We start from the raw sequence: 144,179 nt of genomic DNA on the forward strand, positions 1-144,179 counted from the left end.
TAAATTAACTTAGATAGGATTAGTCAGTTTAGTTAGTAATGGGTTAAATAGTGTTTTAAAGACAATGTATTTAAAACTGTGACATTTACATTCAGTTGCTGTTGTCAATCAAAACACCTATACTGCTAGCTAGACACATAGTATTATTAACACTCTAATGCACTGCGCATGAACAAGTTAAAATAGTATTTTCTATATGTCAGCCAAAATTATAAGTCTTTTTAAGGAAGTTAAAATATACAAAGATAGCCTTTTCATTTATGGTATGCTTTGATTTCATTGGCTTAAAATGTGTATATAAGCTTTGCATTTGTATAAGGCTATTGTTATCTTCTGCCTTTAGATCTCAAGGTATGTAATTAATCTTGCTGTGATTAATAAATAGTTTATGTCAACTAATATTTGATAAATATGAGTATTAATTTAATCTGTTAGATAACCCAGATTAAATATTTGTCTATAGTTAGGGTTTTGTCTAACGAAGGCGAAATAAAACCATATTAAGAATAATTCTTACAAGCATCTAATTTTTATCTTCTTTTGCGAGAATCATACATATACATCTGTTGCTAAACACTCATTTAGTGACAGCCCTTAGACTAGAGAGGTATATACGACAGTTAGAGCTTTGAAATATTATGTTGAAGCTACTAAGTCTTTCCGAAAGACTTCTAGTCTATTTGTTATCTTTTCCGGTTCTAGAAAAGGCCAGAAAGCTTCTGCCATTTCTTTGGCATCTTGGTTGAAATCTTTAATTCATCATGCCTATGTCGAGTCGGGTAAAACTCCGCCTCAAAGGATTACAGCTCATTCTACTAGGTCAGTTTCTACTTCCTGGGCGTTTAGGAATGAAGCTTCGGTTGATCAGATTTGCAAAGCAGCAACTTGGTCCTCTTTGCATACTTTTACTAAATTCTACCATTTTGATGTATTTTCTTCTTCTGAAGCAGTTTTTGGTAGAAAAGTACTTCAGGCAGCGGTTTCAGTTTGAATCTTCTGTTTATGTTTTTCATTAAACTTTATTTTGGGTGTGGATTATTTTCAGCAGGAATTGGCTGTCTTTATTTTTATCCCTCCCTCTCTAGTGACTCTTGCGTGGAAAGATCCACATCTTGGGTAGTCATTATCCCATACGTCACTAGCTCATGGACTCTTGCTAATTACATGAAAGAAAACATAATTTATGTAAGAACTTACCTGATAAATTCATTTCTTTCATATTAGCAAGAGTCCATGAGGCCCGCCCTTTTTTGTGGTGGTTATGATTTTTTTGTATAAAGCACAATTATTCCAATTCCTTATTTTATATGCTTTCGCACTTTTCTCTTATCACCCCACTTCTTGGCTATTAGTTAAACTGATTTGTGGGTGTGGTGAGGGGTGTATTTGTAGGCATTTTGAGGTTTGGGAAACTTTGCCCCTCCTGGTAGGAATGTATATCCCATACGTCACTAGCTCATGGACTCTTGCTAATATGAAAGAAATGAATTTATCAGGTAAGTTCTTACATAAATTATGTTTTTTACTATCTTCAATCAAAAGTTTGTTATTTTAAATGGTACCGGTTTGTACTATTTACTCTCTGGCAGAAAAGTGATGAAGATTTCTGCTGAGAGGAAAATGATTTTAGCATGTTGTAACTAAAATCCACTGCTGTTCCCACACAGGACTGAGGAGTACCAGAAAACTTCAGTTGGGGGGGAACAGTTTGCAGGGTGATCTGCAATAAGGTATGTTCAGTCATTTATTTCTAGACAAAACTGAGATAATGCTAGAAGAGACTGTCAATATCCCCATGAGGGGAGGGTAAGCTATGTTCACAGACTTAGTAAGGAATTGAATGCTTACATAATAGGGCTGATATACTGGTTGACACTTATTAAGGGCAATCGATTGTTTAGTTAAGGAAAAATCGTTTTGCAAGACACTTTGAAAGCCCTTTTGGGTTCTTTCTGGGGTTATTACCCACATGGCTGTTCTTTATTCATTTAGTAGTGATTTAGTAGGCCTCACAACTCCGGAGTAGAGTGGGAGGGGCCTAATTTTGCGCCTCAGATGCGCACTTAGAATTGCAGACAAGTTCATGCTGCTTCACATGGAGGGTCCTGCTGCTGTTTGAGGGCCTTAAAGAAGCTTTCATCCCCCAAATCTGATCCCTAAGGGCAGGTAGGGCCACAGCAAGGCTGTGGCAAGGTGCTGTAGTAATTTTATCCGGGTGTTGGCTTTAGGCTGCTCCGGTTTGGGCATTAAGGGGTTAATCGTTCTGCAACTTGTGGTGCAATCTTATTAAGGCTTTAGGTACATATGGTGAAAATTTCAAAAGGATTGCTGCATTTTTCACTGTTTTGTAAAATTGTGTGCTCTTTTTATCTCTTAAAGGCACAGTAACGTTTTTTCAAATTGTGTTTTTTATTTGATTAAAGTGATTTCCAAGCCTGCTTGTGTTTACTACTAGTCTGTTAAACATGTCTGACACTAAGGAAAATCCTTGTTCAATGTGTTTAGAAGCCATGGTGGAACCCCCTCTCAGAATGTGTCCCACTTGTACTGATATGTCTATACACTTTAAAGATCATATTGTTGCACTTAAAAATGTGGCCCAAGATGATTCTCAGACTGAAGGTAACGAGGGTAGCCAGTCTGCCTCTCCCCAAGTGTCACAACCAGTTACGCCCGCGCAAGCGACGCCTAGTACCTCTAGTGCGTCTACCCCCTTTACATTGCAAGACTTAGCGGCAGTCATGGATAATTCTCTTACAGCCTTCTTATCTAAACTGCCCGTCTTACCTGCAAAGCGTGATAGCTCCGTTTTAAGAACAGATTATGAGCATTCTGACGCTTTGGTAGCCGTATCCGATATACCCTCACAACTCTCTGAAGTGGGTGCGAGGGATTTGTTGTCTGAGGGAGAAGTCTCTGATTCAGGAAGGGTTCCTACTCAGACAGATTCAGATGCATTGGCTTTTAAATTTAAACTAGAACACCTCCGCATTTTGCTTAGGGAGGTATTAGCTACTCTGGATGACTGCGACCCTTTGGTGATCCCAGAGAAATTGTGTAAAATGGACAAGTACCTAGAGGTCCCTGTTTACACTGAGGCGTTTCCGGTCCCTAAGAGGATTGCGGATATCGTTACTAGGGAGTGGGATAGGCCAGGTGTTCCCTTTGTTCCCCCTCCTGTTTTTAAGAAAATGTTCCCCATATCTGACCCTGTGCGGGACTCGTGGCAGACAGTCCCTAAGGTGGAGGGGGCTGTTTCTTCACTTGCTAAATGCACAACCATACCAATTGAAGACAGTTGTGCTTTTAAAGACCCTATGGATAAGAAGTTAGAGGGTCTACTTAAGAAAATTTTTGTTCAACAAGGTTTTCTTCTCCAGCCTATTGCCTGCATTATTCCTGTAACTACTGCAGCCGCTTTCTGGTTTGAGGCGCTGGAAGACTCCCTCCAGACGGAGACCTCATATGAGGAAATTATAGATAGAATTAAGGCTCTAAAGCTAGCTAATTCTTTTATCACTGACGCCGCTCTCCAAATAGCTAAGTTAGCGGCAAAAAATTCAGGTTTCGCCATTTTGGCGCGCAGGGCGCTATGGCTAAAGTCCTGGTCGGCCGATGTGTCATCTAAATCCAAGCTTTTGAACATCCCTTTCAAAGGAAAGACCCTTTTCGGGCCTGAATTGAAATATTATTTCAGAAATCACCGGGGGAAAAGGCCATGCGCTCCCTCAGGACAAGCCCTTTAAGACAAAGAAGGCTAATTTTCGTTCCTTTGGTAATTTCAGGAATGGAACCGCTTCATCCTCTCCCGCTGCAAAGCAAGAGGGTAACGCTTCACAGCCCAAGGCAACCTGGAAGCCTTACCAGGGCTGGAATAAGGATAAACAGGCCAAAAAGCCTGCAGCTGCCACCAAGACAGCATGAAGGGGTAGCCCCCGATCCGGGACCGGATCTAGTAGGGGGCAGACTCTCTCTCTCTTCGCTCAGGCCTGGGCAAGAGATGTACACGATCCTTGGGTGTTAGATATTGTATCCCAGGGATATATTCTAGAATTCAAGGGTTCTCCTCCAAGGGGGAGGTTCCACATTTCTCGTCTGTCTACAGATCAGACAAAGAAAGAGGCGTTTTTACGCTGCGTAGAAGATCTACATACCATGGGAGTGATACACCCAGTTCCAATGGCAGAACAAGGGTTGGGTTTTTACTCAAACCTGTTTATGGTTCCCAAAAAAGAGGGAACTTTTCAGACCCATCCTGGATCTAAAAATTCTAAACAGATTCCTAAAAGTCCCATCATTCAAAATGGAGACCATTCGGACAATTTTACCAATGATCCAGGAAGGTCAATATATGACTACCGTGGATCTAAAGGATGCATACCTACACATTCCTATCCACAAAGATCATCACCAGTTGTCTCAGGGAATATGTTTCCACAGACCAGAGTGGATCATTGTAACGACCGACGCCAGTCTGTTAGGCTGGGGTGCGGTCTGGGACTCCCTGAAAGCTCAGGGCTTATGGTCTCGGGAAGAAAAGCTTCTCCCGATAAACATTCTGGAACTGAGGGCGATATTCAACGCTCTTCAGGCATGGCCTCAACTAGCTGAGGCCAAATTCATCAGATTTCAGTCGGACAACATCACGACTGTAGCTTACGTCAGTCATCAGGGGGGAACAAAGAGTTCCCTAGCGATGACGGAAGTAACCAAAATAATAAGGTGGGCGGAGGATCACTCCTGCCAGCTCTCAGCAATTTACATCCCAGGAGTAGACAACTGGGAGGCGGATTTCCTAAGTCGCCAGACTTTTCACCCGGGGGAGTGGGAACTCCACCCAGAGGTGTTTGCCCAGCTGACTCAGCTATGGGGCACTCCAGAGTTGGATCTGATGGCGTCCCGTCAGAACACCAAACTTCCTCTCTACGGGTCCAGGTCCCGGGACCCCAAGGCGGTATTGATAGATGCTCTAGCAGCGCCTTGGTCCTTCAATCTAGCTTATGTTTCCCCTTCTCCCTCGTCTGGTCGCCAGAATCAAGCAGGAGAAGGCTTTGGTGATTCTGATAGCACCTGCGTGGCCACGCAGGACTTGGTATGCAGACCTAGTGGACATGTCATCTGTCCCACCATGGACACTGCCAATGAGGCAGGATCATCTAATACAAGGTCCATTCAAGCATCCAAATCTAGTTTCTCTACGTCTGACTGCTTGGAGATTGAACGCTTAATTCTATCAAAGCGTGGTTTCTCTGAGTCAGTTATAGATACTCTGATTCAGGCTAGAAAGCCTGTCACCAGGAAAATCTACCATAAGATATGGCGGAAATATCTGGGTTGGTGTGAATCCAAGGGTTACTCATGGAGTAAGATTAGGATTCCCAGGATATTGTCCTTCCTCCAAGAAGGATTGGAGAAAGGATTGTCAGCTAGTTCTTTAAAGGGACAGATATCTGCTCTGTCTATCCTTTTACACAAGTGTCTGGCAGAGGTACCAGACGTTCAAGCGTTTGCTCAGGCTTTAGTCAGAATCAAGCCTGTCTATAAACCTGTGGCTCCGCCATGGAGTCTAAATCTAGTTCTTTCAGTTCTTCAAGGGGTTCCGTTTGAACTTTTGCATTCCATAGATATTAAGTTATTATCTTGGAAAGTTTTGTTTTTGGTAGCTATATCTTCTGTTCGAAGAGTTTCAGAATTATCTGCCTTACAGTGTGATTCACCTTACCTGGTGTTCCACGCAGATAAGGTAGTTTTGCGTACCAAACCTGGTTTTCTTCCTAAAGTTGTTTCTAACAAGAATATTAACCAGGAAATAGTTGTTCCTTCTCTGTGTCCTAACCCTTCTTCGAAGAAGGAACGTCTGTTGCACAATCTTGATGTGGTTCGTGCTTTAAAATTCTATTTACAAGCAACCAAGGATTTCAGACAAACATCCTCCTTGTTTGTTATCTATTCTGGTAAGAGGAGAGGTCAGAAAGCGACTGCTACCTCTTTCCTTTTGGCTGAAAAGCATCATCCGTTTGGCCTATGAGACTGCTGGCCAGCAGCCTTCTGAAACAATTACTGCTCATTCTACCAGAGCAGTGGCTTCCACATGGGCTTTAAAAAATGAGGCTTCTGTTGAACAGATTTGTAAGGCAGCGACTTGGTCTTCACTGCATAATTTTTACAAATTTGATACTTTTGCTTCTTCGGAGGCTATTTTTGGGAGAAAGGTTTTGCAAGCAGTGGTGCCTTCCGTTTAAGGTACCTGTCTTGTTCTCTCCCTTCATCTGTGTCCTAAAGCTTTGGTATTGGTATCCCACAAGTAAAGGATGAATCCGTGGACTGGATACACCTTGCAAGAGAAAACAGAATTTATGCTTACCTGATAAATTACTTTCTCTTGCGGTGTATCCAGTCCACGGCCCGCCCTGACATTTGTCAGGTATAAATGTTTTGTTTAAACTACAGTCACCACTGCACCCTATGGTTTCTCCTTTTTCTTCCTAACCTTTGGTCGAATGACTGGGGGGTGGAGCTAGAGGGGGAGCTATATGGACAGCTCTGCTGTGTGCTCTCTTTGCCACTTCCTGTAGGGAAGGAGAATATCCCACAAGTAAAGGATGAATCCGTGGACTGGATACACCGCAAGAGAAAGTAATTTATCAGGTAAGCATAAATTCTGTTTTTGTTATTTAGCGAATTGTATTTAATTTATTTAATTGTATTTAATTTAGGTAATTTATTTAATTGTAGTGTAGTGTTAGGTGTTAGTGTAACTTTAGTTAGGTTAGGTTTAATTTACAGGTAAATTTGTATTTATTTTAGCTAGGTAGTTAGTAAATAGTTAATAACTATTTAGTAACTGTTCTACCTAGTTAAAATAAATACAAACTTGCCTGTAAAATAAAAATAAACCTTAAGCTTGATACAATGTAACTATTAGTTATATTGTAGCTAGCTTAGGGTTTATTTTACAGGTAAGTATTTTTAAATAGGAATTATTTAGTTATTAATAGTAAGTTTTATTTAGATTTATTTTAATTATATTTGTTAGGGGGTGTTAGGGTTAGGGTTAGACTTAGATTTAGGGGTTAATAAATTTAGTATAGTGGCGGAGACGTTGGGGGCGGCAGGTTAGGGGTTAATAAATGTAGGTAAGTGGCGGCGATATTAGGGACAGCAGATTAGGGGTTAATAATGTTTAACTAATGTTGCGAGGCGGGAGTGCGGTGGTTTAGGGGTTAATATGTTTATTCTAGTGGCGACAATGTCCGGAGCGGCAGATTAGGGGTTAATAATTTTATTTTAGTGTTTGCGATGCGGAAGGGCCTCAGTTTAGGGGTTAATAGGTAGTTTATGGGTGTTAGTGTACTTTTTAGCACTTTAGTTATGAGTTTTATGCTACGGCTTTGTAGTGTAAAACTCATAACTACTGACTTTAAAATGCGGTACGAACGGGATAGGGTGTACCGCTCACTTTTTGGCCTCCCAGGACAAGCTTGTAATACCGGCGCTATGGAAGTCCCATTGAAAATAGACTATACGCAATTTGTGTAAGTTGATTTGCGGTAAGGCCAAAAAAGTGTGCGGTTCCCCTAAATCTGCAAGACTCGTAATACCAGCGGTAGTGAAAAAGCAGCGTTATGAGGCTTAACGTTGCTTTTTGACTGATAACGCAAGACTCGTAATCTAGCCGTATATTTTTTGGTGTTCTTCTCATAAATTTTCTTGCCATTCTTTTAGAATTCCTAGGATTTTTCAGGATGGTTTAGATAAGTTTGTCCTCAAAGTTTTATTTCCTAGAAAGATTGTTTAAACTTCCTGATATTCACTGTTTTGTCTAGGCTTTGGTTGGTATCAAGCCTGGTCATTTATTAATTTCTCCTTTTTGGAGTCTTATTTGGATTAAAGATTTTGCAGGCTCTTTCTTTTGAGCCTATATTTTCTTTGAAGATTGTCTACTTTCTTGGAAAGTGTTGTTTCATTTGACTATCTCTTTTGCTACAAGAGTTTCTGATGTATCAGCTCTCTCTTGTATGTCTGCTTATCTGTTTTCTTCATCTAGATAAGTTGTTTTGTGGACTTCTTTTTTTCCTAAGGTTGTGAATTTGAACAACATTAGTAGAGAAATTGTTGTTTCTTCCTTGTGTCCTAATCCTAAAGAATTCTTTGAGTGTTCTTTACATCCTTTGGATGTGGTAAGAGCTTTATAATTCTATATCAAAGTTACAATGATTTCAGAAGACTTCTAGTTTTTTTGTTGTTTTTCTGGTTCCAGAGAAGGTTAGAAAGCCTCTGTCATTTCTTTGGCATCCTTGTTAAAGCTTTTGTTTCTCAAGGCTTATTTGGAGGCAGGGCAGGCTCCGCCTCAGAGATTTACAGCTAATTCTACTAAGTTCAGTTGCCATTTCTTGGGCTTTTTCAGAATGAAGCTTCGGTTGATCAAATTTGCAAATCAGTAATTTGGTCTTCTTTGTTTAATTTTATTGTTTTTACCATTTTGATGTATTTTGCTTCTTCTGAAGCAGTCTTTGGCAGAAAAGTTCTTCAGGCAGCTGTCTGATTTTACTGCTTTTGATTTAATTTTTTTTAAGAAAAACTTAATTATTGTGTGGATTTAATTTCTCAGTGGAAATAGCTATTATTTTATCACTTCCTCTCTAGTGACTCTTCTGTGGACTTCCACATCTTGGGTATTTCTATCCCATACGTCACTAGCTCATGGACTCTTGCCAGTTACATGAAAGAAAACATAATATGAAAGAAATGAATTTCTCAGGTAAGTTCTTACATAAATTAACAGGAGTCCATGAGGCCCACCCTTGTTATGGTGGTTATGGTTTTTTGTTTAAAAGCACAATTATGTTTCCAGTTCCTCTTTGTGTATGCTTTTTTACTCCTTTTGTCATCACCTCACTAGTTGTGTGTGTGGTGGGAGGTGTATTTATAGGCATTTGAGGTTTGGGAAACTTTGCCCCCTCCTGGTAGGAATGTATATCCCATACATCACTAGCTCATGGACTCTTGCCAGTATGAAAGAAATTAATTTATCAGATAAGTTCTTACATAAATTATGTTTTTTCTACCTCTTTTGCTTGGCTATATTTTAGATTGAGGTGCCAGTAAGTAGGGAGGGTGTTTTATAGCATGTCGTATACCTCTGCCTAAGGGCTGTCACTAAATGAGTGTTTTAGCAACAGATGTATATGTATGATTCTCGCAAAAGAGGATAAAAATGAGATGCTTGTAAGAATTATTCTTTAATATGGCTTTATTTCGCCTTGGTTAGACAAAACCCTAACTATAGACAAATATTTAATCTGGGTTATCTAACAGATTAAATTAATACTCATATTTATCAAATATTAGTTGACATAAATCATTTATTAATCACAAAAAAGATTAATACATACCTCGAGATCTGAAGGCAGAAGATAACAATAGCCTTATACAAATGTAAAGCTTATATACACATTTTAAGCCAATGAAATCAAAGCATACCATAAATGAAAAGGCTATCTTTGTATATTTTAACTTCCTTAAAAGACTTTATAATTTTGGCTGACATATAGAAAATACTATTTTAACTTGTTCATGCGCAGTGCATTAGTGTTAATAATAATGTGTCTAGCTAGCAGTATAGGTGTTTTGATTGACAACAGCAACTGAATGTAAATGTAATACATAGTTTTTGAAAACAGAATTTAACCCATTACTAACTAACTTCTGACTAATCCTATCTTAGTTAATTTCATTTATAACTATTTATTCCATATTCTATATTTTATATCTAAATGTTTTATCTATGAAGAACATATTTAATGTGTAATTCTTGTTTGTATATTTAATTCTAATCATGATTTTATAATTTATTCTAATCATGATTTTATAATTTATTCTAATCATGATTTTATAACTCCACATTCCCCCACTTTATTTTCTTTTTGTCAGACACAATCCCAATGATTAAACACTAAGGGCCAACACAGAAGAAACTACCAGACATATACCAGACATATTTCAAACAATAGACAGTGGATGTGACGTCATACACTACTATAAAGAATGTTCCAAAAATTACATAGTTCATAAGTAAAGATGTTCAAGTCTTGATTGAAGGAATCAAATCCATAGCAGTGTCATTGCAGATAAAGTTCAGTTCATAACTACCTTAGTAGTAAGATACATTTGTTGCAGAATTGAAAGCAATAAAGTCTGTAGGAGCAGTTCCATCAAGAAATACAACATGTATAATCTTCATAGTGCTTACAAACAGGAACAATAGTGTATAAAACTACTGAAAAGGCCAAGGATTAACCATAGGGTGAAACAAGTAGATGACACAGTTAGTTGCAGGTAACGATTGCAGCAACCATAGGTAAACTTGTCACAAGGCCTCAGCATGTCCAGTAGTAGTCAGGCAGATCAATTCAGAAGAGCCCAAGTGCAAATCAAAAGAATTCCATCCAGACACCAAGAAAAGAGAGAGAGAGGAGTATCCTAAAAAAATAAAAGAAAAAATAAGTATACAATATTGATATCAAATTATTCTATATGTCAGTCAAATTGGATTAGGAAGCCTAGTTGTATCAAGCGAAACTGAATAAGCAGAATATAAAGGTACATAACATTTTTGTTGTGAATTAAGATGTTCCAGGGTTGTAAGTTGTCTAACTAATTTTTTGTTTAAATGCTTTTGATAACAAATACAACCACACATAAAAATAAACATAAAAATTTGAACAATAGTTAAAACAATAACAGGGTGTAACATAATATTAAAAAATTGAGTAGCTGTACTACTATATCCAAATACAGATTCCCACCAAGATATATTTGCATCCTGTAAAATACTAGAAGTAGCTGATTTTAAAATTCCTTGTTCATGTTCAACTGTAATTTTAGTATCTACAGAAACATGTTTTAAATTTTGTAACAAGGAAGAAATTATAGTAGAATCAGTTAACCATTTTTTCATTTGTGATCCCATACCCAAAGGTAAATTATAAACAGAAAAATTCATAACATGGTCCCATGTTAAATTTAAAGTAATATTAAGAGTTTGGGGCATGGTAAAATTCCAATTAGATGATGCAATATATTTAAGTGGAATAGTATTACACCAGGTACCAGGTAATAAATGAGAACTAGCAAATACATTTTCCTGTGTTTGGAATATAATAGTATCAGAATTAAATAAATGAAAACAAACTCTGTCAGATCCTAAATAAAATACCGGTCTAAGTACATTAAAATGACTTTGTAAGGTACAAGACTTTTGATTTTCCCAACATGTTTCATTGGTTGTATGGAATTGTGAAAGGGAACAGATAAACGAATTTGCATTGGAATGACACAATGATACATCAACAAGTGTCCATTTTGATTCATCAATGTTATGCGACACCCATTGATGTGACAATACTGGAAACAGTAATGAACTATTAGCAGGAAGACCAATTGTCGCTAAGCGATAAATAATAGTATATTTACCAGACCAAGGAATTAATGTATGAATCATACAAAATTCAGTGGTGCAGTCAGATAAAATTACTTCCCACCATAAAAGATGTGTCATGGCAAAATTAGTGACTGACTTAGATGCAGCTAAACTTAAAGAAGCTGGCCACTTTCCAGACCATAAACTTTGAAGTTGAATCTTTGTCAGTAGATAGATCAGATTGTACTTGAGAGCATAACATAGCCCAGGCTGTCTCATGTGTAAAATTATATAATTCATTTACTAAAACATTAAATTTATCTTTAATAATATTAGTAATATCCACCATAACATAAGTTTGATGTTGCTGGAGATTAGCAATATTATTGTTATTCCATATTGAGTATCTAAGCCTGTAGCTGCATGAGAGGCAAGATTTGCTAATTTATATCTTAATATTTGAGAATTTATTTGTGCAGTAGAGCCAATCATACTACCATATGCTCCCAAGCCAGTCTCAAGTACATCTCTCCTAGGTCTATGATTAGATCGAAGAGAAACATTTTGCAGTAAACTTTCATGAAACCACCATTGGAATGATTTTTCTTGTACAGACACAAAGGTAGTGCAGTTTGAATATTGTGTGGATACCATCCACCTTGACAATTGAAGATGCCAAGTAACTAAACTATATTCAACATCATAAGCAACTTGTGTTGCAGAATCTAAACGTACCTGGTTTTTCTAAAGAGGTAGGAATAGGTTTAGACAAAGGAAGTGAAGTAGTAGTATGTACAAATATACTAATATGAACAGAAAATTAGGAAATACCATGGTCCATACATTGCCATAATCCTACAGAATCAAAAGGATTCAAATTATTAATTAATAAAGTAGCAGGTATATAAGAAACATTAGAGAAATCTACTGTGCTACTTGTATCATAAGATAGAATATTATCTGACATAACCAAAGGAACTTGTTTATCATCATGTAGAATTCCTGCAGGAGAAGAAAGTAAATCAATACTGCATAGGAGACAGATGTTCTTTCCTGTATGGGGTATGCCACCATATCCTGAAATAATAAGATGAGAAGCATTAATATACCATTCTTGTAAATAATCAAACTTTTTTACACTAGCAACAAAAAGTGCAACAAACTGAGGAGAAATAGGATGGGAAATATGATAAATAGGTCTTGAAGGTGAAAGGACAAGACGATTAAAATGTGATAACATCAGAGTCATTAAACTAGTATCAACTGTGGAGTGAGATTTAAGAAACGTAGGCTGATAATCAAATTTTTTAATAGAATTATCATTCTGTGGTATACTCCTTATTTTATTATGAATTAATTGGGAAACAAATATATTAGAATAGCAAAAACAGATAAGCATTACAGTCAAAAAACAACATGCACATGCTTTTAAAGAAAACATATTAAATGGTTAGAATAAACTATGTGGCGATAATATAATAAAAATATAATAGGGCTTAAATATGTCAGGCAACCTTATGATCCAAGAAAATATATTAACAACTAAAATAATATATATATGTATTTTCTTAGACAGCTTAACAATTATATGAAAACTATAAGCATAAATATAACAGGCATAATATGAGGTAGTCTTAGAGTGTAGGAATTGTTCAAACAAATAACAAACTGTTCCAAGACTGGTTCTTTTGATCCTTTTATAGCAGTGTCATTCACAGTATAGTTGTTCAAATCCTATCACAGTTAAAGGCAGAATTTTGAACAGACTGAGGATTCACAAGTTTTATACATATATACTTGAAAAATAAACCATTTCTTTCTTTTTTAAAAAAAAATAATAATATATATATATATATATGTTGTTTCTCATTATTCATGCTGTCTTAGTTTTCACACAATTTTAATATCATAGCATGCATATTTACATATATACAAACCACTGTAGTCTAAGAAAAAAGATGCTAAAATCACTTTGTTGTTCCTGAAATAGACTACAAAAAATCATTTAGGAAGAGAATCAATGTAAAGGATTAATTTTGTAACTTAAAACCTATGTCACAGCAAACTGCTTTTTACAGCATCTATCAATGAACTGTGAAAAGGGAACTAAGAGCAGCTGTTCTTTTACAAATCTGTCAGTATTTCCTATTTCAGCATTAGAAACATTTCTTAGGTTAGAAAACTCAGTTTTATAGTTTTCATTTACAGATTTAACAGAAGTTAGTTCTTGTAACAATTTGTCAGAGTTTTCTAATTTAGCATCAGAAGTATGTCTCAGGTTAGCAAAATCAGTTTTATATCTGTCAGTTGCAGTTTTAACAGAAATCAGTTCCTGAGATAAAGCTTGTAATTGACGCTCTAAGTCTGATTTAACATTTATTTCCTTACCCAGAGACCCTTTTGCCTTATGCAAAGCAATCTCCATATCATCAAAATCTTTACATATTTTATCATAATGGGCCATTAGAGATTGTAACTTTTCAGCTGAGATTACCTCATTTTCTGATAAAGCAGGAGGGCGTGCCAGAGAAAATACTGGAATAGCCTCAGAACTTTGAAAGTCTGAATATGTGTTTTTATACAAGGGAGGAGCAGATGGTGTAACACATGCATCTGAATTGTCTAAAAACACATTCTCATTTTGTTTCAAACTATGGGGAAGGTCAGTATTTAAAGTACTAATTTGAATAAAGCCATTTTGTTTAGTACAATACATAAAAATACCACTGCCATCTGTACTATCAGAGAATTTAACATTTGCAGAGGTCTGTCGCAAATTTTGCAAAGATTCAACAACTTCTTCAAGAGAAGTATTAGTATTTTCTAATGTAGAAAGTTTATCATTCAGAAGACCACATGTATGTGCAGATAACATACTCTGTTTCCTACTGTCTTCTAACTGTATCTCTAAGGAATCTAAAAGAGATGCCTGCAGATTATAATTAATATGTAATTGCTCATTTAAACACAAAGATTGCAGTAAGGTATCTAATAGACCCTGCAACATTTTTCCTTTCTTAATTCTTTTGTCTTTGATATCTACAATATCACTTAAAGAATTCAACCATTCATGCAAAGCATGCTTTGAAGCATCTTGCATTTTAAAAGGACCACCGTGTTTTTTTATACTAGCAATTACACAATCTTGAAACACATGAGGGAGATTATACAATACAGGGGTTAATCTCTGATCTATGTCAATTAAGTCAAAATTCATGGTGTGCACAGCCATAATTTAACTCTATTTGATAAAAAAGAATAAGTACTTACTGAGCAGCAAGCAGCAGTAGACACACACAGTGTTCAAAGTCCAGCTTAAGAATGCACTGTGGTCCAAGGGTTTCAAATTCCAACAGGACGAGCCCCCAAAGTGTTGTATACCTCTGCCTAAGGGCTGTCACTAAATGAGTGTTTTAGCAACAGATGTATATGTATGATTCTCGCAAAAGAGGATAAAAATGAGATGCTTGTAAGAATTATTCTTTAATATGGCTTTATTTCGCCTTGGTTAGACAAAACCCTAACTATAGACAAATATTTAATCTGGGTTATCTAACAGATTAAATTAATACTCATATTTATCAAATATTAGTTGACATAAATCATTTATTAATCACAAAAAAGATTAATACATACCTCGAGATCTGAAGGCAGAAGATAACAATAGCCTTATACAAATGTAAAGCTTATATACACATTTTAAGCCAATGAAATCAAAGCATACCATAAATGAAAAGGCTATCTTTTTATATTTTAACTTCCTTAAAAGACTTTATAATTTTGGCTGACATATAGAAAATACTATTTTAACTTGTTCATGCGCAGTGCATTAGAGTGTTAATAATAATGTGTCTAGCTAGCAGTATAGGTGTTTTGATTGACAACAGCAACTGAATGTAAATGTAATACATTGTCTTTGAAAACAGAATTTAACCCATTACTAACTAACTTCTGACTAATCCTATCTTAGTTAATTTCATTTATAACTATTTATTCCATATTCTATATTTTATATCTAAATGTTTTATCTATGAAGAACATATTTAATGTGTAATTCTTGTTTGTATAATTTATTCTAATCATGATTTTATAATTTATTCTAATCATGATTTTATAACTCCACATAGCACTCGCATAGCACAACTGCTAGAACTGGCTGTGGCTCAACACACAAGCAAACAGTGTAGTAAGCACAGAGCCACAGGTTCAAATCCCTACATAGCCCCTTTGAGCAGAATACCTCCTAGACATTTTCTTTTTAGTCTGGAGGCTTGGTTTGTGACAAAAGCTGACTTATTTTTACCTTTTGAAATGCATATGGTAAAATGTAAGGAACGTATTTATGGTTGCTAGGTGTCCAGTATTTAACCGGGCAGTCCAGTAAAAACTTAATAATAATAGTGGACACTTCAATATTTGTTTTTAAATTCCTTGTGTGTTAGCTAAATCTAAAAGGCCTTTTATGCCTAAACTAATTACAAATATGGAATGGGAAAATGTGAGGGGCAGTCAAGGGGGGTCACGTCATTTCAATTGTGTGTGTTACTGGCAGCCAAAGAGATAAAATGATTGATTTGTATGTTACTGGTAGTCAAGGGGTAAAATGACTGCTTAGTTGTGAAAAATATACATGTTGGGTTTAAAAATTAAGGCTAAGGTAGAGCTTTTGGGGGAGTATTTTGTGATCCCACCTACTATCATTTCCAGACACCAACAGATTGTCTAGTATTTTTGTGGAGGATAGCTGGAAACCCTTAATGTGTTACATCAAAAATTATTATTTTCTCCAACATAGGTGTGTCCGGTCCACGGCGTCATCCTTACTTGTGGGATATTCTCTTCCCTAACAGGAAATGGCAAAGAGCCCAGCAAAGCTGGTCACATGATCCCTCCTAGGCTCCGCCTACCCCAGTCATTCTCTTTGCCGTTGCACAGGCAACATCTCCACGGAGATGGTTAAGAGTTTTTTGGTGTTTAAATGTAGTTTTTATTCTTCAATCAAGAGTTTGTTATTTTAAAATAGTGCTGGTATGTACTATTTACTCTGAAACAGAAAAGAGATGAAGATTTCTGTTTGTAAGAGGAAAATGATTTTAGCAACCGTTACTAAAATCGATGGCTGTTTCCACACAGGACTGTTGAGATGAATTAACTTCAGTTGGGGGAAACAGTGGGCAGACTTTGCTGCTTGAGGTATGACACATTTCTAACAAGACTTGGTAATGCTGGAAGCTGTCATTTTCCCTATGGGAACCGGTAAGCCATTTTCTTAGTTTAGTATAAGCATAAAGGGCTTTACAAGGGCTTTAAAGACTGGTAGACATTTTTCTGGGCTAAAACGATTACTTTATAAGTATATTTAGTGGATTATAACTATAAATAGTTCTTTTAATCTTGGGGATGTATTAAAAAAACGTCAGGCACTGTATTGGACACCTTTTTCACTGGGGGCCTTTTCTAGTCATAGGCAGAGCCTCATTTTCGCGCCACTAATGCGCAGTTGTTTTTGGAAAGCAAGGCATGCAGATGCATGTGTGAGGAGCTAAGAACCACTGAAAAAGCTTATTGAAGGCGTCATTTGGTATCGTATTCCCCTCTGGGCTTGGTTGGGTCTCAGCAAAGCAGATACCAGGGACTGTATAGGGGTTAAATGTAAAAACGGCTCCGGTTCCGTTATTTTAAGAGTTAAAGCTTTCAAATTTGGTGTGCAATACTTTTAAGGCTTTAAGACACTGTGGTGAAATTTTGGTGAATTTTGAACAATTCCTTCATACTTTTTCACAATTTCATGCATTGTTCCTGTCACTACAGCAGCGTGTTTCTGGTTCGAAGAACTAGAAAAGTCGCTCAATAAAGACTCTTCGTATGAGGAGGTTATGGACAGAGTTCAAGCACTTAAATTGGCAAACTCTTTTATCTTAGACGCCACTTTGCAATTAGCTAGATTAGCGGCGAAAAATTCAGGTTTTGCTATTGTGGCGCGCAGAGCGCTTTGGCTAAAGTCTTGGTCAGCGGATGTGTCCTCCAAGAACAAATTGCTTAACATCCCTTTCAAAGGTAAAACGCTGTTTGGCCCTGACTTGAAAGAGATTATTTCAGACAACCAAGGGGCATTGCAGTAGTACCTTACTTGGACGACATACTGATTCAAGCGTCGTCTCTGTCAAAAGCAAAGGCTCATACGGACATTGTCCTAGCCTTTCTCAGATCTCACGGGTGGAAAGTGAACATAGAAAAAGTTCTCTGTCCCCGTCAACAAGAGTTCCCTTCTTGGGAACAATAATAGACTCCTTAGAAATGAAGATTTTTCTGACAGAGGCCAGAAAATCAAAACTTCTAAGCTCTTGTCAAGTACTTCATTCTGTTCTTCTTCCTTCCATAGCGCAGTGCATGGAAGTAATAGGTTTGATGGTTGCGGCAATGGACATAGTTCCTTTTGCACAAATTCATCTAAGACCATTACAACTGTGCATGCTCAGACAGTGGAATGGGGATTATACAGACTTGTCTCCGACGATCCAAGTAGATCAAAGAACCAGAGATTCACTCCGTTGGTGGCTGAACCTGGACACCCTGTCACAGGGAATGAGCTTCCGCAGACCAGAGTGGGTCATTGTCACGACCGACGCCAGTCTGGTGGGCTGGGGCGCGGTCTGGGAACCCCTGAAAGCTCAGGGTCTATGGTCTCGGGAAGAATCTCTTCTCCCGATAAACATTCTGGAACTGCGAGCGATATTCAATGCTCTCAAAGCTTGGCCTCAACTGGCAAAGGCCAAATTCATAAGGTTTCAATCAGACAACATGACGACTGTTGCATATATCAACCATCAGGGGGGAACAAGGAGTTCCCTGGCGATGGAGGAAGTGACCAAAATAATTCAATGGGCGGAGAATCACTCCTGCCACTTGTCTGCAATCCACATCCCAGGAGTGGAAAATTGGGAAGCGGATTTTCTGAGTCGTCAGACTTTCCATCCGGGGTAGTGGGAACTCCATCCGGAAATCTTTGCCCAAATAACTCAATTATGGGGCATTCCAGACATGGACCTGATGGCGTCTCGTCAGAACTTCAAGGTTCCTCGCTACGGGTCCAGATCCAGGGATCCCAGGGCGACTCTAGTAGATGCACTGATAGCGCCTTGGACCTTCAACCTAGCTTATGTATTCCCACAGTTCCCTCTCATTCCCAGGCTGGTAGCCAGGATCAATCAGGAGAGGGCTTCGGTGATCTTGATAGCTCCTGCGTGGCCACGCAGAACTTGGTATGCAGACCTGGTGAATATGTCATCGGCTCCACCATGGAAGCTACCTTTGAGACAGGACCTTCTTGTTCAAGGTCCATTCGAACATCCGAATCTGGCTTCACTCCAACTGACTGCTTGGAGATTGAACGCTTGATTTTATCAAAGCGTGGGTTTTCAGATTCTGTCATTGATACTCTTGTTCAGGCTAGAAAGCCTGTAACTAGGAAAGTTTACCATAAAATATGGAAAAAATATATTTGTTGGTGTGAATCTAAAGGATTCCCATGGAACAAGATAAAAATTCCTAAGATTCTATCCTTTCTACAGGAGGGTTTGGAGAAAGGATTCTTTGAAGGGACAGATTTCTGCTTTATCTGTTTTACTTCACAAAAAACTGGCGGCTGTGCCAGATGTTCAAGCTTTTGTTCAGGCTCTGGTTAGAATCAAGCCTGTTTACAAACCTTTGACTCCTCCTTGGAGTCTCAATTTAGTTCTTTCAGTTCTTCAAGGGGTTCCGTTTGAACCCTTACATTCCGTAGATATTAAGTTACTATCTTGGAAAGTTTTGTTTTTGGTTGCAATTTCTTCTGCTAGAAGAGTTTCAGAGTTATCTGCTCTGCAGTGTTCTCCTCCTTATCTGGTGTTCCATGCAGATAAGGTGGTTTTGCGTACTAAACCTGGTTTTCTTCCGAAAGTTGTTTCTAACAAAAACATTAACCAGGAGATAGTTGTGCCTTCTTTGTGTCCGAATCCAGTTTCAAAGAAGGAACGTTTGTTACACAATTTGGATGTTGTTCGTGCTCTAAAATTCTATTTAGAGGCTACAAAGGATTTCAGACAAACATCTTCTTTGTTTGTTGTTTATTCTGGTAAAAGGAGAGGTCAAAAAGCAACTTCTACCTCTCTCTCTTTTTGGCTTAAAAGCATCATCCGATTGGCTTATGAGACTGCCGGACGGCAGCCTCCTGAAAGAATCACAGCTCACTCCACTAGGGCTGTGGCTTCCACATGGGCCTTCAAGAACGAGGCTTCTGTTGATCAGATATGTAAGGCAGCGACTTGGTCTTCACTGCACACTTTTACCAAATTTTACAAATTTGATACTTTTGCTTCTTCTGAGGCTATTTTTGGGAGAAAGGTTTTGCAAGCCGTGGTGCCTTCCATCTAGGTGACCTGATTTGCTCCCTCCCATCATCCGTGTCCTAAAGCTTTGGTATTGGTTCCCACAAGTAAGGATGACGCCGTGGACCGGACACACCTATGTTGGAGAAAACAGAATTTATGCTTACCTGATAAATTACTTTCTCCAACGGTGTGTCCGGTCCACGGCCCGCCCTGGTTTTTTTAATCAGGTCTGATGAATTATTTTCTCTAACTACAGTCACCACGGTATCATATGATTTCTCCTATGCATATTCCTCCTTTACCTCGGTCGAATGACTGGGGTAGGCGGAGCCTAGGAGGGATCATGTGACCAGCTTTGCTGGGCTCTTTGCCATTTCCTGTTGGGGAAGAGAATATCCCACAAGTAAGGATGACGCCGTGGACCGGACACACCGCTGGAGAAAGTAATTTATCAGGTAAGCATAAATTCTGTTATTATAATTAGTATACTTTATTTATAAAGCACCAACAAATTCTGCAGTGCTGTCCATGGGTACAAAAGATAAAAGTATGATGATACATTATTTTTAAAGGGACAGGACAACATTTTTCAAACAGAAGGAATTCAGGGGCCCTATTCCTGTGGTATCTTCAATCTAGAAGGGTAGGAGGGAGAGAAACAGTAGGTGTGCACTGCAAGGATGAGAATTATGTTAGTACAGAGTTAGATGAAGGCAATTAGGTAAGTGGAATTCATTTGTTACAGAGTTGTGCGGTAGGCGTCTTTGAACAAAATTGTCTTTAGGAAGAGTTTAAAGGAGGACAGAGTAGGAGAAAGTTGGAGGGGCTGGAGTATATTTGTTGATTAGTGAAGACAGTTGAGGGGGAAGCGTTGGTAAGGGCTTTGTAGGTCAGGGTGAGAATTTTGAATTTAATTCTGCTAATGTTAATAGGGAACCAATTAAGGGACGCCATCTTGGATGACGTCACTTAAAAGAACCTTCATTCCAGAAGAAGCAGTCGATTGATGAGGATGCTCCGCGCCGGATGTCTTGAAGATGGAGCCGCTCCGGGACGAAAGGATGAAGATAGAAGATGCCGTCTGGGTGAAAAATTCTGCCTGTCTGGAGGACCACTTCTGCCGGCTTCGTTGAGGACATCTTGCCGCTTAGATAAAGATTTCTCCCGGCTTCGTTGAGGATGGATGTCGGATCTTCAAAACTGTAAGTGGATCTTCAGGGCTTAGTGTTAGGTTTTTTTAAGGGTTTATTGGGTAGGTTTTATTTTTGAGTTAGGGCTTTGGGCCTCAATAGAGCTAAATGTCCTTTTAAGGGCAATGCCCATCCAAATGCACTTTTCAGGGCAATGGGGAGCTTATGTTTTTTTAGTTAGGGTTTTATTTGGGGGGTTGGTTGTGTGGGTGGTGGGTTTTACTGTTTGGAGGTTGTTTTGGTTTTTTTACAGGTAAAAGAGCTGATTTCTTTGGGGCAATGCCCCGCAAAAGGCCCTTTTAAGGGCTATTGGTAGTTTAGTTTAGGCTAGGGTTTTTTTTTATTTTGGGGGGGCTTTTTTATTTTGATAGGGCTATTAGATTAGGTTTAATTAGTTTAAATATCTTATAATTTGTTTGTTTTTTTTCTGTAATTTAGTGTTTGTTTCTTTTTTGTTATTTAGCTAATTGTATTTAATTTATTTAATTGTATTTAATTTAGGTAATTTATTTAATTGTAGTGTAGTGTTAGGTGTTAGTGTAACTTAGGTTAGGTTTTATTTTACAGGTAAATTTGTATTTATTTTAGCTAGGTAGTTAGTAAATAGTTAATAACTATTTAGTAACTATTCTACCTAGTTAAAATAAATACAAACTTGCCTGTAAAATAAAAATAAACCCTAAGCTAGATACAATGTAACTATTAGTTATATTGTAGCTAGCTTAGGGTTTATTTTACAGGTAAGTATTTATTTTTAAATAGAAATTATTTAGTTATTAATAGTAAGTTTTATTTAGATTTATTTTAATTATATTTAAGTTAGGGGGTGTTAGGGTTAGACTTAGATTTAGGGGTTAATAAATTTAGTATAGTGGCAGCGACGTTGGGGGCGGCAGGTTAGGGGTTAATAAATGTAGGTAGGTGGCGGCGATATTAGGGACAGCAAATTAAGGGTTAATAATGTTTAACTAATGTTGCAAGGCGGGAGTACGGTGGTTTAGGGGTTAATGTGTTTATTCTAGTGGCGACGATGTTCGGAGCGGCAGATTTGGGGTTAATAATTTTATTTTAGTGTTTGCGATGCGGGAGGGTCTCGGTTTAGGGGTTAATAGGTAGTTTATGGGTGTTAGTGTACTTTTTAGCACTTTAGTTATGAGTTTTATGCTACGGCTTTGTAGTGTAAAACTCATAACTACTGACTTTAAAATGCGGTACGAATCTTGATGGGATAGGGTGTACCGCTCACTTTTTGGCCTCCCAGGACAAGCTCGTAATACCGGCGCTATGGAAGTCCCATTGAAAATAGACTATACGCAATTTGCGTAAGTTGATTTGTGGTAAGGCCAAAAAAGTGTGCGGTGCCCCTAAATCTGCAAGACTCGTAAAAAGCAGCGTTATGAGGCTTAATGCTGCTTTTTGACTCATAACGCAAGACTCGTAATCTAGCCGTATATTTTTTGGTGTTCTTCTCATAAATTTTCTTGGCATTCTTTTAGAATTCCTAGGATTTTTCAGGATGGTTTAGATAAGTTTGTCTGCAAATTTTTTATAGGGACAAATCTCTGTTCTTTCTGTTTTATTTCCTAGAAAGATTGTTTAAACTTTCTGATATTCACTGTTTTGTCTAGGCTTTGGTTGGTATCAAGCCTGTTCATTTATTAATTTCTCCTTTTTGGAGTCTTATTTGGATTAAAGATTTTGCAGGCTCTTTCTTTTGAGCCTATATTTTCTTTGAAGATTGTCTACTTTCTTGGAAAGTGTTGTTTCATTTGACTATCTCTTTTGCTACAAGAGTTTCTGATGTATCAGCTCTCTCTTGTATGTCTGCTTATCTGTTTTCTTCATCTAGATAAGTTGTTTTGTGGACTTCTTTTTTTCCTAAGGTTGTGAATTTGAACAACATTAGTAGAGAAATTATTGTTCCTTCCTTGTGTCCTAATCCTAAAGAATCCTTTGAGCTTATAAGAGCTTTATAATTCTATATCAAAGTTACTAGGATTTCAGAAGACTTCTAGTCTATTTGTTGTTTTTCTGGTTCCAAAGAAGGTTAGAAAGCCTCTGTCATCTCCTTGGCATCCTCGTTAAAGCTTTTGTTTATCAAGGCTTATTTGGAGGCAGGGCAGGCTCCGCCTCAGAGATTTACAGCTCATTCTACTAAGTTCAGTTGCCATTTCTTGGGCTTTTTCAGAATGAAGCTTCGGTTGATCAAATTTGCACATCAGTAATTTGGTCTTCTTTGTTTGATTTTATTGTTTTTACCATTTTGATGTATTTTGCTTCTTCTGAAGCAGTCTTTGGCAGAAAAGTTCTTCAGGCAGCTGTCTGATTTTACTGCTTTTGATTTAAGTTTTTTTTAAGAAAAACTTAATTATTGTGTGGATTTAATTTCTCAGTGGAAATAGCTGTTGTTATTTTATCCCTCCCTCTCTAGTGACTCTTTTGTGGACTTCCACATCTTGGGTATTTCTATCCCATACGTCTCTAGCTCATGGACTCCTTCCAATTACATGAAAGAAAACATAATTTATGTAAGAACTTACCTGATAAATTCATTTCTTTCATATTAACAGGAGTCCATGAGGCCCACCCTTTTTATGGTGTTTATGTTTTTTTTGTATTAAAGCACAATTATGTTTCCAGTTCCTCTTTGTGTATGCTTTTTTTACTCCTTTTGTTATCACCTCACTACTTGGCTATTCGTTAAACTGAGTTGTGGGTGTGGTGGGAGGTGTATTTATAGGCATTTGAGGTTTGGGAAACTTTGCCCCCTCCTGGTAGGAATGTATATCCCATATGTCACTAGCTCATGGACTCTTGCCAGTATAAAAGAAATGAATTTATCAGATAAGTTCTTACATAAATTGTTTTTTCTACCTCTTTTGCTTGGCTATATTTTAGACTGAGGTGCCAGTAAGTAGGGAGGGTTTTTTATAGCACTCTTGGGGTTTTGGAATCTTTGCCTCCCTCTATTGGTATAAAAGACTTATTCCCAGGAATAATGGATTTTGCACTCTTACCACCATGAAAGAAATGCATTTATCAGGTAAGCATAAATTATGTTTTTTTATGTATTGTGCTTTTAACACTATGCTACGTGTTTCAGCTCATTTTTGGTGGAAGTTTTGTTCTTTCTTTCCAAAGCTTCTGAAGTCTGACTGATTTCATTTTACCTCTGATTCTGTGCTTTTATAATCTGTCATGTTCTGTCTCAGGATATTCTGTGAGAGCCTCATGGAGCAGTTGCTTTAAATGAAGATTGGTAGAAGCCATATAGATTGAAAAGATAACATATTTATTTAAATAACACAATACTTTGATTGAGCAAATACTTGCAGGGTATTTTAAATATGTACTATTCAGGTATGTTATGTCCACATACGCCAGGAGTGGAAAGGAACAAACAAGTAAGCAGAGATGCAGATTCAAAAGGAAAGTCTCCTGGTAATAACTGAAGTGCAGGAAACAAACTTGTAAATAGGTAGCAGGTACAATGGTAAAGTCTTTCTCCTGATGAAAGCTGAAGTGCAGGAATTGCACAAGGCAGGAAACAAATTTGGTAGCAGGTTCAAAGGTAAAGTCTTCCATCAAATGTGTAATGAAGTACAGGAAACAGGTTCTGGCTTGTGACAAAACAGAAACATGAAGACAATGTGCAGCCTAACAGCCAGCCTTAAATAGGGAGGTTTTGCACAGGATTGGCTCTGAGTATATTCAAAATTAAGTGCACCTGTGTTTTGCACAGATGAAAATACAATTAGACAAATACACATTTGACAGATCTTTTAAATTGCATGCTATTACATTTGAAATTCACAACTGCTAGAACTGGCTGTGGCTCAACACACAAGCAAACAGTGTAGTAAGCACAGAGCCACAGGTTCAAATCCCTACATAGCCCCTTTGAGCAGAATGCCTCCTAGACATTTTCTTTTTAGTCTGGAGGCTTGGTTTGTGATAAAAGCTGACTTATTTTTAACTTTTGAAATGCATATGGTAAAATGTAAGGAACGTATTTAGGGTTGCTAGGTGTCCAGTATTCAACCGGGCAGTCCAGTATTTTAGCAGGCTGTCCAGTAAAAACTTAATAATAATAGTGGACACTTCAATATTTGTTTTTAAACTCCTTGTGTGTTAGCTAAATCTAAAAGGCCTTTTATGCCTAAACTAATTACAAATATGGAATGGGAAAATGTGAGGGGCAGTCAAGGGGGTCACATCATTTCAAATTATGTCTGTTACTGGCAGCCAAAGAGATAAAATGATTGATTTGTATGTTACTGGTAGTCAAGGGGTAAAATGACTGCTTAGTTGTGAAAAATATACATGTTGGGTTTAAAAATTAAGGCTAAGGTAGAGCTTTTGGGGGAGTATTTTGTGATCCCACCTACTATCATTTCCAGACACCAACAGATTGTCTAGTATTTTTGTGGAAGATAGCTGGAAACCCTAAATGTGTTGCATCAAAAATTATTATTATTATACTTATTATACTTTATTTATAAAGCGCCAACAAATTCCGCAGTGCTGTCCATGGGTACAAAAGATAAAAGTATGATGATACATTATTTTTAAAGGGACAGGACAAAATTTTTCAAACAGAAGGAATTCAGGGGCCCTATTCCTGTGGTGTCTTCAATCTAGAAGGGTAGGAGGGAGAGAAACAGTAGGTGTGCACTGCAAGGGTGAGAATTATGTTAGTACAGAGTTAGATGAAGGCAATTAGGTAAATGGAATTAATTTGTTACAGAGTTGTGCGGTAGGCGTCTTTGAACAAAAGTGTCTTTAGGAAGCGTTTAAAGGAGGGTAGGAGAAAGTCGGAGGGGCTGGAGTATATTTGTTGATTAGTGAAGACAGTTCAGGGGGAAGCGTTGGTAAGGGCTTTGTAGGTCAGGGTGAGAATTTTGAATTTAATTCTGCTAATGTTAATAGGCAACCAATGAACCAATGAATGGACTCACAGAGAAGGGCAGCAGATACAGAAGGGTGTGAAAGGTGGATTAGCCTTGCAGAGGCAATTAGGATGGATTGAAGGGGAGAGAGGCAGGAGAGAGGAAGGCCAATTAGTAGGTTATTACAGTAGTGAAGTTGCAAAATTACCAGGCAGTGGATTAGTTGCTTAGTGGTGTCAGTGCTCAGAAACGGACACATTTCTGAGATATTGGGTAGGTGGTTGCAGCAGGATAAAGAGAGCAATTGGATGTGGGGGATGAAGGACAGATTGGAGTCAAGTGTAACTCCAAGGCAGCAAACTTGGGATGTTGATCTTGTTGATATCAACTTGTTGATACAGGTTTTCTGCAGTTTCTAATATTTCTGGAATAGTGGGCACTTTAATGTTTTAATTTGGCAGGTCTTGGCTCAAATCCTTTTTGCTTTCATTTAGGTGGTAAAAGTCCATGATCCATTACTCTTGGGAATTACTCTTCTCTACCACTAGGAGGAGGCATAGATTCCCACACCCCAAGAGCTCTATAAAACCCCTCTCACCTCACAAATACCTCAGCCTTTACTTTGCCTCCGCTGGAGGTGCTTGAAGACTGAAGATGTGTATTTGATTCTTCAGAGAGAGGGGTTTTCACTCTATATTGAGTCCTGTTTTCCCTTCAGAGAACAGCACTTGTCAGAGGGATGTATATGGGGTTGATTTGTGATTCTTTTTTCACCTCATGGAAAAAATTTAATAAACCCTCTATAAGTGGTCACAAGGACTTGTCTTTTGCCTCCATTTATGGATCTACAAGATACTCCTATTCCATAACCTGTTGATATGTTTCAGTTCTGGTTTAGCTGTCTGCTGCTTGTTTGCTAGTGAACAAGTGTCTATTGGTAAGTATCTTTTTAGTAGCATCTAGACACTCATATAGCTATGTTTTGGTCACTTATTAAGTTATTTACCTCTTTGCTAATATATATGTCCCTTGCTGTTTTGCATGCATCTGCTTTGGGGCGCTTAGTTTCTTTTATGTAATTGGCAAGAGTCCATGAGCTAGAGACGTATGGGATATACAATCCTACCAGGAGGGGCAAAGTTTCCTAAACCTCAAAATTCCTATAAATACACCTCCCACCACACCCACAACTCAGTTTTACAAACTTTGCCTCCTATGGTGGTGGTGAAGTAAGTTTGCGCTTGATTTTTTTGTTTTTCTTCTATGATAAGTGCTTCTGAGCATTCTGAAGCCCAGTTCCTCTCAAAATACAGTGTTTGTCAGAGGGATGTGAAGAGAGTATCGCCTATTGATTTTTATGGTTTCTCTCACGGGAAATCTTTTCAAGGGTTCTCTGTTATCAGTCGTAGGGATTTATCTCCTACTTCCCTTTTCAGATCGACGATATACTCTTATGCCATTACCGCTGCTGATAGTTTTCAGTACTGGTTTGGCTATATGTAGATGGGTGTCTTTTGGTAAGTATGTATCATTATTTAAGACGCTCTCAGCTATGGTTGGCGCTTTATGTAATTATATAAACTTCTAAATATATGTGTTTACTTATATTTGCCATGAGTCAGGTCTATGTATTTTTCCCTTTGCAGTCTAGCAGTTTCAGTATGAGAATCATGTTTTAGGAAGTTATTTTTTTAATATTTTCTTACCTGGGGTTTAGTCTTTTTTCCAATTTGACTTGTTTCTTTAAAATTTGCGGGCAAATTTAGGCTCACGAGGGAGCAAAATGCTGTTATTTATTGCGTCATTCTTGGCACGAGAATTTTTTTGGTGCGAATATGGGTCTATGAGGATGCAAGTTTGTAATTTCCTGCGTCTTAGTTGACGCCAGGTTGTTTGGCATGAAGTTGCGTCTGTTATGACGAGAGTTGTGTCATATACGGATGATTGTTGGTGCCAAAAATAATTATACTTCCTTTTGCGTCATGCGTCATACTTGGCACCAAATTTTTATTTTATTTTACCCCACTTCCTATATGCTCCTTGCCTTCTTTGTGCTCAGAGGGCTATGCTATTTGCTTTTTTGCCTATTTTAGTATTTGCATTTTTTCCCATTCCTGAAACTGCTATATGAGGAAATAAGATATTTTTTTGTTTAAATGTTATTTTTTTCTTTTACATTTTACAAGATGTCACAATCTGATCCTGTCTCGGAAGCTCCTGTAGGAACCCTGCTGCCTGGACACAGTTCTACCAAAGCTAAGTGTATCTGTTGTATGCTAGCTGAGATTATATCTCCGGCTGTAGTATGTAATAGTTGTCATGATAAACTTTTGCATGCATAAAATGTTTCTATTAGTACCAGTACAGTATCTGTTGTTCCTTCAACATCTAATGTACATGATATCCCTATATTGCTGATGCGATACAGAAGGCTATGTCTTTTAAAACTTCTCATGATACTGATGAATTTTGTAATGACCGACAACATACTGATATATCCACTTCTGATGAGGATCTCTCTGACTTAGAAGATCCTACTTTTGACATGGATAAATCAACTTATCTTTTTAATATTGAGTATATTTGTTATTTGTTGAAAGAAGTATTGATTACTTTGGATATTGAGGAGTCTGGTCCGCTTGATAACAAATCCAGTAAATGTTTAAATTCTGTTTATAAACCTCCTGTGATTACTCCTGAGGTTTTTCCTGTTCCTGATGCTATTTCTGGTGTGATTGCTAAGGAATGGTCTAAGCCTGGTACTTCTTTTGTTCCTTCTTCTAGGTTTAAAAGGTTGTACCCTTTGCCAGTGGCTAATTTAGAGTTTTCGGAAAAAGTCCCTAAGTCCCAAGCGTACTAATATTCCTATGGAAGATAGTACTTCCTTTAAGGATCCTTTAGATAGGAAAATTGAATCTTATCTTAGGAAAGCTTATTTACATTCTGGCTATATTCTCAGGCCTGCCATTTCTATGGCTGATGTTGCGGCTTCATCAACTTTTTGGTTGGATAGCTTAGCACAACGGGAAAAAGATTCTGATTTGCATAGCATTGTTCGTTTGCTTCAATATGCTAATCATTTTATCTGTGATGCTATTTTTTATATCATCAAGAATAATGTTAAATGTATGTCTTTCACTATTTCAGCTAGAAGAGCTTTATGGATCAAGTCATGGAATGCTGACATGGTATATAAATCTAGGTTGCTATCTCTATCATTCCAAGGTAATAATTTGTTTGGTTCTCAGTTGGATTCTCTTATTTCCACTATTACTGGGGGGAAGGGAGTTTTTTTGCCCCAGGATAAAAATGTAAATCCGAGCCTTTTAAGAAACCAAAGCCAGCCCCCAAAACTGCATGAAGGTGCGGCCCTCAATCCAGTTCTACTGGTGAGGTGCAGATTGAAATTATTTTAAGACGTTTGGGAAGGTTCCATTCAGAATGATTGGATTCAAAATATTGTCTCTCAAGGGTATCAAATAGGTTTCAGAATAAGACCTCCTGTGAGAAGGTTTTTTCTCACTCACATTCCAACAAATCCTGTGAAAGCTCAGGCCTTTCTGAAGTGTGTTTCAGATCTGGAGCTTTCAGGGGTAATTGTACCAGTTCCACTTCTAGAACAGGGTTTGGGTTTTTATTCAAATCTAATCATTGTCCCAAAGAAGGAAAATTTATTCAGACCAGTTCTGGATCTGAAATTTTTGAATCGCTTGGTAAGGGTCCCAACTTTCAAGATGGTGACTATAAGGACTATTCTGCCTTTTGTTCAGAACACAATAGACTTAAAGGATGCATATCTTCACATTCCGATTCATCCAGACCACTATCGGTTTCTGAGATTCTGTTTTCTAGACAAGCATTACCAATTTGTCGCTCTTCCATTTGGCCTAGCGACAGCTCCAAGAATCTTTTCCAAGGTTCTAGGTGCCCTTCTATCTGTAATCAGAGAGCAGGGTATTGCAGTTTCCTTATTTGGAGGATATCTTGGTACTGGCTCAATCTTTTCATTTAGCAGAATCTCACACTAATCAACTTGTGTTGTTTCTTTAAAAATATGGTTGGAGGATCAATTTACTAAAGAGTTTCTTGATTCCTCAGACAAGGGCCACCTTTTTAGGTTTCCAGATAAATTCAGTGTCCATGACTCTGTCTTTAACAGACAAGAGACAAATTAAATTGGTTTCTGCCTGTCAAAACCTTCAGTCTCGATCATTCCCTTCAGTGGCTATGTGCATGGATGTTTTAGGTCTCATGACTGCAGCATTGTACGCGATCCCATTTGCTCTTTTTCATATGAGACCTCTGCAGCTTTACATGATGAATCAATGGTGCAGGGATTATACTCGGATATCGCAATTAATATTCTTAAATCCCAACATTCAACTCTCTCTGACTTGGTGGTTAAACCATCATCTTATTGTTCAAGGGGCCTCCTTTGTTCATCCTTCCTGGACTGTGATTTCAACAGATGCAAGTCTCACAGTTTGGGGAGCTGTCTGGGGTCTCTGACAGCACAAGGGGTTTGGAATCCTCAAGAGGCGAGATTACCAATCAATATTTTAGAACTCTTTGTTATTTTCAGGGCTCTTCAGGCTTGGCCTCTACTAAAGAGAGAATCATTCATTCGTTTTCAGACAGACAATATCAAAACTGTGGCATATGTCAATCATCAGGGTGGGACTCGTAGTCCTTTAGCAATGAAAGAAGTATCTTGAATATTTTCCTGGGCAGAATTCAACTCCTGTCTAATTTCTGCGATACATATCCCAGGTGTAGACAATTGGGAAGTGGATTATCTCAGCCGTCAGACTTTACATCCAGGGGAGTGGTCTCTTTATCCAGATGTATTTTGTCTGATTGTACAGATGTGGGTTCTTCCAGAAATAGATCTGATGACATCCCATCTAAACAATAAACTTCCCAGGTATCTTTCCAGGTCCAAGGATCCTCAGGTGGAGATGGTGGATGCATTAGCAGTTCCTTGGTCTTACCAACCTGCTTACATCTTTCCGCCTCTAGTTCTTCTTCCAAGGGTGATCTCCAAGATCATTATGGAATAATCGCATGTGTTTCTGATAGCACCAGCATGGTCTCACAGATTTTGGATTACGGATCTTGTCCGGATGTCAAGTATCCAACCTTGGCCACTTCCGTTAAGACCAGAACTTCTGTCTCAAGTGCCATTTTTCCATCAGGATCTCAAATCGTTACATTTGAAGGTATGGAAATTGAACGCTTAGTGCTTAGTCATAGAGGTTTCGCTGACTCAGTGATTAATACATTGCTACAGGCTCATAAGTCTGTTTCAAGGAAGATTTATTATCGGGTTTGGAAAACCTATATTTCATGGTATTATTCTCATAAATTCTCTTGGCATTCTTTTAGAATTTTTAGAATTTTACAGTTTCTTCAGGATGGTTTGGATAAAGGTTTGTCTGCAAGTACATTGAAGGGACAGATCTCTGCTCTTTCTGTTTTATTTCATAGAAAGATTGCTAATCTTCCTGACAGTCACTGTTTTGTTCAGGCTTTGGTTCGTATCAAGCCTGTTAATAAGTCAATTTCTCCTCCTTGGAGTCTTAATTTGGTTTTAAAGGCTTTGCAGGCTCCTCCGTTTGAGCCTATGCATTCTCTGGATATTAAACTACTTTCTTGGAAAGTATTGTTCCTTTTGGCTATCTCTTCAGCTAGAAGAGTTTCTGAATTATCTGATCTCTCTTGTGAGTCTCCTTTTCTGATTTTTCATCAGGATAAGGCGGTTTTGCGGTCTTCATTTAAATTTCTTCCTAAGGTTGTGAATTCTAACAAAATTAGTAGGGAAATTGTTGTTTCTTCCTTGTGTCCTAATCCTATGAATACTCTTGAAAGATCATTACATTCCTTGGATGTTGTAAGAGCTTTGAAATATTATGTTGAACCTATTAAAAATTTTAGGAAGACTTCTAGTCTATTTGTTGTTTTTTCTGGTCCTAGGAAAGGTCAGAAAGCCTCTGCCATTTCTTTGGCATCTTGGTTAAAGCTTTTGATTCACAAGCCTTATTTGGAGGCAAGGCAGTCTCCGCCTTAGAGAATTACTGCTCATTCTACTAGGTCAGACGCCACTTCTTGGGCTTTTAAGAATGAAGCTTCGTTTGATCAGATTTACAAAGCAGCAACTTGGTCTTCTTTGAATACTTTTACAAAATGTTACCATTTTGATGTATTTGCTTCTTCTGAAGCAGTCTTTGATAGAAAAGTTCTTCAGGCAGCTGTCTCAGTTTAATTCTTCTGCTTATGATTTAAGTTTTTTGTGAAATTTATGAGAAAGACTTTTTTTTGTGTGGATTTAATTTTTTTCAGCGGTAATAACTGTTTTTAATGTATCCCTCCCTCTCTAGTGACTCTTCTGTAGTCTTCCACATCTTGGGTATTTCTATCCCATACATCACTAGCTCATGGACTCTTGCCAATTAAATGAAAGAAAACATAATAATATGTAAGAACTTACCTGATAAATTCTTTTCTTTCATATTGGCAAGAGTAAATAAGGCCCACCCTTTTTTATGGTGGTTATGATTATTGTATAAAAGCACAATTATATTTCCAGTTCCTCTTTTTGTATGCTTTTTTACTCCTTATTTTATCACCTCACTACTTGGCTATTTGTTAAACTGAGTTGTGGGTGTGGTGGGAGGTGTATTTATAGGCATTTGAGGTTTGGGAAACTTTTCCCATCCTGGTAGGATTGTTTATCCCATACGTCACTAGCTCATGGACTCTTGCCAATATGAAAGAAAGAAATTTATCAGGTAAGTTCTTACATAAATTATGTTTTTTGTGTGTCGTGTTTTGCACGTTTGGTTAGCGCACATCCCTTTACTCTTTATAGAATTTACATGTGTGTTGGACGGTTTATGCATATCAGGTTAGCGCGCGTTCATTCTCTGTTATGCGCGCAGTGGGTTTTGGCTGGCAAAATTCCCTTTTTAGTTGTCAGGTTTTTTTCGTGCTCACTAAGGAGTGTTATCTGTCCTAGGATTTAATGATATTTTTCCTGCTTTGTTTTGCAGTTTGGCTTAGCATGCATTGTGCTTGTGAGTCTATTATTGAAAGCTACTAAGGAGGGGGTAAGTGGTTTCCATTCCTCAAGAGGTTATATTCTCAGGTCAGACCAGGTAATATTCTCAGGCTATTGCTGATGCAGCTAGTGCTTCTACTAACTGGTTTTCAAGTCTTTCAGAGCAGTATTCTGAAGACTCTGCTAGTGCAAATCTACTGGATTTGCTCAAGAGTGCCAATTCTTTTATTTGCGATGCTGTATTTTATATTTCATGAAGATTAATTTCAAAATCATGTCTTTGGCAGTACTTCCAGGAGAGCCTTGTGACTTAAATCCTGGTCTCCTGATATGGTGTCTAAATCTAGATTATTATCTATTTCCTATCAGGGAAATAAGTTATTTGGTTCCAATTTAGATTCTATTATATCTACAGGTCCTGGAGGTTAAAAGGGGCTTTTCTTCCTCAAGACAGAAAGTCTAGAGGGTAATCTAAAGCTTCTAATTGTTTTTTATCCTTTCATCAGAATAAGGAACAAAAAGCTGACTCCTTTGCATAAAAGCAATGTTCCTTTGGTTCAGTCGGGAGACCTAATGCTAACTGGAATAAGTCAAAGCAGGGTAAGCGATCTATCCCTACTACCAAAACTGCATGAAGGTGCAGCCCCTGATCCAAAAGTTCTGATAGGGGCCAATTTAAGCCTTTTTCCAGAGGCTTGGTTTATCTGTACCAGACTCCTGGGTTCAGAATATTGTTTCTCAGGCCTATCGAATAGGTTTCAGAACAAGGCCTCCCAGAGGAAGTTTTTTTTCTGTCCAATGTTCCTGTAAAACCTCAAACTTTTCTTCAGTCTGTCTCAGATCTGGAAGATATGGATGATCTACAAACAGCTGGGCTTATAGGCTTATATGCTAAGGGGTTCAAGGGTATAGCAATGGAGTTTGTAAAGGTTAGTGTAGGTTTTATGCATCCCTGAATAGTACAGTCTTTAGGGAGCGCTTGAAACTTTAAAAACTAGGGGAGAGTCTTGTGGAGCGAGGCAGAGAGTTCCACAAGATGAGAGCAATTTTGGAGAAGAATTGTAAATGGGAATGTGAGGAGGTATCAAGAGAGTAGGAGATTGTGAGCAGAGCGAAGGCGTTGGGAGGGAGAGTATCTGGAGACAAGGTCTGAGATGTAGAGGGGAACAGTGCAGTTGAGGGCTTTGTATGTCAGAGTGAGAATTTAGTGTTTAAGCCTGGAGGCAAGATGAAGCCAGTGAAGGGATTGGCAGAGAGGTGCAGCAGATGAAGAGCAAAGTGTAAGGAAGATGAGGCTGGCAGAGGCATTTATTATTGATTTTAAAGTAGCTAGGCAGTAGCCAGGGAGACCAGAGAGGATGGAGTTGCAGTAGTCGAGGAGGGAAAGGATGAGAGAGTGGATTCAAATTTTAGTTGTGTCTTGTGCAAGGAAATGTCTAATTTTAGAGATTTTTTTAAGGTGGAATTGGCAGGCTTTAGTCAAGGACTGAATGATCTGAGTCAAGTGTGACCCCAAGACAATCGAGCATGTGGGGTAGAGGTAATGATGGAGTTATCGACAGTTATAGAGAAGTTGGGGTGGACATTTTTGAAGAAGGGGGGAAAATAAGGAACTCAGTTTTGGAGAGATTTAGCTTAAGGTAGTGTGAAGACATCCAAGATGAGATATGAGAAAGACAGTTAGTGACACGGGTTTGCAAGGAAGAAGATTGGTCTAGTGACGAGAGGAAGATTTGGGTGTCATCGGCATATAAATGATATTGAAACCGTAGGACTTTATTAAGGGACCTAATGATGACGTATAGATTAAGAAGAGAAGGGGACCGAGGACAGAGCCTTGCAGTACCCCTACAGAAAGTGGTAACGGGGCAGAGGATGCCCCAGAGAAGGTTACACTAAAGGTATGGTTAGACAGATAGGAAGAGAACCACGAGAGAGCTGTGTCGCAAATGCCAAAGGATTGGAGGGTTTGGAGCAAAAGAGGGTGCTTGACAGTATCAAAGGCTGCAGAGAGAAGTGGCCTTTGGATTTTGCTGTAAGTAGGTCGTTGGTAACCTTAACAATTGCTGTCTCTGTGGAGTGAAGGGGGTGAAATCCAGATTGCAGTGGGTTAAGGAGGGAATTTAGTGTAAGGAATTGGGATATATGTACATATACTAGCTTTTCGAGAAACTTTGAGGCAAAAGGGAGTAGGGAAATAGGTCAGTAGTTGGATTGAGAGAAGTTTTTTTGAGGATAGGTGTAACCAGTGCGTGTTTAAGAGATGAGGGAAATATACCAGTGCTGAGGGAGAGGTTGACGATGTGTGTGAGTATTGGGGTAAGAATATAAGAGATGGAGGGGTGTAGCTATGAGGGGATGGGGTAGAGGGGACAGGTAGTGAGGTGAGAGGATAATAGTATAAGGGCAGAAACTTTATCCTCTGTAACAGGGGCAAAATAGATACATTTATGGCTATGTGGGTTTTGGATGAATGTGAAGTTTTGAGGGGGTGTGAGACCGGTAGCATGTTGAGAGCTGATTTCATTTCTGATGGAGTCTATTTTGTTATTGAAGTAGCTGGCAAAATCTTGAGTAGAGAGAGAAGTTTTAGTATGAGGTGGGGGTGGGCGGAGAAGATTATTGAACGTGGAGAACAGACGTTTTGGGTTTGAAGAAATAGTAGAGATAAGAGTGGAGAAGTATTGTTGCTTATATAGATTGAGGGGTGTGAAGGGTAGAAGGAGGGAGATTGTAGGGAGGGATGTGATGTTACAAGTGAGGAGATGATGGTCAGAAAGAGGAAACGGGGAGTATGTGAAGTTTGAGATAGTGCATCGATAGCTGAAAATCAGAACAAGGAAGTGACCATCTTTGTGAGTGGGAGAGTCAGTCCATTGAGACAGGCCGAAAGAGGAAGTGAGTTGCAGAAGTTGTTTTGCAGAGGAGGCAGTGGGATTGTCAAGAGGGAGGTTGAAGTTGCCAAGAATGAGGGCAGGGGTGTCTGAGGAAAGGAAATAAGGTAGCCAGGCAGCAAAGTGATCTAGAAATAAAGTTGATTAGCCAGGGGGCGGTATATGACTGAAACGCGTATAGAGAGGGGAGAGAATAAGCGAATTGTGTGTGTTTCAAATGAAGAAAATGTGAGGGAAGAGAAGGGCTGTATTTGTTGAAAGGTGCAATGATAGGAAAGTAAAATACAGACACCACCTCCTTGTCTATTATCAGACCTAGGAGTGTTTTTCCAAAGAGTTGTTTGGAACCTCAGACAAAGGTAACTTTCTTGGGTTTTTTAAATAAAGAAAGACTCATGGATACTTAAGGTTAAAAGTGGCATCCGCTTGTCTGAACTTCCATTCTATCTCATTTTTTCAGTGTCTCTGTGTATGGAAGTCCTAGGTCTCATGATTGCAGCCTCAGATGCAATTCCATTTGCTCGATTTCACATGAGGCCTGTTCAGCTTTATATGCTGTGTCAATGGTGCAGGCATTATACTCCGCTGTTTCAAAGGATATTTTTGGATCCCAGTACAGGTCAGTCTCCAACTTGGTGGCAGGATCATCAGTTTATTATTCAGGTGGCTTCTTTTGCTCATCCTACCTGGACTGTGATCACTACAGATGCAAGTATTTCAGGTTGGGGAGCTTTTTGGGGATCTCTGACAACACAGGGAATTTGGGATCCTTGTGGGGTGTATTAAAACTATGTGCAATTTTATGGGCTCTTAAAGCTTGGCCTCTGTTGAAGATTGAGTCTCATCTTCATTTTCAGAAAGAAAATGTCACAGCAGTAGCTTATGTCAACCATCAGGGAGGAAATCACAGTTCTCTAGCAATGATGGAGGTGTCTTAGATTCTCTCATGGGCATAAACCAATTCTTGTCTATTTTTCAAATCACATTCCAGGAGTAAACAACTGGGAGGCAGACTTTCTCAATTGCTATATCCAGGGGAGTGGTCTCTTTACCAGGATGTGTTCAATCAGATTGTGGAGCTCCCAAAGATAGATCTGATGGCCTCTCGTTTGAACAACAAGCTCCCCAGGTACTTTGCGAGGTCCAGGGATTCTCAGGCAGAGTTTGTGGTTGCTCTAGTTAGTTCCCTGGACATTTCAGCCTGCTTATGTTTCTGCCTCTGATTCTTCTTCCTAAAGTTATTTCCAAGATAAGGCTAGAGAAGTCGTCTGTAATCCTGATTGCCTCAGCATGGCCTCCCATGATTTGGTATGCGGATCTGGTTCAGATGTCCAGTAGCACTCCTTGGCCTCTTCCTCTGCGGTAAAACCTGTCCCAAAGTCTGTTTTTTTTCAGCAGGATCTCAAGTCTCTGAACTTGATGGCATGGAAATTGAAAGCTTAGTCCTTAAGCATAGGGGTTTCTCTAATTCTGTGATTGAAACCTTGATTCAGGGTCGTAAGCCTGTAACTAGTAAGAACTATAATAAAGTCTGGAAGGCCTTTATTTCTTGGTGTATAATTCATGGTTTTTCTTGGCATTCTTTCAGAAGTCATAGGATTCTGCAGTTTTTGCAGGATGGTCTAAATAATGGCCTATCTGCCAGTTCTCTGAAGGGGAAGATTTCTGCTTGCTCAGTCTTCTTCCACAGAAAGATTGCTAATCTTCCTGATATTCAGTTTGTATTAAACCTGTAATCAAGCCTATTTCTCCTCCATAGGATCTTATTATATTTTATGGCCCTAGGAAGGTTCAGAAAACTTCTGCTAATTCTTTGGACTCTCAGTTGAAACGTTTAATTCACAAAGCTTACTTGGAGGCAAGTCAGCCTCCATCCCAGTGGATTACTGCTCATTATACTAGGTCAGTTGCCACTTCTTGGGCTTTCAAGAATGAGACTTCCGTTGATCAGATTTGCAAGGCAGCTACTTGGTCTTCTTTGTATACTTTTACTAAATTCTACTATTTTTATGTTTTTGCTTCTTCTGAAGCAGCCTTTGGTAGAAAGGTTCTTCAGGCAGCTGTTTGATTTTTTTTTTTGCCTGTTTGATTTATTTTAAGTGCATAAAAAATATATATATTGGGTTTGTGGATTTAAGTTCTTAGTGAAAAAAATATGCTTTAAAATCCCTCCCTTTGTTATTACTCGTGGACTCTACAGCTTGGGTATAAGTTCCCAAGAGTAATGGATTGTGGACTCTCACCACCTGTATAAAAGAAAACATAATTTATGCTTACCTGATAAATTAATTTCTTTCATGGTCGTGAGAGTCCTCAAGACCTCATCCTTATGTTTTTTTTTTATAGAGATCTTTTTTTTTTTAATCTTTGCCTTCTCCTAGTGGTAGAGAATAGTAATTCACAAAGGTAATGTATTGTGGACTTTCACCACCATAAAAGAAATTAATTTATCAGGTAAGCATAAATTATGTTTTTGTTTTTTTTTAGAAAAATAGCTGTGCAATTTTGGACAGTACACCACACACCACGCCGCTCCTAGGCCCTGTACTGGTGCTCCACACATAGCCGGGAACACAGGGAAATGTCAGGCTATACTCACAGCTGTGCCATTTTGGAACCTTCTTTTGTTTTAAAGGGACAGTCTACACCAAACAATGTATTGTTTAAAAAGATAGATAATCCCTTTATTTACCATTCCCCAGTTTTGCATAACCAACGCTGTTATAAAAATATGCTTTTTACTTCTGTGATTACCTTGTATCTAAGCCTCTGCAGACTGCCCCCTTATCCCAGTACTTTTGACAGACATGCAGTTTAGCCAACCAGTGCAGACTCCTAAATAACTCCACGGGAGTGAGCACAGTGTTATCTATAAGACACACATGAACTAGTACTGTCTAACTGTTAAAAACTTTCAAAATGCTCTGAGCTAAGAGGTGGTTTTCAATGGTTTAGAAATCAGTTTGAGCCTACCTAGGTTTAGCTTTTCAAAAATACCACCAAGGGAAAAAAGCAAATTTGATGATAAAAGTCAATTGGAAAGTTATAAAAGAAATAATTATTAAAAGTCAATTGGAAAGTTGTTTAAAATTACACGCCCTATCTGAATCATGAACGTTTGATTTTGACTAGACTGTCCCTTTAAGTAGCTTTTTTTTAAAGCATCATTCAAACCACTATGGGAGGTCTCTTACTCTGTTTTCTTCTGGCAGTAATTAGGTCAGTCAGATGTGTTTTGAATTTCATGCATTGTAATTTATTTGTTCTTGTTAAGACAAAGCTGTTTTACATATTGATCCTGACTTCTTCTCAAGAATTGTTCCAGATCTTTACAGAATCAGATTTAATTTCTTTCATCCTTTTGTCCAGATATATGGGAGATATATCCCATATAGCTGGACAAAAGGATGAATCTGGATATGGTCTCTTTCTTTCATATTTTGTATGAAATAACAGAATTTATGTGAGGAAGATCATATTGTACTAATTTCTTAGATTCTTGAGGGAAATCCTCTTACGAGGTTTCCTATATCTAGATGTTTTTTCCAGACTATTTTCAGAGACTATAGGTAGAAGGTGAGCAAGTTTTGGATAGTCTTAGGGTACTTTCCACAAGTACAACTGTATTTTGGGCTTTTGAGTCAGATACTATGGCCTCTATTTAACAAGGTCTGGCGGACCTGATCCGACAGTGCGGATCAGGTCCGCCAGACCTCGCTGAATATGGAGAGCAATAAGCTCTCCGTATTCAGTATTGCACCAGCAGCTCACAAGAGCTGCTGGTGCAACGCCGCCCCCTGCAGACTCGCGGCCAATTGGCCGCCAGCAGGGGGCGAAGTCTGTCCGCCTGCTCAGAGCAGGCGGACAGGTTATGGAGCAGTGGTCTTTGTGACAGCTGCTTCATAACTGCTGTTTCTTTCATGTAATTAGCAAGAGTCCATGAGCTAGTGACATATGGGATATACATTCCTACCAGGAGGGGCAAAGTTTCCCAAACCTTAAAATGCCTATAAATACACCCCTCACCACACCCACAATTCAGTTTTACAAACTTTGCCTCCGATGGAGGTGGTGAAGTAAGTTTGTGCTAGATTCTACGTTGATATGCGCTCCGCAGCAAGTTGGAGCCCGGTTTTCCTCTCAGCGTGCAGTGAATGTCAGAGGGATGTGAGGAGAGTATTGCCTATTTGAATGCAGTGATCTCCTTCTACGGGGTCTATTTCATAGGTTCTCTGTTATCGGTCGTAGAGATTCATCTCTTACCTCCCTTTTCAGATCGACGATATACTCTTATATATACCATTACCTCTGCTGATTCTCGTTTCAGTACTGGTTTGGCTTTCTACAAACATGTAGATGAGTGTCCTGGGGTAAGTAAATCTTATTTTCTGTGACACTCTAAGCTATGGTTGGGCACTTTGTTTATAAAGTTCTAAATATATGTATTCAAACATTTATTTGCCTTGACTCAGAATGTTCAACATTCCTTATTTTTCAGACAGTCAGTTTCATATTTGGGATAAATGCTTTTGTTTCAATCATTTTTTCTTACCTTAAAAAATTTGACTTTTTCCCTGTGGGCTGTTAGGCTCGCGGGGGCAGAAAATGCTTCATTTTATTGCGTCATTCTTGGCGCTGACTTTTTTGGCGCAAAACTTTTTTTCTGTTTCCGGCGTCATACGTGTCGCCGGAAGTTGCGTCATTTTTTGACGTTTTTTGCGTCAAAAATGTCGGCGTTCCGGATGTAGCGTCATTTTTGGCGCCAAAAGCATTTAGGCGCCAAATAATGTGGGCGTCTTTTTTGGCGCTAAAAAATATGGGCGTCACTTTTGTCTCCACATTATTTAAGTCACATTATTTATTGCTTCTGGTTGCTAGAAGCTTGTTCACTGGCATTTTTTTTCCCATTCCTGAAACTGTCATTTAAGGAATTTGATCAATTTTGCTTTATATGTTGTTTTTTTCTTTTACATATTGCAAGATGTTCCACGTTGCAACTGAGTCAGAAGATACTTCAGGAAAATCACTGCCCAGTGCTGGAGCTACCAAGCTAAGTGTATCTGCTATAAACTTTTGGTATCTGTTTCTCCAGCTGTTGTTTGTATTGCATGTCATGTCAAACTTATTAATGCAGATAAAATTTCCTTTAGTACTGTTACATTACCTGTTGCTGTTCCGTCAACATCTAATTTTCAGAGTGTTCCTGATAACATAAGAGATTTTATTTTTTAAATCCATTAAGAAGGCTATGTCTGTTATTTCTCCTTCTAGTATACATAAAAGTCTTTTAAAACTTCTCTTTTTTCAGATGAATTTTTAAATGAACATCATCATTCTGATACTGATAATGGTTCTTCTGGTTCAGAGGTTTCTGTCTCAGAGGTTGATGCTGATAAATCTTTGTATTTGTTCAAGATGGAATTTATTCGTTCTTTACTTAAAGAAGTATTATTTGCATTAGAAATAGAGGATTCTGGTCCTCTTGATACTAAATGTAAACGTTTAAATAAGGTTTTTAAATCTCCTGTAGTTATTCCAGAAGTGTTATCTCCCTGATGCTATTTCTGAAGTAATTTCCAGGGAATGGAATAATTTGGGTAATTTATTTACTCCTTCTAGACGTTTAAGCAATTATATCCTGTGCCATCTGACAGATTAGAGTTTTTTGGGACAAAAATCCCTAAGGTTATGGGGCTGTCTCTACTCCTGCTAATGTACTACTATTCCTACGGCAGATAGTACTTCATTTAAGGATCCTTTAGATAGGAAAATTGAATCCTTTCTAAGAAAAGCTTACTTATGTTCAGGTAATCTTCTTAGACCTGCTATATTTTTAGCGGATGTTGCTGCAGCTTCAACTTTTTGGTTAGAAGCTTTAGCGCAACAAGTAACAGATCATAATTTTATAGCATTATTATTATTCTATAACATGCTAATAATTTATTGGTGATACCATCTTTTGATATCATTAGAGTTGATGTCAGGTATATGTCTCTAGCTATTTTAGCTAGAAAAGCTTTATGGATTAAACTTGGAATGCTGATATGTCTTCTAAGTCAACTTTGCTTTCCCTTTCTTTCCAGGGTAAATAATCATTTTCGTTCCTTTCCTCACAACAAGGAACAAAGGCCAGAAAAACTTCTGCCATTTCTTTGGCATCTTGGTTGAAATCTTTAATTCATCTTGCCTATGTTGAGTCGGGTAAAAATCCGCCTCAGAGGATTACAGCTCATTCTACTAGGTCAGTTTCTACTTCCTGGGCGTTTAGGAATGAAGCTTCGGTTGATCAGATTTGCAAAGCGGCAACTTGGTCCTCTTTGCATACTTTTACCAAATTCTACCATTTTGATGTATTTTCTTCTTCTGAAGCAGTTTTTGGTAGAAAAGTACTTCAGGCAGCGGTTTCAGTTTGAATCTTCTGCTTATGTTTTTCATTAAACTTTATTTTGGGTGTGGATTATTTTCAGCAGGAATTGGCTGTCTTTATTTTATCCCTCCCTCTCTAGTGACTCTTGTGTGGAAAGATCCACATCTTGGGTAGTCATTATCCCATACGTCACTAGCTCATGGACTCTTGCTAATTACATGAAAGAAAACATAATTTATGTAAGAACTTACCTGATAAATTCATTTCTTTCATATTAGCAAGAGTCCATGAGGCCCCGCCCTTTTTTGTGGTGGTTATGATTTTTTTGTATAAAGCACAATTATTCCAATTCCTTATTTTATATGCTTTCGCACTTTTTTCTTATCACCCCACTTCTTGGCTATTCGTTAAACTGAATTGTGGGTGTGGTGAGGGGTGTATTTATAGGCATTTTAAGGTTTGGGAAACTTTGCCCCTCCTGGTAGGAATGTATATCCCATACGTCACTAGCTCATGGACTCTTGCTAATATGAAAGAAATGAATTTATCAGGTAAGTTCTTACATAAATTATGTTTTCTGGCGAGTCTGAAGACTCGCCAGAAACACGGGGCATCAAGCTCCATTCGAAGCTTGATAGATAGGCCCCTATATGTGAAGAGATTTGTTTAACAATAGTTTAGTCTCATCATACATTTTTTTCTCAATTTAGACTTAACATGAACCAATCTGTTTCTGCTAGGCTTTTGGTCACAATTTTTTTCCCCATGTAAGCTTATATTTGTGCTTTTTCCCACCCATCTTATATGATTGTTATTGGTTTACAATATTTTCACTGGTAATTATTACCAGGGAGGGCCAAGATAACTAGAAGTTATCAGCAAAAATACTAGCAATGTCCATATCACTCTGTAATAATTACTAGGCTCTGAACCCTTTCGCCTGTTCCACCTTTTTGGGCTGGGCATCTCTAGGAAGAGGAAGGGGTGGTGCTTGAGGGTTACTTTCAAACAGGTAACTAGGGGAGTGGGCAGTTCTAACCACACCCCTTGGGGGATTGTTCACTGGTAATTATTACACAGGGATATGTTCAAGATACAGAAATTACTTGTATTTTTGTTGATCATTTGTTGAAGAAATTTAGCCAAACAAAAGTACTTTTGAAGAACAAGTAGATGTCAATAGCAACCTCCTATTTCTTTCTACCTAATTTTTTCACTACTGTTGTTTGGTTAGTAATTGCAACTCAGCCTACCGTTGTACCAGGGACTAATCAGCAAGGATAACCCAGGTTGTGAATAAAAAATGGGCTGGCTTCTAAACTTTCATTCTCTACAAATAAAAATAGCAAGAAAATGAAGAAAAATGATAATAGGAGTAAATTAGAAAGTTGCTTAAAATTGCATGCTCTTTCTGAATCATGAAAGAAAAAAATTGGGTTCAGTGTCCCTTTAAGGTTAACTTGTGAAAAATATACATGGTAGGATCAAGAGTGGGGTTTAAGGTATCTTTGAGGGGGGGGGGTTCATGACCTCACAGACCATCGTGCCCAGGGATTGCATGACCTCACTGACCATTGTGCCCAGTCACCTATAGATTGACCAGTATTATTATGGAGGACAGATGGCAACCATATCTATAGATGATAGGTTTTATAGCTAATTAATAGATGATCACCCTTACATTGCTTTTGTTATTTTCTGGCTAAAGGATTTTTACTTTATTTGAATGCCCTGGCTAACACAGTATTTTTATATTTGCTTGGATATGCTGCCCTCAAGTGGCCATCAACTCAAAATGCAAATTTGTTTTGTGTGTGTGTGTAACTATGTATATATCTATATTTACAGCAGTTTTTTTTTAATTTACTTTTAGCATACATTTTAGTTTTTAGGAAATAAAGTATAAGAAGTTTGAATCTACTGTTATAATACCTGTACAGAAACAAATCTTGCCTCAGCCCTACACAGTAAAGGAAAAGATTTACAGCAAATGCTGATGCCAATCATGGATTATGGGGATGTAGTATATGCACCTGCTCCACAAACTCACCTTAATAAACTAAATACATTGTATAACTCGTTCTGCCGCTTTGTGCTACAATGTAACTACAGGACCCACCATTGTGACATGCTAAAAGAACTAAACTGGCTGTCGCTGGAATCCAGACGCACCCTCCATCTTTCCTGCCTTGTGTTTAAGAGCTTTTCTGGGAAGCTCCCACCCTACCTGAGCAGAATGCTTTACCCGGCTGTTCCCACCTCCTATAACCTCCGATCCAATAACAGCACATTATTTAGCTTGCCTCAATACAAAAAGAAAGCAGCTCGATCCTCCTTTTCCTACCGAGCGCCACAGTTATGGAATGACCTCCCGCACGCTTTCAAACCTTCCCCAAGCCTAATATCCTTTAAGAGATCCCTCTCTACATATCTCAAAACAGAATGTGCCTGTTATGGTTGATTAAATATTTCTTACCTGTTCTCTGTAAATTTTTTGCATATATTGTTTATTATTATTGTTTTTTTGTATCAATGCAATGTTTTGTGATCCCAGGTCATTCTTGAAAACGAGAGAAATCTCAATGTATCCTTCCTGGTAAAATATTTTATAAATAAATAAAATAATACTTCCTTTTGTTATTTATTTTGATATATTCATAAGTAACAGTTCTGCTAAAAAAAGTTTGGTGCCTTAATAAACTGATATATTGTTTCAGACTTCACGGCTGTTATTTTTCTAATTATGGCTTTTTAAGTGAAATTTACTTTTTGTGACTGTTGTGTGATCTACTTGTACACAAGTTTAATCTCAGATTGCATATGGAAGTGATCACAGTAACTTCTTATATTCTAGTGCTCAAGGCTAGTCTGGCTCTATGCAAAATACAGCAGGCGCTATCAGCAAGAGGAAAAGATTATAGCAAAGTTTAAATGAATATCTATTATTAAGAACAATCTATAAAACAACATGTTAATCAATTTCAATAATTAAATCTAATATCAACATACAGAAGGGTGGTGTATTTATGGATTACACATCCAATAGAGGTTGTAAACACAGGGACTGTAAAAGAATTAAAAAAAAATGCTAAGGTTATGCTAAGAAAACAGTAACATTTAATATGGGTAGACTTGATGGGTCTTTTTGCTTTTTATCTACTGTCAAATGTTATGTTTCTAAAATAGCATCATAAAATATCCCAGACCAAAATATATATAATTGGCTTATCAGTTAATTATCAAAGGGATGTCTCAGTGCACTCACTACCAATATTAAAAATGTTAAACGGTATCAATCTTTTTATAATCTAATTAACTGGCTTGTCCAAAATAAACTTGTGCAAATGAAACCAGTAATTTATGGCGCCTTTAGTGTCCATCCAGTATTTTTGCAGTGCACACAGCTCCATACCAAAACTCAGTTCACACTCCTAAGGATAGACGCTCCTCGGTATTCTACAACTGCTGCAAGCCCCAGACTTCCTCTGTTTTCACTGTTTGAGGGCATAGTGGTTTTTAGGTTTAGGTTATAGAGGAATCTTAAGTGCAGTCTATATATTGTTTTAGTTCTATGTGAAATTGAGCCAAGTATGACATTCCCAGCCCAGCACTCCCTGGACCTCCTAGGTTGGAGCAGTAATTTTAACCCCTTTGTGGCAGCAGCACATAAAAAATAGTGATTCTACCATCTTGGCTTCCAGGACCGCACAGAGAAGATTTAACACACATCAGTGAGTTTACCCCCTTGAAGTGGTGATTTATCTCCCAGTGCTTCAGCAAACACATAACATATGTTATCTTCTTTAACTGCAAGTAATACATACAAATCCCTCTCTTCGAGTAACACACAAACAAGTGATCTTACTCCTTTTGCTTCCGGGAACAGAGTGATGGTTTCAGCCATTTTACCCACTATTAAAGTTTTTTTTATTTATACATAGTATATTTTAGCAATTACGTACAATATTGCAAAATGCCTACGCATAAAATACAAATTAAATACATTAAAAACAAAAATGTTAATCTGTCGCTTGATAAATGATTGGCAACACTTCTTTAAAAAACCCCTCCCCCTTGAGTATCTCCATCTTATACCCCTTAAAGTGATGGTAAATCCTTTCCTTTTTTTTGTTTTTAAACTCTGGGATTTAAAAGTGCTACAAATAAAGTTCCTTTATTTGCCTGCAGCTTATGCCGCACTGAGTGCCTCAGACCAGCAACGGCGGAACGCTATTTTTTCAATGATGTTACATTTCCACCTTAGCATATAGTTGTGCGGGCCATTCGGCATTATTCCGGATGGCTAGCACGCTATTGGCTAACATCACCTCACTGATAAAATAGCGTTCTGCCGTGGGTGGCCTGAGACGCTCAGCGCTTCATAAGCTGCATTCAAATAAAGTAACTTTCAGCATTAAGTTATTTTAAAGTTATTTTTTGAAATTCCCCTTTATTTATAGCACTTTAATAATAGATAATTAGGGATAGCTGTAAATGAGCTGTTGCTGTAAGGAATGACAAAACTGCAGCATTTTGAATAAAATAAGGAAACTGGAACGAAAAAAGAGACAAGAAGGGCGCCCCCTAGTTTAGCCAATAAAGATATATATGTACTCAAGAGAGATAGAACAAAGGGTAATCACATATCCCAAAGGCAGAGATATGCCTAGGAGAACAAGCTGAGACATCCCAGTGTCCCAGCGCACTGCACTGTGTTGCAGGCTGCTCCTTTCAGTTACCAAACAAGGCACGGTACCTACGCAGATGTTCCCGTACTGCTGAACGACATTGGAGAAAATCACGGAGTTCAGCTGATTTTCTTCATTACAAATTCATCTTGAACTCCTACTACTCTGCCCTTAATCTCCACAAGCAACACTACTTCTCTACTCTTATCTCTAATCTTTCTTCAAACCCAAAACGTCTGTTCTCCACTTTCAATACTCTCCTCCGCCCTCCCCCACTTCCTAATACAACTTCTCTGTCAGCTCAAGACTTTGCCAGTCACTTCATTAACAAAATTGATTCCATCAGATATGAAATCAGCTCTCAACACCATTCCATTCTCTCCCCCCCTCAAATACTCTCACTCAACCACACCCCTCATAACCTGAAACTTAGTTCATTCTCCCCTGTTACTGAGGACGAAGTTTCAGCACTTATACTGCGCTCTCGCCTCACTACCTGTCCCCTTGACCCTATCCCCTCACAGCTGCTCCCATCTCTCTCTGCTATCCTTACCCCTATGCTAACACACATTTTCAACCTCTCCCTCAGCACTGGTACATTTCCCTCATCAATGAAACATGCACTGGTCACACCTATCCTCAAAAAACCTTCCCTTGATCCTACCTCCCCATCCAACTACCGCCCAATTTCCCTCCTCCCTCTTGCTTCAAAGCTTCTTGAAAAACTAGTATATGCACGCCTATCCCATTTCCTTACGTTAAACTCCCTTCTTGACCCGCTGCAATCTGGATTTCGTCCCTATCACTCCACAGAGACAGCTATTGTTAAGGTCACCAACGACCTATTTACAGCTAAATCAAAAGGCCACTTCTCTCTGCTTATCCTCCTTGATCTGTCCGCAGCCTTTGACACTGTCGACCAGCCTCTTTTGCTCCAAACCCTCCAATCCTTTGACATCTGTGACACAGCCCTTTCGTGGCTCTCTTCCTACCTGTCAAACCGTACCTTCAGTGTAGCCTTCTCTGGAGCCTCCTCTGCCCCGTCACCACTTTCTGTTGGAGTACCGCAAGGCTCTGTCCTCGGTCCCCTTCTCTTCTCAATCTATACGTCATCACTAGGTTCCCTTATTAAGTCCCACGGTTTCCAATATCATTTGTATGCCGATGACACCCAAATCTACTTCTCTGCACCAGAACTATCTCCTTCCTTGCTAACCCGTGTCACTAACTGTCTTTCTCACATCTCTTCCTGGATGTCCTCTCACTACCTCAAGCTAAATCTCTCCAAAACTGAGCTCCTCAGTTTCCCCCCTTCTTCCAAAATCTCCACCCCCAATATCTCTATAACTGTTGACAACTCCATCATTACCCCTACCCCGCATGCCCGATGTCTCGGGATCACATTTGACTCAGATCTTTCCTTCACTCCTCACATTCAGTCCTTGGCTACAGCCTGCCGCTTCCACCTTAAAAACATCTCTAAAATTAGACACTTCCTTACACAAGACACAACTAAGATTTTAATCCACTCTCTCATTCTTTCCCGCCTTGATTACTGCAACTCTGTCCTCTCTGGTCTCCCCACCTGCCGCCTAGCTCCTTTACAATCCATAATGAATGCCTCTGCCAGACTCATCTTCCTTACACGTCGCTCTTCATCTGCTGCGCCTCTCTGCCAATCCCTTCACTGGCTTCCTCTTGCCTCTAGGATCAAACACAAAACTCTCACTCTTACATACAAAGCCCTCAACTGCACTGCTCCCCCCTACATCTCAGACCTTGTCTCCAGATACTCTCCCTCCCGTCCCCTTCGCTCTGCTCATGACCTCCTACTCTCCTCCTCTCTTGTCACCTCATCACACTCCCGTTTACAGGACTTCTCCAGACTGGCTCCCATCTTGTGGAACTCTCTGCCTCGCTCCACAAGACTCTCTTCTAGTTTTAAAAGCTTCAAGTGCTCCCTAAAGACTCTACTGTTCAGGGACGCATACAACCTACGCTGACCTTTCCTATTACCAGTTCCTCTCCTCCACTGCAATCCCCTGAACCCTCTTAGCATGTAAGCCTAAGAGTCCAGCTGTTTGTAGATCACCTTCTTAAGAGCTGACTACAACAGTGCAACTCTTGGCAGGGCCCTCTACCCTATAATTGTTTTCTTGTACTCCCCTTTGTTTATAGCGCTGCGGAATCTGTTGGCGCTCTACAAATAACCGATAATAATAAATAAATAAATAACGGATAATCTAGAATAAAGCAAAATAGAAAAGGGTGCCTCCTATTGCAGATAAACCAAAGATAGTGTGGCCCCCAAGATAACAGTTCCCACAGAAGCCCAGGGTACTCACATTCAGAATAGCACTTAAGTGCCAAACACACAGGCTGGACTGTTAGTAGTGGCCCAGCTCACTATATCAGGCTGTTGAGATGATACAAATTAGTGCTTGGCTAAAAAAGACTCCAAAATCAGCTGCTTGATATGTATAATAATAATGTATATTTAAAAACAAGATAAACAAATAAAATACTACAATATAGTAGCAACAAACTGTTACGCGTTTCTCAGCGACCTCTGCGCCTTTTCTTCAGGCATATACATTTTTATTATACATATCAAGCAGCTGATTTTGGAGTTTTTTTTTTAGCCAAGCGCTAATTTGTATAATCTCAACAGCCTGATATAGTGAGCTGGGCCACTACTAACAGTCCAGCCTGTGTGTTTGGCACTTAAGTGCTATTCTGAATGTGAGTACCATGGGCTTCTGTGGGAACTGTTATCTTGGGGGCCACACTATCTTTGGTTTATCTGCACTAGGAGGCGACCTTTTCTATTTTGCTTTATTCTAGATTTTGAATAAAATGTAGGTTAAATAATTTGCTTTTGGGTCTCTGATGAAACGCCACTAGGGGGCGTGAAACGCGTCAGACGTTCATTCCATGTCATCTTTGTTTAGCCTCTAAGGAAAATAAAGGATTTTTTTTTAAATTAAAGCTGGTGCTGCCTTTTCCATTTTTTGTATTGCTGATTGGGGCAATTGATTCGTTGCCCACTTAGGCATTGCACCCAGTCACCGCATGTCCTACTTGCCCGTTTTGCCAATACCACGGCGGCGTCCGTGACGTCATCACCCTGAGCCACAGTCCGGACCGGCCTGAGAGTTTGGAGCGGCCGCTTGCCTTGTACCTGTAAATAATTTGCTTTTGGCCTCTATAATAAGTGTGGGACAAGCACTATTTTTACACAAGAGCAATAATTTAACTCCTGCCACAAATTTATCTTGGAACCGCTACCACAGTAATTTTAAAAGGAAGAGGCTTTTTGGCAAAGTGACCTGGCTGTACTGTTTAAAAGATGAGGAAAAGGAGACGCTGGAACTCATGGTAAATCAGAGTAGGTTTATTCAGGAGCAGACTTTACAACACACCGGGTAAGCTCCTATCTGACGCGTTTCGCGCATGCGTACATGCGCTTCTTCAGAGATATGCGTCTCAACCAGTCTGGGTCAATATAAAGGTGAATTAAGCCAATCAGAGGGCAATGAGAATAGTTGAATCTTTGATTTTTAACCCATGCTGTGTATAGATAGATAAGTGTGCTAGTACAAAGGGACTAAAAATCGTTATGTGTGATTGAATGAGATGTTAGCATTCACCTTTTATATATCTCCAGTTTGAGGGAGAGACATGACAGAACAAATTAGATATATTATTTTATTTTACTTAGCTTATTCTGATTTTGTTTGGTAATGTAGGAATGGATTCTAGAGTATTGCTTAATACTTATAGGTGGAACAGCCACCAACAAGTAACTGTTACACTGAGTGACTGTGTAATTACATACAAATGAAGTGGAATAAAATAAATACATAGACAAAATTATAAACAATCATACATGTAAATGTAAAACCAAATTTAACATATAATAGTAGACTAATACTTTAAAAACATAAGGGATATGTTGTTACATAACAATAGTTGGATGGAAAAAGACTATATTGTTTCCCAAGAGCCTGTAAATCCCCAAACAGTATTGTTTAAATGGGGAAGCAAAGTGTATTAGAATGCAACTTTGGTTTTTGATTGATAAAAAGTTAACAATGATAGAAACAGGATAGTGGGAAACAACAGTATTGCCACATAGTATAAAAATTGTTAGTCATCAATTGGTAACCGAAAGCCCAGTTAGTTAAAATTAAAACACCCAACTGAAACGAAAGAGAAAAGGAAAGAAAAATAGGTGTAATCTAAAATAATTGTGTGAGAACTATTGAATTGCTGATGTAAGAATATTAATATAAGTATGGGTAAAGGAGAAAAAAACAAAATTGATTATGGTGAGGATTAAGATGTAATTGGAAGAATTCAAAGAGGAGCTAACACTTTTTTTTATATATATATATATATATATATATATATATATATATATATATATATATAGGTTGGGATAAGTTCATCATGGTTATTTAAGAGACTATTCATGTATCTACTAAAGTTAGTCTTGGAATATTCCCAAGGTAAATATATGATAAATAGAATGAGTAGTTGTAGACTGAACTATACTGATTTAGTTGATTTTGTTAGTATAGAGAGCCGTACTTGTTCTACTTAAAATAGGATTTACCTACTATAGTATATGGGTATTGGATAAACAATGTAAGATAATATGTCCAATGAACAATGTAGTTAGAATGAACTTTTTCTTTCATTAGAGACATGTGATAGATAGATCAGCTAGAAACAACTATCATACTGTATATGTATTATGTGATTGAATAAATTGTTTGTACTATGTAGATTTATGTATGTATTGAGAATTCTTGAAAGCTTTATTACTATATTTAGCTTTTTCTGAATAGAGTGGATGGAATGATTTAACTTTACTCATGAGGTTCTTGTGACTGGATTACACTTGATAATTATTCTAGAGAATAGAGAAATTGCAATAGTTGCACTGGTTGGATTCTATTTGTTTGGCTACAGACAATTCTCGTATTTTCTTAGTCTATAAATAAGTTCACATCGTATCTCTTATTCATGCCTTGTGGTGTTCTAGTCTGCAGTGTGAAGATCCAATACACTTCTCTTTTGAGGAGTAGTTTGTTTCTATCACCCCCTAGTGGATTTTTTATTATATGTTCTATTGCCTTAAATGAAAAATGGGATACTTTGTGTTCATGTGTGTCAAAATGCTTTGCCACTGGTGTTCTCTGTATTTCTTCATCTATTGATATGAGGTGTTCCCTAATGCGGTCTTTTAACGGACGTGTTGTGATACCTACATATTGTTGAAAACAAAAAGTGCAGGTAATGAGATATACAATATGAGTAGATGTGCAATTCATTCTTGTAGTTATTGGACAGGTTTTGTTTGTTTGTGTCGAATTGAAGGTGTGGCTTTTTTCTGTATAGGCACAACTTTTGCAGGGAATGCGACCGCATTTATAATTGCCCTTGGTAGGTGTAAGCCAATTAGTGTTAATAGGTATTTTATTATTTTATTTATTAGGTATTTTATTATGATCTTGTCTCGTATTGTTGGTGCTTTTTTTTGCTACAAATTTTATGTTTTTTTCTAGTTTGTTTCTAAGAATGGTGTCTCCATTGAGAACTGGTAAATATTTCTTTATTATTTTAGTAATGCTGTAAAATTGATTACTGAATTGGGTGCTAAAACATATATTTTCTCTAGGTCTTGTTGTTGTGTCCTGTTTGGTTTGAGTGTTTTGTGTTTTGGGTTGTAAGCTTTTGTTTAGTAATGAGTCCCTGTCCATTCTTGCTACTTGTGATTTGATATTAAGGAGTGTGGTCTTTTTGTATCCTCTGGCTACTAATCTTGAGTTAGTTCATTAGCTTGTGTGTGATATAATTGGACATTACTACAGTTTCTTCGCAGCCTTAGGTACTGGCCCTTGGGGATTCCTTTCCACATGTGTGGAGCATGACAGGAGTCAGCCCTTAGAATTGTGTTTCTGGACAATGGTTTCCTGTAGGTACTTGTTATTATGTTACCTCCCAGGTCATGTTCAAGTGTCAGATCTAAAAAGTCAATCACATTGTCATTGGTTTTGTATGTAAATTGTAAGTTTAGTGTGTTGTTGTTGAAGGAAGTAATCATTTCTTGTATAGTTAATGTTGTATTTTTTCTATAGATGAGAATGAGGTCATCTATAAATCTACCATATACAACTACTTTGTCCTCGAGGGCCAGGGAGCTTCCAAACAGATGTAAATGTTCAAAGTACCCCATATAAATGTTGGCATATGAGGGGGCAAATTTTGCCCCCATAGCCGTACCACATTTTTGAAGATAGTAATGGCCCTCGAAGACAAAGTAGTTGTGCGTGAGTAGGAATCGTGTGAGTTCTTCCAAGAAGGAAATGAATTTGTCCGAATAGTTTGTATGGCGTTTTAGCATATATGTGAGCGCTTTTAAACCTCCTTCGTGGGGGATGCTAGAGTAAAGGGCTGAGACGTCGATAGTTAGCCATGTATAGTCTTCTTGCCAAATGATACCTTGAGTTTGTTGAATAAGGTGAGTGCTATCTCGTATGTAGCCAGGTAGAGACTTTACAATTGGTTGGAGTACATTGTCTAACCAATCTCCCACCCTTACGCATAGTGAACCCTTACTGGCCACTATGGGCCTACCAGGGGTATTGATGAGGGTTTTGTGAATCTTTGGTGCTATGCGAAAGGTGGGGATAGTAGGATGTTCTACCAGGCAATAATCTGCAAGTTGTTTCTCCAAAAAGCCAACCTCCACAGCTGAATCTAGGAGTGTGTGGAGTTCATTACTGAATTTGTTTATATGTGTCAGTGTCGTTCAATTGTTTGAATACTTCTTTTTTTTTTTTTTTTTTTTTTGTAGTCCCTAGTGTTAAGGACGACTACGGCTCCCCCCTTGTCTGCTGGGGTGACTACTATGTCTTTATTACTACTTAATGAAATGAGTGCTTGCTGTTCTTGAACCGTTAAATTGTGTTTCTTCTCTAAGTTGGTAAATGTACTGGAGATTTATTCTAGGGAAGAGTGTAAGCTAGAAAGGTCAAGTTCTACTAGATTTTAAAACATTTCAATTGGTTCACTCCTGTTGTGTACTGGATAGAAATGTGATTTAGGCTGTGAGGAAGTGTTGAATCTAGGAATAATGTCTTGAGTACTTTCTTCTCTTAACGTGGTGACCTGAAGAGAAATTAGTGTGTGCAAGTCACATAGGTCTGTATACAATAAACCTAGTGATTGTTGGGTGGAAGTGGTGCTATTAGCTGGAGGATGAGTGTGATGTGATTCACATGATGTGTCAGGGGTTGAAGAAAAGTGTTTGTATAAAGTGATCTTTATAACTAAAGCATTAACATCCAATATGGTAGAAAATAAATCAAAATTTGTGGATGGTGCAAATGATAATCCTTTGTTTAATAAAGTGATTTGTGAATTAGTAAGCTTAGTGTTAGATAGATTAATGATCAATCCTACTTCTTTTGTGTCGATTTTTTTATCCTGCTTGGATATCGTAGTGGCTGCTCCTTTTTTGGTGTGCTACTTGTGATAGGTGTTTTTACCAATGTTGATAATTTGGGTCTACCTTGTGAAGTGCTAGGACTGGCTGTTTCATCACTGGATTTGGAAGTGTGTTCTTCCGTGTCTTCTATGACCGAGGGATTCTCTGTGTTATCAGTGTCAATGCTAGAGAATATTACTCTTTTCGCATGTGGTGTGTGATTGAATGTATTTTTTCTTTTATTTTTGTTTTTGTTTTTTTGATTGCCATATTGTGCATTCTTTTTGGTTTTGTTAGGCTGGCTTTTTTGCCATGAGTATACAATGTCTAATTTGTAGTCTTTAACGTCTCTTTGGTATTTGCTAACTTTCCTAGCTGATAGGGTTGAGTCTAGTTGTTGCATAGTTGAGTCAAGTTGTGATTTATAGTCTATGTATTTCTTTGTTTGTTCAAAAGGTTTCAATGATTCAAGTGTTTCCTCGATTTGTACTAATAGTGAGTCTCTTTCTTCTTTTTTATGTGTGAGTAACTGCTTCATTAAAATAATGGAGCAGTTAGTCAAATTGTTATTCCATTCTTCCATGAAGTCTGGATTGTGTAATGCGAATGAAGGGTATTTTTTCATTCTTAGACCTCTAGGGACTTTTCGTTCACTAATGTATAATTCTAAGAATTCTATGTCCCACCAAAGATTACTTTCTTTGTATTTTTTATTTTCTAAATTAAAGTTAGGTCATTGCGATCATTTTAAACCTTTGGACCTTTCTAGACCATTTTTTTTTAAATCCTTTGGGGAAATTTGGCTAATTCTATTCAACATATATGTTCTGTCTGCATATAACATTTCTCCATGTGACCAACATTCATACATTATAACAGACAGTAGTTGCTAATTTGCAAACAATAAATAAATACATTAAAAAATAAAAACAATGTGGTTCAGTCAATGAATAAACTATCTGGATGTAAAATCTGTGTAGCCTCCAAAACTTCTGTCACAGGATCCAACTAAACTCTAAATCAATTAAGTTTGTCCCAAAATTAATTTCTGTTTACAAAATAAGTTAGGTAAAATAAGTAGATGTTAAGGAGAGAAAAGTTTCAAAGTACCAAGAAGCATTGCAATGAATGGTGATTAGACAAGTTCACAAACCAAAACATTTGTTTAGGACAAACTATTTGTCGTATATAAAATACAACTTTTCAGATGTTACAAAGGGTCAGTATTGCTGAATTTTGACAACATTATCCACTGTGAGACCAGCACTGCTAACTGGCTTACTAGCATTTTCTGCTCTGGACCAGCAGTTCTCTGTAGCTCCCAAGTGGTACTTTATTTAACTCTTTTACACATCACTACTTTGCATTAGTGCATGTAATTTCCACTATAATGACAATTTATCAAACCTCTTATTTCCTGTGAGGGACTTCTACAGGACAGCAGAGGAGCAGCTGGACAGCACCTTAAATTTAAATATAGTTAAAGGGACACTAAAAACAAACTAAGTTTTTATGACAGAGCATGCAGTTTTCATTCTCCATTATCAAACTCTGCACAGCATTTCTTTCATACAGGAGGTGAGAGTCCACAATCCATTTCTCCTGGGAATTACTCTTCCTGGCCCTTAAGAGAAGGCAAAGATTCCCAAACCACAAGAGCTCTATTAAACCCATCCTACCTTACTAGAAACTATTCTTGTCTTTGCCTCCACTGGAGGTAGGTGAAGAATGAAGGTGCTCCAGATGTCCAGAGTTGAGGCCCAATTTCCCCTCAGAGTGCTGCTGATAGACGTTGAGTTATTATCTGATGTTCAGGAGTCTGTTTCTGATCATGATTCTGATTTATCCTCTTTTTTTTCTTCTTTAAGGTTGAGGTATTATGTACTTTAGGTTTTCAGGATCCTAAGGTATCTGAGGAGAATTGTGTTAAATGTTAGGAGTTGATTTTTTAAATCTACTGCTAAGTCAGAGTTTTTTTCTGTGCCTAATGCTGTCTGATATAGTTTCTAATTCATTTAAAGATCCTATGGATAGGAAATTGGAATCCTTTCATAGGAGGGCTTCTCAACAAACAGGTTTTCTTTTTGGTCGAAAGTCCTGGTTTGCTGATATGGTTTCTAAATCCAGACTTTTATCTCTTTCTTTTCAGAAAAGATGTTGTTTGGTTTGGGGTTAAATTCTATTATTTTTACTGTGACAGGAGGTAACAAAGCTTTTCTTCCCCTGGGCAAAATGTCTAAGAGTAAATTTAAAGCTCCTAATCGTTTTTGTTCCTTCCATCAGAACAAGGAACACAAATCCTCTTCCTCTTTTCAGAAACAAGGATCTTCCAATTCAGCATGGAAGCCAAGTTCAACTCCATCATCCAAGTCAGCAGGAAGCTGCAGCCCCCGATCCAGATATTTTGGTAGGGGGCAGGTTACACCTTTTGCAAGAGGCTTAGTTCCATCTGTTCAGGATCCCTGGGTTCTGTAGTTTTTTTTAGGTTCTTTTTGCTTAATTTTCTTGTTTTGCATAATAATAATTTTTAAAAACTATTTTTTTTTAACTAAACAGGATTATATATCATGCAAAGAATACAACAAAATTAGTGGTTGTTTTGTGCATTCATCCAATTTTGAATGCACATGTCTAATCGTGATCACTTAGCAGTTTATATTGATGTTTGTCTGTCCTCCTATTGCTTTGTTGTTGTAAGATCAGACAGACAAGCTATTATTTTAATTCTTGCCTAGTTCTTCTGGTACGTAATAATTTTCCAATTCCTGTGTCTTCTTCTTTAGAGCCTGATGATCAAACACTCGCTGGCCTAGACAGAAATCACTCAAAATCTTTGGGGGCTTTTTTGAGCATTATATTGTAATGTATATGTCCCTCCTTCACACCCAGATTCCTGCGTTGTGTTAGAGAAAAATATTTTAACTCTGCCATTTTGCCCTATGCTTTATATTAAATTGATGCTTTAAGAATGATACACTTTCTTTTCAGTTCAGCTATTTTGTTGTGCTTGCAAAAATATAAACTTCTAGTGTGAAGTAAACCACCCAAGTCTGTATGGACGAGATAAGAAGTCCACGCGTTGCCTACGTGTGAAGATTCTGGATTGGCCTAAAGCACAGCACATGGGACAATTAAGGCTATAAAAGAGACACTGTTCTTATCTGATTTTGCGCACCAGCCTGTGTTACTTTAAAGTGATGACATGGTGTCACTTTGTTGTAATCTTGCTTAATTGTACAATAATAACCTTTTGAATTTGGACCAGTTGTTTTAAGTTGTTTTTTTTAACTTCAACATTTTGGTGCCGAAACCCTGGAGTTGGAAAGCGATTCTGGACAGAGCCAGGCCTGGAACCTAAGGACAGGAGACCACCGGCGCCAACAGGTGAGAACCTTTGTGTCTCAAATTGCTCTCCCCTCCTCTGATTCCAAAACCTTCTGTCCTGTCGTAAGTACAAACTCCCCAAGAACCTGAAACAACTGTTTTATGTTTTAACATCTTTTGTTATGAATGTGTGAGTGTAAGAGGTCCTTCACGGCCTGTGAATGCACTGTTCCAAGACACCCCTCTGCGGAGAAAGCAACTGGGAGTAGTGGTGTGTTAAGTAAGTGGACCCTATCGTCCTCAGATACAAATGTTTTCTATTTTCTGAGTTTGTCAAGTAAACTGTTACTAACATTGTCTGCACAGCAAAAGGACAACGGAAGGTTAAATGAGGGTTAGTGCAGAGTTTCTTACTAGTCTGCCTTGGTCTGTCAGTACAAAGTCTCTGGGTACCCCCTGTGCTCAGCCTTCAACTTCAGTCCAATGCTGCTATTGGGTAAGGCGCTATTCCTAGAGAATAAGAGCAAACCCTGATCACCTCTCGGCTTTGTTTCTGGATAACCCTGGTCATGCTGGTTTGAGCCTGTACTCTCCTATGCTGAAGGGCACATCCCTAAGCTGTAGCAGACTTGTCTCTCATGATAGATAAAACTGTTGATGTAAGCCCCCTAGCATGGTTTGACTTTGATGATATAAGAGGCCAGGTACTTTTTGGGTTTGTCTCCCTACTGTTTATTATTTGGGTTTGTTGGAAAATTTGGTGGGATCAAAAGCGGGGATTTTTAGTGTGGGACTTTCCCTCATAGCCACAGTCACAGTACCACTAAGAGTCGAGAGAGAAGGTTAAGAGCCCCCTCCATCATAGCTGGGCTATGGAAAATGATCTTAGTAAGGGTGACGCAGTGTCATCCGTAAAGCAATTGGTGTCCAAAAAATCCTCCTACCCACAGGAGGATGTGAATAAAAAAATATGGCATGTGGGTCAGCCAGCATCTGCCTAAATGGTGCAAGTTGACTAAGGGAATGGATTTTGGGATTCCCAAAGGGGGAACCTTTGAATTATCCCACTGGGAGTATCTCTATATATAAAAAAAATGATACAGCCTAATGAGAAGGCAGCTTGGAGTAGATGGACTGTAGAATCCTATCAGAGACAGCAAAGGGCCGAAGGTATTTTTACAATAGAGACCAAGACAGGGAGAACAGACCATCTGGGAGGGGGAAGTTAGTCAGAATCAGATAGGGAAGAGGCAGAACAAATAGAGCAGCTTGCAGTCTCTCTAGTGGAGCATACCGTGGGCAATGCAGAGGCCCTAATAGACCAAGGGGCCAGACCAATGATTCCTGTTAGCCTAACCACGGTGTCCCCAACTGGAGGATTGCAATCTCATCTTCCTTTATACCCCTTTTATATGTTGAACCCCAAGTTAAGGCCACTGCCCCATACCACCTCATGGTAAGATCTATATGTCCCATTTTAGAGATTTTTATGGGAATTCTGCTAAATACCTTGCAAAATTAGTAAAAAAATTGAAAGAATAAAAATTACATTCCGGATAATAAAGCTGACAATACAAGACACACCAATGCCGAGGATATCAGTAAAGTTTTTTTTCTGTTTTATAAGAAGCTCTACTCTAAACCAGTTTTCGATCTGGATAGCCTAGTAAACTTTTGGTCAAAGATAAAATTACCTATGATCTCTGAAGAAGATCTCTTGGTTTGAACCGTCCTATTGCAGCTGATGAAATCTTGGAAGCTATTGAATCAGCTAGCGTAAACAAGGCAGCTGGCCCAGACTTCTTACCGGTAGAATACTATAACATTTTACAGGATGAAATTAAAGATACATTAGGAAGCTTATTTAATTATTATTTCTGCTCTAATAATTTAATATCTAGTTATTTTTCTGTAGCTCGTATCTCTTTAATTCTTAAGAAAGGTAAGGACCCGGAGGATTTAGCGGTGTATAGACCTATATCGGTCCTCAACTCAGACTATAAATTACTAACGGCTATTATTGCATCTAGATTATCGGCTTTACTAGATAAAGTTATACATCCGGACAGAGTTTATGAAAGCAAGAAATTCTTTAAAAAATATCTGCAAAGTTACAACCTTTTTAGATTTTGCCTGGAATATAGACCCCTCTAAACGGGAATATGGACTTTATAACAATTCGGCTATTTTAACTGTAGATGCCGAAAAAGCTTTTGATTCGATTACCTGGCAATATCTATTTAAAGAAATAGATAATTTGGATTTAAAAGTCATTTTGCGCAATTTGTTCAGAAGCTCTATAAGAACCCTATATCATATATTTTTATTAATGGGACATTGTCATCTAAAATTTCTCTCAGGAGAGGTACTAGACAGGGATGCCTGCTTTCCCCCCTGCTTTTTAATATAGCATTGGAACCATTAGCTATTTGGTTAAGGGATAGCTTATGAGGGATTCCTATGGGCCCCCATAGATTAAAAATTCTTCTTTATGCGGATGATCTACTCGTATTTCTGGATAATACGCAATACTCAATTCCTTTAATTTTACGTATTTTTTCCTTTTTCTCTTCATTTTCAGGATATAAAATAAATTTTGACAAAAGTGAACTGCTGTAGGTTAGCAAATCTAAGACTTACTATATGGATCATCCTTTCAAAGTAGTAGAATATTTTCGATATTTAGGTATAGTCCACCACAGAAACCCGAAAAATTGGTACAAGTTAAATTTTTATCCTCTTTTAAATTAAATTTGACCTAGAGATGTGGTCATCTTTTTCGATATCTATTTCTGCATGAGTCAATTTGCTAAAGACGATTGTTTTCCCGCGGATACTTTATCTATTGCAAAATTTACTGCTGTTCCTAACCAACAGAGATATTCGTGATTTATATTCTTGGCAGTCCAAATTTATCTGGGGAAATAAGAAGCCGCACATCTCTTTAAATAGTTTAATATAAAAAAAACTCAGTAGCGGGTCTGGCTTTGCCAGATTTGAGACTATATAATTTGGGCTCTCTGATTAAAATCGCCTTTGACTGGATCACAGAGTTGAATCGTTTCGCAACCTCTGACTTAGAATCCTTCCTGATTTCACCTTATGCATTAAAAGCTATTTTGCATTGTTCAGTGAAAAATCTTCCATCTAATATTCTATGTTTGATATCTGTAAAAAAAATGTAATTGTAGCTTGGCATAAATTTTGTGTTTTGTTGGAGGTCTCACCAGCATTTTCTGAATTTCTTCCGATAGTTGGTAACCCGGAATTTATGCCAGGAATTTATCAGTAAGTATTTAGGTTATGGGTAGATCAGGGGGTTGCTTTTTGTCTATCAAATCTTGTCAGACCAACAGATTATGACCTCCGAGGTGTTTTTTCAAAAATGTAATCGTCCCAGATCTAACATCTATGCTTATTTCCAGTTGCAGCATTTTGTTTTTACTCAGAAGTGGGATTATGAGGCTTTGGCTGCCTGGTCTGATATCAAGTTTATTATTCAAAGATTCGCTGCCGGCACTCTTCAATATCGCTTATATATGATATCATGCTGGTCAAGCAGGGCAAACTACAGGTTAATAAATTATGTAATATTTGGGGGGTTTCCCTCTATAGATAAGGAAAGGATAAGACAAAGTGCAGATTTCTATGACTTGGAGAGAATCTCATATAAAATGAATCAATAATAATTATTTATCCTCACTAAAAATGTCCCGATTTTACCCATCCCAATCTCATGCTTGTCCACGTTGTGCATTTCATAATGCAGATATAATTCACATGTTTTGGTCATGCCCTTAAATTTTGCAGTTTTGGCAGAAAATTTGGTACTGGTATAATAGACATTTTAAGGATACAATGTTGATTACATCAAAAGAGATCTTTTTTTCTATCAACTTGCGAGCATAGACCCTCTCCACATTTAAAGGTTTTAAATACTATTATCTTAACAGTGAGACATCTCATAGTTAAAAATTGGAAGGATCATACTGCCCCTAGTTTTTCACTTCTTTTAAAAGAAATTCAATTCTAAATACTATTTGAATCTTACTATATGAAATTTGCAGTTGAAGGTAGGATAAAACACTTCTTGCTGGGCTGGCTCCCTATAATTAAATCTTACCCTTTGCCGATTTAAAGATTAATTTTAGCCCCATTTTTTAGTTCAATCTCTTTTGCGGAGCTCGTCTTAGCTGACCTATTCCCCCCAATGTGGATTGTGGGGTATAGGGAGGTTGGTGCATTAAGTGAGAGTAAGAGGGCATGGAAGTGTGGGCCCCTTTTTTTCCCCCTTTATGTTGTTTTTTTGTTTTGTTTTGTTTTGTCTCATACAGGGAGTGCAGAATTATTAGGCAAGTTGTATTTTTGAGGATTAATTTTATTATTGAACAACAATCATGTTCTCAATGAACCCAAAAAACTCATTAATATCAAAGCTGAATAGTTTTGGAAGTAGTTTTTAGTTTGTTTTTAGTTATAGCTATTTTAGGGGGATATCTGTGTGTGCAGGTGACTATTACTGTGCATAATTATTAGGCAACTTAACAAAAAACAAATATATACCCATTTCAATTATTTATTTTTACCAGTGAAACCAAAATAACATCTCAACATTCACAAATATACATTTCTGACATTCAAAAACAAAACAAAAACAAATCAGTGACCAATATAGCCACCTTTCTTTGCAAGGACACTCAAAAGCCTGCCATCCATGGATTCTGTCAGTGTTTTGATCTGTTCACCATCAACATTGCGTGCAGCAGCAACCACAGCCTCACAGACACTGTTCAGAGAGGTGTACTGTTTTCTCTCCTTGTAAATCTCACATTTGATGATGGACCACAGGTTCTCAATGGGGTTCAGATCAGGTGAACAAGGAGGCCATGTCATTAGATTTTCTTCTTTTATACCCTTTCTTGCCAGCCACGCTGTGGAGTACTTGGACGCGTGTGATGGAGCATTGTCCTGCATGAAAATCATGTTTTTCTTGAAGGATGCAGACTTCTTCCTGTACCACTGCTTGAAGAAGGTGTCTTCCAGAAACTGGCAGTAGGACTGGGAGTTGAGCTTGACTCCATCCTCAACCCGAAAAGGCCCCACAAGCTCATCTTTGATGATACCAGCCCAAACCAGTACTCCACCTCCACCTTGCTGGCGTCTGAGTCAGACTGGAGCTCTCTGCCCTTTACCAATCCAGCCACGGGCCCATCCATCTGGCCCATCAAGACGCACTCTCATTTCATCAGTCCATAAAACCTTAGAAAAATCAGTCTTGATATTTCTTGGCCCAGTCTTGACGTTTCAGCTTGTGTGTCTTGTTCAGTGGTGGTCGTCTTTCAGCCTTTCTTACCTTGGCCATGTCTCTGAGTATTGCACACCTTGTGCTTTTGGGCACTCCAGTGATGTTGCAGCTCTGAAATATGGCCAAACTGGTGGCAAGTGGCATCTTGGCAGCTGCACGCTTGACTTTTCTCAGTTCATGGGCAGTTATTTTGCGCCTTGGTTTTTCCACATGCTTCTTGCGACCCTGTTGACTATTTTGAATGAAACGCTTGATTGTTCGATGATCACGCTTCAGAAGCTTTGCAATTTTAAGAGTGCTGCATCCCTCTGCAAGATATCTCACTATTTTTGACTTTTCTGAGCCTGTCAAGTCCTTCTTTTGACCAATTTTGCCAAAGGAAAGGAAGTTGCCTAATAATTATGCACACCTGATATAGGGTGTTGATGTCATTAGACCACACCCCTTCTCATTACAGAGATGCACATCACCTAATATGCTTAAATGGTAGTAGGCTTTCGAGCCTATACAGCTTGGAGTAAGACAACATGCATAAAGAGGATGATGTGGTCAAAATACTCATTTGCCTAATAATTCTGCACTCCCTGTATAAGATAAAATCCCCCAACGGTGTGCGGTTTTCTAATCTGCAGAAGCGAGATTTATAAAACATTTGCTTTTAGTTTCCGCCATGCTTTAATCATGGTCAAATAAGGTTTTATTTGATATGTACTTTATTTGTGTTTTGATCAAATCCTGAACTGTCAGATTATTATTATTATTGTACATGCATATGAATTTATTGTCCATTTATGGCATCCTGCGAGATGCGATGGAAATTTACTGTCATTCTTGCATATTCCCTTCAATGTTGGATTATAAATAAAGAATAAAAAAAAAGAAAAAAAAAGATCTATATGCCCCAAGGGGAGGTAACCTTGAAGACCAAGGTATGGGAAAAATGCTCACTGCCACATTGGTGTCGGGACTGAATAAAGAAATTCATGATAAATTGGTTTCTGCCCATTCTGATTGGTGAGATAAAACAGTCCCAGCACTAATGAGCTTAGCAAGCTTAATTCAAAGGAACATAGAGGAAGTACAGGAAAAGAAAGCACAAAGGGTAATGATAGTGAGTGCCCCTGGGAAACCACAATGAAAACAGTTTAGAGTGACAAATAAGGGGGAACCCAGAAAAGCCAAAAGCTATAACAGTGACAAACCGGGTCATTTTGCAAGAGACTGCACAGCTCCAAAATGGGGAAGACAGGAGAACAATTGATGGGCTGGGCTTCCAGTGCTACCAATCATATCTGAGAACAGAGGGGGTGATGCCTTTGTTTGCCTGCCCCTCTCTGACATGCCATACCTATCTTTGGAGTGTTTGGTGGACACTGGAGCAGACTGCAGTGTTCTCAAAAGATCAGTAGCTGTTATGAAATGCCAGGCACATCAGCGAGCAATAGATCCTATCACTATGGGTAATAATAGGGTAGATGAAGCAGCCAAGAAGGCAGCTCTCATAATACTCCAACAGTCCTCTAAAACTGTGGTGAATTCGACAATGGATGTTTTAAAACCCTTCAAAACCAAACAGGTTCCCTTACTCAGAGCATGTGGAAAAACGCTGGTTGCAAACTGGAGAATGAGGTTTGGAAACATGGAGATGGTAGATTATGTGCACCTGCAGGTCTGGACAGATTGGGGAATTGAGCTAGCAAATAGAATGAATAAATGCGCTAGTGTCATGGATGGGATTATTAATGAGACTACAAGTTCTATACATGCCCTTAATGAAGAGTTAGCCTAAGTTTGAAAAGTGGCTCTCTATCTATCTATCTATTGGGTACTTATAGAGCGTGAACTAATCACCCGTTAGGGTCTCAAGGTGCTAAGGGAAGTGGATAGGAGGAGGGGGGAGGGGATGGGTGTCCAGTTGAAGAGCCAGGTTTTGAGGTCCTTTCTGAACTTTGTAAGGGAGGTGGATTGTCTGAGGTGCAGAAGGAGGGTGTTCCATGTCTTTGCTGCCATGTGAGAGAAGGATCTTACACCCGCTGTGGATTTGCTGATGTGGGGGATGACTGCGAGTGCTTGGTCAGCTGATCGGAGTTGTCTGATGGGGGTGTAGAAATTTTACGCCGTGGTTGATGTATTCCGATGTTGTGTAGGGCCTTGAATGCATGGGTAAGGAGCTTGAAGGTAATTGTTGATGGGGAGCCAGTGAAGGTTCCTTAGGTGTTCGGTGATGTGGCATTGGAGAGGGATGTTGAGGATGAGTCTGGCTGAGGCATTCTGGATACATTGGAGTCTCTTTTGGAGTTTGATGGTGGAGCCGGCGTAGAGTGCGTTGCCGTAGTCTAACCGGCTGCTGATGAGGGTGTGGGTGACTGTTTTCTTGGTTTCAGTAGGGATCCACTTGAAGATTTTTCATAGCAGGTGGAGAATGTGGAAGCATGTTGAGGTGATGGTATTGATTTGTTGGTCCATGGAGAGTGAAGAGTCCAGGATGAAGCCTAGATTTCATGCGTGGTTGGTTGGGGTTGGAGGGTGACCGAGGGCTGTGGGCCACCAGGAGTCGTCCCATGCGGATTTATTGGGTCCGAATAGGAGGACTTCGGTTTTGTCTGTGTTCAGTTAGAGCCGGTTGTCATTCATCCAGGCGGAGACTGCTGTCAGGCCTTCATAGATGTTCTTTTTGGCGGTGGCGGTATCTCGGGTGAGTGATGTTCTTTTTGGCTGTGGCGGTATCTCGGGTGAGTGAGATGATTAACTGGGTGTCGTCAGCGTAGGAGATGATGTTAAGGTCGTGGCGGTGAGAGGGGCCATGTAGATATTGAAGAGGGTGGGGCTCAGAGAAGAGCCTTGCAGTACACCGCAGTTGACTGGTGTGGGTTTGGAGGAGAAGGGTGGGAGTCTGTGAGGAAGGAGGTGATCCATTCCAGGGCTTTGCTGCGGATGCCAGCGTCGTGTAGGCGGATGCAGAGGGTATTGTGGTCGGCAGTCTCGAATGCTGCTGAGAGGTCTAGGAGGATGAGGGAGGTGGTTTCTCCTCGGTCGAGCATGGCATGGATGTCGTCTGTGGCGGTGAGGAGGGCGGTCTCAGTGCTGTGGATGCTTCTGAAACCGGATTGGGAGTGGTCCAGGGTGTGGTTGGCCTCAATGTGGTCAATAAGTTGCAAGTTTATGGACTTCTCTATGACTTTGGCTAGGAAGGGGAGTAGAGAGATGGGGCTGTAGTTATTCTGCCGTGGGTTTCTTCAGCAGGGGTTTCCGTTCCGCATGCTTCCAGACATCCGTGAAGGTGCCGGTTTTGATGGAGCAGTTGATGGTGCGGCGGAGTTCAGGGGCGATTGTGCCACTTGCTTTGTTGAATATGTGATGAGGGCATGGGTCCGAGGGTGTGCCGGGGTTGATGGATTTCATGATTCTGAGGGTGTCCTCTGTGGTGAAGGTACTCCAGATAGTCTGTGTGGGGTGCAGGGGGTGAATTTGGGTGGGGTGTCAGTGGGTGTAGGGGGGTGGGTGGTGGAGGTTGAGTTATGAGGCGTGAAACTGTCATAGATTAAGAGGATCTTGTGGTGGAAGTGTGCAGCGAGAGTATCGCAGAAGTCCTGGGAGGGTGGGATGTCGGTGGTGTCGCTGTTGCGTTTTGAGAAATCCCTGTAGGACTGAAAACAACTCCTTCATGTTGTGTGCGTTAGAGTTGATTCTGTCTTGGATGGCTGTTTTCTTTCATGTAATTGGCAAGAGTCCATGAGCTAGTGACGTATGGGATATACAATCCTACCAGGAGGGACAAAGTCTCCCAAACCTCAAAATGCCTATAAATACACCCCTCACCACACCCACAATTCAGGTTTACAAACTTTGCCTCCTATGGAGGTGGTGAAGTAAGTTTGTGCTTGATGTTTTCAAATTTCTTCTATGATAAGCACTTCTAAGCATTCCGAAGCCCAATTCCTCTCAGAGTACAGTGTTTGTCAGAGGGATGTGAAGAGTGTATTGCCTGTTTGATGTTATGGTTTTCCTTGCGGGAAATCTTTTCAAGGGTTCTCTGTTATTGGTCGTAGGGATTCATCTCCTACCTCCCTTTTCAGATCGACAATATACTCTTATATACCATTACCTCTGCTGATAGCTTTCAGTACTGGTTTGGCTATCTGCTATATGTGGATGGGTGTCTTTCGGTAAGTATTTACCATTATTTTAAGACACTCTCAGCTATGGGTTGGCGCTTTATGTATTAATATAAAGTTTTAAATATATGTATTTTACTTATATTTGCCATGAGTCAGGTCTATGTGTATTTCCCTTTGCAGTCCAGCAGCTTCGTTATGGGAATCATGTTTAGGAAGGTTGTCTTACCTGGGGTATAGTCTTTTTTCAATTTGACTTGTTTTCTTTAAAAAAACTTGCGGGCATATTAGGCTCCAGAGGGCGCAAAATGCTGTTATTTATTGCGTCATTCTTGGTGCGAGATTTTTTTTTGGGGCGTGAATGTGCGTCTGTCATGACGCAAGTTCATCATTTACTGTGTCTTAGTTGACGCAAGGTAATTTGCCGCAAAATTGCGTTTGTTATGACGCGAGTTGCGTCATTTCTGTATGTTTGTTGGCGCCAAAATATTTCTCAACTTCCTTTTGCGTCGTGCGTCAATGTATTTATATTTTACCCCACTTCCTATATGCTCCTTGCCTTCTTATGCTCAGAGGGCTATGCTATTTGCTTTTTTGTCAATTTTAGCATCTTCATTTTTTCCCATTCCTTAAACTGCTATATGTGGAAATAAGATATTTTTGTTTAATGTTATTTTTTCTTTTTTACATTTTACAAGATGTCTCGCTGTAGGAACCATGCTGCCTGAACACAGTTCTACCAAAGTGTATCTGTTGTAAACTAGTGGAGATTGTATCTCCAACTGTAGTATGTAACAGTTGTCATGATAAGCTTTTGAATGCAGAAAAGGTCTCTATTAGTGCTAGTACAGTATCTGTTGTTCCTTCAACATCTAAAGTACATGATATCCCTGTTGATATGAAAAATTATATTGCTGATGCGATACAGAAGGTTATGGCTGCTATACCACCTTCAAATAAACGTAAAAGGTCTTTTAAAACTTCTCATATTGCTGATGAAATTTGTAATGACCGACATCATATTGATATATCCTCCTCTGATGAGGATCTCCCTGATTCAGAAGATCCTACTTCAGACATTGACACTGATAAATCATCTTTTTAAGATTGAGTATATTTGTTCTTTGTTGAAAGAAGTGTTGATAACTTTGGATATTGAAGAGTCTAGTCCTCTTGATAAAAAACCCAGTAAACGTTTAAATTCTGTTTATAAACCTCCTGTGTCTACTCCTGAGGTTTTTCCTGTTCCTAATGCTATTTCTGATGTGATTGCTAAGAAATAGTCTAAGCCTGGTAATTCTTTTGTTCCTTCTTCAAGGTTTAAAAAGTTGTATCCTTTGCCAGTGGTTAATTTAGAGTTTTGGGGAAAAGTCCCTAAGGTTGATGGGGCTATTTCTACTCTTGCTGAACGTACTACTATTCCTATGGAAGATAGTACTTCTTTTAAGGATCCTTTAGATAGGACAATTTAATCTTATCTAAGGAAAGCTTATTTGCATTCTGTCTATATGCTTAGACCCAATGAAGGCCGAAACGATCGTCTGGGGTTGCTGTGTTCCTTGTTCAGAGAGGAATTGCCTGGTATTTCGGTGCTGGACTGACTGTAATAGGCGGGATTAGACTGATATACTACAGGAAAGTTCTACTCTGTGAAAAGCATTACTGGGCTAAAAAGTTGCACCCAGGTGGTAAATCGCCATAGAACAGGCTAACAATATTATTGAGCCAGTTGTTCGTTCCTGTGAGTGCACTTCTCTCTGTATGTATTTAGTCTCCCTATGGGAAAAAAGGGGCAACCAGATGTGGACTCCTTGCTCAGTGTGCTTAGAGGAATATAGCTACACCTCACTGACGAGGCCCAATGAAGGCCGAAACGATCGTCTGGGGTTGCTGTGTTCCTTGTTCAGAGAGGAATTGCCTGGTATTTCGGTGCTGGACTGACTGTAATAGGCGGGATCAGACTGATATACTACAGGAAAGTTCTACTCTGTGAAAAGCATTACTGGGCTAAAAAGTTGCACCCAGGTGGTAAATCGCCATAGAACAGGCTAACAATATTATTGAGCCAGTTGTTCGTTCCTGTGAGTGCACTTCTCTCTGTATGTATTTAGTCTCCCTATGGGAAAAAGGGGCAACCAGATGTGGACTCCTTGCTCAGTGTGCTTAGAGGAATATAGCTACACCTCACTGACGAGGCCCAATGAAGGCCGAAACGATCGTCTGGGGTTGCTGTGTTCCTTGTTCAGAGAGGAATTGCCTGGTATTTCGGTGCTGGACTGACTGTAATAGGCGGGATCAGACTGATATACTACAGGAAAGTTCTACTCTGTGAAAAGCATTACTGGGCTAAAAAGTTGCACCCAGGTGGTAAATCGCCATAGAACAGGCTAACAATATTATTGAGCCAGTTGTTCGTTCCTGTGAGTGCACTTCTCTCTGTATGTATATGCTTAGACCTGCCATTTCTATGGCTGATGTTGCGGCTGCATCAACTTTTTGGTTGGATAGCTTAGCACAATGAGAAAAAGACTCTGATTTGCATAGCATTGTTCGTTTGCTTCAACATGCTAATCATTTTATCTGTGATGCTATTTTTGATATCATCAAGAATAATGTTAAATCTATGTCTTTCGCTATTTTAGCTAGAAGAGCTTTATGGCTCAAATCATGGAATGCTGACATGGTATCTAAATCTAGGTTTCTATCTCTTTTATTCCAGGGTAATAATTTGTTTGGTTCCCAGTTGGATTCAATTATTTCCACTATTACTTGGGGGAAGGGAGTTTTTTTGCCTCAAGATAAAAAGTCTAAAGGCAAATCTAAAGCTTCTAATCAGTTTTGTTCCTTTCATCAGAATAGAGAACAGAAAGCCATTCTTTCCTCTAAAGACTCTGGCTCCAATTGGAAGCCATCCTCAAGTTGGAATAAATCCAAGCCTTACAAGAAACCAAAGCCAGCCCCCAAGTCTGCATGAAGGTGTGGCCCTCGATCCAGTTCTGCTGGTGGGGGGCAGATTGAAATTATTTCAAGACATTTGGCCAGGTTCCATTCAGAATCATTGGATTCATAATATAGTCTCCCAGGGGTATCGAATAGGTTTCAGAATAAGACCTCCTGTGAGAAGATTTTTTCTCTCTCACGTTCCAATAAATCCTGTGAAAGCTCAGGCTTTTCTGAAGTGTGTTTCGGATCTAGAGCTTTCATGAGTGATTGTACCAGTTCCATTTCTGGAACAGGGTTTGGGTTTTTATTCAAATCTATTCATTGTCCCAAAGAAGGAAAATTCTTTCAGACCAGTTCTGGATCTGAAGTTTTTAATTCGGTTTGTAAGAGTCCCAACTTTCAAGATGGTGACTATAAGGACTATTCTGCCTTTTGTTCAGCAAGGTCATTATATTTCCACAATATACTTACAAGATGCATATCTTCACATTTCGATTCATCCAGACCACTATCGGTTTCTGAGATTCTCTTTTCTAGACAAGCATTACCAATTTGTTGCTCTTCCATTTGGCCTAGCAACAGCTCCAAGAATCTTTTGAAGGTTCTCGGTGCCCTTCTATCTGTAATAAGAGAGCAGCGTATTGCGGTATTTCCTTATTTGGACGATATCTTGGTACTGGCTCAGTCTTTACAACTAGCAGAATCTCACATGAATCAACTTGTGTTGTTTCTTTAAAGACATGGTTGGAGGATCAATTTACCAAAGAGTTCTTTGATTCCTCAGACAAAGGTCACCTTTTTAGGTTTCCAGTTAGATTCAGTGTCCATGACTCTGTCTTTAACAGACAAGAGACAAATAAAATTGTTTTTTGCCTGTCGAAACCTTCAGTCTCGATCATTCCCTTCAGTGGCTATGTGCATGGAAGTTTTAGGTCTCATGACTGCAGAATCGGATGTGATCCCCTTTGCTCGTTTTCATATGAGACCTCTGCAGCTTTGCATGCTGAATCCATAGTGCAGGGATTATACTCGGATATCACCGTTGATATACTTAAATCCCAACATTCAACTCTCTCTGTCCTGGTGGTTAGTCCATCATCGGATTATTCAAGGGGCCTCTTTTGTTCGTCCTGCCTGGACTGTGATTTCAACAGATGCAAGTCTCACAGGTTGGGGACCTGTCTGGGGGTCTCTGACAGCACAAGGAGTTTGGAATCCTCAAGAGGCAAGGTTACCAATCAATATTTTAGAACTCTGTGCTATTTTCAGGGCTTTTAAGGCTTGGCCGCTATTGAAGAGAGAGTTATTCATTCATTTTCAGACAGACAATATCACAACTGTGGCATATGTCAATCATCAAGGGGGGACTCGCAGTCCTTTAGCAATGAAAGAAGTATCTTGGATACTGTCTTGGGTGGAATCCAATTCCTGTCTAATTTCCGCGATACATATCCTAGGTGTAGACAATTGGGAAGCGGATTATCTCAGCCGCCAGTTCTTACATCCAGGGGAGTGGTCTCTCCATCCAGATGTATTTTATCAGATTGTTCAGATGTTGGGTCTTCCCGAAATAGATCTGATGGCTTCCCATCTAAACAAGAAGCTTCCCAGATACCTTTCCAGGTCCAGGGATCCTCAAGGGGAGATGGTGAATGCGTTAGCAGTTCCTTGGTTTTACCAACCTGCTTATATTTTTCAGCCTCTAGTTCTTTTTCAAAGGGTGATCTCCAAGATCATAATGGAACAATCGCATGTGTCTCTGATAGCACCACAATCGCCTCACAGGTTTTGGTATGCAGATCTTGTCCGGATGTCGAGTTGCCAACCTTGGCCACTTCCGTTAAGGCCAGACCTTCTGTCTCAAGGGCCGTTTTTCCATCAGGATCTCAAATCGCTAAATTTGAAGGTATGAAGATTGAACGCTTAGTGCTTAGTCATAGAGGTTTCTCTGACTCAGTGATTAATACTATGCTTCAGGCTCGTAAGTCTGTTTCAAGAAAGATTTATTATCGGGTTTGGAAAACCTATATTTCATGGTGTCCTTCTCATAAATTCTCTTGGCATTCTTTTAGAATTCCTAGAATTTTACAGTTTCTTCAGGATGGTTTGGATAAAGGTTTGTCTGCAAGTACTTTGAAGGGACAAATCTCTGCTCTTTCTGTTTTATTTCATAAAAAGATTGCTAAGCTTCCTGATATTCACTGTTTTGTTCAGGCTTTGGTTCGTATCAAACCTGTTATTAAATACATTTCTCCTCCTGTTTTGCAGACTTCGTTTAAATTTCTTCCTAAGGTTGTGAATTCTAACAACATTAGTAGGGAAATTGTTGTTCCTTCTTTGTGTCCTAATCCTAAGAATGTTCTTGAAAAATCTTTACATTCTTTAGATCTTGTAAGAGCTTTGAAATACTATATCAAAGCTACTAAGGATTTTAGAAAGACTTCCAGTCTATTTGTTGTTTTTTTCTGGTTCCAGGAAAGGCCAGAAAGCTTTATTTGGCATCGTGGTTAAAGCTTTTGATTCACACGGCTTATTTGGAGGCAGGACAGTCTCTGCCTCAGAGAATTACAACTCATTCTGCTAGATCAGTCACCACTTCTTGGGCTTTTAAGAATGAAACTTCAGTTGATCAGATTTGCAAAGCAGCAACTTGGTCTTCTTTGTATATATTTACTAAATTCTACCGTTTTGATGTTTTTGCTTCTGCAGAAGCAGTCTTTGGTAGAAAAGTTCTTCAGGCAGCTGTCTCAGTTTGATTATTCTGCTTATGATTTAAGTTTTTTTCTTGTAAATTATAAGAAAGACTTATTTTTTTGTGGATTTATTTTTTTCAGCGGAAATAGCTGTTTTTATTTTATCCCTCCCTTTCTAGTGACTCTTCTGTGGTCTCCCACATCTTGGGTATTTATATCCCATATGTCACTAGCTCATGGCTCATGCAAATTACATGAAAGAAAACATAATTTATGTAAGAACTTACCTGATAAATTTGTTTCTTTCATAATGGCAAGAGTCCATGAGGCCCACTCTTTTTATGGTGGTTATTATTTTTGTATAAAAGCACAATTATTTTTCCAGTTCCTCTTTTTGTATGCTTTTCTACTCCTTATTTTATCACCCCACTACTTGGCTATTCGTTAAACTGAATTGTGGGTGTGGTGAGGGGTGTATTTATAGGCATTTTGAGGTTTGGGAAACTTTGCCCCTCCTGGTAGGATTGTATATCCCATACGTCACTAGCTCATTAACTCTTGCCAATATGAAAGAAATGAATTTATCAGGTAAGTTCTTACAAAAATTATGTTTTTTTGGCGGTTTTTATGAGGTGGTGATGGGTGGTGATTGCTTCCTTAAAGACAGCTTTTTCCAGAAGGGTCTTGCTGGATCTCCTCTTTCCAGTCATCTGCAGTGGTGTTTGGAGTCCTGGAAGGCTGGGGTGAACCAGCTGGCCTTGTTTATGGTTTGGCGGCTTGACGATTTCTTGAGGGGGAAAGGGTGTTGGAGCAGTCTTCGATCCAGCGGTGGAGGTTGCGGGCGGAGGAGTTGGCATCTGTGGAGGTAGGTGGGGAGGATTTGTTTAGGGTGCGGTGCAGTTGGTCTTGGGTGATGTTCCAGTTTCTGCGGGGTGGGTGGTACTGCCGGAGGTGGGTGGTGGGTTTGTTGAAGGAGAAGTGTTTGCAGTGGTGGTCAGTCCAGAGGAGTTCGGTGATGTGATTGACTGAGATGTGGTTGCCTGCGGAGAAGATTGGGTCAAGGGTGTGGCCGGCTGCGTGGGTTGGGTAGTTTACAAGTTACTTCAGTCCGATGGTTCCGAGGTTTTCCAGGAGGTTGGAGGTGTTGTGATCATTGGGGTTGTCAAGATGGAAGTTGAGGTCACAGAGGAGGATGTAGTCCATTGATGCAAGGGCATGGGGTGCGATGTGGTCGGTGATGGAGTTGCAGAAGGCAGGACGAGGTCCGGGAGGTCTGTAGATGAGGGTGCCGTGGAGGGTGGTGTTGGGGTTGACCTGGATCTTGAAGTGTAGGTGATCCAGGCCTGGTTAGTGGTCGTCAGAGCTGGTTATGACTTGGATGGTGTGTTTGTGGATGATGGTGATGCCTCCTCCAGGTCAGTTGCTGCGGTCTTTGTGGCAGATCCTGTAGCCGTCGGGTATTGCAGTGGCGATGTCCAGTGCTGATGCAGAATAGGATGACTCTTGATTACCTACTTGCTATTGGAGGGGGGGAGACATGTGCTATTATTGGCTCAGAATGTTGCACCTGGGTGGAGGATTCCCATGACCCCATAGAGGCACACATGAACAAAGTAAAAGAGTTACAACAAAAATCTAGAGATATATCTATTGAGGGATGGAACCCATTCTCCTGGATGGGATCCATTGGAACCTGGTTTAACAATATGCTTATAAATCTTTTTTAAAACCCATAGTGGTAGTGATAGGATTCATTTTGATGTGCCTAACTGTCTGGAAAGTGTTAATGATTTGTGTTTCTTTTTGCAGCAAAAAGATGAAGATACCTATTGTTTAGGGAGATGATAAAACAGCCACAGAGATGACCGTCTGATAACCTAGCTCAGCTACCTGCCTCCCCTGCAGACCCTCCAGTCATTCTAGGAGACAGGTGGAAGGACCCCCCATGATTGCACCTCATCAGCTTTGGGCCTTCTACAGGATTTGGACCTAGGCCTGTGACGGGATGCAGTTCTGGCTGCTGTTGTTATCTGATTAAATAGAGATTGCATATTTTGTGTGTTACCAATAAAGATGTGTGAATGCTTAGAGGAAATGGTCACTATGTAGGCAGTCTGGAATGGATGCCCGGCATCCCACTGTCTATGCAGCTTATCTCTATACTCAGTGATATACGGTCTGTCTAAGGGGTCGTTTCCAGGTAGGAAGGCTGTTAGTTAGTCAAATGAGAAACACAAAGTAATAAAGGCGTGATAATAAACACAAGGTAATAGTTAAATATATGTGATAATAAAATTATCAAAAGGGTGAGAAATGTTAGAGAAAAATATTTTAACTCATTTTGCCCTATGCTTTATATTAAATTGATGCTTGTAGCTTTAAGAACAATACACTTTCTTGTCAGTTCAGCTATTTTGTTGTGCTTGCAAAAATAACAGTGTTAAGTAAACCACCCATGTCTGTATGGACGAGATAAGACGACCACGAGTTGCCTACATGTGAAGATTCTGGATTGGCCTAAAGCACAGCACATGGGACAATTAAGGCTATAAAAGAGACACTGGTTTTATCTGATTTTGCGCACCAGCTTGTGTTACTCTAAAAGTGTTTGCATGCTGTCACTCTGCTGTAATCCTGCTTAATTGTACAATAATAACTTTTTGAATTTGGACCAGTTGTTTTTACTTCAACAGTTGCAAGATTAACATTTGCATTTCTCAAATTGTTTGAGGGACCTTGCAATGCTGATGAAACTTGTAAGTAATTTTGCCAGAGAGTAGAGCTTTAGATCCTCGGCCTCTTAGTGTCCAGTAAGCCTTTAAAATGCTATCACTAGTGGTTTGGTTACAGACATAGATCTGAATAACAAAGAGTTGTCTAACAAGACCAGAAATCATGTAACTGCTATGGCTTATTATTGAGTTTGAGTAATGTTCCCCTAATGGCTTCAAGGGGAATATATTTTTGGACCATGCTGTCAGTTGTTGTTGATATTTCTCTATGATGGAATTGATAAGAGATTGTAGATTAGTCATCTGAATGTGCAAGCTTCTGCTTTTTTCAGTATTTGTTGGTTTACTCTTAAGGGACAGTCTAGTCAAAATTAAACTTTCATGATTCAGACAGGGCATGCAATTTATAACAACTTTCCAATTTACTTTTATCATCAAATTTGCTTTGTTTTCTCTTGGTATTCTTTGTTAAAAACTAAACCTAGGTAGGCTCCAACTCAAACATTATCTAATCTCGTTTACACCCTGATACTTACTGATAAATATTTGCTTAGCTTTATATTTTGTTATTAACTAGTTAGTTCTATTCTATGTGAAGATTGCATATGACTATGTTATCGACCTGTAAAGACCTAGCTCCTTTGATGTAATGCCTTCTCTTCTATATATTCACTCTCTTAACTACAATATATGGCTAATGTATAAAATAAGTCAAACTAGTGGAATGAAGCACTTTAATTAATAGGCATACTTGTTGTTTCTTTATATTTTTGTAAGTTTACTCTTCTCTCCAAAAATGTCATAAAAATATTTAAATAGCATTTTCCCTAACTCATCCCCCTATTGCTGGAGGCATTGCGGCGAGATTGGCACCCTTTCCCATACTTGGTGGTCGTGTCCACTCTTACAGACATACTGGAAGGCTGTTGGCGATAAACTCACGAAAACTATAGGAAACACTATCAAACTTACAATTACTATGGTCCTTTTGGGCGATATACCAAAAATCCCATGTCTATATAGGAAGAAACTTTTGCAGATTATGCTTAATTGTGCTAGACGTCTGATACCCAGGTTTTGGAAAAAAGATATAGTTCCATCATACGAGATGTGGATGAGAGAAGTTAATCATATTTTAGAATTGGAGAAAATTCATTACACTTATGTTGGTAAAAAGGACTTCATTGCAGATGTGATATTTCTTTGGGAACAAGATTTATGCTAATTACACTAAGCTGAGCCGAACTAAGGTGCTGGTTGTGTTAATTGATTGTGCCAGAATGTACTGTGATCATATGCTCCTGTTTTCTATTTGTACTAATGTTCTTATTTGTGTTAGTTGTTGAGTTATAATTGTAAAAGAAATTTCTTTTTGCTGACTGATTATGTAACTGTACTATTTGCGATTTCAATAAAAAGATTTATCGTAAAAAAAAAATATTTAAATAAAAAAAAAATCCTATGTAGGCTCATATGCTAATTTCTAAGCCCTTGAAGGCGCCCCATATCTCAGTGTATATTGAGAGTTTTTTTTAACAGCTAAACAGTGCTAGTTCATATGGGCCATATAGATAACATTGTGCTCACTCCCATGGAGTTGCTTAGCACTGATTGGCTAAAATGCAAGTCTTTCAAAAGAACTGAAATAAGGGGGAAGTTTGCAGAGGCTCAGATACAAGGTAATTACTGAGGTTAAAAGTACATTAATATAATTGTTTTGGTTATGCAAAACTAGGGAAAGGGTAATTAAGGGATTCTCTATCTTTCTTTCATGTAGTTGGCAAGAGTCCATGAGCTAGTGATGTATGGGATATACATTCCTACCAGGAGGGGCAAAGTTTCCCAAACCTCAAATGCCTATAAATATACCCCTCACCACACCCACAATTCAGTTTTTACAAACTTTGCCTCCTATGGAGGTGGTGAAGTAAGTTTGTGCTATGATTTCTACGTTGATATGCGCTTCTCAGCATTGTTGAAGCCCGGTTCCTCTCAGAGTACAGCGAATGTCAGAGGGATGTGAAGGGAGTATCACCTATTGAATGCAATGATTTCCCTAGCGGGGGTCTATTTCATAGGTTCTCTGTTATCGGTCGTATAGATTCATCTCCTACCTTCCTTTTCAGATCGACGATATACTCTTATATACCATTACCTCTACTGATAACCGTTTCAGTACTGGTTTGGCTATCTACATAATGTGGATGGGTGTCTTTTTTGGTAAGTATGTTTTTTATTATTTAAGACACCCCAGCTATGGTCTGGCAATTTATTTGCCATGAGTCAGGTTCATGTATTTCCTTGTGCAGACTGTCAGATTCATATTTAGGGAAAATAAACATATTAAGAAATATTTTTCTTACCTGGGGTTTAGTCTCTTTTTCAATTGACCACTTCAAATTGCGGGCAGTACTAGGCCTGCGGGTGCGCCAAATGCTAGACTTTATTGCGTCATTTTTGGCACGAGAATTTTTTGGCGTGAAAAGTATGTCCGTTGACGCAAGTTCATCATTTCCGGCGTCGTAGTTGACGCCGAAGCCTTACACACGGTTGCGTCGTTAGTGACGCAAGTGTGTCATTTCCGGAATTGTTGGCGCCAAATTTTTTTAATACCCCATTTGCTATTTTGCCTCTTGCCTTTTTCTATGTCAGAGGGCTATGCTGTTTGCATTTTTTTCCCATTCCTGAAACTGTCATATAAGGAAATTGACAAATTTTGCTTTATATGTTGTTTTTTATTTTACATTTTGCAAGATGTCTCAATCTGATCCTGCCTCAGAAGTATCTGTTGGAACTTTGCTGCCTGATGTCGGTTCTACTAAAGCTAAGTGCATTATATTTCCGAATGTCATAGTATTGGTCGGTTCTACTAAAGCTAAGTGCATTATATTTCCGAATGTCATTGTGTTGGTTATCATGATAAACTTTTACATGCAGATATTGTGTCCATTAGTAAATAATACATTTCCTGTTGTTGTTCCTTCAACTTTTAATGCACATGTTATACCTATGAAAGAATTTGTTACTGATTCTGTTCAGAAGGCTTTGTCTGCTACTCTGCCTTCTAATTAATATAAAGGTCATTTAAAACTTCTCAGAAGGTTGATGAAATTTCAAATGACCGACATCATAATGAATTATCCTCTTCTGATGAGGATCTATCTGATTCAGGAGATCTTTCCTCAGATATTGACACTAACAAAATCTACTTATTTATTTAAAATGAAGCATTTTAGTTCTTTGTTAAAGAAGTGTTAATTATTTTGGATATCGTGGAAACTAGTCTTCTTGATATTAGAACTAGTAAATTCTGTTTTTAAACCTCCTGTGGTTACTCCAGAGGTTCCTGTTGCTATTTCCGTTATGATTTCTAAGAAATGGAATTAGATGGGTACTTCTTTTATTCTTTCTTCGAGGTTTAAATTTTTTTATCTTTTTAACAGCAATTTCTATAGAGTTTTGGGAAAAGATCCTCAAGTTGATGGGGCTATTTCTACTCTTGCTGAATGTACCTCTATTCCTATGGAAGATAGTACTTCAGTTCCTTTTAGATAGGAAACTTGTATCTTATCTAAGGAAAGCTTATCTATATTCAGGTCGTCTTAGGCCTGCAATTTTTCTTTGGCAGTTGTTGCAGCTGCATCAATTTTTTTGTTGGAGATTTAGCGCAACAAGAATTGGATTCTGATTTATCTAGTATTGTTCGCTTACTGCAACATACTTATCAGTTCTGATGCCATTTTTTTTTTTTTTTTTAAATATTTTTATTGTGGTTTAATTCAAGGCATACAAACATTGAATGTCATGTCGGCTCTAGATACAGAATAAATGCAAAAAAAAAAGATAATAGTAAGTCCATAGTTAACAGCTGAACTGAAATAAAAGCAGTACACGTACATGACATGAAAAGAGAAAAACATTGTTTGCCAAATATTCCTATATACCTACAAAATAAATGGATAAGGCCTCTCATGGACCTTCCAGCACAGTATGAACAACAATACTTTAGTAGGTATGTCTGAGATAATGGAGACCACTCTTGGGTCCCCTAGAAAAACCACTTTTTTTTTTTTTTTGCTTTTTTTTGTGAGGCATATAAATATTGAATGTTACTTCGGCTCTAGATACATAATAAATGCAAAAAACAATAGTAAGTCCATAGTTAACAGCTGAACTGAGATAAAATCAGTACACGTACATGACATGAAAAAGGGAAAACATTATTTGCCAAACATTCCAATATACCTACAAAATAAATGGATAAGGCCTCTCATGGACCTTCCAACACAGTATGAACAGCAATACTTTAGTAGGTATGTCTGAGATAAAAGAGACCACTCTTGGGTCTCATAGAAAAACCACTTATTTTGTATTTTATGTAGATTAAATTGTGTAAACAAGGTAACATAGTGTATACAAGATATATTTTATCAATGTGGCTGATTATCCCCTATGAGGGTGTAAATGATAACAGAACTAATAATAATAAAAGGAAAGGAACGCCTTCCATGTAGAGCCGTGGTCCATCTGAAACTATCATGCTGGTATGAAAGCAGTAGTTAAATTAACTAAAGGACATAATAAGGGTTCAGAGATATGTAAATGATAAAAGGGTTACAATGCATGTGCATATTAAGTGCAGTAAGCCCAGGTATCAACATTAGATTATATTATATTATATTAGTATGTTCACCCGATCCACAAGGCTGGCTAGTTGCGTCAGGTAAATGCAAGACCCATAAACCTTGAACCTCGCTTAAACCAATTATCCTAGAGCTCTAAATTAGTATGGGCACAATCTTTGGGAAGCGTTATGATTTGATACAAACATAAGGAGTTACCAAGGTATAATATTATATCAATTATTTTTAGAGATGATCCTAGGAATGTAATTAGTATTAGGACGCACCACCTCGGCCGCAGGCGGCGCCCCCATAAGACCAAGTGGAGGGTCTAAGGATCATTATCTAAGATATTTATAGAGCAAATAATTAATACCAGCAGCACTCTATGCTGATAATATGGCCATACAGTAATTAGCTAGACGTTAAAATATAATTCTAATGTGCATATATAGTTAATACATCTTTAAAAGCCCAGTGCATTACCAATGGTGAAATTCATCAAGCAATTAACTGTTTCTAGCCTCGGCAATATTACATAAAAGTGAATGCAAACAGACTAAAGTAAAAACATAAGCAATTGCTAATAATCTAAGGGCAAATTATCAAACTAATCCTGCCTATAGTCATAAGAGCAGCACAAACATCTTACATTCCCGTGTTTCCCCCTTACATCAGGCACAGTAGCCAGCATTGTACTATAATTAGAGTTTATAGAGTACATATATAGGAAGGGTGAGTTGCAAATCAGTGAGTCCACGGATGGGGCTGCTGAAAGAAAACTCGGTGTGCAGTAGAAAGTTTAGGCAGTACATACAGTTATTCTGCATTCCATAACCACTGTGGGTGCGCGGTAAAAAACAAAACTAACTTTTCAACCCACTCCTAATACACACAAGCTAGGGTTTAAATATAGATAATTATTAGGGTTCCAACAGCTAACAATCAAAATAATTCTACCTGTAGTTATAATACAGCACATACAGCGAGAAGTTCAACTCTTCACCCATTTATCAGGCACAGTTACCGTCATAAAGCTGTAGTTAGAGTCTGCAGTGGTCAGCTATAGAAAAGGTGACAAGCTCAGTGTGGAAGTCCACACAGTTAACGGCCACAAGTTCGGTTGACATCTCTAGCATACCCGTTATGGCCATTCATTTGCGGCAATAAACTTATCAACCCACACCTGTCTTGATGGGCCAAGTAGAGGCCGTGCATACTTCATGATCCACCGGTCCCACAATGCGTGTTGCTGCGATTTCAGTACGGCCAGCAGAGATGTTAAACCAGGTAAGTGTTTGTGCGCAATCCACCTTCGGCTAATTGGCACAGTGAGAAGTTTTGAAGAAGTCGGCTTAATCAGGTAGCTGTTAGAGAGCGGTGCCAAGAGTAATTGAGGGTACAGATGCGAGGCAGAAACGTCTCCCTGGTCCCAAGTGTCTGGAGCTAACTCAGGCACTGAAGTGCCCAGCCTTCTCAGGGTCGTCTTCTGGGTCATGACTCGGCACATCTGAGCTTCTGCACTGACCGCCGAGGAAACAGGAACCCCAGCTATAGTTTCCAAGAGCTCAGCGGCTCCTGCTTGGCTTGGGGTAAACATTGTAAGAGGATCTCGGGGCTTTGCAGCGCTATATGTCTCTGATATACCCTCCTCGTTTGGTAAGAGGGTTAGATCCTCTTGTGTGTCTGCCTGAGTACAAGCCAGTCTTTTCCCCAATGTACACATTGCTCCGTCCACATACTGATTTCTCTCCAGTGCAGTTATAGAGGCAGAACTTACTATGGGAGTATGATCCGGGGCACGGAGTGCCTCTGAGAAGGCTTCTTGATAGTGTGAAAGCAGACGGCTGATTTCTGTTAGCAAGCAGGAAGGCTCCATGTTAACTTGATCTGTTTTAGAGGACAATCAGCTTGTAGTTGTAGAAATGTATATCTGTAGAGCACATTGAGTGCTGCGTAACGACAGGGCCAAAGGCTTCCTGCCGGGGGGTTTAGAGTAGGCCAAGATTGTAAAGTGGCTCCGGGCGCCAATGCCAGCAGTTATCCTTACAGAATTGTATTCAATAGACGCAGAGTCTAATTCACCATTCAGCTCCAATGAAATATTAAATGGATCAATCAGTTAGGCTGGGAATTTCTGTAGTTTTCAAAGAAAGGCTGCAGCAGCATACAGCTATGCGAATGAACATGGCCGCTGCCCGGAAGTTCCCCCCCTGATGCCATTTTTTGATATCATCAAGATTGATGTTAGAGTTTTGAGGCTTAAATCTTGGAATGCTGATGTGACTTTTTAAGTCTAGATTGCTATCTCTTTCTTTCCAAGGTAATAAGAGACCTAAGGGTAAATATAAAGCTTCTAATTCGTTTTCGTTCTTTTTGTCAATAAGGAACAAAAACCTAATCCTTCCCTATGGAATCTGTTTCCAATTGGAAACCTTTATTAAATGGAATAATTCCAACCCATTTAAGAAACCAAAAGCCAGCCCCTAAGTCTGCATGAAGGTGCGACTCTCATTCCAGCTCAGCTGGTAGGGGGCAGATTAAGGTTTTTTTCAAGAAATGTTTTGGATAAATTCGGTCCAAAATCAATGGTTTCAGAGTATTGTCTCTCAGGGATTTCGAATAGGATTCTGAGTAAATCCTCCTGTGAGAAGATTTTTTTCTCTCACGCATCCCAGCGAATCCAGTTAATGCTCAAGCTTTCCTGAAGTGTATTTCAGACCTGGAGTTTCAGGGGTAGTCATGCCAGTTCCTTTTCAGGGACAAGGTCTGGGGTTTTATTCAAATCTATTCATTGTCCCAAAGAAGGAAATTTCATTCAGACCAATTCTGGATCTGAAAATTTTGAATCGTTATGTAAGAGTACCAATTTTCAAATGGTGACTTTAAGGACTGTTCTGCCTTTTATTCAGCAAGGACATTTTAGGTCCACAATGGTTTGCAGGATATATACCTTCATATTCCGATTCATTCAGATCATTATCAGTTCCTGAGATTCTCTTTTCTAGACAAGCGTTACCAATTTGTTGCTTTTCCATTTGGTCTAGCAACCGCTCAAAGAATCTTTTAAAAGGTTCTTAGTGCCCTGCTTTATGGAAACCAGAGAGCAGGGTATTGCGGTGTTTCCTTATTTGGACGATATCTTGATACTAGCTCAGTCTTTCTGTTCTGCAGAATCTCACACTAATTAATTAGTGTTGTTTCTTCGGAAACATGGTTGGAGGATCAATTTTCCAAAACGTTTCTTGATTCCTCAGACAAGGGTCACCTCTTTAGGTTTCCATATAGATTCAGTGTCCATGACTCTGTCTCTAACAGACAAGAGACGTTTGTAAGTGGTTGCAGCCAGTCGGCACCTTCAGTCTCAGTCATTTCCTTCAGTGGTTATGTGCATGGAAATTTTAGGTTTCATGACTGCAGCATTGGACGCAATTCCCTTTGCTCGTTCTCACATGAATCTCTCCAGCTTTGTTTGCTGAATCCATGGTGCAAGGATTATACAAAGATATCACAATTAATATCATTAAATCCCATTGTTTGACACTCTCTGACGTGGTGGTAAATCACAAGCGTTTAGTTCAAGGGGCTTCTTTGTTCGGCTAACCTGGACTATGATCTCTACAGATGCAAGTCTTTCAGGTTGGGGAGCTGTTTGGGGATTTCTGACAGCACAAGGGGTTTGGAAATCTCAAGAGGCGAGATTACCAATCAATATTTTAGAACTCCGTGCAATTCTCAGAGCTCTTCAGTTTTGCCTTCTGTAGAAGAGAGAACTGTTCATTTATTTTCAAACAGATAATATCACTCACAGTGGTATTTGTCAATCAGCAGGGTGGGACTCACAGTCCACAAGCTATGAAGAAGTATCTCGGATACTTGCTTGGGCGGAATCCAGCTCCAGACTAATTTCTGCGGCGCATATCCCAGGTATAGACATTGGGAGGTGGATTATCTCAGCCATCAGACTTTACATCCTGGGGAGTGGTTCTTCCATCCAGATGTGTTTTCTCAGATTGTTCAGATATGGGGTCTTCTACAGATAGATCTGATTGCCTCTCATCTAAACAAGAGACTTCCCAGATGCCTGTCCAGGTTCAGGGATTTTCAGGCGGAAGCAGTGGGTGCGCTGATACTTCCTTGGTATAATCAACCTGCTTATATTTTCCCGCCTCTAGTTCTTCTTCCAAGAGTGATCTCCAGAATCATCATGGAACAATTGTTTGTGTTGCTGGTGGCTTCAGCATAGCCTCACAGGTTTTGGTATGCGGGTCTTGTTTGGATATTCAGCTGCCAACCTTGGCCACTTCTGTTAAGGCCAGACCTACTGTCTCTAGGTCCGTTTTTCCATCAGATTTTCAAATCATTAAATTTGAAGGTATGGAAATTGATCGCTTAGTGCTAAGTCATAGAGGTTTCTCTGACTCAGTGATTACTACTATGTTACAAGCTCGTAACTCTGTCTCTTGAAAGATTTATTATTGAGTTTGAAAGACTTACATTTCATGGTATTCTTCTCATAAATTCTCTTGGCATTCTTTAGAGTTGCTAGAATTTTTCAGTTTTTTCAGGATGGTTTGGATAAGGTGTTGTCTGCAAATTCCTTGAAGGGACAAATCTCTGCTCTTTCTGTTTTATTCACAGAAAGATTGCCTATGTATTCTTTGGACATTTAACTACTTTCTTGGAAAGTATTGTTCCTTTTGGCCATCTCTTCTGCTAAGAAGAATTTCTGAGGTATCTGCTCTTTATTGTGAATCTCCATTTCTGATTTTTCATCAGGATAAGGCGGTTTTGCAGACTTCATTTAAATTTTTTCCTAAGGTTGTGAATTCTAACAACATTAGTAGTGAAATTGTTGTCCCTTCCTTGTGTACTAATCCTAAGAATTCTTTGGAAAGATTCTTACATTCTTTGGAGGTGGTGAGAGCTTTGAAATATTATATTGAAGCTACTAAGATTCAGGAAGACTTCAGTCTATTTGTTATATTTTCTGGTCCTAGGAAAGGTCAATAGACTTCTGCTATTTCCTTGGTTTCTTGGTTAAAGCTTTTGATTCTTCAAGCTTATTGGAGTTGGGTCAGACCCCGCCTCAGAGATTTACAGCTCATTCTACTAGATCAGTCTCCACTTCGTGGGCTTTTAAGAATGAAGCTTCAGTTGATCAAATTTGCAAAATGTCAACTTGGTCTTCTTTACATACAGAAGCAGTTTTTGGTAGAAAAGTTCTTCAGGCAGCTGTTTCAGTTTGATTCTTCTGCTGATGTTTTAAGTTTTTCTTGACATTTAAAGAATAAACTTATATTTTGGGTTGTGGATTATTTTTTCAGCGGAAAATGGCTGTTTGTTTTTATCCCTCCCTCTCTAGTGACTCTTGTGTGGAGTTCCACATCTTGGGTATTGATATCCCATACGTCACTAGCTCATGGACTCTTGCCAATTACATGAAAGAAAACATAATTTATGTAAGAATTTACCTGATAAATTAATTTCTTTCATATTGGCAAGAGTCCATGAGGCCCACCCTTTTTATGGTGGTTATGATTTTTTTGTATAAAGCATAATTATTTCCAAATTCCTTTGTTGATGCTTTTTACTCCTTTCTTTATCACCCCACTACTTGGCTATTCATTAAACTGAATTGTGGGTGTGGTGAGGGGTGTATTTATAAGCATTTGAGGTTTGGGAAACTTTGCCCCTCCTGGTAGGATTGTATATCCAATACGTCACTAGCTCATGGACTCTTGCCAATATGAAAGAAATTAATTTATCAGGTAAATTCTTACATAAATTATGTTTTTTAAACAATAAAAAATTTGGAGTAGACTGTCCCTTTAACCATTATGGGTCACATAACGTTTTCAGAACTCCTATTTCTTCATGTTGTCTTATTTTGGTTTTCAGGTGTTGCAACGTCATCCTTTTGTACATTTTAAGACAGTCCTCTTTCTCATCGTTAGGATAAGTCATTTGTAAGGATCTCTACTTTGTCAGTTTTTGAAATATGAATTCTTTGATTGTTTTTCATTCAGAAATTTTTAAAATATGTCATCCAAATCTGGGCTTTAGTCCACAGACAAGAAGACTAGCCACTGCCATATAGTTAGTATAAAATACATTATTTTGCAGGTGCATTTCAGGTTGTGAGTATTAGAACATTCTCAATTTTGAAAGTTAAATTACATGAAAAGTGGGCACAATTGTTATTTATTTATGTACGACTAAACATTTTATATAAAAATCTCAAGGTGTTTCCACTAACTTACTGCTACTCACACACACTACTTGGATGTCCCCTATACAATGATAGATGTTGTTAGAATGGAGATTGTGGGATATTGGAGTGCAGGGTACTTAGGTGACAACTTACCTTCACTCTCCAGAAGTTGCTATTAAAACAATAGAAAGGAAGTGACTATTTCAATAAAACAGTAAGGTAAGCCATTCATCTGGGTGACATACAGCTGCCAACTTCACAGGTGAATTGTGTAAATAGAATGTAACAGCATTCAGAAAAATGGACCGCCAGTAAATTGGCAGAACTGCTTAAAGGGACAGTCTACTCCAGAATTGTTATTAAAATAGATCTAAATTAAATTTATAATTATTAACTAATTAATACCTAAATACCTAAACTAAATAAATACTTACCTGTGAAATAAAACCTAAGCTAGCTACAATATAACTAATAGTTATATTGTAGCTAGCTTAGGTTTTATTTTTATTTCCAAGGTAAGTTTGTATTTATTTTAACTAGGTAGACTAGTTAGCAAATAGTTATTAACTATTTAATAACTACCTAGTTAAAATAAATACAAAATTACCTGTGAAATAAAACCTTAGCTGCCTTACACTTTTTTTTAGGGCCCCTTAAAAGGGCCTTTTGTAGGGCATTGCCCTAAGTTAAAAAGCTCTTTTGCTATCCAGGTGACCTCTTCAATCTTCTATCTAGATCCCGGCGGCGCGGAGCGGGTCCATCCTGTAGACATCCAGCTCGGAGCATCCTATTCATATGGTCGCTGCCGTACACTAAATCTTAAATGCAAGGTACGAGTTTCAAGATGGCGTCCCTTGCATTCCTATTGGCTGAAAGATTTGAATCAGCCAATAGGAATTAGAGCTGCTAAAATTCTATTGGCTGTTCAAATCAGCCAATAGGATTTAAGCAGCTCTAGTTCTATTGGATGATGAATCAGCCAATAGAATGAGAGCCGCTTAAATCCTATTGGCTGATTTGAACAGCCAATAGGATTAAAGCAGCTCTCATTCTATTGGCTGATTCATCCAGAATCAAGATAGAAGATGCCGCCTGGATGAAGATTGAAGAGGCCGCCTGGATGAAGACTTCTCGCTACTTGGATGAGAACTTCTCCGCCGGGATGAAGATCGTTCAAGCGGGACTTTAAAAACTGTAAGTGGATCGTCGGGGGTTAGTGTTAGGTTAGTCTAAGGTTTTTTGGGTGTTTTTTTTTTAGATTAGGGTTTGGGCAGCAAAAGAGCTAAATTCCCTTTTTAAGGGCAATGCCCATATAAATGCCCTTTTCAGGGCAATGGGTATCTTAGGTTTTTTTAGCTTTAGGTTTTTTTTATTTTGGGGGGATGGTTGGGTGGTGGGTTTTACTGTTGGGGGGTCTTTGTATTTATTTTTACAGGTAAAAGAGCTAATATCTTTGGGGCAATGCCCCACAAAAGGCCCTTTTAAGGGCCATTGGTAGTTTATTGTAGACTAGGTTTTTTTTATTTAGGGTGGGCTTTTTTATTTTGATAGGGCTATTAGATTAGGTGTAATTCTTTTTTATTTTTGATAAGTTCCTTTGTTATTTTCCGTAATTTAGTCTTTTTTTTTTGTAATTAAATACTTTGTAATTTTTAGAGAAGTGTTAGGATTTTTTAATGTGTAGTTTAGTTTATTTAATTGGTAGTTAAATTTTAGTTTAATAATTATATTAGTTTAATTGTTAGTTTAAACTTAGTTTTTTTAATTTGACAGGTAAATTTAAATTTAATTTAAGCTAGTGAAATTGTAATTTTAATATAACGTTAGGGGGGCGTTAGGTTTATGGGTTACTAGTTTAAATTAGTTTATTGTGATATGGGGGGCTTTCGGTTTAGGGGTCAATAGTTTAATTTATTATATTTCGTTGTGGGGGGCTTTCGGTTTAGGGGTTAATAGGTTTTTTATAGTGGCGGCGGTGTAGGGCTTAATAACTTTAGTATAGTGGGAGCGATGTGGGCGGATGGCAGATTTGGGGTTAATAATATTTAAATAGTGTTTGCGATGCAGGAGGGCGGTGGTTTAAGGGTTAATAACTTTAGTATAGTGGTGACAATGTCGGGGAGCAGCGGAATAGGGGTTAATAAATGTTATTAGTGGCAGCGATGTCGGGAGCGGCAGATTAGAGGTTAATACATTTATTATAGTGTTTGCGATGTGGGAGGGCCTCCATTTAGGGGTTAATATGTAGTTTATGGGTGTTAGTGTACTTTTTAACACATTAGTTATGAGTTTTATGTTACAGCTTTGTAGCATAAAACTCTTAACTACTGACTTTGGATGGCGGTACAGATCTTGTCGTTTTAGAGTATAACGCTCACTTTTTAGCCTCCCAGAAAAACTTGTAATACCAGCGCTATGGGAATCCCATTAAAAACGTAATTTTTATGAGTGCGGTACTGACGTTGCATTACAGACTAAAAGGCTTGTGGTACACCTATAACGACAAGACTTGTAATGGCTGCGGTGCTGTTTTAACTCTGAAAATACCATATTTTTAGCGTTAAAAGATGAACGCACAGACTTGTAAGTTAGCTGTATGTGTTTTAAAAAGTCTGTTTTGAACAGCCAATAGGATTTCAGAAGCTCTCATCCTATTGGCTGATCTCATCCTATATATATATAGGTTTATTTAGTGGCAGCGATGTGGGAGGCAGGAGGTTTAGGGGTTAATAGGTTTATTTAGTGGCGGCGATGTGGGAGGCCAGAGGTTTAAGGGTTAAAAGCTTTATTATAGTGGCTGTGATGCGAGGGAGTGGCGGATTAGGGGTTAATAGCTTTATTATAGTGTTGGCGATGTCGGGGAGCGGCGGAATAGGAGTTAATAACTTTATTATAGTGGCAGCAATATCGGGGGAGCTGCGGATTAGGGGTTAATAGCTTTTATTAGTGTCGGCGATGTCAGGAGTAACAGATTAGGAGTTAATAATTTTATTTAGGTGTCGGCGATGTCAGGGGTGGCCGATTAGGGGTGTTTAGACTTGGGGTTTATGTTAGGGTGTTAGGTTTAAACGTAACTTTTTTTCCCCATAGCCATCAATGGGGTTGCGTTATGGAGATTTTTCATTCCGCGCTTTTCTAACACTCTCTCCCCATTGATGTCAATAGAGGAAAGCATGCAGGAGCACGTCAAAGCAGCCCTTGGATTTTGTGCGGTATGGAGCTTAACGCCACCATATCACAAGGAGGCTTTTCAGTAACTCGTAATGGCAGCGCTATGGAGAGTAGAATAATGCAACTTTTTGGTGTTAGTTTCGCACCCTGTTTAGCGCAAAATTCGTAATCTACCTGTTAGTGAGCTATGGGCATGTTTTTCTCACCTTCAGCCAAGCTTCAGTTCCATTGTAAGGACAACATTATTAGAAATACTTATATCACTATTATATACCTTAGCTCTGTGTCTCACACATGCACTGTCAGTTTGTGTGAATTTTGGGGGAGCAATCTGAGGACAATATGTTATTGAATGTTTTAAAACTTTAGCAATGTCAAACTACAGCTAAGTTGAAGGTTTCTATGGGGACAGTACCATGAACACTGAGAGATTGTCTAAAAACCAAATCATTTTCAGCCTAGCCAAGACCAGGCAAATCTGACCACAGTAGACCGGTATATCACACTAACATAATTATGGAAAAAACAAGGTCTGCATCAACAAGCCCAGATAAACCAGGAATGTCCTACCCTAGTAAGCGAATGCGCCATCATAAGATGACCGGCAAGACACAATCTTTATGGGACAGTAGCAGTCTATAAACCATTTCTTCATCAAAAGAACAAACGTAAACCTTTAGAAGGGGCCAGAGACAGACAATACAGAGATTTCACAGACTGGAAACAATGTCCTGCTTACTGACAAAACATAATGTAATTTTCTATGAGAAGGCGGCTGCATGATAGGCTAACAACACAGTGTGTAAAAGCTACAATTAGATATGATGCAGAAAATATTACAATGTGAGGACACTTTGCCTATTCTAGAGTTGACGATATACACAAGATCAACTATACTTTGACCTAAGACTCTATCCTGCAGAGCATGCCATAAAGTATAGCTTGAAGTCGGGGAATCATTTTCCAGCAGGACAACAATCTTAAAGTGAAAGTCAATCCTAGCATTTTTGAAATGCTAGGATTGACTATTGAAACAAATAATGGGGACTTTCATTCATGAAGTATAACATACTTCATGCAGAAAGCTCCTTTATTTGTTTAAAGCGATTGCAGTTCTGAGCTGCTAAAGAAGCAGGTGACTTTTTCACCTCTTAGCCAATAGCCGTGCGGTAAATCCGGCTCTAGGCGATTCCACCTTGAAAATATCTCCAAAATTTGCCACTTCCTCACACAAGACAAAACTAACGGCTATATTACGAGTTTTTGTCGGTAAGGCTTGCGGGGCTAACAAGCCTTTTTTTCCCACCGCTCCCTTAAGACAACGCTGGTATTACAGGTTTTTTTAAACCTGGCATTAGCCGCAAAAAGGTGAGCGGAGAGCAAAATATAGCTCCATATCTCACCTCAATACCAGCGTTGCTTAAGTCAGCGGTGAGCTGGCTAAACGTGCTCGTGCACAATTTCCCCATAGGAAACAATGGGGCTGAGCTGGCTGAAAAAAAACCTAACACCTGCAAAAAAGCAGCGTTCGGCTCCTAATGCAGCCCCATTGTTTCCTATGGGGAAATAAAATTTATGTCTACACCTAACACCCTAACATGAACCCGAGTCTAAACACCCCTAATATTACACTTATTTACCCCTAATCTGCCATCCCCGCTATCGCTGACACCTACATTATATTATTAACCCCTAATCTGCCGCTCCGTACACCGCCGCCACCTACATTACTCCCTATGAACCCCTAATCTAATGCCCCCAACATCGCCGCCACCTACAGTATAGTTATTAATCCCTAATCTGCCCACCCCAACGTCGCCGCAACTATATTAAATTTATTAACCCCTAAACCTAAGTCTAACCCTAAGTCTAACCCCCCCAACTTAAATATAATTTAAATTAAACGAAATAAATTTAACATAATTAAATAAATTAATCCTATTTAAAACTAAATACTTACCGACAAAATAAACCCTAAACTAGCTACAATATAACTAATAGTTACATTGAAGCTAGCTTAGGATTTATATTTATTTTACAGGCAACTTTGTATTTATTTTAACTAGGTAGAATAGTTATTAACTATTTAATAACTACCTAGCTAAAATAAGTACAAAATTACCAGTAAAATAAATCCTAACCTAAGTTACAATTACACCTAACACTACACTATCATTAAATAAATTATTTAAACTACCTACAATTAATTACAATTAAATAAACTAAATTACGGGAAAAAAATCAAACACTAAATTACAAAAAAAAAAATTACAAGAATTTTAAACTAATTACACCTAATCGAATCGCCCTAATAAAATAAAAAATCCCCCCAAAATAATAAAATTCCCTACCCTATACTAAATTACAAATAGCCCTTAAAAGGGTCTTTTGCGGGGCATTGCCCCAAAGTAATCAGCTCTTTTACCTGTAAAAAAAAAATACAATACCCCCAACATTAAAACCCACCACACACCCAACCCTACTCTAAAACCCACCCAATCCCCCCTTAAAAAAAACTAACACTACCCCCCTGAAGATCTCCCTACCTTGAGCCGTCTTCACCCAGCCGGGCTGTCAGGGTGCCAGGAATCAGACTGAGACGAGAAGTGCAAAAATAATCACACCTTTATTAATAGCAAAAAATAATAAAAAGTCCACAAGTCAAATAACAAGCCAGGAATCAAAACCAGAGCTGGTAGTCAGACGAGCCGAGTCAGGAGCCAAAGCGAATAGTTAGACGAGACGGAATCAGGAACAAGCCAGGGATCAGGAACCAGGAAGGACGTCAGGCAGCCAGGTAATATACAGGAACTCTCACAAACAGGTCTCAGACAACGCAAAGGCAAAGCATACTGAACAGAGGCCATTTAAATAATAAGTGATGACATCACAATTCTGAGACTGCATCCTGTCTCACATGGATGATGCACAGCAGTTTGGCCATAAAAGGAAGTGCAGGAATTGAGCAGCATCCCCCACAATGCACCATAGTCAGGAAGAGAGGTGAGTAAAATGGTTGCCAGCAGCACATGGCAAACACAACAGGGAAAAAACCCTGACAGTACCCTCCCCTCAACGACCCTTCCCCCACGGGATGACAAAAGGCTTATTGGGGAAACGGGCATGGAAGGCACGGAGGAGGGCGGGAGCATGAACATCAGAGGAGGGAACCCAAGAACGCTCCTCCGGACCGTAGCCTCTCCAGTGAACCAAATACTGTACACGGCCCCTGGACATACGAGAGTCAATAATGCTGCTGACCTGATACTCCTCATGGTTGTCAACAAAGATAGGACGGGGATGAGGCAACACAGTAGTAAACCGATTACAAACCAATGGTTTCAAGAGGGAGACATGAAAAAGATTGGAGATGTGCATAGCAGGAGGAAGGTCAAGAGCGTAGGCCACAGGATTAACCCGTCGGAGTATTAGAAAAGGACCATTATAACGGGGAGCCAATTTATTGGAAGGCACAGGAAGGTTCAAGTTGCAGGAGGACAGCCAAACTCTCTCACCAACCTGGTAGGAAGGTGCGGGCAGACGCCTACGATCAGCCTGGAACTTTTGGCGCTGCATAGAACGATGAAGGCAATCCTGAATCTGCACCCACGTGTAACGGAGTTGCCGGAGATGCTCCTCCAAAGCTGAAATACCCTGAGACATGAATGAATCGGGCAACAAGGATGGTTGAAACCCATAATTCGCCATGAACGGGGATATCTTGGAGGAAGCATTAATAGCACTATTACGAGCAAACTCTGCCCAAGGTAACAGTTCAGACCAATTATTGTGGTGATCTGAGACATAGCAACGGAGGAACTGTTCCAGAGCTTGATTAGCACAAAAGGAACGCCAAAATCTGGAGACAAACTGGCTACCCCGGTCCGACACTATCTCCTTGGGTAACCCATGTAAACGGAAGACCTCCCGGGGAAAAATTGAAGCAAGCTCCTGAGCGGTAGGCAGCTTAATCAAGGGAATGCAATGTGACATTTTAGAAAAACGGTCAACCACCATGAGGATAACAGTATTGCCATTGGAAACAGGGAGCTCGCCAATGAAGTCCATGGAAACATGTGTCCAAGGACGCTCACCATTAGCAATAGGTTGAAGAAGACCCACAGGAAGACGTTGAGGAGTCTTATTCTGTGCACAAACTGAGCAGGAGGCAACATATGCAGCAACATCAGAACGAAGATCTGGCCTCCAGAATTGTCGAGTGACAGACCAAATCATTTGGTTCTTGCCTGGGTGACCTGCGGCTTTAGGATAGTGGTAAGTGTGCAAAAGTTTAGTTTGATGATTCTCAGGAACAAAACACTTACCACTAGGTTTCTCAGGAGGTGCATTGGTTTGTGCAGCCAGGATCTCCTCCCCCAAGGGAGAAGTCAAATTAGTATGTATGGTAGCCAAAATATGGTCAGGAGGTATAACAGGAGTAGGTACAGACTCCTCCTTGGACAGAGGCAAAAATTGTCGAGAGAGGGTATCAGCCCTAACATTCTTACTACCAGGAAGGTAGGAGACCACATAATTAAACTGAGACAAAAATAGCGCCCATCTGGCCTGTCGGGGCGACAAACGTTTTGCTTCAGATAGATAAGTAAAATTCTTGTGATCAGTAAGAATGAGCACTGGCACGCTAGTACCCTCGAGAAGATGCCTCCATTCCTTAAGTGCCAAAATTATGGCCAGTAATTCCCTGTCGCCAATTTCATAATTGCACTCCGCTGGAGACAATTTCTTAGAGAAGAAACCACACGGATGCAAGGAACCGTCAGGCGTAGGACGTTGAGACAAGAGGGCACCTACTCCAGTCTCAGACACATCGACCTCAAGAACGAAAGGCAGGACAGGGTTAGGATGAGCCAGAACTGGAGAGGCAGCAAAGGCAGTCTTAAGACTATCAAAGGCCTTAATGGCAGTAGTTGACCAATGGAGTTGATTATTCTCTTTACGGGTCATGTCTGTGATAGGTTTGACCAAGGAAGAAAAGTTTTTAATAAACTTTCTATAGTAATTGGCGAACCCCAAAAAATGTTGAATAGACCAACTGGGCGAGGCCACTGCAGAACTGCAGATAACTTATCAGGATCCATGGAAAACCCTGCAACGGAGATAACATAACCTAGGAAGGTTACTTGAGTCTGATGGAACTCACATTTCTCAAGTTTACAAAACAGGCCGTTCTTACGTAGTCTCTGAAGAACCTGTGTAACATCAGAACGATGAGCCTCAAGTGTGGGTGAGTGTATGAGGATGTCGTCTAAGTACACCACAACACACTGTTGCAACATATCTCGTAGGACATCATTAATAAATTCCTGAAAAACAGCAGTAGCATTACATAGGCCAAAGGGCATTACAAGATACTCATAATGCCCGCTCCTGTTGTTAAATGCTGTTTTCCATTCGTGGCCCTCCTTAATCCTAACGAGATTGTACGCTCCTCTCAAATCAAGTTTAGTAAAGACCGTAGCTCCCTTGAGGTGGTCAAAGAGTTCCGTAATAAACGGAATAGGGTAAGCATTCTTAATGGTAAGACGATTAAGACCCCTATAATCGATACATGGTCTTAACTAACCACCTTTTTTCTTCACAAAGAAGAAGCCAGCCCCTGCAGGAGAGCAGGATTTGCAGATAATCCCCCGCGACAGAGCATTTGCAAAATACTCCTCCATAGCACAATTCTCTGCAACAGACAGAGGGTACACCCGGCCCGGAGGAGGAATGGCTCCGGGTTGCAGGTCTATGGCACAATCGTAGGACCAGTGAAGAGGCAACGTACTGGCATGCACCTTGTCAAACACGTCTAGGAACTCTCGGTACTCCTCTGGAAATTGAGAAACCGAAGAAGTGCACAAGACTTTAACTGGTTTCCGAAGACAAGAGGAAATACATTGCGGGGACCAGAACAAAATTTCGGACCTGCGCCAGTCGAGACTGGGATTGTGCTTTTGGAGCCAGGGATAACCCAGAACAACCGGAAAATGCGGAGAGTTTATCACCTGGAATTGGAGGGTTTCAAAATGGAGAGCCCCAATAGCCTTGGACAACAGAGCAGTTTCATGAGTAACGAGTGCGGACTGAAGGGGCCTGCCATCAATGGCCTCAATAGAAAGTGGAATGGACCGAGGCAAAACAGGAATGGAGTGCTTTGATACAAAAGCACTGTCAATGAAATAGCCCGCAGCACCGGAGTCAAGAAGAGCCTGGGTGACTATGGAGGAGTCCACCCAGGAAAGGACAACCGTGACCAAAGGTTTCTCCTTCAGTGGTTCCGGGGACGAGGATAAACCACCCAAGGTCTGCCCACGACAGGACCTTAGGTGTGAGTGTTTCCCGGCTGTGTAGGACAAGACTTCAAAAGGTGGCCCTGTAACCCACAATAGAGGCAGAGCCCCTCCCTCCTCCTAAAGGCCCTCTCCGCTGCGGAGAGGCGCGTGAATCCCAGCTGCATCGACTCCGCAGTACCTGGTGACTCTGGACCAGGAGGCATGGGAGGAGAGGGAGATATGGGTGGGAACAAACACGTAGGAGACAACGGAACAGGAGGCTTCCGCAAGCGCTCCTTGAAAGAGGGCCTCTCTCTGAGTCTGATGTCAATTAGGATCAAAAAAGACACCAATGCCTCGAGATCCTCTGGTAAATCTCTGGTAGCAACTTTGTCTTTAATCGCATCAGAGAGCCCATGAAAGAAGGCGGCAACAAGGGCTTCATTGTTCCAACCTACCTCTGCGGCAAGTGTATGGAACTCAATAGCATACTGAGCAACAGATCTTGTACCTTGCTGAATGGACATGAGTTGTTTAGCAGCAGAGGAGGAGCGAGCCGGAACATCAAATACCCTTCGAAAGGAGGCCACAAATTCAGGGTAATTTGAAATCACAGGTTTATTAGTCTCCCACAAGGGATTAGCCCAGGCAAGAGCTGTGTCAGAGAGTAACGAGATGAGAAATCCCACCTTAACTCTGTCAGAGGGAAACGTCTGAGGTAACATCTCAAAGTAAATGCCCACCTGGTTCAAAAACCCTCTGCACTGAATAGGATCACCTCCATATCGCTGAGGTAGAGGTGCAGAACCGGACATGCTCCTGGTAGGCATAGGTGCAGCAGCGGAAACAGGAGCAGCCATAACTTGTGGGACACTTTGGTCCAAATGTGCAGTGCGAGTCAGCAGGGTTTGCAGGGCTAGTGCAAATTGATCCAAGCTGTGATCCTGTACATCCATCCTGGAAATGATGGCAGGTAAAGGTGGATTATTAGCACTATCAGGATTCATGGCCTTTGCGTAATGTCAGGGTGTAATGTGCACTATACCTTTAAGACTTTCATCCCATAATCCTATAAAGTCTAGGTGCTCCCAGAATACATTGCTTGGTATTCTGGTCACACCCTTGTATCAGCCTGACATTCACTTAAACTTGTCTCAGTTTATTTCCTGTTCCCTTCTCCTAAGGGTTTACTTCTAGCTGAATTACTTCTGCAGCATTCGTCCTCCCTTTGCTGCTTGGGTCTCTGACAGCACCTACCCTGTCTCCTGTGCGGACGCCTCCGCTTCCTTTCTCTGACTCCGGACCTGACAGTCTCTCTGAACGCCGGGTGACATCACCGTCAGCTGTTTCCGGTCTTCTCCGATCTCAGACCGCATCCTCCATTCTCCTCGTGAGTACAGCGTACTGTGCAGTGACTATAGCTTGATAATTTTGCCTATAATCTGCAGAGAGTCCTACTTTGTATATACACTACTTTAGACTTATGTATGCGCATTTAACCCACGAATCACCAATGTCATATAAAACTATATTAACTAGTTTATATAATTGTTCATACTTGTACTGACTACTAAAGTTTATTTAGATGCCCTTAAAGAATGGCTGATTAATAAACTTAGAATCAATATTAAACCCTTACTCACATCCCCTTATATTCAGACATAATATAAGAGGTAAATCGTAAGGAACACATAATATATATATATGAAAGGAAAGTTTCATGTTACTATATAAAATGAAAGGAATGCTTCATGTTCAATCTAAAACTACAGATAACAAAGAAATTAGGAGACATTATTATATTTCATGATCACTTAATCACAGTTGTTATTTGGGTCATTACACAGGGTGTCAGGAATCAGACTGAGACGAGAAGTGCAAAAATAATCACACCTTTATTAATAGCAAAAAATAATAAAAAGTCCACAAGTCAAATAACAAGCCCACAAGTCAAATAACAAGCCAGGAATCAAAACCTGAGCTGGTAGTCAGACGAGCCGAGTCAGGAGCCAAAGCGAATAGTCAGACGAGCCGGAATCAGGAACAAGGAAAACAGAAGAGTCAGGAACAAGCCAGGGAACCAGGAAGGACGTCAGGCAGCCAGGTAATACACAGGAACTCTCACAAACAGGTCTCAGACAACGCAAAGGCAAAGCATACTGAACAGAGGCCCTTTAAATAATAAGTGATGACATCACAATTGTGAGACTGCATCCTGTCTCACATGGATGATGCACAGCAGTTTGGCCATAAAAGGAAGTGCAGGAATTGAGCAGCACCCCCCACAATGCACCATAGTCAGGAAGAGAGGTGAGTAAAATGGCTGCCAGCAGCAGATGGCAAACACAACAGGGAAAAAACCCTGACACGGCACAAGTGGACCTCCAAAGGGGCAGAAGTCTTCATCCGATCCGGGGCAGAAGAGGTCCTCCAAGCGGGAGAAGTCTTCATCCAAGCGGCATCTTCTATCTTCATCCATCCGGAGCGGAGCGGGTCCATCTTCAATCCAGCCGATGTGGAGCCATCCTCTTCAAACGACGTCCTAACACTGAATGAAGGTTTGAACTTCAATCCTATTGGCTGATTGGATCAGCCAATAGGATTTTTCCTACCTTAATTGCGATTGGCTGATAGAATTCTCGGGACGCCATCTTGGATGACTTCATTGAAAGGAACCTTCATTCAGTGTTAGGACGTCGTTTGAAGAGGATGGCTCCGCGTCGGATGGATTGAAGATGGACCCGCTCCGCTCCGGGTGGATGAAGATAGAAGATGCCGCTTGGATGAAGACTTCTGCCGATTGGACGACCTCTTCTGCCCGGATCGGATGAATACTTCTGCCCCTCTGGAGGTCCACTTGTGCCCGGCTGGGTGAAGAAGGCTCAAGGTAGGGAGATCTTCAGGGGGGTAGTGTTAGGTTTTTTTTAAGGGGGGATTGGGTGGGTTTTAGAGTAGAGTTGGGTGTGTGGGTGGTGGGTTTTAATGTTGGGGGGGGGGTATTGTATTTTTTTTAGAGGTGAAAGAGCTGATTACTTTGGGGCAATGCCCCGCAAAAGGCCCTTTTAAGGGCTATTTGTAATTTAGTATAGGGCAGGGAATTTTATTATTTTGGGGGGATTTTTTATTTTATTAGGGGGATTTGATTAGGTGTAATTAGTTTAAAATTCTTGTAATTCTTTTTTTCCCTGTAATTTAGTGGTTTGTTTTTCGTAATTTAGTTTATTTAATTTAATTTTAATTAATTGTAGGTAGTTTAGGTAATTCATTTAATGATAGTGTAGTGTTAGGTGTAATTGTAACTTAGGTTAGGATTTATTTTAGCGGTAATTTTGTACTTATTTTAGCTAGGTAGTTATTAAATACAATACAAACGTGCCTGTAAAATAAATATAAACCCTAAGCTAGATACAATGTAAGTATTAGTTATATTGTAACTAGCTTAGGGTTTATTTTATAGGTAAGTATTCAGTTTTAAATAGGATTAATTTATTTAATTATGTTAAATTTATTTTGTTTAATTTAAATTATATTTAAGTTATGGGGGGTAAGGTTAGGGTTAGACTTAGGTTTAGGGGTTAATACATTTAATGTAGTAGCGGCGACGTTGGGGGTGGCAGATTAGGGGTTAATAAATGTAAGTAGGTGTTGGCGATGTTAGGGACGGCAGATTAGGGGTTAATAAAATGTAACTAGTGTTAATGAGGCGGGAGCACGGGGATTTTGGGGTTAATATATTCATTAAAGTGGCGGCGATGTCCGATTGGCAGATTAGGGGTTAATTTATTTATTAAAGTGTTTGCGATGTGGGGGGGGGGCCTCGGTTTAGGGGTTAATAGGTAGTTTATGGGTGTTAGTGTACTTTTAGCACTTTAGTTAAGAGTTTTAAGTTCTGGCGTTAGCCCATAAAACTCTTAACTACTGACTTTTAAATGCGGTAGGAGTCTTGACAGGAGAGGGTCTACTGCTCACTTCTTCCAAGACTCGTAATACCGGCGTTAGGCAAATCCCATTAAAAAGATAGGATACGCAATTGAACTTTAGGGCCCACGCATCGGGGGGGAAGGGGCCAGAGCCCCCTGTGGCAGGACGGCAGGGGAAAAAGGAGAACCCACGGCATAGCCCACCCAGTAGATAGACCACCGGGTCACCCATCCTGGTCAAGTATGCTTCATGATCCTCCCACCCCCTACTGCCCCGCCCACGTGCCAGACCTAAATTTCACTGCATACCAATAACCACAGATATAACAGTCGCTGATATTCTCATCTTCCAGCTGGTGTAGACCACACAAGTCACCTGCCAGCCTTCCTCTGCACTGTACTCTTCCTCTTAGTGGGGGGCATGGGCGGTCTTAATAGACTCAACCAAATAGTCAGTATCCTGCCCTTAACCGTGCCATGTATGCCCTCGGTCTTTCGTGACCTTTCTGCATTCCATTGTTCTGATTTACTGATTCTAGGGAGGGAAGGTGGGAAACACAAAGAAAAAGGTTAGTTATGATCACTTCCTGCCCATCCCCATCTTATATACCTATCTCACTCAGGACACTCCCCTTAGGTCACCTCCAATAGGTAACATCAAACTAATCTATAGTCAGATAACACCAGACACAGATACCAACAAAGCACAGCATTTAATACCTTACAGCCCAGAAGCTCATCCCTTATGCCTTTCCGGTCGTATGCACTCCCTTCACTTATTTAAGGTCTTGGAGGCTTCTATTAGCTTCAATACTCCGGGATCACCTTAACCCTTATTTATTTACAACCATATACCCCTATCACCTGAAATAAATACGTGGACACAGTTTTTGTGGTGAAAAATGGAAAGGTCACATTTATTGAATTTTGCCATATTGGCTAGGTAAACTAGGAGGGCAAAATTTGCCATTATAATAACCACTTTAAAAATCATCACCAAAATCGCACCATCATAAACCACAGACTGAACTTTAGGGCCAACGCATCATGGGGGGGGGGAACCACAGCCCCCTGTGGCAGGGCGGCAGGGGAAAAAGGAGAACCCATGGCATAGCCCACCCAGTAGATAGACCACCAGATCACCCCTCCAGGCCAGGTATGCCACGGGATCCTCCCACCTCCTACTGCCCCGCCCACGTGCCATAAATTTCACCTCCATAAAAAGAGCCCTCTCTTTCAGCCAACCTTAACTTACATTTTTGTGACCTTTCCTTACCTTAACCAGTTCTTGTAACATCATCCTGATGTCCAATAAGAGCTGGTTGTTCCTTCCATCAGATGCACTGTATCTCGCCTAAATAGCTCCTCCTTTTTTGACGCTATCAAAGGGTGTTCTATTACTCTCACGCCTTTCTCCCTTACTGTTTTTGTGACCACCTGGTTTACTTTTCTTCTTGACCTGTGTGCGAGTTCCTCCAGTAAATTCTAGATATTATGTTTGACCATAATAATTGGACCGTCGGTCATGCTACTTTAAGCCACTTCAGCACCTCCCTGATTTTCTCCTCTAGTTTTCTAAGCGGATAAGCCTTGATATCGTTTCCCTCAAGGTGTATAATAAGCACGTCGGGACTGCCCCATCTCTGTCTAACCTGTTGTAATGTGTGCACTAACTCTTTCCACATCTTGCCTCTCTTGCCTATCCATCTTATGCTTGCTTCCTTAGGTGAAAAGCCTAAGTTTACGCATTGTGAAGATGCTGCAGGTCTTGCATGAGCCCAGAACACGTAGGAACGACCTACGATCGAAACCCTTATTACTTTCCCCCATTTTTTTTTTTTATTGTTCCCTTTTTAATCTTATGTAAGATTTCTCGCCTTGACTATTGCAACTCCATCCTCTCTGGTTTCCCTAGCTGCCGTCAATCTCCTTTACAATCCATAATAAAGGCCTCTGCCAGGCTGATCTTCCTCACACGTTGCTCCTCTCTGTCAATCCCTTCACTGGCTTCCTCTAACCTCCAGAATAAAACACAAAATCCTGACTCTGACATTCAAGGCCCATAATAACACTGGTCCTCTCTATATCTCCGACCACATCTCCAGATACTCTCCCACCCGTCCTCTTCACTCTGCTCATGACCTCCTACTCTCCTCCTTTCTTGTTACCTCCTCACATTCCCGTCTACAGGACTTCTCCAGACTGGCCCCTATTTTGTGGAACTCTCTGCCTCGCTCCACAAGATTCTCTCATAGCTTTCAACGTTTCAAGCACTCCTTAAAGACTCTCCTGTTCAGGGATTCATACAATACACACTAACCTTTCTTACCTCAGTTCCTCTCCTTCTTTTGTCATGCCCATGAACCCCCTTAGCATGTAAGCTTGCAAGCCCAGCTGTTTTAAAAATCCCCTTCATGAGAGCTGGTTTGCAACATTGCAACTCTCCTATAAATGCTACCTTTGCATATTATAGCTATGTTTATACAAATTGTTGGCACTCCACAAATAACTTTATATTAATAATAATAATAATAATAATCAGCTTGTGCTGTTTCTATGAGTGTGAAAACATATATCAGTAAGCAAAAATGTATTTATCCTGAGTACTAACTTTTAATAAGAAAATGAAATACTATCTGGAAAAGAATATTATTCTCTATGGTACATCAGTTTGCAATAGTTTGTGTACACAAAAAATAAATACAGCTGTATTCAAGACTCTTGTAGAGTGTGAATTAAGAAAACCAGCACAAGCACAAAAGTGTTGCCTTTCTCTGAATTTTACATGCAGGAGCAAGAGAGTCAGGCAGTGAAACCCTGATGTTGAATGATTTCTGTACTCATTGTATAGAGGGTGAGGATGCCAGACTTGTTGATGGATATCAGTGGTAATAATGCTGTTGTAATTGTGACCACAACATGTGCTCGGAGACAAGGTTGAGAGTGGAAATCTCAAGTGTAATCTGATATTACCACTAATGGCATTGCCAGACATAACAACTCTGAAAAATATTCATAGTATCTTTTCATTTGCATATTCAGTGATGTCACATAAATTAACCTACTGTAGTATACTTATGCCCCGAAAACTCGACCCCCCCTTTTTCTTATTTTTTTATGGTCCCCCTTTTTATCTTATGCAAGATTTGTATGCCGCCGATTTCCATCTTCCTAATTTTTGTATTTGCTCAGGGGAGCAGCCCTTACCTGCTGCAGAGGTTGCTGCCCCTATTCTAAATGAATGAGGCACAAAAAAAGGCCTCTCCCCAACCCAACTTCAATACCGCCATATTCAATACCCTTTTGAACTGAAAAATTGTAACCTCTGAACCATCTTTGTGTCTGAAAAATGTACGACCGCTGTCCCTCACACTCATCACATACTGCTTTCCGCATGCTACGGGGCACACCGCTCCCTGTGATGCCCGCGTGTTAACCCATACTCCTCTACCAGCTGTACCCGTTTTTGATTTCCTAATGAACACCATTACCGCCTCATCCCTTATCCGAACATCCTTCTCCTCTAAACCACCCTTGCCATCTTCCTTATTGTTCGGTAATAATTCTCCTATCCGCATCACCCCGTGAAATGCAAAAGCAAAAGCAGTCTTAAATATCAAAGTCTTGTCCTGGTTAAAGCGCAAATCTTGTAATACACCTATCATCCTCTCCAGCCTATCCCCTGTTATAGATTCCTTTTGTCAAGCGACCTTACTTCGCCTACCCCCCATGCTTTCACCAGCTTTTTCACTATAAACTTTTTTGTCCAATCCAGTTGCCCATATAACTGTGCAAAATAAGATATTCCCTCCAATATTGTCCCTAATTGCCCTCTTTTTACCCCTGCTCTCTTCGTTTGCATCAGCCATTCCAAAAATGTACTTTCCTCGCCCCATTCACTATCAGATTTAAAGCTGAGCCACTGCGACCAATATTTTCTATAAGCTACCCAAGTTCTTGGTGCCAGGAATTTCTCAAATAATTCTTTGATCCCGTCTATCCGTTGCCAATCTGCCAAATAAACATAGGGCAACATTCACTTTCCTGTCTAGCATTGGGCGCCAATGACTGAAACTTCTCCCATTTAAAACGCGACAGCGCATTGGCCAGTCTGTTCTTATAGCCTGGAATATGCTTAGCATTAAAACAAATGTTATGCTGTAGACATTTTAGTACAAAATAATGCAGGTACCTGATAACTGGTAAGGATGAAGCTGACAAGTTGTTAATTGCATCTACCACACCTCTGTTATCCGACCAACATGTTATTCTTTTATTCGCTAACCTTTTGCCCCACAGCTCAATAGTCACCACAATAGGGAATAACTCTAGCAATACCAAGTTCTTCACCCCTTCTCTTTTCACTCTATGGGCCATTCCCCCATGCACCAACTACCCTGCCAATAAGCACCAAAACCAAAACTACCAGCTGCATCCGTATATAGCTCCAAATCCTCAGCCAACACAATCTCCTCTCATATTCTTACTCCATTAAAATCCTCTAAGAATTTCTCCCAGACCCTAAGGTCCGCTCTCATTTCCGTGGTTATCCTTATCAAATGCTCAGGCTTCTTAGCCCCTTTTGTGCCCATCTACAGTCTTCTCTTAAATATTCTGCCTAATGGAATTACTTTACACGCAAAGTTCAGTATTCATAGCAATCTTTGCATATCCCTCAATGTCACCTTTTTTCTTTTGATCACCCCTGATATTGCATGCCTAGCCTTCTCTACTTTGTCTTCTGGTAGTTCGCATTGCTCCTTTACAGAATCTATAACTATTCCCAGGAAAGCTAGCCTAGTCCCCGGCCCCTCCGTCTTGTCCTTTGCTACTGGCACTCCCAGTTCCTCTAACATTTCTACCAATCCGTCTTTCATTTGTCTACATGCTATCGAGCCAGCCGGCCCCACGACCATGTAGTCATCTAAGTAATATACCACTGCTTGCAATCCCAGTCTTTCCACTAGCAACCAATGTAGGAATGAACTGAATTTCTCGAATATTGAGCAGGATATTGAACACCCCATTGGCAAACACTTGTCAACATAATAGTAATCGTCAAATTTACACCCCATAAGCTTAAAACTATCTGAATTCAATGTCAATAGTCTCAAGGCAGATTCAATGTCTATTTTGGCCATTAAAGCCCCCCTTCCCACCTCTCTTACCAGCTTTACTGCACTTTCAAACGACTGGTATTGCACTGCCGCGTCCTTTTTGTTCCTTTTGCATAATTTACGGATTTACCTTTTGGGTAAGATAAATGATGAATCATTCTATATCTTCCCTTTTATTTCTTGGGGACCACCCCCAATAGTGATACTACCATATCGGCAAAAGGTTTATCCTTGAAGGGCCCAGCCATCCTACCTATGGCTACCTCCTTCTCTAGTTTTCCTTTCAAAATCTCTGAAAATTCCCCCGCTGATTTTAGGTTCCTCGCCTTAGCTGTACCCACTACTTCATGTCAAATTAGCACCAAAAAATCCTTATTTAAACCCTTTGTCAATAACTCTCTATCACTTTTGTTGGGGTAACGCAGCAGCTCCGTTGTTATCCTATCTACTCTCAGAGAGCTTGTGGCTAGATCCCATTGCTTCCCCCCCCCCCCCCCGTATTTCCCTGGTTCCGAAAGGAATGCCTCCCCACTCCATTATTATTGTTATTTTTTTCTGCAGTCTGCGCCTGCATGCCCCCACTACAGTACCTACATATGTGTTTGTATTTGCATGCTAGGCCCCTGTCACATCTTTTTTCATTAAATGCCCTGCACTCCCTTCCCTCTGGCCTGCTGTCTTTACTAAAGTTTCTCCCTAGGGCGCTCTGATTATCTGCTACCTTCATTAACCTTGTGTGCATGTCCAGTATTTTTACCCCAAATTCCTTTCTCCCCTTGTCCCCTAATTGCAAGTTACCCCTTCTAAATTCTGCGTCGTAGTCCTTCCACGCATAACCCCCATAGGTTGTATAGCATTCCGCAATTAGGTGAATGTACCTCAACATCCCTTTTACTTTTTCTGAGTTTGCTGCAATGAAGCACTTGACATATATTAACATACCCTTAAATCATTCCACAAATGTTTGCTTTTCTTTCTTACCCTTTGATTCATCGACTCTAGACTTCACTGCTACTGCTTCCCTAGCTATGTCAAATATGTCGACATACTTTCCTTTCTGCGCCCTGGCTATCACTTTCACCTTTAGGTGCGTTGACAATGGTAATATCAGTGTCCCAATTTACCTCATTTTTTGTAAGGTTATTTAATTATTTTAACATTTTATTCCTTTTGATGGCACAGAACCAAAATGAAACGGTCATGAAACCCAAAATGTTTTTTTCAGATAGACCATAGAATTTTAAACGATTTTCCATTTGACTTCTATTATCAAATTTGCTTTATTCTCTTGATTTCATTTGATGAAGGAACAGCAATCAACTACTGTTATGTGCAATGACCAATCAGCATTTAGCTCCCAGTAGTGCATTGCTGCTTATGAGCCTAGGTATGGTTTTCAACATTGGATACCAATAGAACGAAGCAAATTAAATACTAGAAGTAAATTGGAAAGCTGTTTAAAATTGCATGTTTTTTTCTGAATCATCAAAGTTTAATTTTGACTTTACTGTCATATATAAACTTGTTGCAGGTTTCAGAACCTGTGTGATCTGGAGAAGAGGCCTCAAGCAGTGAGTGGCACTGTCCAATAGTGTGACTAAACAACTCTAGATTGTTGATCTGCAGTGCCAGTCTGAGACAGGTGAGTGGCATGACATGGTTAGAGTTAGTGTTAGGTTTAGGCATATGGATCACCTCTTTAACACCACAATGCACTGGAGCCCTCAGGGACATATAATCATAGAAGGAATTGACATTTGTGCTTGGATGGCACTACATCAATATATATTTAGTGGCACCAGCGATATTTTGGAACCGGCATGGTGAAATATAGGTTTATTGGCACTTTTGAAAAGTGGGGTGCTGTGGTAATGTTTGGGGGTTTGCAGTATGCCTATAGCCACAATAGATAGCTTTATGCATTGTCCAGATATTCTTGATCCATACAACCTCTACTGTAGGAAAAATCCTTATATTAACTATCCATTCTATAAGAAAAAAATATTATTTAATAAAGCTCCTGAGCCTGTCACCCCTATGTTTGTAGCAGTGTATACCTGTTCTGTTATTCCTATATTTTATTACTTTCCTATTGAACTTGTTGGATTTCTTAACATATTTTAAGATTGCAAATGTGTACCCTTCTTCAATCTAGACACTTCATACAACCCTCGGTAGCGCAATCACTCCCACGAGAGAGAATTTACTATCCAATCTATACTACCCAGCTTTGGGATACCTGTATTGGCCTCTATATTTTGCCAAAGGGATGGTTAAATTTAATTTGTTGTATCTCTATAAATCTTACAGTGTTTAAGTCATATTACATCAACAGTTGATATATGTAATATTATTTAACAGCTGAACATAACCACACCTATGGATATATTTAATCCTATAGGAGATATTCAATGTATGAGTGACAATCTTAAACATCATGTATATTATAACACACATGCTCAGTGTCTCACAAGCATAAAGCAATAGCGAATGTCAGCATTGCTTAATCCAGCTACTATTGTTATAACTAGCTCACATTGATACATTGTTTCATTTAAGATTATTCAAATCACAAGCATAAAGCAATAGCGAATGTAAGCATTGCTAAATTTAGCTATCATCATTACAATGAGCTCACACTAATACATTGTCTCATCTTAGATTACTGTGCAATATAGATCTGTGTGTATCATATAATAGATCGTTAGAACTATAAAAATCTCCTCATATTGAAGCATTTCCTTAAACTATTAACCGATAGAGTGGATAACTCTTCAGAACAAAATACATACAAGATTAAACTAACTATTAGCACAATTTATGGTTATAAGAATATTATTATACCATTAACAGGGTAAACTGAAACTACATCTACTAGCCATTCCTCACTATACTGAAGAGTAATAGTGGATATTGGCATTACTCAGAGAATTTATAATCTATACAAAGAATCTATATATTGTTTAAGTAGATTACAGCAATAGCGGATGTTTGCATTGCTATCACTAACCCTACCTAATTAAATCGGCTGAACCCTGTACTGACCCTGTATGTTCTCTATCATATTACATATGAATTAACTGTCAGGGGCTTAGCCATAACTATTCTAACCATACCCACTGTCTGATTCAATAATTGATTACTATCCCGTATCCCTCATATAGAGGAAATTAATAGCGGATACTAGTAGTGCCCAACTTACTCCTCACTACTCTAACCCATAGGATAGCGGCTATTGTGATTGCTAATACCTTTATCCACTGTTTATGTTAACTAGACGTAATTTGGACTTAAGACTGAAATCTTACTTATAACCATCCCAAGATGTTGGCAATTACATTTGCCATATACTATTTTTTATTGCTCAGTGACTGTACAGACCTATACTACATCCTAGCAGTAGTAGGGATACCCACACTTATTGGTATAATTTTTCCCTCTGCATGGATTTTGTGTCATCTAACACTGAGCCAACAGTTATTACATAAACCTAGTATGTTTACTCTTACATAACTGGAAGTGTCCCTATACCTAGACCACCACTTCTAGATTCAATATTTATTCTCTGGTTAACAAATTAGCAGATACTGATACAAAGACTTACACCTTATAAACTGATTTCCAGAGAATATATTACATGTGCTGTTTATTCATAGTTTTTATTGGTGTTTACCCCTTTTTATTAAATTACCATAATAAAAGTTATATATATGAATATATATGTATTTATTTTTTTCTTTCACTAACCCTACCTTCTTAGTCAGGGCACAGAGTGCTGTTGTAATGCTCATGGGATATTCCTCTTTCAGACCAAACTTGGCCAGTAGTCTTCTTATCCCGGCGTCAAGTGGAATGATAGGAAATATCCCAGAGCAGAGTGAGTTTGTGAAATGAGGTAAGCAGTACTCACAGTAGGCAGGGTAGTCCTTCACGGAAATAGGATGAAGGTAGAGAAGGGTCAAGACAGGCAGAGTCCGGTAACAGGAAGGCAATCTAGCAGAACAGCAGTTTAGCGGTAAATCAATAGAATGACCAGGAACAGGCAGGTGTCAGCAACAAAAGGAAATCCAGCATGATAACAGTTCAGGGGTAAAGCAATAGAATGGTCAGATAGGAAGAGTTCAGCAAAGGTAAGGCAATCCAGTACTTTAGGGGTTAAGCAAGCAGATAGGTCAGACAAGCAGAGTTCAGTAACAATAAAGCAATCCGGCACTTTAGGAGTTAAGCAAGCAGAGTGGTCAGACAAGCAGAGTTCAGTAACGATATAGCAATCCAGCACTTTAGGGGTCATGCAAGCAGAGTGGTCAGACAAGCAGAGTTCAGTAACAATATAGCAATCCAGTTAAAGTAAGTAACACAGATCCCAGGAGCACACACAGTAACACCTATACTTGGGCACAAGTGAAAGTGACTGAGGCACTTACATAGGGTAGGATTCGTGCCACAGGAGGGATTCGGACCGACATCAGAAGACAGGGCGGGCATTGATGACATCATCACTATGCTGTAGTAACATCGCCGCATCCCTAGCAACAGGACCGCCTGCGGAGGTGCGGCGTGACAACTGTTGTGCATACTACTAGTGGATATCTTCTCCTCTAGAATTTATTCTCTATTTTTCTGTTTCATATTATGCTTCGCAACACTCTTAGACATTAAGGTTGATTAAAACTGAATAAGATTGCCCATTTTTAGTGACATTGTTTAACCTAGTGTTGTATGTATCCCCTTCTTACCACCAACCTAATACATATTAAAGGGACAAGAAACCCAAACTTTTTCTTACATGATTCAGATAGAACAGGGGTGTCAAACTCATTTGAGTCATGGGCCATTTTCCATACAAGTGCAACGTGGGTCGCACACTACCTACATATCTTGCCATTGCTAAACAAAGCAGTGGCATTTGCTATAACTGCATACATTTAAAAATATTGTGTTCTGTAATGCATAGCGATCCACTGTTTTTATAGTGATAAACATATACTTGTTTAGCTACGGAGAATCTCTTTACCCCTTTGAAGAAAATAATAATAATACTAATATATATATATATATATATATATATATATATATATATATATAGTCCAGCAACAACCGCACTCAGCTAAAATAAAACAGCGATAATGGAAGATAAAATCAAAAGAGCAAAAGTTATTCATCAAGAGCATTAACAAAGTACACACTGTAAAAAAGGAAGAAATGAACATGGTCACATGCGTTTCGTTTGCAGCAACATAACTTTCTCAATGGCCATATGTTAACTGACCAAGCACAGCTCATATATACACCAATGGTGGATTGCTTCACTCTCTGTACCAGCTCTGTATTGACAGCGTCACAGTCGGCATCATAGGAGGCGTGTACAAGCAGCGCGAAAATCACTGCATTACGCTACTACTACCACACTAACCGTGGATCCTGGAGCGCTTCCCTGAAGTTTGATTGCTTATATAAATATATATCTCAAATATAAAGTATGTGATTTTAGTTATCACGAAAATTATGGAAAGGAATGGGCTAAAGTGAAGTTGGGAAATCAGTTCTGCCATAGTAATGAACACATTTAAAGAAGTGCTGCATGTGTCATATAAATTGTTATACACTTATGTGTGTTTGCCTTTTCTTTCATATAGCTGGTGAGAGTCCACAAGCGGTTACGTATAGAATATACATTCCTACCAGGAGGAGGCAAAGTTTCCCAAACCTCAAAGCCTATAAATACCCCTCCCACCTCACACATACCTCAGTTTAAAACTTTGCCTCCTTAGGAGGTGGTTGAAGCATGATGTGCTTATCTTCTTAAGTTAGAGGTGCTTCAGAGAATATTACAGCTTGGTTCCCCTCAGAGTACAGTGCTTGTCAGAGGGATGTGAAGGGAGTACCCTTTGCAGATCGACTTTATACTCATCTACCATTACCTCTGCTGATATGTTTCAGTACTGGTTTGGCTGTCTGCTTCTGTGGACGAGTGTCTATGGGGTAAGTATGAACATTTATTTTATAGACACTTACTGCTATGTATTAGTCACTTTATTTAAGTTTTTCTATGTACAGTATATTTTATGTAGCGACCCATGGACAGACTCTCTTTTCCTTTTCTTGTTTTTTAATAAATCAACAGGTTTTTTTTTAAACATACATATAGTCCTACCGGGGAATGTTTTTATTTGAGCAGAGCATTATCAAATGTTTTCATAAATTATCTTATTTTATAAGTTCCCTTATTAAATCTTTTCCAGATCTTTCTCTCAGATGGATACCTCTAGAATTAGACGAATTGGAAGTAGTTTTATATATTATTAGGTTATATTTGAGTTCTATCTTTATTTAAGCAGCTTCAGCTTCAGCTTTAGTTTACTTTTTAGAGCGGCCTCTTACTTTTTGTGTCGCATTGTCATCAGATTGCACAGTTTTGGCGCTTCTCAGACAGGTTTTTTTTGCGCTCAAACTTTTAAGCATAAAAGACACTCCTCTTTACTGTAAACCTTAGATAACACATCTTAGGCTATACTACCGCATATATTTCAATACAATAGCGATCTTTTTTTCACTATATTGTTTTATATTTTGTATATGATGTTTTTACATGAATTTAGCAACCTTTTTAATAGGCAATTTTTCCCATTCCTCTAAGCTTGCTATTTAAGGGGATTATATTGTACATTATCACATTTGTTTATTTATTTTTACTCCAGAGCGATGATCACTCTAATTGATGAAGGATATTCCCAGGGGGTGTTAAACAAGAAAGAAAGGCAGTTCTTAATGCCAGATAAGCCTAGTGTGGCATACTACTACCACTTGCCGAAAATACATAAGGGTCTATCAAATCCTCCAGGAAGGCCTATAATTTCGGGGATAGGGTGTCTCACGTATACTCTTTCTCTATATATACACATTTTTCTTAAGACAATTATGGTCAAACTTGACTCTTATATTAGGGATATCGCAGATCTGTTATGGAAATTGAATTCACTTCCAGTAACCCAATTGAAAGGTTGTATTTGGATCAGCTGGGATGTAACAGCCCTGTATTCTAATATTCAACACACTATAGGTCTGAAAGCAGTCCAATACTTCTTGGAATTGGATATGTATATGTCTGAGAAACAAAGAAGCTTTATTTTAAAAGCAATTATGTTTGTTTTAACACACAGTTATTTTGCGTATATCAAGATTCCTTTTATTTACAAATATGTGGAACGGCCATGGGACAACATTTGTCGTTAGTTTTGCCAGTTTATTTATGGGTTATTTTGAGTTATCACATCTATATCCATCGGACTATTGGGCGGATGTTGTCCATTATGGCCGTTTCATAGATTACCTTATTTATATTTGGAAGGGCACATTGGAGAGAGCGAATAATTTCGTTAAATTTTTGAATAACAATGAGTTTGGGATTTAATTTTCTTACACGATAAATGCAGAAACTATTGACTTTTTAGATGTTACTCTTGGATGGGACGATGATGGTAGTGTTTGTTCCAATACCTACTTCAAGAAGGTGGATTACAACAGCTATATTGATAAAAGGAGCAACCACCATCCAAAATGGCTCAATAAAATTCCCTATAGCCAGTTTTGCAGATTACGAAGAAACTGCACAAAAGGTATTGATTTCATACGTTAATTAGAAATCTTGGAAAATAGATTTTTAGCGAAAGGTTATAACCAAAATACAGTCCGCAAAGGATTAGAAAAGGCACAGTCCAAAAGTAGGGGAGAGTTGTTACAAGTCCAAAAACATGGGCCTAATAGATTTGAAAATACACCCAAGTTCATCACACAATTTAATAGTAACTATAATGAGATATCACTAATTTTGGAGAAATATTGACCAATCTTGCATAGTGATCCAATGTTAAAAGAGATAATTGCAGATCCAGAGAGAGACCTATTGGATCTGGAAATTAAGAACCCTGTCTCCAGAAGGTCTCAATGAGAACATAGACCTGGCAGTCTTCTAGTTTAAGGATGTATCTATGGGTTTATGTTTATATGTGTACACATATGCATTAGTCTGACAACCTTGAGTTGAGGGGATTTGCATGTGTGTATATATATGCATATATGTATATGGATTGGTGTAGATATGTATATATATATATATAGATATGTATATATATATATATATACATGATGGCTGCAGAAGTAGTGGCGGTCCGGCTGGTCATTGCGGTCTGAGTGGCTTCAAGTTCATGAACACGATCATGGATCCAATGAAGGGAGATCAAACAGTCAATTTGGTAAACTATAATCAGTAAATAAGAAAATAAATATGTTCAGAGCGCCTCAAAATGGGCTAAGTGTTGTACAATGTATAGAGTGTGTGTTTAGAAATATTTTAATTGTAGATCTAGTAATTTACACAAGAATGAAACATGCCACGATGGGTACAGTGGTAATAAATGACAATAAAAACAATAAGATGTGGATCCACTCTTGTACAAATTGAATATCAGTCAGAATAATTTGCACCTGATAAACTTCTAGCAAACACAGCACTAGAGGAGAATATTCCCCAGTTTGCATGATAAACTCGTGACAAGTTGTTTGATTTCATTACCACGCAACATTATATATACAAAACATTAAGTTAGGCTCAATAAATTATTTGAAATTATTTGTAGCTATGAGACAAGCCATCTTAGTTTATTAATGTTGTTGATTTAAACACTTCTAGACCTATCAGCAAAGGAATCCTGATAAGGTATACTACATTAAAATTTGAAAAAAACTTTACATCAAAAAAATTTTTTTTACATCTCATAAGTGTCATATTATAGTGAACATATAAGAACAACATATGTTTTTTCCAGCTTGTGCAAAAAACATTTGAAAAGTCACTCGATCTCACTATCATCTAAATATTATAAGCAAAAAACCTACATTAACGAGACAAGCTATTCATTATGAAAGGATAGCATTCAGTTTTTTAATTTTTAAATTTTCTAAATTTTTGTTAATCGGTTGTATAACCATCCAACATTATATACATAAACATTTGGATTAGAACAACTCACATTTGTTAAAGGTCAATTTTTATTGAATACAGTTCTAAAGGATAGGATCTGTTTTCCTAGCCGACGTGACAAAAGCTTTAGTTGTCACTTGATTCCACTACCTCTAAACACAACGCTATGCCCAATGAAATACCTAGAATAACGAAAGAAACTAAAAATCATCCAATAGGAATACCACAAAAAACGCATGGCTACTCTAGGAATGTTCACAAACCCCGACCAATCCAAGCAAAGCGGATATGACGTCACGCTAAAAACGGCGATAAAATTGATAGATCACCGCAATACACTGTTATTATGTGACCATTGACTACTAGGGTGAGCTCTACTATGAGTAATTAATAGAAAAGGAGCCACTTTAATATATATATATATATATATATATATATATATATAAAAAAAATAAGTTTTAACTCTTCTACATACCCTACATCACTTCTGGTTTTTAGCCACGCCCCCAAACACATTTTTTGGCGCAAAACATTTCACTACAAAAGGGGCACTTTTGACAACCAGCTGGCAGTCTTGAGAAAGGCCTAGAGGAGGCCGAAACGCGTTGATAGAAGCTGGTAAGCACTATTCTGATTTTATATAGGTTTTTAGTACCATCTACACTATTGTTGTTTTTATTTGCTTTTAGGTTTATTTAATTTTTTTGGATTGGAGTTTCTCCCAACCACCAAGGGTTCTCACCATCAGGAACAGGAACCCCAGCCCATCAATTGGGTTTTACTTAAAAGACCATTGACTTTATTCTCACCATCAGGAACTTCAGATGGACTCTCATCACTAGGAAAATAAGGTTTCCTTTTCTACACATTATTAACTTTTGATTTCTATTTGGATCTTCACAGTTAGACTTTTATAGGATATTGTTTGTTGGATTACAATCACTGACTTTGTTGTTTTTTCCTCTTTTTTTTTTTGATCACTGACTTTTTTTCCCTTTTTTCATTTTTTGCGCAGCATTTTTTTAATTTTTCCTTTGCAATTTTTAAAAAAAAATAATTAATTTTTCACATCATTTTTTCATTTTTGTATAAGCAACTTGACACTGTTTTCTTTATATTTGCAATCACAAAGGATATTGTCAGTATATTTATAAAAATCTTAGCAGTATTCTCCAAACAATGTGTGAGTATATGGCAGGGAATATATTTAACAATCTTTCTTTAGACTGAACCCACAATCAATATACTTCTACTAAGACAACAAAATTAATATGAATACCTGAACTCTTTTATTTAGTTAATATCCATGAACATTTTTGAAATATATTTGCAATAAAAGGAATATAAAATAAATGATAAAGTTAAACCCAACTATTAAGATATGCTATCCTTCTTATCAAACCCAGAAAAATATACCTTCACAATTCAGCCTTATTTACAAATAGCCTTTTATTTAGTTAACACAATGGGATTAAAAACCTTTAACATCCAAGCAGTGCAATTCTAAACTGTGCTTATAAACAATAGGATAATATTATATTCTGCTATTTAACTGTAATTTATCCTAATACAATATTAATTTACAATATCAGAACTTGCACAGATGAGTTACTTAGCCAATCAGATACAGATTTAAACAATATATAGGCTGTGACTACCAATTTAAAATACAATATACACTTCTGAATTATTATTATTATATGTTTGCATAGATAAACAATTTAAGATTTGGATTAGTTTAACAATACATAGGCTATGAAATGCTAACATGAAATATGCACTATTTCCTTAACTCTGCTACATACAGCAATAGTAAATGTTTACTTTAAATGCTTGCATACAAATAGGCAGGCTAAGAGCTATTCAAGGTTATGCAATACAATTTAAAAGCCCAATTTGTTCTTTCCAATCTTCCAATTGTAATTTTACTGTAGTGACTATACATATAACTTATCTTACCAAAAACCTTGTATACATTACAAAATAAACAGCAATCCAGTTTCCAATGTTTCTCAACAGATCCAATTTCACCTCAGAAATTCAAAATTGGGGGTATTGCATATGGAGTCCAACAGTAGTTGTGTGCTTTAATAATAACCACAGTAGTTATTCCTTCAGAATTAGCCAGCAACCTCCTTATCAGTCTCTATGCTGGGGTTTAAATCATCTGATTTCACCCTCCCGTTTTTTGATTATTATCAGTCATTGGTGAGTATTGGAAACGCCCACGGAGCCTTGTCTCGGATTAGTTCTTTGCAACTGAACATGGAATGGTTTATTTGGGAATGTGTTGCCAAGGAGATGCATCCCTGCAACAACCAATCATCTCATGGCTGCAATTCTCGCATCATAACACTGGGTGGCAGCATTACAAACAGACAGCACAAAACAATGCAGCATGACAATACATACAAATTCATTTAACGAACATTTTTAGACAGTGAAATATTTCTTTAAACTATGTAATAACTGCCATAATTTCTTGTATTAATCTCTCCCAATATTAATTATAGATGAAGCAGCATCAGATCAATTTCCTGATCATTTTGATATGAAACATCATGTTTTATTATTAGCATTGTATTATATTATATATATATTATTATATTAAAGCAATTTAAAACTGCTAATTTTTCCAGATTGGTAGTATTTAAAACTCCTGATATATTGCATTCATTCAGATATAGCATGTTACATTTCTGTGTATTTCTTCCTGAATACATGAATCCTCTCTATGTAGATCTGAAATTAAAATAAATGTTAATAATCACTTCTCTTCAGGTCCATAAACATCTATTCATGTTCTTAAACACACAGAGGCTAAGATATTCATGCTTTCAAAATATGCATGTATATATACAATACACATATACACACATATACATATATAGATATATATATACATACACATACACATCCACTTCTATGCAGTATCTTGTATTTATTTTCCTAGTATATTTTATTTGAAATCTAAATACAGTTGTTGGAAACATGTAAGTCATGTGCTTTCTCTGTGTTATCTTAACCCAGACGCGATGTTTAACATCTTGTATATTCCAGTGTTAGTAGCCACACAGCATGAGCCACTCAACAAATCTGTGCTAATTATCAGTCCCTTTTGAAGAATGCTTGTATCTTTCACATCTCTTCAGACGGATCGGCATCTCCATTGGAGGAAACCCATATATGAGCATGTATCCTGATCTAGGTATCAGAATGCTGTCTTTTAACATTGGTTCCCAGGCAATCACACAGATGGTTTTTGAAACTGTGTTAATTTTCAGTTCCTTGTGGTTATACAATTGCATAATTTAGCATATTGAGTGTAGGAGATCTCTTAGAAAGAATCCTTTGTCCTACAAACAGGGGGGTAGTTATCAAGCCGTCTACTTTTCTGGCTTCGCCGGCCCAATACGTCCGCCTAAGCTCGCCTACCTTCGCCGCTGCGGACCTTGAATACGTTCGCCTAAGTTATCAAATAAAGCTGTCAAAAAGCCGCGGGGCGATGAGCAGCGGACTGTGAGAGTTATCACTCATCCGATCTCGCTGCCCTTCGGCTTTTTCCCAGCTTTATTGCTAGCCTGTCACTAAGCACTCACACTAAACTGCACTGTTCTACCCCCTATACCGGCGCCCCCGGAGCCCCCCGCAACTAAATAAAGTTACTAACCCCTAAACCGCCGCTCCTAGACCCTGCCGCAAGTCTTATAAATGTATTAACCCCTAAACCGCCGCTCCTAGACCCCGCCGCAACTATTAAAAATGTAGTAACCCCTAAACCGCCGCTCCCGGACATAGCCGCCACCTACATTATACCCAGTAACCCCTATCCTGCCCCCCCTATACCGCCGCCCTCTATAATAAAGTTATTAACCCCTATCCTGCTGATCCCGCACCTCTCCGCAACTAAATAAATAGTTTAACCCCTAAACCGCCGCTCCATGAACCCGCCGCAACCTATAATAAATTTATTAACCCCTATCCTGCCCCCCACTACGCCGCCGCCACTGTAATAAAATGATTAACCCCTAAACCTAAGTCTAACCCTAACCATAACGCCCCCCTAACTTAAATATTAATTAAATACATTTAAATAAATTAACTCTTATTAACTAAATGAATCCTATTTAAAACTAAATACTTACTTATAAAATAAACCCTAATATAGCTACAATATAATTAATAATTATATTCTAGCTATCTTAGGATTTATATTTATTTTACAGGTACCTTTCAATTTATTTTAACCATGTACAATAACTATTAAATAGTTATTAACTATTTAATAGCTTACCTAGCTAAAATAAAGAGAAATTTACCTGTAAAATAAAAACTAACCTAAGTTACAATTACACCTAACACTACACTATACTTTAATAAATTATTCCTATTTAAAAATAAATACTTACCTGTAAAATAAACCCTAAGATAGCTACAATGTAATTAATAATTATATTATAGCTATCTTAGGATTTATATTTAGTTTACAGGTAACTTTGTATTTATTTTAGCTAGTTAGAATAGTTATTAAATAGTTATTAACTATTTAATAACTACCTAGCTAAAAGAAATACAAAATTACCTGTAAAATAAATCCTAACTTAAGTTACAATTAAACCTAATACTACACTATCATTAAATTAACTAAATAAACTACCTACAAAGAACTACAATGAAATACAATTACATAAACTAACTAAAGTACAAAAAATAAAAAAAGCTAAGTTACAAAAAATAAAAAATTAAGTTACAAACATGTTAAAAATATTACAACAATTTTAAGCTACTTACACCTAATCTAAGCCCCCTAATAAAATAACAAACCCCCCCAAAATAAAAAAAATCCCTACCCTATTCTAAATTACATAAATTTCAAAGCTCTTTTACCTTACCAGCCCTTAAAAGGGCCATTTGTGGGGGCATGCCCCAAAAAGTTCAGCTCTTTTGCCTGTAAAATAAAAATACAACCCCCCCCCAACATTAAAACCCACCACCCACATACCCCTAATCTAACCCAAACCCCCCTTACAAAAACCTAACACTAATCCCCTGAAGATCATCCTACCTTGAGTCGTCTTCACTCAACCGAGCCACCGATGGAACTGAAGAGGACATCCGGAGCGGAAGAAGTTAATCCTCCAAGCGGCGCTGAAGAAATCTTCCATCCGATGAAGTCATCATCCAGGCGGCGCTGAAGAAGTCTTCGATCCGGCCGATGTCATCTTCAAAGAGGCGCTGAAGAGGTCTTCTATCCGGGCGAAGTCATCTTCCAAGCCGGGTCTTGAATCTTCCTTCCGCCGACGCGGAACCACCTTCTTCACCGACGGACTACGACAAATGACGGCTCCTTTAAGGGACGTCATCCAAGATGGCGTCCCCTCAATTCCGATTGGCTGATAGGATTCTATCAGCCAATCGGAATTAAGGTAGGAAAATCTGATTGGCTGATGGAATCAGCCAATCAGATTGAGCTCGCATTCTATTGCCTGTTCCGATCAGCCAATAGAATGCGAGCTCAATCTGATTGGCTGATTGGATCAGCCAATCGGATTGAACTTGAATCTGATTGGCTGATTCCATCAGCCAATCAGATTTTCCTACCTTAATTCCGATTGGCTGATAGAATCCTATCAGCCAATCGGAATTGAGGGGACGCCATCTTGGATGACGTCCCTTAAAGGAGCCGTCATTCGTCGTAGTCCGTCGGTGAAGAAGGTGGTTCCGCGTCGGCGGAAGGAAGATTCAAGACCCGGCTTGGAAGATGACTTCGCCCGGATAGAAGACCTCTTCAGCGCCTCTTTGAAGATGACATCGGCCGGATCGAAGACTTTTCTTCAGCGCCGCCTGGATGATGACTTCATCGGATGGAAGATTTCTTCAGCGCCGCTTGGAGGATTAACTTCTTCCGCTCCGGATGTCCTCTTCAGTTCCATCGGTGGCTCGGCTGAGTGAAGACGACTCAAGGTAGGATGATCTTCAGGGGATTAGTGTTAGGTTTTTGTAAGGGGGGTTTGGGTTAGATTAGGGGTATGTGGGTGGTGGGTTTTAATGTTGGGGGGGGGTTGTATTTTTCTTTTACAGGCAAAAGAGCTGAACTTTTTGGGGCATGCCCCCACAAATGGCCCTTTTAAGGGCTGGTAAGGTAAAAGAGCTTTGAAATTTATGTAATTTAGAATAGGGTAGGGATTTTTTTTATTTTGGGGGGGTTTGTTATTTTATTAGGGGGCTTAGATTAGGTGTAAGTAGCTTAAAATTGTTGTAATATTTTTAACATGTTTGTAACTTAATTTTTTATTTTTTGTAACTTAGCTTTTTTTATTTTTTGTACTTTAGTTAGTTTATGTAATTGTATTTCATTGTAGTTATTTGTAGGTAGTTTATTTAGTTAATTTAATGATAGTGTAGTATTAGGTTTAATTGTAACTTAAGTTAGGATTTATTTTACAGGTAATTTTGTATTTCTTTTAGCTAGGTAGTTATTAAATAGTTAATAACTATTTAATAACTATTCTAACTAGCTAAAATAAATACAAAGTTACCTGTAAAATAAATATAAATCCTAAGATAGCTATAATATAATTATGAATTACATTGTAGCTATCTTAGGGTTTATTTTACAGGTAAGTATTTATTTTTAAATAGGAATAATTTATTAAAGTATAGTGTAGTGTTAGGTGTAATTGTAACTTAGGTTAGGATTTATTTCACAGGTACATTTCTCTTTATTTTAGCTAGGTAAGCTATTAAATAGTTAATAACTATTTAATAGTTATTGTACATGGTTAAAATAAATTGAAAGGTACCTGTAAAATAAATATAAATCCTAAGATAGCTAGAATATAATTATTATTTATATTGTAGCTATATTAGGGTTTATTTTATAAGTAAGTATTTAGTTTTAAATAGGATTCATTTAGTTAATAAGAGTTAATTTATTTAGATGTATTTAATTAATATTTAAGTTAGGGGGGCGTTATGGTTAGGGTTAGACTTAGGTTTAGGGGTTAATAATTTTATTACAGTGGCGGCGGCGTAGTGGGGGGCAGGATAGGGGTTAATAAATTTATTATAGGTGGCGACGGTGTAGGGGGGGCAGGATAGGGGTTAATACATTTAATATAGGTTGCGGCGGGTTCAGGGAGCGGCGGTTTAGGGGTTAATACATTTATTATAGTTGCGGTGGGCTCCGGGAGCGGCGGTTTAGGGGTTAATATGTATAGAGTAGCTTGCGGTGGGCTCCGGGAGCGGCGGTTTAGGGGGTAATAACTTTATTTAGTTGCGGCGGTGTAGGGGGGGTCAGATTAGTGGTGTTTAGACTCGGGGTACATGTTAGGGTGTTAGGTGCAGACATCTCCCATAGGAATCAATGGGATGTCTGTCAGCAGCGAACTTGTACTTTCGCTATGGTCAGACTCCCATTGATTCCTATGGGATCCGCCGCCTCCAGGCTGGCGGATTGAAAACCAGGTACGCTGGGCCGTAAAAGTGCCGAGCGTACCTGCTAGTTTTTTGATAGCTAGCAAAAGTAGTGAGAATGTGCCGCACTTGTGTGCGGAACATCTGGAGTGACGTAAGAATCGATCTGTGTCGGACTGAGTCCGGCGGATCGAAGCTTACGTCACAAAATTCTACTTTTGCCGGTCTCGAGCCTTTGATAACTAAGGCGTATCAGCCTCGCCACAAATACGCTGCGGAATTCCAGCGTATTTGTGGTTGACGGCTTGATAACTACCCCCCACAATGTGCACATCCACAGACTTATTAAATAAAGACAAATATACTTGTATATATTATTTAATAATATTTTAAATACCTTGACAATATTTTTTCACCCTCTTTTGACTACTCTTATAATTTTGTACACATTATCACCACTAACACTGGTACACAATATCTCTTACGGTATCATCTTCCTAGTCGATATCAGCAATCCATACATTTGACTTTATTGTATTTTTTTTTTTTAAATCCACACTTTGGATTGATTTCTTTCAGACATTGTTTGTTTGAATTGTAATTTTCTTATATTTTCATTGGAGGTTCTATCATTTCCTCTACATCAATTCATTATTCAGTGTTTTTATATAGATATATTCAATATTCAATTTGTACAAGAGTGGATCCACATCTTATTTTTTTTATTGTCATTTATTACCACTGTACCCATCGTGGCATGTTTCACTCTTGTGTAAATTACTAGATCTACAATTAAAATATTTCTAAACACACACTCTATACATTGTACAACACTTAGCCCATTTTGAGGCACTCTGAACATATTTATTTTCTTAGTATATCTTCTAAGCTAGCTAGTTAGCTCACTGTTCAGAGCTACAGGTGTCCGTCTTTGGCGCTATACCCCATCAAAATTCTGAACTCTAACCAGTTTAGTGAAGTATTTTGAATTTTGGATCATTGCACAATACTAATGGCTAAAAATGCTGGAGTAATCACTTAAGGAAGGTAATGGACATTTAACAGGGTAAATACAGCAGTTACTAATTATATCATTAGTATAATGTGAGCTCAATAAAATGTTACCATTGGATGTTTTGTTCATTGTTAAAATGTTTAAACCAATCAAAATGTGAATGGGTTAATGGCTTAGGCCTTATAATGGGCCTCTTGTGGTCTTGTTTTTATATATCTGCCATGGGAAGAAGTGTCAGTAGCACTGGTAAACGCGTTGCAGTTTGTTTTTATCTTTTTATGAATAAAACTAACCTTTTGCATATAGTGGTTTTTACCTGTTTATGGTATTGTGAGTTTTAATCTGGCCGCTATACCTTTTGCCTGACCACACACCATCCTTTGGTTATCACATTTGAACCATCTGATCCGGATTGCCACAGTGAGCCAACTGGGGAGCTCTGATCCATCCAGCCTGCCTGACTTGCACTGTATGATAGTGCATTCCCCTTGTGAGTATATCTCTATGGTGGGGTTCACTGGGTTTGTAGCAACCTGAAATTTGTGGGATTATCTGCACCATTGGAGCGCCTTTTTCTCTTTTCTGTATTATAGTAATCCATCTGCTTGGTTCAAAAGAAGAGGTGATCCTGGTGCATCATTACTACCAACGGAAGCCTCAAGGGGGCACCTTTGTTGTTTAAGGACCATCGCTTATGGACTTATTTTGGTGACTATACTACCGCATACATTTCAATACAATAGCGATCTTTTTTTCACTATATTGTTTTACATTTTGTATATGCTGTTTTTACATGTATTTAGCAACCTTTTTAATAGCCAATCTTTCCCATTCCTCTAAGATTGCTATTTAAGGGGATTATATTGTACATTATCACATTTATTTTTTTGTTTTTCTTGCCATAATGGAGCAGCCTCATCCTGTCCCTGAAGTAACCTTAGGAACTGAGCCAGCTGAACACCTTTCTACCAAAGCTAAGTGTGCTTATTGTAAAACAACTGAAGTAGTTTCTTCAACTTATTTATGTGGCTCATATTTAGATTTCTTGTCAAGTACTGATCAATCTAATAATGTTTCTATGTGTACTGTTTCTCACTCACAGATGGATGCAGATGGCGTACCCCCAGCAATGAAAAAATGTATTGCTAAAGCCATTGAGAGGGCTCTGACTGCACTACCACCTTCAAATAAATGGAAAAGGTCAGCTCATATTTACCCTCTACTTGTAATATTTGTACTGACCAGCAAAATACTGAAATATCTTCTAATGATGAGGATTCCTCTGATTCTGAGGCTCCGACATAAGACACAGAACATGATAATTCATTCATTTATTTAGAATTGAGCATATTCGTTCTCTTCTGAAGCAAATTTTAGTCACTTTAGGGATTGAGGAAGCTAAACCTTCTGATGATAAACCCTGTAATTGTTTAAATTTGGTGTATAAAACTGTTGTCAAATGTCAATCTCCCTGAGATTTTTCCTGTACTTGAAACTGTCTCTGATATGATTGCTAAAGAATGGATTAAACCTGGTATCTCTTTTAACCCTTCTTCAAGGTTTAAGAAACTAAATCCTCTACCTACTACTAATTTAGAGAAAGTTGATGGGGCCTTTTTAACTCTTGCTAAACGTACTACTATTCCTTTGGAAGACAGTACTTCTTTTAAAGACCCTTTAGATAGAACACTTGAATCTTATCTAAAAAGGGTATATTTACATACTGGCTATATGTTTAGACCAGCCATATCTGTTGCTGATGTAGCTGCTGCTTCTAATTTCTGGTTATCCAGTCTTGCCCAGCTATCTTCTGACCCTGAATGTTCCAACATTCTGAATTTACTTCAACATGCAAATAATTTTATTTGCAATGCTGTATTTGATATCATGAATATTACCAGAATAGCTTATTGGCTTAAATCATGGAATGCTGCTAAGGTATGTAAGACTAGATTACTATATCTTTCTTTTCAAGGAAAGAAATTTAAGGCTCTCAAATGTTTTCCAGAAAATTGCTCCACCTTTAAAACCATGGGCTCCGCCTGGAGGCCTTCTTCAAATTGGAACAAATCCAAACAATATAAGAAACCTAATCCAGCCCCTAAAACCACATGAAGGGACAGCTTGCACTCCAGTTCTTCTGGTAGGGGGCAGATTAAAACTTTTTCAAGAATTATTTCTCATTGATATTGAATTGGATTCAAAATTCGCCCTCCCATGGGGAGATTTTTTTTTCTCTCACCCATGCTCCAAAACATCCTATAAAGACCCAAGCATTTCTGAAATCTTTTTTGGACCTAGAAAAATATGTGCCAGTACCTATACAGTAACAAGGGATGGTATTTTATTCAGATCTCTTCATTGTGCCGAAAAAGGCAAATTCTTTCAGACCAATTCTGGATCTGAAAACTCTAAACAAATTTGAAAGAATTCCAACTTTCAAAATAGAAACTATTCAGACTATTCTGTCTTTTGTTTAGCAAGGTCACTTTATGTCCACAATAGATTTACAGGATGCTTACCTTAAAATCCCTATCCACTCAGACCATTATCAGTTTCTGAGATTATCTTTTCTAGAAAAGCACTACCAGTTTGTGGCTCTTCCATTTGGCCTAGCTACAGCTCGAAGAATATTTTCAAAGGTTCTTGGTGCCCTTCTAACTGTAATCAGAGCACAGGGTATTGTGGTGTTTCCTTATTTAGACAATATCTTGGTACTAGCTCAGTATTTTCATTTAGCAGAATCTCACATGAATCAACTATTGTTGTTTTTTAAAAAACATGGTTGGAGGATCAATTTAACAAGGAAAAGAGACAAATAAAACTGTTTTTTGCTTGTCTAAACCTTCAGTCTCTTTCATTCCTTTCAGTGGCTATATATATGGAAGTTCTAGGCCTCATGATTACAGCATCGGACGCGATCCCCTTTGCTCATTTTCATATGAGACCTCTTTGTATGTTACACCAATGGTGCAAGCTGTCTGGGGGTCTCTGACAGCACAAGGATTTTGGAATCCTCGGGAGGTGAGGTTACTAATCAATATCTTTGAACTCCGTGCTCTTTTCAGGGCCCTTCAGGCTTGGCCTCTATTGAAGAAAGAGCCTTATCTCTGATTTCAAACAGAAATATAACAACAGTGGCCTATGTCAATCATCAAGGAAAAACTCGAAGTTCCCTAGCCATAACAGAGGTATCTTGAATTCTTTCTTGTGCGGAATCCAATTCTTGCCTCATGATTGCATTTCACATCCCAGGTGTAGATAACTGGAAGGCAGATTACCTCAGTCGTCAGTCCCTACATCTGGGAGAGTGGTCTCTCCACCAAGATGTGTTCTATTGGATTGTACAACTTTGGGGCCTGCCAGAAATAGATCTGATGACCTCTCGTTTGAAAAAAGAAACTTCCCAGGTACCTGGCGAAGTCCAGGGATTCACAGGCGGAGGTGTTAGATGCACTAGCAGTGCCCTGGTTTTATCAGCCTGCTTTTATATTCCCCCTCTGATCATGCTTCCAAGAGTGATTGCCAAAATAAAAATGGAACGGTCCTCTGTAATCCTGATAGCCACAGTGTGGACTCACAGGATTTGGTATGTGGATCTAGTTTGCCTGTCCAGTTGCTCACCTTGGCCTCTACCTCTAAGACCAGACCTTCTGTCTCAAGGTCCCTTCTTCCATCCAGCCCTTTAAGTCTCTAAACTTAAAGGGCCATTATACACTCATTTTTTCTTTGCATAAATGTGTTGTAAATGATCTATTTATAAAGCCCATAAAGTTTTTTTGTTTTTTTTAAATGTATAATTTTGCTTATTTTTAAATAACATTGCTCTGATTTTCAGACTCCTAACCAAGCCCCAAAGTTGTATTTGAATACAGTCAGCTACCTTCTCCAGCTTGCTCCTGTTTGTGTAAAGGGTCTTTTCATATGCAAAAGAAGGGGGAGGGGGGAGTGTCATATTTCCCACTTGCAGTGGTCTTTCCCACTGCCTTTTCAACAGAGCTAAACTGAAAGCTTCTAAGTACATTTTTAAACCATTTTATACTGGATTTTTATATCAGTATCTGTGCATATTATTCTTTATAGTAGTGTCTATTACATGCAGTTATATGAAAATGAGTGTATACTGTCCCTTTAATGGCATGGAGATTGAATGCTTAGATCTCAGTCATAAAGGAATCTCTGACTCAGTGATTAACACAGTGATTCTGGCATGCAAGCATGTTTCAAGGATGATCTATCACAAAGTTTGAAAAACGTATAATTCAGGGTGTTCTACTCACGATTACTCATGGGATTCTTTTAGAATTCCTAGGTTTCTTCAGGATGGTTTGGATAAAGGTTTGTCTGCCAGTACTTTGAAAGGACAAATCTCTGCTCTTTCTGTAATGTTTCACAGAAAAATTGCTCATCTTCCAGATTCATTGTTTTGTTCAGGCTTTACTCCGAATTAAACCTGTTATTAAACCGATTTCTCCTCCTTTGAGCCTTAATTTAGTACTAAAAGTGTTGCAGGCTCCTCCTTTTGAGCCTATTAACACATTGGACATTAAACTACTTTCTTGGAAAGTGTTGTTTCTTTTGGCTATCTATTCATCTCGAAGAGTTTCTGAATTGTCTGCTCTCTCTCTGAATGAGTCTCTTTATCTGATAAAGCTGTTTTGCAGACTTTTTTCACATTTTTGTTAACTCACACAACATTAATAGGGAAATTATTGTTCCTTCTTTGTGTCCTAATCTGAAAAATGCTTCTGAAAGAACCTTGCATTATTTGGATGTTGTTAGAGCATTGAAATACTATGTTGATGCTACTTAAGGCCTAGATTTGGAGTTTTGTCGGTAACGACCCGCGTAGCTAACGCCGGCTTTTTTCTGGCCGCACCATAAAAATAACTCTGGTATTGAGAGTCCACAGAATGGCTGCGTTAGGCTCCAAAAAAGGAGCGTAGAGCATTTTTAACGCAGCTTCAACTCTCGATACCAGAGTTGCTTACGCAAGCGGCCAGCCTCAAAAACGTGCTCGTGCACGATTCTCCCATAGAAAACAATGGGGCTGTTTGAGCTGAAAAAAAACCTAACACCTGCAAAAAAGCCGCGTTCAGCTCCTAACGCAGCCCCATTGTTTGCTACGGGGAAACACTTCCTACGTCTGCACCTAACACCCTAACATGTACCCCGAGTCTAAACACCCCTAACCTTACACTTATTAACCCCTAATCTGCCGCCCCCGCTATCGCTGACCCCTGCATATTATTATTAACCCCTAATCTGCCGCTCTGTAAACCGCCGCTACTTACATTATCCCTATGTACCCCTAATCTGCTGCCCTAACATCGCCGACCCCTATATTATATTTATTAACCCCTAATCTGCTCCCCACAACGTCGCCTCCACCTGCCTACACTTATTAACCCCTAATCTGCCGAGCAGACCTGAGCGCTACTATAATAAAGTTATTAACCCCTAATCCGCCTCACTAACCCTATAATAAATAGTATTAACCCCTAATCTGCCCTCCCTAACATCGCCGACACCTAACTTCAATTATTAACCCCTAATCTGCCGACCGGAGCTCACTGCTATTCTAATAAATGTATTAACCCCTAAAGCTAAGTCTAACCCTAACACTTACACCCCCTAAGTTAAATATAATTTACATCTAACGAAATTAATTAACTCTTATTAAATAAATTATTCCTATTTAAAGCTAAATACTTACCTGTAAAATAAATCCTAATATAGCTACAATATAAATTATAATTACATTGTAGCTATTTTAGGATTAATATTTATTTTACAGGCAACTTTGTAATTATTTTAACCAGGTACAATAGCTATTAAATAGTTAAGAACTATTTAATAGTTACCTAGTTAAAATAATTACAAAATTACCTGTCAAATAAATCCTAACCTAAGTTACAATTAAACCTAACACTATACTATCATTAAATTAATTAAATAAAATACCTACAATTACCTACAATTAAACCTAACACTACACTATCAATACATTAATTAAATACAATACCTACAAATAACTACAATGAAATAAACTAACTAAAGTACAAAAAATAAAAAAGAACTAAGTTACAAAAAATAAAAAAATATCTACAAACATAAGAAAAATATTACAACAATTTTAAACGAATTACACCTACTCTAAGCCCCCTAATAAAACAACAAAGCCCCCCAAAATAAAAAATGCCCTACCCTATTCTAAATTACTAAAGTTAAAAGCTCTTTTACCTTACCAGCCCTGAACAGGGCCCTTTGCAGGGCATGCCCCAAGAAGTTCAGCTCTTTTGCCTGTAAAAAAAACATACAATACCCCCCCCAACATTACAACCCACCACCCACATACCCCTAATCTAACTCAAGCCCCCCTTAAATAAACCTAACACTAAGCCCCTGAAGATCTTCCTACCTTGTCTTCACCATACCAGGTTCACCGATCGGTCCTGAAGAGCTCCTCCGATGTCCTGATCCAAGCCCAAGCGGGGGGCTGAAGATGTCCATGATCCGGTAGAAGTCTTCATCCAAGCGGGGCAGAAGAGGTCTTCCATCCGATTGAAGTCTTCATCCAGGCGGCATCTTCTATTGACATCCATCTGGACCGACGACGGGAACATCCATCCGGGCCGACGACTGAACGACGAATGACGGTTCCTTTAAATGACGTCATCCAAGATGGCGTCCCTCGAATTCCGATTGGCTGATAGGATTCTATCAGCCAATCGGAATTAAGGTAGGAATATTCTGATTGGCTGATGGAATCAGCCAATCAGAATCAAGTTCAATCCGATTGGCTGATCCAATCAGCCAATCAGATTGAGCTTGCATTCTATTGGCTGTTCCGATCAGCCAATAGAATGCGAGCTAAATCTGATTGGCTGATTCCATCAGCCAATCAGAATATTCCTACCTTAATTCTGATTGGCTGATAGAATCCTATCAGCCAATCGGAATTCGAGGGACGCCATCTTGGATGACGTCATTTAAAGGAACCGTCATTCGTCGTTCAGTCGTCGGCCAGGATGGATGTTCCGCATCGGAGGTCTTCAGGATGCTGCCGCTCCGTTCCAGATGGATGTCGATAGAAGATGCCGCCTGGATGAAGACTTCAATCGGATGGAAGACCTCTTCTGCCCCGCTTGGATGAAGACTTCTACCGGATCATGGACATCTTCAGCCCCCCGCTTGGGCTTGGATCAGGACATCGGAGGAGCTCTTCAGGACCGATCGGTGAACCTGGTATGGTGAAGACAAGGTAGGAAGATCTTCAGGGGCTTAGTGTTAGGTTTATTTAAGGGGGGTTTGGGTTAGATTAGGGGTATGTGGGTGGTGGGTTGTAATGTTGGGGGGGGGTATTGTATGTTTTTTTTACAGGCAAAAGAGCTGAACTTCTTGGGGCATGCCCCGCAAAGGGCCCTGTTCAGGGCTGGTAAGGTAAAAGAGCTTTTAACTTTAGTAATTTAGAATAGGGTAGGGCATTTTTTATTTTGGAGGGGCTTTGTTGTTTTATTAGGGGGCTTAGAGTAGGTGTAATTAGTTTAAAATTGTTGTAATATTTTTCTTATGTTTGTAGATATTTTTTTATTTTTTGTAACTTAGTTCTTTTTTATTTTTTGTACTTTAGTTAGTTTATTTCATTGTAGTTATTTGTAGGTATTGTATTTAATTAATGTATTGATAGTGTAGTGTTAGGTTTAATTGTAGGTAATTGTAGGTATTTTATTTAATTAATTTAATGATAGTATAGTGTTAGGTTTAATTGTAACTTAGGTTAGGATTTATTTGACAGGTAATTTTGTAATTATTTTAACTAGGTAACTATTAAATAGTTCTTAACTATTTAATAGCTATTGTACCTGGTTAAAATAATTACAAAGTTGCCTGTAAAATAAATATTAATCCTAAAATAGCTACAATGTAATTATAATTTATATTGTAGCTATATTAGGATTTATTTTACAGGTAAATATTTAGCTTTAAATAGGAATAATTTATTTAATAAGAGTTAATTAATTTCGTTAGATGTAAATTATATTTAATTTAGGGGGGTGTTAGTGTTAGACTTAGCTTTAGGGGTTAATACATTTATTAGAATAGCGGTGAGCTCCGGTCGGCAGATTAGGGGTTAATAATTGAAGTTAGGTGTCGGCGATGCTAGGGAGGGCAGATTAGGGGTTAATACTATTTATTATAGGGTTAGTGAGGAGGATTAGGGGTTAATAACTTTATTATAGTAGCGCTCAGGTCCGCTCGGCAGATTAGGGGTTAATAAGTGTAGGCAGGTGGAGGCGACGTTGTGGGGGGCAGATTAGGGGTTAATAAATATAATATAGGGGTCGGCGGTGTTAGGGGCAGCAGATTAGGGGTACATAAGGATAACGTAGGTGGCGGCGCTTTGCGGTCGGCAGATTAGGGGTTAATAAGTGTAGGTAGCTGGCGGCGACGTTGTGGGGGGCAGGTTAGGGGTTACTAAATATAATAACATAATTTATGTAAGAACTTACCTGATAAATTCATTTCTTTCATATTAGCAAGAGTCCATGAGCTAGTGACGTATGGGATATACATTCCTACCAGGAGGGGCAAAGTTTCCCAAACCTCAAAATGCCTATAAATACACCCCTCACCACACCCACAATTCAGTTTAACGAATAGCCAAGAAGTGGGGTGATAAAAAAGTGCGAAAGCATATAAAATAAGGAATTGGAATAATTGTGCTTTATACAAAAATCATAACCACCACAAAAAAAGGGCGGGCCTCATGGACTCTTGCTAATATGAAAGAAATGAATTTATCAGGTAAGTTCTTACAAAAATTATGTTTTCTTTCATGTAATTAGCAAGAGTCCATGAGCTAGTGACGTATGGGATAATGACTACCCAAGAAGTGGATCTTTCCACACAAGAGTCACTAGAGAGGGAGGGATAAAATAAAGACAGCCAATTCCTGCTGAAAATAATCCACACCCAAAATAAAGTTTAACGAAAAACATAAGCAGAAGATTCAAACTGAAACCGCTGCCTGAAGTACTTTTCTACCAAAAACTGCTTCAGAAGAAGAAAATACATCAAAATGGTAGAATTTAGTAAAAGTATGCAAAGAGGACCAAGTCGCTGCTTTGCAGATCTGGTCAACCGAAGCTTCATTCCTAAACGCCCAGGAAGTAGAAACTGACCTAGTAGAATGAGCTGTAATTCTCTGAGGCGGAGTTTTACCCGACTCAACATAGGCAAGATGAATTAAAGATTTCAACCAAGATGCCAAAGAAATGGCAGAAGCTTTCTGGCCTTTTCTAGAACCGGAAAAGATAACAAATAGACTAGAAGTCTTACGAAAAGATTTCGTAGCTTCAACATAATATTTCAAAGCTCTAACAACATCCAAAGAATGCAACGATTTCTCCTTAGAATTCTTAGGATTAGGACATAATGAAGGAACCACAATTTCTCTACTAATGTTGTTGGAATTCACAACTTTAGGTAAAAATTCAAAAGAAGTTCGCAACACCGCCTTATCCTGATGAAAAATCAGAAAAGGAGACTCACAAGAAAGAGCAGATAATTCAGAAACTCTTCTGGCAGAAGAGATGGCCAAAAGGAACAAAACTTTCCAAGAAAGTAATTTAATGTCCAATGAATGCATAGGTTCAAACGGAGGAGCTTGAAGAGCTCCCAGAACCAAATTCAAACTCCAAGGAGGAGAAATTGACTTAATGACAGGTTTTATACGAACCAAAGCTTGTACAAAACAATGAATATCAGGAAGAATAGCAATCTTTCTGTGAAAAAGAACAGAAAGAGCAGAGATTTGTCCTTTCAAAGAACTTGCGGACAAACCTTTATCTAAACCATCCTGAAGGAACTGTAAAATTCTCGGTATTCTAAAAGAATGCCAGGAAAAATGATGAGAAAGACACCAAGAAATATAAGTCTTCCAGACTCTATAATATATCTCTCGAGATACAGATTTACGAGCCTGTAACATAGTATTAATCACAGAGTCAGAGAAACCTCTTTGACCAAGAATCAAGCGTTCAATCTCCATACCTTTAAATTTAAGGATTTCAGATCCTGATGGAAAAAAGGACCTTGTGACAGAAGGTCTGGTCTTAACGGAAGAGTCCACGGTTGGCAAGAGGCCATCCGGACAAGATCCGCATACCAAAACCTGTGAGGCCATGCCGGAGCTACCAGCAGAACAAACGAGCATTCCTTCAGAATCTTGGAGATTACTCTTGGAAGAAGAACTAGAGGCGGAAAGATATAGGCAGGATGATACTTCCAAGGAAGTGATAATGCATCCACTGCCTCCGCCTGAGGATCCCGGGATCTGGACAGATACCTGGGAAGTTTCTTGTTTAGATGGGACGCCATCAGATCTATTTCTGGAAGTTCCCACATTTGAACAATCTGAAGAAATACCTCTGGGTGAAGAGACCATTCGCCCGGATGCAACGTTTGGCGACTGAGATAATCCGCTTCCCAATTGTCTATACCTGGGATATGAACCGCAGAGATTAGACAGGAGCTGGATTCCGCCCAAACCAAAATTCGAGATACTTCTTTCATAGCCAGAGGACTGTGAGTCCCTCCTTGATGATTGATGTATGCCACAGTTGTGACATTGTCTGTCTGAAAACAAATGAACGATTCTCTCTTCAGAAGAGGCCAAAACTGAAGAGCTCTGAAAATTGCACGGAGTTCCAAAATATTGATCGGTAATCTCACCTCCTGAGATTCCCAAACTCCTTGTGCCGTCAGAGATCCCCACACAGCTCCCCAACCTGTGAGACTTGCATCTGTTGAAATTACAGTCCAGGTCGGAAGCACAAAAGAAGCCCCCTGAATTAAACGATGGTGATCTGTCCACCATGTTAGAGAGTGTCGAACAATCGGTTTTAAAGATATTAATTGAGATATCTTCGTGTAATCCTTGCACCATTGCTTCAGCATACAGAGCTGAAGAGGTCGCATGTGAAAACGAGCAAAGGGGATCGCGTCCGATGCAGCAGTCATAAGACCTAGAATTTCCATGCATAAGGCTACCGAAGGGAATGATTGTGACTGAAGGTTTCGACAAGCTGTAATCAACTTTAGACGTCTCTTGTCTGTTAAAGACAGAGTCATGGACACTGAATCCATCTGGAAACCCAGAAAGGTTACCCTTGTCTGAGGAATCAAAGAACTTTTTGGTAAATTGATCCTCCAACCATGATCTTGAAGAAACAACACAAGTCGATTCGTATGAGATTCTGCTAAATGTAAAGACTGAGCAAGTACCAAGATATCGTCCAAATAAGGAAATACCACAATACCCTGTTCTCTGATTACAGACAGCAGGGCACCGAGAACCTTTGTAAAAATTCTTGGAGCTGTAGCTAGGCCAAACGGCAGAGCCACAAATTGGTAATGCTTGTCCAGAAACGAGAATCTCAGAAACTGATAATGATCTGGATGAATCGGAATATGCAGATATGCATCCTGTAAATCTATTGTGGACATATAATTCCCTTGCTGAACAAAAGGTAAGATAGTCCTTACAGTTACCATCTTGAACGTTGGTATCCTTACATAACGATTCAATATTTTTAGATCCAGAACTGGTCTGAAAGAATTCTCCTTCTTTGGTACAATGAAGAGATTTGAATAAAACCCCATCCCCTGTTCCGGAACTGGAACTGGCATAATTACTCCAGTCAACTCTAGATCTGAAACACATTTCAGAAATGCTTGAGCTTTTACTGGATTTACTGGGACACGGGAAAGAAAAAATCTCTTTGCAGGAGGTCTCAACTTGAAACCAATTCTGTACCCTTCTGAAACAATGCTCTGAATCCAAAGATTGTGAACAGAATTGATCCAAATTTCCTTGAAAAAACGTAACCTGCCCCCTACCAGCTGAGCTGGAATGAGGGCCGCACCTTCATGTGGACTTAGAAGCAGGCTTTGCCTTTCTAGCTGGCTTGGATTTATTCCAAACTGGAGATGGTCTCCAAACTGAAACTGCTCCTGAGGATGAAGGATCAGGCTTTTGTTCTTTGTTGAAACGAAAGGAACGAAAACGATTATTAGCCCTGTTTTTACCTTTAGATTTTTTATCCTGTGGTAAAAAAGTTCCTTTCCCACCAGTAACAGTTGAAATAATGGAATCCAACTGAGAACCAAATAATTTGTTACCCTGGAAAGAAATGGAAATAAAGTTGATTTAGAAGCCATATCAGCATTCCAAGTTTTAAGCCATAAAGCTCTTCTAGCTAAAATAGCTAGAGACATAAACCTGACATCAACTCTGATAATATCAAAAATGGCATCACAGATAAAATTATTAGCATGTTGAAGAAGAAGAATAATATCATGAGAATCATGATGTGTTACTTGTTGCGCTAAAGTTTCCAACCAAAAAGTTGAAGCTGCAGCAACATCAGCCAAAGATATAGCAGGTCTAAGAAGATTACCTGAACACAGATAAGCTTTTCTTAGAAAGGACTCAATTTTCCTATCTAGAGGATCCTTAAACGAAGTACCATCTGACGTAGGAATAGTAGTACGTTTAGCAAGGGTAGAAATAGCCCCATCAACTTTAGGGATCTTGTCCCAAAATTCCAGTCTGTCAGACGGCACAGGATATAATTGCTTAAAACGTTTAGAAGGAGTAAATGAATTACCCAAATTATCCCATTCTTTGGAAATTACTGCAGAAATAGCATCAGGGACAGGAAAAACTTCTGGAATAACTACAGGAGATTTAAAAACCTTATTTAAACGTTTAGATTTAGTATCAAGAGGACCAGAATCCTCTATTTCTAAAGCAATTAGGACTTCTTTAAGTAAAGAACGAATAAATTCCATTTTAAATAAATATGAAGATTTATCAGCATCAACCTCTGAGACAGAATCCTCTGAACCAGAGGAATCATCAGAATCAGAATGATGATGTTCAGTTAAAAATTCATCTGTAGGGAGAGAAGTTTTAAAAGATTTTTTACGTTTACTAGAAGGAGAAATAACAGACATAGCCTTCTTTATGGATTCAGAAACAAAATTTCTTATATTATCAGGAACATTCTGCACCTTAGATGTTGAAGGAACTGCAACAGGCAATGGTACTTTACTAAAGGAAATATTATCTGCTTTAACAAGTTTGTCATGACAATCAATACAAACAACAGCTGGAGAAATAGCTACCAAAAGTTTACAGCAGATACACTTAGCTTTGGTAGATTCAGCACTTGACAGCGATTTTCCTGTAGTATCTTCTGACTCAGATGCAACGTGAGACATCTTGCAATATGTAAGAGAAAAAACAACATATATATAAAGCAAAATTGATCAAATTCCTTAAATGACAGTTTCAGGAATGGGAAAAAATGCCAAAGAACAAGCTTCTAGCAACCAGAAGCAATAAAAAATGAGACTTAAATAATGTGGAGACAAAAGTGACGCCCATATTTTTTCGCGCCAAATAAGACGCCCACATTATTTGGCGCCTAAATGCTTTTTGGCGCCAAAAATGACGCCACATCCGGAACGCCGACATTTTTGGCGCAAAATAACGTCAAAAAATGACGCAACTTCCGGCGACACGTATGACGCCGGAAACGGAAATAGAATTTTTGCGCCAAAAAAGTCCGCGCCAAGAATGACGCAATAAATGAAGCATTTTCAGCCCCCGCGAGCCTAACAGCCCACAGGGAAAAAGTCAAATTTTAAGGTAAGAAAAATGTTAAAATGCATTATCCCAAATATGAAACTGACTGTCTGAAAATAAGGAAAGTTGAACATTCTGAGTCAAGGCAAATAAATGTTTGAATACATATATTTAGAACTTTATAAACAAAGTGCCCAACCATAGCTAGGAGTGTCACAGAAAATAAGACTTACTTACCCCAGGACACTCATCTACATATAGTAGATAGCCAAACCAGTACTGAAACGAGAATCAGCAGAGGTAATGGTATATATAAGAGTATATCGTCGATCTGAAAAGGGAGGTAAGAGATGAATCTCTACGACCGATAACAGAGAACCTATGAAATAGACCCCTTAGAAGGAGATCACTGCATTCAAATAGGCAATACTCCTCACATCCCTCTGACATTCACTGCACGCTGAGAGGAAAACCGGGCTCCAACTTGCTGCGGAGCGCATATCAACGTAGAATCTAGCACAAACTTACTTCACCACCTCCATCGGAGGCAAAGTTTGTAAAACTGAATTGTGGGTGTGGTGAGGGGTGTATTTATAGGCATTTTGAGGTTTGGGAAACTTTGCCCCTCCTGGTAGGAATGTATATCCCATACGTCACTAGCTCATGGACTCTTGCTAATTACATGAAAGAAATAGGGGTCGGCGGTGTTAGGGGCAGCAGATTAGGGGTACATAAGGATAACGTAGGTGGCGGTCGGCAGATTAGGGGTTAAAAAAATTTAATCGAGTGGCGGCGATGTGGGGGGACCTCGGTTTAGGGGTACATAGGTAGTTTATGGGTGTTAGTGTACTTTAGAGCACAGTAGTTAAGAGCTTTATAAACCGGCGTTAGCCCAGAAAGCTCTTAACTACTGACTTTTTTCCTGCGGCTGGAGTTTTGTCGTTAGATGTCTAACGCTCACTTCAGATACGACTCTAAATACCGGAGTTAGAAAGATCCCATTGAAAAGATAGGATACGCAATTTACGTAAGGGGATCTGCGGTATGGAAAAGTCACGGCTGAAAAGTGAGCGTTAGACCCTATTTTGAGTGACTCCAAATACCGGAGGTAGCCTAAAACCAGCGTTAGGAGCCTCTAACGCTGGTTTTCACGGCTAACGCCAAACTCCAAATCTAGGCCTAAGTTTTCAAAAAGGCTTCTGGTCTGTTTTTTCTGTTTTCTGGTGCTAAGAAAGGACAGAAAGCCTCTGCTATTTCTTTATCCTCTTGCTTAAAACTTTTGATTCACAAAGCTTATTTGGAGGCAGGGCAGTCTCCACATCAGAAAATTACAGCTCATTCTATGAGATCAGTTGCCACATCTTGGGCTTTCAAGAATGAGGCTTGAGTTGATCAAATTTGGAAGGCGGCCACTTGGTCTTCTCTGCATACCTTTAGTAAATGTTACGATTTTTATGTTTTTGCTTCTTCACAAGCAGCTTTTGGTAGAAAGGTTCTTCAGACAGTTGTCTCAGTTTAATAATTGTACCTATATTTTGATTTTTTTTTGTCATACAAGACATTATTTTGGGTTTTCGATTATTTCTCAGCAGAAAAAGCTGTTTTTATTTTATCCCTCCCTTTCTTGTTACTCGTGGACTTCCACATCTTGGGTATTATATCTCATACGTAAAAGCTTGTGGTCTTTCGTCACCTATATGAAAAAAACATAATTTATGTAAGAACTTACCTGATAAATTAATTTCTTCCATTTGGGGTTATTTTTTTTGTTTTACCTTTTTTTCCTGCTTCTCATTATTTATATCCCATATGTAACAGCTCATGGACTCTCGCCAACATGAAGAAACAAAATTATCAGGTAAGTTCTTACATATTTTATTTTTTTAATAAGAATGTGGCTCATCAAAGTCTCAGGGGTCTTAATGATCTTGCTATCGTAGCGCAGCTGCTCACTATTCAATGAGTGAATTGCAATGCCAGAACAAAGGGATACAGTCATTGCTATGGAGAGTTGAATGGAGGTTGCATGCATGCGCAACCCTAACAGTTAGTGCGCTCGCTCTTTAGTAAGCATATTCTAATTATTATTTTTCATGGAGGTGTTGCGGGCCTCAAAAAAGTAGGTCAGTTTGACACCCCTGAGATAGAACAGCTTTCAAAAATTAATCTTTAAAATAGTGGCACTTTAATTCATTAACATTTTGAAAGATGCTTCATTTTTAAAATATTCACCACTGAGTTATGTTAAACATACCGCCGTTCCTCCTCCTGCATCTCATTCTGTATTTAGCCGATCGCTGACAAATCCGGCTTCCTCCAATCGTTGCATGTCCCATCTGGCATTAAGCTCGTGATGCACGCAACAACTGGAGGAAGCCGGATTCATCATCAATCTGCTAAATACAGTATTAGATGCAGGCAGAGGAACAGTGCAATGTTTACCATAACTCAATGCTAAATATTTTAAAAATTGAAGCATCTTTCAAAATGTTAATGAATGAAAGTGCTCCAGTTTTAAAGATTAATAAATTATTGCCCAGTATATAAAAGTAAAGATTACAATCACTTTAAAGGGATATGAAACCCAAAAAATGTATTTTGTGTTCAGACGGAGCATACAATTTATTTCTATTATCAGTTTGTTCCCATGGTATTTATGTTAAGTGATACCTAGGTGGTGAAGCTTACATTGCAGGAAAATAGTGCTGCCGTTTATAGTGCTCTTGTAAATAGATCAAATTCTTGCAAAACTGCTGCCATATAGTGGTCAAGACACGTGCACGTTTCTATTCCCTGCTTTTAAATAAAAGATACAAAGAGAACAAAGGAAATTTGATAATAGAAGTAAATTGGAAAGTTGTTTACAATTATATGCTAAAATGATATCTAAATAATAAAAGAAAAAAATTAGATCTAATTTTCCTTTTAGGTTATGAAGTCTTTCCATAAATCTTCCTCTTTAAAGGGATAGATAGATAGACAGATATCTCTATAATCAGTTAACTGTCATTTTGTCAGCACAATTTACAAGGCATTGGAAATCAAGAGCAGTTCAGTGATACTTCCCTTGAAAGTTTGACAGAATCTATGCTCCTGGTCTCCTTTTATGTGGACAATTAGATAAGGATGAAAATAAGCTTGTGCTCTGAACTAAGCAATCACTGTGTAGAATGTTGCAGAATTAGTTAAATGTAATCATACTTAAAGAGACATGAAATCCAAAAGATGTATTTTATGATTGAGATAGAGCATACATTTGTAAGCAACTTTCAAATTTACTTTTACTATCAATTTTTCTTTGTTTTTTGGTATATTTTAATGAAGGATCAGCAATTTACTACTGGGAGTTATCTGAACACATTGATAAACCAATGAAAAGAGGCATATAAGTACAACCACCAATCAGCAGCAAGCTCTTAGCCCCTGAGCCTACCTAGGTATGCTTTTCAATAAAGAATGCCAAGAGAAATAAGCAAATTAAATAACAGAAGTAAATTGGAAAGTTGTTTAAAAGTGTATGCTCTATCTAAATTATGAAAGTCAACATTTGGGTTTCATGTCCCTTTAAAGTATAATGGAGACAATTCAGCCTTTCTGCAGAAGAGTGAAACAAGTACAAATGCCAATATATGTTGCACCAGTACCAGGCAAAACAAATAATGAATGAATATTTCAATGTTGGTTTATTTTGCTTTATTAAACATGGTATGATGGATTTAATATTATATTTATTTCCCCTTTGATCATGTATCACTTTGTTGCCATCCTTTGCTTACAAAATAAATGTAAAACCAGATTTAAAAAAAAAAATATCCTATATTATAAAAGACAAGTGTTTGTCTGAAGCCGTCATGCGCAGTACAGACAAACACTTGGCCTTAGACAGCTGATCGCACGCGCACCCACCCGACCTGACAGCCAGCAGCGCGAGGACCCGGCAAGTGGAAGAGCACAGCTGATCGCACGCGCACCCACCCGACCTGACAGCAGCGCGAGGACCCGGCAAGTGGAAGAGCACAGCTGATCGCACGCGCACCCACCCGACCTGACAGCAGCGCGAGGACCCGGCAAGTGGAAGAGCACAGCTGATCAGCGCGAGGACCGGCAAGTGAAGGCGCACAGGAGAGGGGGAGAGAGAGAGAGAGAGAGAGAGAGAGATTAAATATAATATAACACAACACGGCCCGTGTGAACGGGCTTTAGGACTAGTATATATATATAAGACAATTTAATTATGTTACAAGGCAGATTAAAGGGTAACAGAGACCAGTTGGCTCCACAAGGTAGCAATTAATCCAGTAATACATTTTACATATACTATACTATATATATATATATATATATATATATATATATATATATATACACACACACATATATATAATTTTAACAAGAATTTGAGACTGGGAGACCCCTGAATAAATTATTATTCACACACATTTTAATGTTAGAAGTAATTACCCACAAACGTTTTTCATTGAAGTCACTAGTTAAACAAATCGTGCATGTATGCCTGTGTAAGAAAAATAAGTAAAAAAAAAAGCTTGATTAGGAATGTTGTGTGGCAGAGCATACAGGGTTACACGTTGAGGCCTGCTCTCTCCTCCCATACATATTATTACAATACAACATGTTTACTTGGAGTTTGAACTTCTCGTCCGGGCGTTGGCACAGGGAGCAATTATTGTGGAGGTGGCAAGAGGCAGAGAAAGGTGTGTGTGCTGCTGTGTATGAGGAGTGCCAGATAAAGGGGTATTGAGGTTTGGGTGATAACTCCTCCCATAGGACAGCCATGGCCTATACGGTTGTGCGTGTTGGATAATAGACTAGTGCCTCTGGTTGAACAAGAGTTAATTTGTCTTTACTTGCAGACAGTGCATCAGCTTACCTGTTAGAGCTTGTGCAAAGAGCATTACTGTTATGCTCAATCTATATTCTTCAGAGAATGACACCTCCTTCTATTGAACCATATACTTGCTCCCATCAATCCTAAAGCTCTATACACTGGTTCCTTAACCCCTTAATGACCACAGCACTTTTCCATTTTCTGTCCGTTTGGGACCAAGGCTATTTTTACATTTTTGCGGTGTTTGTGTTTAGCTGTAATTTTCCTCTTGCTCATTTACTGTACCCACACATATTATATACCGTTTTTCTCGCCATTAAATGGACTTTCTAAAGATACCATTATTTTCATCATATCTTATAATTTACTATAAAAAAAATTATAAAATATGAGGAAAAATGGAAAAAAACACACTTTTTCTAACTTTGACCCCCAAAATCTGTTACATATCTACAACCACCAAAAAACACCCGTGCTAAATAGTTTCTAAATTTTGTCCTGAGTTTAGAAATACCCAATGTTTACATGTTCTTTACTTTTTTTGCAAGTTATAGGGCAATAAATACAAATAGCACTTTGCTATTTCCAAACCATTTTTTTTTCAAAATTAGCGCTAGTTACATTAGAACACTAATATCTTTCAAGAATCTCTGAATATCTATTGACATATATATATTTTTTTTTAGTAGACATCCCAAAGTATTGATCTAGGCCCATTTTTGTATATTTCATGCCACCATTTCACCGCCAAATGCGATCAAATAAAAAAAATTGTTCACTTTTTCACAAATTTTTTCACAAACTTTAGGTTTCTCACTGAAATTATTTACAAACAGCTTGTGCAATTATGGCACAAATGGTTGTAAATTGTTCTCTGGGATCCCCTTTGTTCAGAAATAGCAGACTTATATGGCTTTGGTGTTGCTTTTTGGTAATTAGAATGCCACTAAATGCCACTGCGCACCACACGTGTATTATGCCCAGCAGTGAAGGGGTTAATTAGGGAGCATGTAGGGAGCTTTTTGGGGTAATTTTAGCTTTAGTGTAGTGTAGTAGACAACCCCAAGTATTGATCTAGGCCCATTTTGGTATATTTCATGCCACCATTTCACCGCCAAATGCGATCAAATTAAAAAAAACGTAACATTTTTCACAATTTTAGGTTTCTCACTGAAATCATTCACAAACAGCTTGTGCAGTTATGGCACAAATGGTTGTAAATGCTTCTCTGGGATCCCCTTTGTTCAGAAATAGCAGACATATATGGCTTTGGCGTTGCTTTTTGGTATTTAGAAGGCCGCTAAATTCCGCTGCGCATCACACGTGTATTATAGCTAGCAGTGAAGGGGTTAATTAGGTAGCTTGTAGGGAGCTTGCAGGGTTAATATCACATTTAGAGTAGAGCTCAGCCTCCCACCTGAAACATCAGACCCCCTGATCCCTCCCAAACAGCTCTCTTCCCTCCCCCACCCCACAATTGTCCCCGCCATCTTAAGTACTGGCAGAAAGTCTGCCAGTACTAAAATAAAAGCTATATTTGGTTTTTTTGTGTGTTTTTAAAAAAGCATATTTACATATGCTGCTGTGTACTATCCCCCCTTAGCCCCTAACCTCACTGATCCCCCCCAAACAGCTCTATAACCCTCCCACTCTAACTTAATCTGCGCCATCTTGGGTACTGGCAGCTGTCTGCCAGTACCCAGTTTAGAAGAAAACATGCTTTTTTTTTTATTTTTACTAATTTTTTCTGTAGTGTAGCTTCCCCCCACACCAAACCAACCCCCCACCCCTCCACGATCTCTTTTTGTGAGATTTGGGCATTTCTTATTAAAGATTTGGGCATTTCTTTGCCGTAGTGTAGCGGTTCCCACCCGCTCCCGCCCGTGCACGCGCCCGCCCGCCACCCTCCGTGCACGCGCCCGCGCGCGCCCCCTAACATTCCCGCCCCCGATCCTGCCCCCCTTGACTAAGCAGCACACACCGATGGCCGCCCACCCGCCTCCCAAGCCGGCTCCCACCCACCAACGATACCGGCCATCGATGTCCGGTGCAGAGAGGGCCACAGAGTGGCTCTCTCTGCACCGGAAGGCCATGTAAGGTTATTGCAGGATGCCTCCATATCGAGGCATCACTGCAATAACCGGAAAGCAGCTGGAAGCGATCAGGATCGCTTCCAGCTGCTTTCCACACAGAGGACGTGCAGGGTACGTCCTCAGGCATTAACTGCCTTTTTTTTGAGGACGTACCCTGCACGTCCTCGGTCATTAAGGGGTTAAAGGGACACAAAACACTTTTTTAATATTCAATAGTATATATCACCAATAAAGCACCACATTGCAAAAGGTCTACCAACGCAATAAATGTTTTTTAAAATATTTAAACTGACAATTAATTTTTTTAACAATGTGTGGTTTGTGTTGCAGTCCAGAAACATACCCTTTAAAAGAACTCATCTCTGATGAAGAGGTCAATTAGGGACAGATATAAATGTGCTGCTACAGTGATCAAACAATCAAAGTGTAGAATGTAGAAGGTTTCATTTGTTAAGTCTGGAGTATGCATTTTTATAGATAAACATTTTTTTTTCACAATGCATCATAAAACAAATTAACTGAATGGTATTCCTAGCACTCTATGAAACCTTCCCATTAGAGTGTTCTCTCCAATTAAAAAAAAACCTCATTATAGTAATATATAAATTGAAGAGCTTTTCTTTTTCACTGCATTCTCCACAGTTACTCAGAGATGCAATTTGATGTAGTCCTCTCTATCAGCCAGTGGGGTAAGCAATTTAACAATATACCCTAAAGGCTTCTACCTATTTTGTTTTACATTTTTTATTTTGGATAAAATTATATTTTATAAATTAACAATAATGCAATTTGTATGGTGTGTGACATTGTCCTGCAAGTTTTCAGATTATGTAATGACCCTAATGCCAATGAGATTTTAGGCATTATATTGTGTTAATAAATATTTCCTATATGTTTCCTCTACAACTCTTATTGCTCCGTATAACATATTTCTTCCTATCATTGCATATTCCTCTACTAATAACTATATAAGATATGAGCATATTTTAACATGCTTAGAAACATAGTTGTTCACAGACATAGAGATATGTCTGTGCTAAATGATTCTTTTTAATTAAAGGGACATTCCAGACAAAATTGAAATGCAAATAGATGCTTCTATTCAAAACTGAAATGCATCCAAGTAGATTCCAATTTTGGCTGAAATGTCACTTTAAGTGTCAGTGCAGGAATAATAAAGATCTATTATTACATATATTAACAAATTATATTTTCCTGCTCATTTGCAATAAGCAAGGGAACACAAATCATATAAACATTTTTTTAAATTTATATAGTTCAACAGCACATAAGTGGTGCAAGCTTCCTGCGTGAGCCTAACAATATGCCTTTTGCAGAAGCAGGCTCCATGCTCTGACTTTATATAT

The sequence above is a fragment of the Bombina bombina genome, chromosome 1 (genome assembly GCF_027579735.1).
Source record: "Bombina bombina isolate aBomBom1 chromosome 1, aBomBom1.pri, whole genome shotgun sequence".
Classification (NCBI taxonomy): domain Eukaryota; kingdom Metazoa; phylum Chordata; class Amphibia; order Anura; family Bombinatoridae; genus Bombina; species Bombina bombina.